The 144,179-nt window shown below is 42.1% G+C and overlaps 4 protein-coding genes and 1 non-coding gene across 8 annotated transcripts in view; 1 reads left to right on the top strand and 4 right to left on the bottom strand.

Annotated features, from left to right (window-relative positions):
- The first annotated feature begins 28,135 nt into the window (after positions 1-28,135).
- Positions 28,136-37,946, top strand: lrpap1 (low density lipoprotein receptor-related protein associated protein 1). The gene is made up of 8 exons (XM_086120249.1): positions 28,136-28,421; positions 29,893-30,037; positions 31,951-32,081; positions 33,145-33,265; positions 34,728-34,883; positions 35,102-35,184; positions 37,310-37,486; positions 37,616-37,946. The coding sequence occupies exons 1-8, from the start codon at positions 28,257-28,259 to the stop codon at positions 37,682-37,684; spliced, it is 1,047 nt and encodes a 348-aa protein (XP_085976375.1). The 5' UTR covers positions 28,136-28,256; the 3' UTR covers positions 37,685-37,946.
- Positions 37,947-42,368: 4,422 nt separating this feature from the next.
- Positions 42,369-64,438, bottom strand: dok7b (docking protein 7b). The gene is made up of 12 exons (XM_086120250.1): positions 64,320-64,438; positions 64,154-64,199; positions 63,501-63,568; positions 62,911-63,061; positions 59,786-59,986; positions 52,843-52,962; positions 46,474-46,584; positions 45,241-46,052; positions 44,502-44,576; positions 43,725-43,770; positions 43,528-43,653; positions 42,369-43,292 (listed from the first exon to the last, which is right to left on the bottom strand). Exons 1-12 carry the CDS (start codon positions 64,371-64,373, stop codon positions 43,153-43,155), a joined length of 1,950 nt encoding a protein of 649 aa, XP_085976376.1. The 5' UTR covers positions 64,374-64,438; the 3' UTR covers positions 42,369-43,152.
- A 3,948-nt stretch (positions 64,439-68,386) lies between these two features.
- rgs12b (regulator of G protein signaling 12b) lies at positions 68,387-118,669 on the bottom strand. Of its 2 annotated transcripts, XM_086119735.1 has the most exons (19): positions 118,568-118,669; positions 114,236-115,482; positions 112,883-113,116; positions 111,355-112,302; positions 107,684-107,803; positions 87,990-88,011; positions 82,204-82,373; positions 81,444-81,536; positions 81,212-81,355; positions 79,728-79,910; positions 79,482-79,632; positions 79,052-79,146; positions 74,233-74,430; positions 73,390-73,463; positions 73,154-73,280; positions 72,953-73,049; positions 72,801-72,853; positions 71,003-71,174; positions 68,387-70,644 (listed from the first exon to the last, which is right to left on the bottom strand). In XM_086119735.1, the coding sequence occupies exons 2-19, from the start codon at positions 115,289-115,291 to the stop codon at positions 70,052-70,054; spliced, it is 4,530 nt and encodes a 1,509-aa protein (XP_085975861.1). In that variant the 5' UTR covers positions 115,292-115,482; positions 118,568-118,669; the 3' UTR covers positions 68,387-70,051. The 2 variants fall into 2 exon arrangements, with proteins under 2 accessions (XP_085975861.1, XP_085975862.1); XM_086119736.1 differs by lacking the exon at positions 71,003-71,174 and having other exon boundaries at positions 70,422-70,644.
- Positions 118,670-121,069: 2,400 nt separating this feature from the next.
- Positions 121,070-144,179, bottom strand: part of htt (huntingtin) — a 32,140-nt gene continuing 9,030 nt past the window's right edge. For 2 of the 3 annotated variants that reach the window (XM_086119577.1, XM_086119578.1), the window contains 50 exons: positions 144,078-144,175; positions 143,862-144,001; positions 143,714-143,777; positions 143,503-143,600; positions 143,191-143,337; positions 142,955-143,075; positions 142,720-142,865; positions 141,232-141,413; positions 140,847-141,070; positions 140,649-140,775; positions 140,414-140,538; positions 139,388-139,498; positions 139,200-139,277; positions 138,704-138,927; positions 138,539-138,617; positions 138,244-138,405; positions 138,048-138,103; positions 137,752-137,900; positions 137,519-137,655; positions 137,310-137,426; positions 136,339-136,461; positions 136,013-136,272; positions 135,615-135,757; positions 135,303-135,531; positions 134,885-135,026; positions 134,597-134,776; positions 134,083-134,259; positions 133,889-133,965; positions 132,611-132,746; positions 132,375-132,497; positions 132,079-132,286; positions 131,795-131,940; positions 131,539-131,716; positions 131,347-131,445; positions 131,036-131,220; positions 130,837-130,963; positions 130,629-130,732; positions 130,358-130,512; positions 130,136-130,275; positions 129,964-130,049; positions 129,753-129,883; positions 127,971-128,103; positions 127,702-127,857; positions 127,390-127,580; positions 127,162-127,276; positions 126,753-126,966; positions 125,003-125,222; positions 124,371-124,533; positions 124,100-124,260; positions 121,070-122,841 (listed from right to left, as the gene is read on the bottom strand). In XM_086119577.1, coding sequence (XP_085975703.1) covers positions 122,628-122,841; positions 124,100-124,260; positions 124,371-124,533; positions 125,003-125,222; positions 126,753-126,966; positions 127,162-127,276; positions 127,390-127,580; positions 127,702-127,857; positions 127,971-128,103; positions 129,753-129,883; positions 129,964-130,049; positions 130,136-130,275; positions 130,358-130,512; positions 130,629-130,732; positions 130,837-130,963; positions 131,036-131,220; positions 131,347-131,445; positions 131,539-131,716; positions 131,795-131,940; positions 132,079-132,286; positions 132,375-132,497; positions 132,611-132,746; positions 133,889-133,965; positions 134,083-134,259; positions 134,597-134,776; positions 134,885-135,026; positions 135,303-135,531; positions 135,615-135,757; positions 136,013-136,272; positions 136,339-136,461; positions 137,310-137,426; positions 137,519-137,655; positions 137,752-137,900; positions 138,048-138,103; positions 138,244-138,405; positions 138,539-138,617; positions 138,704-138,927; positions 139,200-139,277; positions 139,388-139,498; positions 140,414-140,538; positions 140,649-140,775; positions 140,847-141,070; positions 141,232-141,413; positions 142,720-142,865; positions 142,955-143,075; positions 143,191-143,337; positions 143,503-143,600; positions 143,714-143,777; positions 143,862-144,001; positions 144,078-144,175 — 7,301 coding nt within the window. In that variant the 3' untranslated portion in view covers positions 121,070-122,627. The remainder of the gene's footprint in view (positions 122,842-124,099; positions 124,261-124,370; positions 124,534-125,002; positions 125,223-126,752; positions 126,967-127,161; positions 127,277-127,389; positions 127,581-127,701; positions 127,858-127,970; positions 128,104-129,752; positions 129,884-129,963; positions 130,050-130,135; positions 130,276-130,357; positions 130,513-130,628; positions 130,733-130,836; positions 130,964-131,035; positions 131,221-131,346; positions 131,446-131,538; positions 131,717-131,794; positions 131,941-132,078; positions 132,287-132,374; positions 132,498-132,610; positions 132,747-133,888; positions 133,966-134,082; positions 134,260-134,596; positions 134,777-134,884; positions 135,027-135,302; positions 135,532-135,614; positions 135,758-136,012; positions 136,273-136,338; positions 136,462-137,309; positions 137,427-137,518; positions 137,656-137,751; positions 137,901-138,047; positions 138,104-138,243; positions 138,406-138,538; positions 138,618-138,703; positions 138,928-139,199; positions 139,278-139,387; positions 139,499-140,413; positions 140,539-140,648; positions 140,776-140,846; positions 141,071-141,231; positions 141,414-142,719; positions 142,866-142,954; positions 143,076-143,190; positions 143,338-143,502; positions 143,601-143,713; positions 143,778-143,861; positions 144,002-144,077; positions 144,176-144,179) is intronic. The other variant, XM_086119579.1, reaches the window with a different exon arrangement.
- Positions 139,028-139,156, bottom strand: LOC147200498 (small Cajal body-specific RNA 14). Its single transcript, XR_015101947.1, has one exon.

Genomic DNA, 144,179 nt, shown 5'->3' with positions numbered 1-144,179 from the left:
ATACATTTGGGTGCTACATCTGCAAGAGCAACTTAAAACGCAAAATCCATTTATCAACAACACCCAGAAACGCCGCCGGCTTCTCTGGGCCTGAGCTCATCTAAGATGGTCTGATTTAGAGTGCAAAAGTGTTCTGTGGTCGGACAAGTCCATATTTCACATTATCTTTGGAAAGTGTGGACGTTGTTTCCTCCAGGCCAAAGAATAAAAGAACCATTTTATGGACGCAAAGTTCAAAAGCCAGCATCGATTCAGGCTTAATGCTTCATTTTAGAGTTGTGCTTGTGGAAAAATAACTAAATAAATACCACACATTAAAGTGACAACTATTTTAAAAATACTGTGCTTATTTTTGCCAGTGTTTATTCTGGTTTCCTCACTGCTGTAGATATGATGAATGACAATGCAAAACAGGCCTTTTGAAATTCGCTGAGCTGTTGGAACCATCCCATGAATAAAGTCTTTGATCGATGCCGCTACAAATGTTGCTAAAGTCTGTAAATAGATTGCTCGAAAATGAAAAAAAAACAACGTATTGAAAACAATAAAGAGGGAGAATCCAATTTGGTCACGCCTTATTGATAAAGGTCATCATGCAGACATTTGGAATGCATTGGGAGTGAGTGAGAGTGAGAAACACTGTATATGCTATGACTTTGGCTGTTTACGAATCAAATGGTCAATACTTTTTGTCCCCCTTCAATTCTGCTGCTGTAGATTGCAAATTTCCCCAGTGTGGGACAAATAAAGGTTTTCTTTTCTTATCTTATCTTTCAACCCCCCCCCCCCCCCCCACCCTCCAAACAAATCAACTGCGACATCAATCTACGAACAATCTTGGGTGTAACAGCATTCCCATACACCGTTGTCAGTTTTACTTAAAGATCTTTGAAACATGTTTGTGCAACTGACGGGACTGTCATAATTCAGTTGTGACTGTTGTAACGTTTCAACCGGGGAGGGAGACAGGCTTGAGCAGGGAAACATGAACCAATGGATGGACCTTAAGTGTGGACGGAAGCTTAATGCCCTCAGTCTGGCCATTGGACTGTAGATGGTAAACTGACGACAAACTTGAAGAACATGAATTGGGCCCTTTTTGTGACCCCAAATTAGAAGGAATGCCATTGCGCCTCATCATGCGTTGTACAAAAGAGCTGATTCTAAGTTGAAAAATGGTGATATACTTCTGCATCTGCTCATAGATGCAGCATGCACCAACATATCAGACTGTGTTGTCTGACAACTCTTGCTCACTGGTCGCTACTCATTCTTTATTGATTTAGTGCTCTCATACAAGGTCAGGTGGTTACTGTGCAGCAGCCCACCACATCTCGAGAGCGTAAATTAGTGGCCGTGTCACTATGTCACTCTCCATCGATGTAAATCAGAAGACCCAACATCAATTTAGTTAAATGACAACAACCCTGTTAAATAATGCTCTCCTTCCCTTTACAGGTTGGCTTGATGAATGTGTCACCCAGGCAGTCTTTCTCTTCTTGTAATCAGAAACACACTGCGGACTCTGGATTTGTGCGCATAATTTATTATTTTTTAAATATATAATTTTCCTTCTTCTGTCTCCAAACCTCCTTCCAAATGTACACTATTTCTTTCCTCTGGTGACTTGCTCTGACCAAACCAAGTATTTTATTATTATAATTTGAAATTTAATCGACTGTTGTCGCTGAGTTTGTACAGTGGAGACAAGAGGCAGACCCAAATGCAGGGAAGCAGTCCGACAATATTATTTCTCTTAAAATATTGCAAGTGTGAACATCTAGTAATACAGATGCATTAAAAAAATTATGGACACTGCAGATGAAACAAACCATGTGGATTATTTTTTTGTCTGTGGATTACCTTTTGCGTTTTTATGGTGTCTTTATGTGACTGTCTAAATGGTAGCAAGGGAAATGTGCCTCTAAAGACTTTGCAGTTCCACTCGCAACTGACTGGTGACCAATTTAGGGTGTAATCTGCCTTCTGCCCAAAATCAGCTGGGATAGGCTCAACATTCGGTTAATGTTTGGGAACTGATGACAGTAATTGTTGAAGCTTTATAGGTGGAGTTCTTTCCCATTCTTGCTTGATGTAGAGCTTCAGCTGTTCAACAGGCCGGGGATTCTGTTGTCGTACTTTATGCTTCATAATGCACCACGCATTTTCAATGGGCGACAGGTCTGGACTGCACGCAGGCCAGTCCAGTACCTGCGTTCTTTTACTACGAAGCCACACTATTAACATTATTGTAACACATGCAGAATGTGGTTTGGCATTGACTTACTAAATAAGCAGGGACATCCATGAAAAGGACGTTGATTGATGATTGGATTGAAACATATGTTTCTCCAAAACCTGCAGGTACCTTCCATCCATCCATTTTCCGAACCGCTTGATCCTCACTAGGGTCGCGGGGGTGCTGGAGCCTAACCCAGCCGTCTTCGGGCAGTAGGCGGGGACACCCTGAATCAGTTGCCAGCCAATCGCAGGGCACACAGAGACGAACAACCATCCACGCCCACACTCACACCTAGGGACAATTTAGCGCGTCCAATCAACCTGCCATGCATGTTTTTGGAATGTGGGAGGAAACCGGAGCACCCGGAGAAAACCCACGCAGGCCCGGGGAGAACATGCAAACTCCACACAGGGAGGCCGGAGCTGGAATTGAACCCGGTACCTCTGCACTGTGAAGCCGACGTGCTAACCACTGGACTACCGGGCCGCCCCTGCAGGTACCTTTCAGCAATAATTGTGCCTTCACAGATGTGTAAGTTTGACTGGGTGCGTTCAGGTGCTGTCACTCATGCAGAGGAAATAGAGCAGCGGAGACAGGACGCATCCTTGGAGGGGTGGGGGGGGGGGGGGTGTTCCAGTGCTAATGGTACGTATTGATGATGTTGTCCCCCCTTGGCTCACTTGTTTTGACCTGCCTGTCAGAAAGCTGCAGATCCTCTGACAGATGGCAAGAGACACACTGAGCTGGAGAACTTTGGAGGAGTTCCGGGATGATGGTACTGAACGCAGAGCTGAAGTCTACAAACAGGATATGTGTTGTTTGACTTCTCACCTGTCTTTGTAGTGCCAAAATGGTTTTCTGGAATGTGCAATGTTAATTCGGTCTGAGATTTTATGGGCTCTGGCTTCAGAATTTGTTACTTTCAAAAGGTCTACCCCTGAATTAAGTGTGGGAGTGAAATGAATCGCTTTTCTCTGAGCTTCACTTTTTTTTTTCACTGACCGCACTTGCCAGCAACATTAAATGTCATTTTGTGTTATTTGCTCCATCATCGTTCTGCCAAGACAAAATCCTGTGCCAGTTTTGTAAGTCTTTCTACTTTTATTTTGTTAAAGTGCAATTTAAGAAAAACTGAACTTTGGTTAGGTCAAACCAACACTATTGCCGGTTGGTGTGTTTCAACCCAGCAACGGACTTTTATGAGCAGTTTTAGTCATAGTATGTATGAGCTGCAGTTAGCTTACACAGAGGGGCAAAGAAAGGAGGTGCCTGCATCAGCATGTCTAGTTATTATGATGTGATTTAGTTTTTATATTGATAAATCTTGATTAGGAGCTGCTATATTGTAGTGCAGCGGTTTGGAGTTGTTTGGTGATGTATTGGAAGATGAAGTTTTAAAAACTGCTACTGGCTTTACCAGTAGCAGTATTTATCCACAAATCCGTGAACTGTCTCTGTGTCTCTTCTTTAATGTCACACATACTGTATAGCGTTTTGATTTTTTTGTGCAACAGTTGTTAATGTTATGGTGTTGAAGAGGTCACTTAGGTCACTCACCACTTGCCATTATATGCACGCACGCACGCACGCACACACACACCATATATACATTATAGATAGAGAGATAGGCCATCACTTAAATAAGTGACCTAATTCAACTCTTGCCATCATGTCAAAAAATAACAAAATAAAGTTTAAAAAAAAAACACTGTCTAACTATGTATATTTGGAGACATGTTTTGAACCCTCCAGACTCTCAGCACCTCCAGTGCAGCTAGAGAGAAAGTGAACGCAGAAAAAGAAACAACCAGGCACACCATCAAGATCAATAAGCATTGTCTCAAAGTAAACAGCAGCCAGCCATGTATGCTAATAATGAAGAATAACACGCCCAAGGATAGCAGTTCAATGACCATAGATCATTTTTTGAGAGGTTTGAAAAATGACCGGCTATCCTCAACCTGTAGTGTGTGTTGCACTTTTCTAATTCGATACTGACGCGTACCATTTAATTATGTTGTCATGTAGCTTCTGAATTTTCATATTAGCCATAATAATTAACCTCAAACCATTACATCAACAAACAGTGACAGCGATTTGGAACTGCATCTACCACAATATAACACGCTCACGTGTATATCACGCCCCTCCAAAATCACCCTTCAAAATCGTGTGGAAGCAGTTACTGGTACTTCGATGGAATTATAATTACACGCATGTGCAAGGTACAGTAAATTACAAATTCACGGGTGAGCATTTCTGCCATCAAGTAATAAATGACACCATATCCGAGGCCATGTGAGTTCAAACGGACACGGTTACGGTAGCAACAGATATATGAAATGGCAATGCTCGCAATGCTCCGTGATTCAAAGTGAGGAGCAAAAATTATGCTTCTATTGATAAATTATAATATTTGGTTTGGTTTGTTTATTGAACATAAAACATACAGTAATAATTTGACAGAAAATAAGGTAAATAAAATAGTAAAAAAGTAAGAAATCAGTCTTCATTCAACACAGTTATTATGTTCAGGGAGTAGGAAGAAGTAAAAAACGTATCTAGTCCTACCCCGTTATGTGTTTATATCTAATAAATCATTTTTATATCAATCAGAAAAGAAAGAAAGTAAGAAGAAAGAAGTCTCCATTAATGCTCATACTTTACCCTTAACCGTGATATTTTTACAACTTTTGGTTTGTATCGGGATTATATACATCCACACCCTGGCACTCTTGTGTCAATTTTCTCTTGTATTCATAATGGATATTTCAATACCTTTCTCTATTTATCAACTTAGTTCTGATTTATCATTATATTTAATGTTTAGAATTTATCATTGCTTTTTTTTGTAGTTTTAGAATAGGGAGTGTGTTTGTTTTGCAGGCATTTCCCCATATTTCCACACAGTAGGTCATATATGGTAATAATAATGAAGAGTATAATGTGTACAAAGATCTCTTATTTAGCACTTCCTTGGTTTTGTAGAGGATCCCTACGGTTTTGGCTATTTTTCTTTTTACGTTATCGATATGTGGCTTCCAACATAGTTTTGAGTCTATTACTAATCCGAGAAACTTGGTTTCATACGCTCTTTCTATCTCAATTGAGTTTACCATAATTTTAGCTTGGTGTTTGATTGGTCTTGTGCCAAAAACAATTAACTTCGATTTTTTCAGGTTAAGTGACAATTAATTTCTGTCGAACCAGTATTTTAATTAGTTTAATTAGTTTTCTACGGTTGTCAGGAGCTGTTTCAGATTTATTCCAGAACAGTAGAAAGTTGTATCATCGGCAAATAGGACACATTTAAATTGTTTTGAGACCTTGCAGATATCATTTATATATAAGATGAATAGTTTTGGACCAAGCACTGACCCCTGAGGAACTCCATGAGTGATTTTCAGTTGATTTGTTTTTTTTATTGTTGAGCTGCACGTACTGATATCTGTTTTCTAGATAACTTTTTATCCATTGACAAGCTACACCTCTAATGCCATATCTTTCTAGTTTTTTCAATAATATACTGTGATCTATTGTGTCAAAAGCTTTTTTTAGATCTAGGAAAACCCCAACAGTAAATTCTTTGTTGTCTATATTAGTGGCTATTGCTTCCACAAACTCCATAACTGCCATTGAGGTGGTCCGTTTTTCCCTGAAGCCATATTGATTCTCACTTAACAGCGCATGCTTTTGTATAAAGCTATCAAGTCTGCGAGAAAATAGTTTTTCTAATATTTTTGAGAATTGTGGTAGTAGTGATATTGGTCTATAATTTGTAAACAGATGTCTTTCTCCACTTTTATAGATTGGAATAACTTTAGCAATTTTCATTTTTGATGGAAAGATACCAGCTTTGAATGACAGGTTGCATATGTGCGTGAAAGGTCGCACTACATATTCTATAATCTGCTTTATTATTGTCATATCAATATTAAAGCAATCAGTTGACTTTTTATTTTTAAACGTTTTTACAATATTTGATACTTCTTCTTGTTTTACAGCAGTAAGGAACATCGTGGAGGAGTTTTTTTTCTACGTATCTATCTATTTCAAACAAGTTTGTTGGATCAGGAATTTGTTTTGCTAGGTTACTGCCGATGTTGACAAAATACTCATTAAATTCAGTTGCTATTTCTGCAGTTTTTTCCAGAATAGTATTTTTGCCGTTGATAAAATACTCTGGATAATCCATTTTTTTAGGACTATTTCTGATTACTTGATTAAGTATTTTCCATATTTCTTGTGTGTTACTTTTATTCTGCTCTAATAGTGCATGATAATGATCTCTTTTACTGGTTCTTATAATTTTTACTAGTTTATTTTTATAGGTCTTATATTTTTTTCTGCTTCTTCAGTTCTCAATTTTAAAAACAATTTATATAAATTGTTTTTCTTTTTACTATGCCTGTCGTTATCCATGGCTTACTTGGGTCTTTATACTTTTTGGAGACTTTAGTTAATGGAAAATGTTTATCATATAAGGAGATTATGGTAGACTGAAATACTTCAAACGCTGTATTTGGGTCTTCGTTTGAGTAGACCTCGGTCCAGTTTTGTTTTTCTAGGCCTTGCTTAAAAGCATCGATGGAGCGTTGGGTTCTTAGTCTTATTTCTGTTATGTGAGTTGTTGACTTAGCTTTTCTATCAAAATAATTATGAAAAACTGCAAAGACAGGTAGGTGGTCACTTATGTCATTAATGAGAAGTCCACTTTCCATTTTATGATCAATCTTATTCATAAATATGTTATCTATTAATGTGGCCGTGTCAACTGTTATTCTGCTAGGTTTCAGGATTACTGGGAAAAGGCTGTTGCTGTACATAGTATTTATGAAGTCAGTTGTTTTTTTGTGTCCATTTGGGTTTAATAAGTCAATGTTAAAGTCACCACATATTATTCGTGTTTTCTTATCGTTGTAGTAACTGAGCATATCTGTTAGTTTTTTATTGAATGTGTCAATACATGATCCTGGTGTCCTATAGACGCAACTTATGATGATATTTGATACCTTTTTATAATGTATTTCAATGGTTAGACATTCCATTAGGTTTTCTATTGTGTTTGTCAATCTCTCGATTTGACTGCATTTAAGTGCTTTGTCTACATATATTGCAACCCCCGCTCCTTTTTTGTTTTCCCTATTAGTTGCAAACATTTCATAACCTTCTATTTCCATTTCACACGTTTTATCTTCATCAAGCCAAGTTTCTGATATGGCAATTATTTTAAATTTATTGAATTTAGTCGGGTATTCTTTGATTTTTGTGAAGTTTTTATAGAGACTTCTACTGTTTAAGTGTATTACTGAAAGTGCATTTTCCAATTTTATATTAGTGTTGAATTGTTCATCCAAGTAATAGTCACTATATTAGACATTACATTGCATATTGGTTTGAAACTGCAACTTTTCCACAACCTTGAGCAAGCAGGAAACGTCTATACAATGTCACAAATTGTCTCATATATACTCATGTATCTTATCGACACTGGTGATTTTTGACCAAAACATTTGGGTTAGAGTTGAGAAATGGAGGTAGTTATTGACGATTGACCATTAATATTATTGCCTCCCGGCCACTAGCCGAAATAACAAATCGTCAAAGGCCAGTGAGAAGATAAGAGAGCTGAAGCGAACGCGATTGCGGCAGTATCCTTTTTCTATGTGGGGGATGGGTTAAGAATAGATCAAACATTATATTTGTCTCATGTCATGATCTTTTTTTTAAAGCCAATTTTCACAAAACTAACAGACAACTCATTGTCGCTGCGCACTGTTTGCCAATAAACATTGATCAGAAGATTAAAGTGCATCTAAGCCTCTTTCTGTCTCACAGTTTTTTTTCTTCTTGTATTCCAGTGGAACTTTTATGGAGAACTTTTATTCAAAGCTACGCAAATCTGATGAACATTTTCATGTGTGATTATGTTGCCAAAATGTCACTTTGTGGTTTTAGCAAAGATGAAAATGTTGCTCACGTGGCTGAGGGTCCAGTAGGAGAAATTCTCTCCATCTTCTCTCCATATTATTCTCATTTGATGCGCTCGACAGCGAGACGGCCCAGGATCCACTGATGACCGTGAATGTCGGTGACGGATTGACGGAGCTTTTGTTTGTATTGACAGGATGCCCAACTCTGGAAAATGGCGAGACTGGTTTCATTGAGAGAAGAACAATGCTGGACCGAATCGACCCTTCTCATGTGACATCACGTTTGTAAGCCATGTACTAAGGCATCCACATTAGAGGGCAAGCGGTCAAGGTGAGTGAGTGAGATAATTGCTCTGATCACTTTATTTCAGGTACTTTTTTTCTTTTTCATATGCAGCAGCTCATAAGATTAACCTTTGATTGTAAATTTGAGGCACACAAGATGCTTGTTTGCATACCCACGCATGTTTTAGTCCGCACTGGCACTCAACATCGATCTGTTAATTAGGTAGGAAAACAAATGGATACGTTGATGGAATATCACAGAACAATTTTCGTCGATCATATTTGCAACAGAAGACTATTCTCAGAAGACTTAGATGTCTGCTTCGCAATGTATTGCAAACAAGCCCGCCTCTTTGTTCGCAGCTAGCAAGCGTGAAGGCGTGCATGGAAATCAGGGTATGCAACATGAGACTGCGTTGGACTTGGAGACGGGGACTCAAGAAGTTCTCAATGGAGGTAAATCCCTGTAGCAGGTTGTTCTTTCAATTTCTGGAATCTTAAATTTCCATACCGAATGAGCACGAGTTTCACTTTCTGAAATGAACTCAAGGAATTAACTTGCACTTTCCACACTATTTTAATCCATTAAAATGCACTTGTATGCATAAATATCCATGTTTGTTTTGTGAACATTCCATATAGCCGGTTGGTGTAAATGTCAAGTCTCAGTGATTTAGCTGTCAGTGTTTATTTATCACTGCTGTCATTAACCAGTGATGAATGTGGGGTGTATCCAACCTCGAAAGCTAGCTGAGATAGACCCCAGATCCCCCATCCTTCTGCATCGGATCAGATATTGTCATTACACAAAGCCCACCACCAGCTTCCCATGTTATGCAGTCTTTTAAGAACGGTACAATTACTGTATTTCGCATTTGTTTTTCATCAACAAAATTAATTGACTGCCACATCCTTTGAACTTGACAAGAAAAAATGACAAGGTCTGTCATTCAGTCGAATGGTGCACCTATCATGCGGAGGAACAGAATTTCAAGCTTCCCGTTAGCATTTATTTATAAAGCATTAGGAGGTCCTTCCTGAGCGAAATGAGCCGGTGACCTTTTCTGCAAACAAACAACATCCTAACCTCCGGTACATTGACTTCATCCTCCAGGGACAAAAGATAGATATTTCAAGGGCCGGAACCACCAGACCTTCTCAACCTCATTCGATTAGGTCTTTTCATCTTTTTCTTACCTTTCTAGCTACGTTTTAACTGTTCTGCTATCGAGGCTTCTTCCCTAACTCAAAACACAAACAAACTCGGTATATTGTACATTGACCAGATGAGCAACTTTATATAACCTGGACCAGTGAAACAGATGTGTGGATGCTTTTGCAACTGGCTCAACAGAAGAACCACAGCAGATATAAGCAGCTTGAAGCTCAAGGTTAGACAACAGGAGACCTCATTAAGCTTCAATGTTCAATAATAAAACTGAATCCAACGGGAGCTGAATGCAAAAAACAATAACATCAAATTAGCTCCACGTATGCATCTCCTCAGTACTTAGGAAAAACTTTGTTTTGATCACAAGGTTTCATCTTCACAAGACCGTCAAGAAATTCGAAACAAAATGTGATGATGATAAGAGCTGCCTAATTGCAAGATCTATCCGGGCAGTTGATGGCCCCAATAATGTTTTTGAATCTCACAAAGCTTCTCTCATCTGGTCTGCAACACGTCTTTTTTTTCCAGTCTTTTCATAATCTGCATGCCTCCCCCACCGCCCCGCACACACACTGCATTTCTCAGTAACAACAAAACAGCACACACACATGCACGCACACACACAGGGAAGGAAGTGCATGCACCAAGTGTTGAGTGTCCCTAACGTGATTACTGAGGGTGATGAATAAGACAAACTGTGTATCCTGAAGATGAACTAAACACACTCTCTTTGAGAGCACCCATGCATCTTGAAGATAGAGAGGCAGTGATCTGTGTGTGCACGTCTGAGGAAAGCTGATGTTCTGTGGAGATATGGAACTCACAAAATTGACAACAGCGATTCATCAAACGTGACGTTGTTGTTCAGAAGCGGCATCTGACCTTATGAATAGGTGGATGTTGTGCATCCTGGAGGATCATACATGCCCTTTGTTATATGGTACGTGTACACTCATTGACCAAAATATTTGCAACACACAGAGCCAGACACACATTTGGACACCTCAGAGCCATGAGTTTTGCCTCACCATGAAGCTAAATATCCATCCATCCATTTTCTGATCCGCTTTATCCTCACAAGGGTCGCGGGGGGTGCTGGAGCCTATCCCAGCCGTCTTCGGGTAGTAGGCGGGGGACACCCTGAACCGGTTGCATGCCAATCGTAGGTCACACAGAGACGAACAACCATCCGCGCTCACACTCACACCGAGGGACAATTTAGAGTGTTCCATTAAACCTGCCATGCATGTTTTTGGAATGTGGGAGGAAACCGGAGTACCCGGAGAAAACCCACGCAGGCCCGTGGAGAACATGCAAACCCCACACAGGGAGGCCGAAGTTGGAATTGAACCTGGTACCTCTGCATTGTGAGGTCGACGCACTAACCACTGTAGCACCGGGCCGCCCTTGAGCTAAATAAGGTAACCAAAATAATAATGGTTCAAATTGAACAAATATTCAATCGAGAAATATTGCAAACAGACAACTCTTCTGTTGCTCAGTGAAATGTATTGATCTCATTAGATTAGTTGTACCTACCAGTCATAATGCATTACTTTACAAGAATGTTGCAGTTTTCACCAGTAGAAATGACATCCCCCCAGCCTCCCGCCCATCCCCCCCCCCCCACCGCCTCCGTTCAACAAGCTTCACACTTTTCACTAATTCCCTTCCACTGAACAATCAGTTGCATTCCACAACTAATTCCCCAAAATATATATACCGTAATTAATGACTCCTAGCTAGAAACTAATTTACTTTGATCAAGGCGATCAGTATGAGTTATTTGTGAGGCAACTCATTACAGTTTTGCTTCTCAATACATTCTCCATGGAAACACCAACAAGGTGGTGTGTAAATAATGCATGAAGACATGAAAAATGGATATATCGCCACAAAGACCAAAGGCAAGATGTTGGGTGTGGACGAAAGCACCCTCTAATATTGGATGTGCATGTCATTTCTCCCACCATCAATTCATCAACATCTAAAAGACGCAAAAGGAGGCACGCTCATTGTTATTTTGTTTGTTTCTTTGGGAAAATCCTGGCTAACCCATTGAAGTCTCTCTTTACAAATACACACTACACTGATAAACGTGGTTCGTTGAATTTACTCAATTTTATTCTGGCAACTGGTTGCCATGAAATGAAATCACCTTGATCCGGATACATTCTTGAAGCAGACTATTAAAAAATGTACCTACTGTAAATCCAGATGATTCTATTTTGTGCAACCACTTGACAAAATACAATTGAGCAAATTCAACACACCATTTTTTTTCAGCCTAAGGCAAAATTGTTGGTTACTCACATGAACTGTAGCGCCGTCAATTGAAGGTTGAATATCAACGCATAATTGCAGTTTTCTAACAGCCATTGCTTCATCTGTTGGCGAGTAACCAATTGACCAATAAGGAATATTGTAATTTGGGGACAGCAATAGCAGTCGATGCATAGTGCAGCAAACCGCATGCAATTTAAGAGTGGAATTGTCAAAAAATAAATTGCATTGTATGAAGTATTCTCTTTTGTTTTTAAATCTGATTTACGTCGCTTTTTGAATTGACATCAACAGCATAGTAATCATAACCCACAAGAACAATAATATATTTAGGAAGGTGAAGTTTCACTTGTTCTCAAAGCTGGAGGGGGGCTCACTTTGACACATATTGTAAAGCTCTTCATTCGAAACCGTAATACAATACAATACAATACATGCTGAATGACTAAAAAACATTTTAGCTACAGTGGCTATAGTAAGTGCGGCAATGTAGAATGGGTGGGATTATTTTTCCTTTCACGTTATTGTTTCATGGGTAACTTCGGCCGGAAAGCTCAAAGTAGACACGAGTTGGCAGGCGGACACATAAAAAAAAAATAGAATGTCCATTTAGACGTGTTCATTCCAAATTTGAATCACGAGTAAAAGCGTAAAATCTGTTGACAATCTACGCGTTGATAACAGTAAAGCAGAGCGAGATTCCCCTTCTTCATTTCATGCACTAATAATTTAATGAGAAGCGGCTGCAACCCATCGATGACCCTCTTTTTTATTTTTATTTTTATAACCTCCTTCCCTTCCTCCCTCTTTTGCTAACACATTCAAAGCTGAAGTGGCCGTGGCCACCAATTGTCAGGAGATGTTTGTTTGAGGGTGAAGATTTCAAAGCGTGCTGTTAGCCTACATTTCCTTTCTCCTTACCCTTTTAAGACTTGCAGGCTTGATGGCTTCTGATGAAATCGGTCATGGGAAACAATAATCCTTGTAATGTGACAGGCAAAGGCAATACACTAAAGTATTACCTCACGCTCACTAAGGCATTTCGCTCGAAAGGACTTAAAATGCTGTTACATTGGAAAAGAGGCAAACAACTTCTCTCACTAAAGCTGAACTTGCTTGTGTGTATATGTGGCACGTTGTAGAATTGACAATGATTTGAGAGATTCTTTTCCTAATGATGTCTTTATTGAGGTCCATTATTCAACCCGATGAAGATCCCTCCACTGCAAGTCTCTGATGCGTGTAATTGCACCATCTCTTTTGGGAGTAGTGCAGATAGCGTTATGCCTAATGGAATATAAAATGGAGCTGCGCCGTTTACTTCGCTCGCACATCTACATTCCGAGTTGCACTCTCACACCGAGGCCAGCAAGTAAGATTGCAGCATTTCAATGAAGTAACAAAGGACACCAGGTAAATAAAAGGGGCGGGGCGTGAAGATGTGATCTCACGCGGAATACAAATATGCAGGAAAGCAGATGAAATGAATTACTGGTGAAATCAGCAGAGACGTGACTCGACAAGGCAGGGTTGATTGCAGTAAATGAACTGAGAATGAAACGTATCAAATTGGTTTGCGCCGCACCAACCGAGCTGCGTGCGGAATTAGGGCCCAGAAATGTTATGTAGCGATTTCACAACAGCCTTTTTCTTTTTTCTTTGTTCATGATGAGTCAGAATTTCAGACTCATTCCCAATTCTTCCATATCATCTTCCATTTGACCAGAATCTGTTGACCCGTCAAATAGGGTTTTCATACTTCAGGATATCAGGATTAGAAATTCACTTGAAAGCAATTAAACTACATACAGCGAAAGCTTGAATTACGAACGATGCCTTTTTATGAACTTTTCAAGTTACCAACAAAATTGTGGTTAAAAAAAAAATGCTTCTAGTTACGTACATGTTTAATTCTGTGACCATTAGACGAATCAGTGCTGTGCTTTCTGCGCTATTTAACCATCAGACGATCCGTGAGTTACTAATTGTAATCGTTGTTCTTTTTTTTTTTTTTTTTTTTTCACTCTTGATAAGACTTCAGAATGATTTAAAGGTTTGGCTGTAAACGCTCGAAATAACCACATAAAACTCAATGTTTCCGCGGCAGCAAATAGAAAGCTGTCGTTTGACTGTGCACAGAAACTTGATGTCTTCTCCCAGTAGCAACAAGCTGTTGTGTGCGCGCCGCAGGACGTTCCATATTGCATATTATTAAAATAAGATAAGATAAGATATCCTTTATTTGTCCCACACTGGGGAAATTTACAGCCTCCAGCAGCAAGAATGTAGGCAGAAAGAAGAAAGAAGAAAAAAACAAACAAACACCGTTCAATTAAGTGCAATATAAATACAAAAATGGATAAATCGCAGTGCTATTTACAGTTGTGAAATAGTAGAAATAAAAATGAATAGTGGGTTTTGGAAATAATAAACACTGCAAAATCAACAAATGTTTACACGTTGTTCCTTTAAAATTAAAGCACGACAAGTGTTATTTCTTCATTGTGAAGTACATTTTTATGTTGTACGGCTATTTATTTTTAACCGCTCGCCGACTCACCAACAGCATCAAACAAACAAACAAACAAAAAACAGAATTCATCTATCATTCCTTGCAGCCGAGGAGGTCGTGACACTCAAGGAAGCCGACAGTCAACTGGCTGCTCCAGAACCCACTTGTCTGGAAGGCGAAAACCTATTACCCTCAACAAATCCCAATTGGCTCTCTTGAGAAATCAGTGAGGGGTGCAAATGTCAAGTCAGACCTGTGTACAGTACACCTCAAGTCTTTAGAAAATGTATTTTTAGACCAAAGCTACAATTCCCTCAGAAAATTCAAAATCGATTGAATGTTGTGTGTAACAGTGCCCCTGGAGAAGCATTGCTTTGACATATCATATATAACAGCTGCCCAGGTGGACTCAGTATCTTTTCCGCAATTCCTTAATGTGAATTTCAACGTGTTTTGTCTGTGACGGTTTGGACTGAAACGAGCAGTAGCTTCGCACCTCTGTACAAGCAGTAAACTCTTTTTTTCCAGATTTAAATTCAATCTTTATCAAATGTAGCCCACTCATTTTGCACTACAGGTAATTGTGTTTGGTAAATTGGCTCGCAGAATAATTTTTTGCCACTAGATATGTTCGACCTGTATGGGGGATGAGAATAACAAGTACAGATGGCCAGTGGGAGTAGATGGCTCCATACTGCAAAGCAACACACACACACACACACACACGCACACACACGTGCACAATCCATGAAGGGCCTTGGTGCCACATGGTATTTATTCCCACAAATTCTCCAATCTCAGCACTAAATGAGCAGAGAGGTGCATGGATTTAGACATTCTAAATGTACTCAAAAACCAACCACATTAGGCACACCTGCACTTTCTGTCAAGGTCAAAAACAATTAAAAGGTACGAACAGTTCTACACTACAGCAAAATTCACTTCAAGACAAACATTCCTAATGTTATAATAACTCTCTATTAAAGCTCTGTCACTCTTGTTTCATCCAGATCTGGACACAAGGTAATAAAAGAAAATACACAACATATTACAACATGAATTGATGAGATTTCACGTGAGATACACGCATGTGAACTGGATTTTACGTGGTAATTTATACAAAGCATTATCACATGCACAATCCAGATCATATTTTCTCTGATAAACACGAAATAAAAAGTGGAGATGAGACACCACTTTTGCGTCTTCTCTTCAGATCGGAATCATCGCCTAGATTCGCTGAACGCTGTAGGGAAGACTGGGGTAAAAATAAGCATAGGTTCGATTTGAGCCAGCCCTTTTCCTTGGAAACCATGAATACAATTGAGCATGCGACTAAATGTTGAGGGGAACGATCCCATGTAGGAAATAGCCTGCATGGCAGAAGTTGATTTTACTCAAGAAAGTGTATTTACTCTCCCATTAGGTGCATGATGATTGTGCAAATACAAAGGTAATTTTAAAAAAATTGCCTCATACATAAGTTAGCCTAAATTCAGTCCAAAAGCTAGCATGAAATGGCACCATTTTAGCTGTGGTCGATAATTTCAAATTGGTAGCTCTCCCATATGCAAATAAGTAGTAGTGCTTTGGGATGCGATTCAAGGACAGTACATTTTCCAATAGAATATTTCAGTTTGATTTTGTGGGATTGGGATTCAATTCCAAATTATTACATCATATTGAGATGTTTATAATTTATGTTCTCAGGGACCGCAAGAAAGAGACATCTTGTTTTACAAAAACTCCGTTTTCATGATTTCTGTCAGGCCACCATTTACGATTCACGAAAAATCTATTCCAATATTAGTCTTCCCAATATTTTAAACTACGGTACCTTCATGTAGTGATCCTGAAAAACAATAGTGGCTCAACCTACTCCTGTACCCCCCATAGATCATAAATTATTTGCAAGTCTATTATGTCCATTACCGTCTTAATCCCCAAATTATCAATCATTTCTTAGTACTTAGCCCCTGTGACCATTCGGTCATTATTAAAGAGTGGGTTGTGAATTCACTCTGTGAATTACCTCAATTAATTACTCTAAGGTGATATCCTATGAATTCATTTGACACCGCCGTTTGCGAGTGAAGATCCTGTTTGAGTTTTCTATTGAAATTTGCCTTGTTAGTTAATTAGTCATGTCCTTCAGTGTCAGACTACTGTAGATTGGGAGCTCTTTCGAATCCAAAACTAGTCTGGAAGTAATAATTATCATAATCATATTAAGAATAACCTGAATACCAATTTTGAGGTACAATACGTGCACACAATTTAGTGTCGGTATTTTACACTTTGTTGAGAGGGAGAGAGAGAGAAACAAACACTCAATATCTTACCAACCTCCTTTTACATCATTTGTTGTCATTTCTAAATACAAATAATTAAATTGAGTTTTGCCCAAAGTCTAAGTCAGGAAAATGTCTGCAGCATTCAATACTTTCACTGCTCACATTTAATATCACCACATTCGGGGGGTTTTGTTCATTGATTTATTCGTTTCGTTTACTAATTAGTTTTTCTTGTTCTTCCTTTGTTCGGTGCATTCTAGTGTCAGTGTCATCATCCTTTGCATTTTGATTTGCTTTTTGGATGGTGACCAGGTCTGTGTTTGCAAATGAAACCCATAAATCATTCGCAGTGCTGCATCACGGCAATCTATTTGATGTAATGTTCATTGCCTTGGAATTTTTTCTGTGGCTAGTCAAGAGCAATGAGGATCGTCGGATGAAAAGTTGACGCAGCACTGAGACAAATACGGTAATTGCGGCTGTTTTTATCGCCCTTGTGTCTGACTGTCCGATAAACCATAAAAATCAAGCCATTTAATGAGTGCGTATCTGCGACATCACCTGCTACCAATTCCCAAAAAATGAAATCAAATAGCCGATCTGCAGAATAGTGCACTGCAAATTTACCAGTGTTAATTCAATACCATACTTTTCCATAGGGTTCAAACTAAAAGGTTGTTCATTTCGAGCAAAATGTTATGTGTTTGATGAGTGTATTCAAGAGCCAATTATTTATGTGGTCTTCTTGAGAAAACAGAATCTTGTGTCCCATTCTGAAGGATTCTGGTGACCTCTAGCACAATCTCAAACATTCTAATCAACCATCAATTTTGAACATGGATGTGCCTTTATTGGCGTTTTTCTTCAGTCACTTTGGTGTATTTCGCGAATCATCTTTGAAATTTGCCAAACAGGAAGTGAATTTCTCAAAACTTACAATGAGATATGAAAGAAATGATTGATTATTGGTGGGTCTAATGCTTCATGCATTTCCCTTAGTTAGAAAGTCAAGACTCACCTGGGGGAAAAGAAGTCTGATGGAAGTGTATAAAAATATGCTTGAACTAGTTCAACCATGCGGCCCGGTAGTCCAGTGGTTAGCACGTCGGCTTCACAGTGCAGAGGTACCGGGTTCGATTCCAGCTCCGGCCTCCCTGTGTGGAGTTTGCATGTTCTCCCCGGGCCTGCGTGGGTTTTCTCCGGGTGCTCCGGTTTCCTCCCACATTCCAAAAACATGCATGTCAGGCTGATTGGACGCTCTAAATTGTCCCTAGGTGTGAGTGTGGGCGTGGATGGTTGTTCGTCTCTGTGTGCCCTGCGATTGGCTGGCAACTGATTAAGGGTGTCCCCCGCCTACTGCCCGGAGATGGCTGGGATAGGCTCCAGCACCCCCCGCGACCCTAGTGAGGATCAAGCGGTTCGGAAAATGGATGGATGGATAGTTCAACCATTTTGCGCGTATAGACTATACAGTACGATGAACTAATGCCTAAATGTTTTGGGATGTGAGACACTTCATGAGACCCCTTGTAATAAAATTGGATCAACGTGAGATAAGCGAGTGATCATGTCGGAAACAGCAGAGACATCACCAAAAAAAAGGAGAAACGGCTTTTTTAATGTGCACGAGTTGTCACTACTTTTGACGAGTAGCCTTTTGATCTGAGAAATGTACCCAAGTGACTGAGAAAAACTGTAGGAAGAGATTGAATCATTTTGAACATACAATATACAGTACCCTGTGTATTTACAAAAATGAAGTGAATCGATTTGTTTCAGACTATTCACTCAAAACAACATTCAACAAATAAAAATGTACTTTATTTTGGCCAGGATTGGCATAATTCTTAGTATGACAATGCTGCCTGGACTGCCATTCCTATGCAGGTAACACAACAAGACTTCCTAACTTGTTGAACAAGTCCCCCTCCACAACACAATTCTTTTTTCCTTTTTTTTTCTTGCTCTCTTTGTGTTGAGTGATGTCCTTGTTCCTGAATTACATATGAGTCTGGCTTTATCACCTATTCATTATTCCCAACCATTGTTACCTTCACACTGTCAGTAGATGGGCATTTCATTCTAATATGCTCTGAGATTTCAAGGATTCAATCTAGAAAGCCAAATAGTCCAACAACATGTTTTTATTGTTTAACAGGGCATGCAGCGATTGGATAGATCGATAGATGAGAAATTAAGCAGATTAAACTTGATCTGAGTCAAAGCGGACTGAATCACATCCAAACAAATTGTATTCTCAGGAATGTTATTATCCGGCCTATTTTCTCTGATCTCTTTTATATTATGATCACAAGGTTTGATTGTTCTAGAGAAAATGAAATAAATCATTGGCTTGCATTTTTATTTGTTCCAGAATCGTGTTTTAAATGAAATGGAAAGGTGTTTTTGTTCATTGCTCGGGTAGTGTTGTTAAGATTGTTCCATTGCCAAGGCCTCCGCAGACCCTACATTCTGCACTTCCTTGTGCTCGCATCCCCAGAGAATCCTACTGAACAGCTTCTCTTCTTTGTGTATATGGTACCTGGTAGCTCAGCCAAGGGCTTTCATTCTGTGATCTCACTTTTTTTTTTTTATTCCAAAGGTAGACTGGATCTGTACACATGTATTGGATGAATAGAGACGTCCTCTTGTTTTTAATATCAGATAATCTGAAGTTGTTAAACTGTTTCCACCATGAATTTGATTTAACTCGATTGACACCCCCCCAAAAAAAAATTCCAATCGAGAGGAATTCCAAAAAAAAAAATCCATTTTATAAGAAGCCTGAATGCTTTCTGTAAACGACAGGTAATGGGAACAGTTACAGTCATTTTACAACTGCATTCAGTTAAATGCTTTCAACGTGGTGCTTTTAATTCATATCGTATCATACATACCATGCAGTTTTCTTTTGCTCTAAAGTACTTTGAATCTATGAACAACTCTATTATCTTCTGCATTCTTTCACCAATGGGGTTTTCAAATAATGTACATCTTGCATTGATGCACAGAATCAATAATGCTTATATGTATTATCTCTAGCTCATCGATCAGTCTTAAACACTGTAATACTGCAGTATCTATAGTAGTGATACTGCTATTTGATGGTATATTAATGCTATTGCAAAGAAAGTAATTTATCCAGTTGTGTTTTATTGGAAAACAATTAGTAAGATATCACTGCATGGTTTTCAATTAAATACTTAAAATCACACTGCCATAAATACTGTCAAACAGAATTAATGACATCCTACTTGTATTCTAGTTCACATGTCAGGTTTTTGCAATAAACTAAGACCAACATAAATCATTTAAAAAATAAATGAATAAAAATCCACCAATTTAGCCTATAAACCGTACAACTCAACTGAAAAAGAATATCCTCCTGACTACCAGGAAAACAAATGTTGTCCAATCACATTTATTTTGAAATTCCCCAATCTATGTGAAGTAATTGGACTACTCCAAAAGAATTTTTTGAAATCCCACTACATTTTTTAAACAGGCTCAAATACACTCAAAACAACTCGAACAACACTTTAACGTGTTCATAAGAGTCTTATAATTAAAATGCCAACAGCATTTCAAGACAAAATGTGTTTGATAAAAAGTATTACTTTTCCTCTTCCCATAAAAAGTGCTTGCACAGAGGGAAGCCATTTTCTTACTTTTCTAACCCCTACAAATTTGGTATCATTGGAAAGCACTGAATGTCCTCTTTAGAGTAACAAAAGGAGTTAATGCGATTGGAGGCACTGGGTGGGAGATATTTAGGTTCACAAATGTCCTCTACAGAGGACAAATTTGAACTACTGGTAGTCAGGAGGATTTGAACTCTTTTAAATTGAGGAGTTATAAATAAACATCTGAGATGTGGTTGCATAAGTGTGCTCACCCAATCAGATCTAGGGATGTGGCTGTCTTCAGATTTGAACATCACAAATTGATATTAAATGGGAATTGGCACACATTTTCTACCTACCTCTGATTAAAGCCAAGTAAAGGTCAGTTGTTCCAGGAGGCTTTTCCTGGCTTTTTTTTTTTCTTTCTAGCAGGAGTGTGAATGTTTTGTGCTGGTTCTGACTGTTATTTGGGACTGTTCATAATGTTTTTCTTTATAAGCTTCCGTTTTGCCACGATACCCTAGGCTACTTGCATGCCTGCTGGCTAGCGTTCAACACAAGCAGATGGCTCCAACAGTTAACAAGCAAAAGCGCCTTTTACTGTTGGGTTCAGATCATCAGCCTGCAGGCCACAGTTTGCCTTTTAAAATGAGACTTTTTGTGACGAAAGATGATCTTTTGGAAGGATCATGCTGTGATGGCTGTGCCTGGTTTAGCTTTTCAGCAGCTCTAAATTGAGCATGCTGCTGGCTGAACTGCAGGAGATTTTGGTCTCTTAATTTTGCAATGCGCTAAACTCACAACACTGCAGAGACAACTTACAGGTCCTCGTTTCTCTGCCTTTCACATGGTTCAAAAAGGACATGTTAACATGTGACATGAATATCTGACTGAGTTGCATTTGAGTTCTTGCAGTAATGCATTCCTGTGTACCATTATACAAATAAATCTTGACATGATTATGACTACCGGTCGTCAAAAAGAGCGAGACCAATCTTCTTTTCCCACTCTCGTCACTATCCATCCATACATTTTCAACACCCCTTATCTTGAACAGTCTCATGGAGGGTGCTGGAGACCATCCTGTTACGCTCCGAAACAATCCGGATAGGAGTGGATCCCACAAACGTAGACAAAAATATGAGCGTATTACAAAAGTATGTTTGTTAACAAAAACAACGTAGGACCGACAAAGTACAACTGAGGACCCTGGGAACAAAGAACCAGGGAAATGCGGAACAAACCAAAAGCGCTTTTACAAAAAGCAAGGAATGAGAAAACGTAAATTGCTCGTCATCTAAAAGGACAAGAGAATCCAAAACACAAGATACCAAACTAAGACGACACAGTAATTGAAAAACAACTTACAAGAGAAACGCAATGAACCATGTGGCAAAACTATGGGGCAAAAATCGAGAACGTCTAGAAAACCGAAGCACTTGGACACGGAGTCGTGAGCAAGGGTCAATAATCCGACAGCCAGTCGTAGGTGTGGCAGAGTCTTTAAAGGTAGCTGGTAACGAGGCATGATTACATACAGTTGGAGCTCATGCGAGAAAGCCCTCCGATGCCACCTACTGGAGACAAACAGAAACAGGCTCACGACACATCCCATCTGACTTCGGGCGGAAGGCAGACCACACCCTGAACTGGTCGCCAGTCAGTCGCAGGGTGCATCTTCTCACTATTATTACAATTAACTTCATATCAGTTATAATGACTGTGTGGTCATAGTCAACTCACTAAACACGATAAAAACTTTTTCATCGATGACATTATTGAAGCTTAAGTGTGTTATGAGTTTTCACACGTCAATAAATGTTCTCAACTGTTAGCATATGTTCAAAGGTAAACAAAAAACAAACTCTTTTAGGTGATTTAAAGAAGCGTGAAGCTGCCAATGTGGAGTAAAAGTATTTTGAAAGGCAAATACCTTGGAACGTACTGAAAGTATTCTTAATGAAAAAGATGAGTTCATCTTGCAACTTGGGTACAGGGTATCATCATACCATCTGCTGTGTCAAAATAGAAGTTCTCCCTCGACAGTTTTGATCGGGATTCAATTTCAGGATCATCTGTTTGCAGAAACATGTCACAATGGATTGGAGTCTCATATTTGCCTTTGTCATAAACTGGAAGAATATGACTTTTAATTAAAAATCTGGCATAGCTCTTTTCCTTTGTTTGAGCGGTAAGTGAAAAGCATATAATCCAAACTTTAATATGATATGTGGTCCCCCCTCTTCCACTCATTTAATCTTAAATGTACTGTATTTGCAACATCAACTTAAATGAAAAACAAAAACAAAAACAAAAAAAAACAGTTACTGGTATATACTCGTTACCAGACAAGCATCTTGTCAGTTTTCTTTTCAAATGATTTGAGGAATAGGATGCAACCCACTGTTAGAAACTGATCACTGAAAGGAATTTATTTTCCTGTATTGTAAAAGAAGCACTTCTTTCATATTCCACTCATCTTTAAGATTGATCTTTATGGTCTCCTGTCTCCTTCCTTTTCTCCCAACAATGTCCTCAAGGAATACCTTTGTAAATTAAAGTTGTTTTTGGGAAGTAGCGTCTCTGATTGAATCAAATGAGGTCTGGACTCACGAAGGGATAAAGGAAAAGGTCAGCAGATTGTGAGCGTATAATGAATATTGAATCCACCGCTACATGCGCGTAAACACAAACGGCAAACAAAACAAAACAATCGGCCCGTATGACAATCTAAATGAAATGTTTTTTATTCCATTTCGCTACACGGAGAGACCATATCAACTGTAATGAAGCATGTTACACTGCATAAGGGTAAACCGTTGTATATGATTTTTTTTAAACATTATTTCAAAGTGCGACGGATGTCAACTATTATGCAGTTTTTCTTCATCGAGCCTATGCTGTGATGTGGTTGTAATTTACTGTCTACGCCCGCAAGATTTTTGTGAGACATAAGGAGGGGTACATTCAGTTCATTCTGCAAGCTAGTGAACGAAGCGCTGTTTTCCCCCTTTCTTGTTTGAAAACATTGTCATCAAAGTTTTCTTCACAGTGTAGCACAGAAAGCCAGATATAAAATGGTCCATGGCAGGTTGGCCCATTGCTCGGACATGTAACTGTGTCTGCCATCTTGAATGTGACAGATCGCCCCTGTCATGCAAGTAAATGGACAGATGGTGCTGTATTCTAATATTCAATGCATATCTCTTTTGAAATATACATAGTGTGTGTGTGTGTGTGTGTGTGTGTGTGTGTGTGTGTGTGTGTGTGTGTGTGTGTGTGTGTGTGTGTGTGTGTGTGCGTGTGTGTGTGTGTGTGTTGGAAGGAGCCCTCCTCCAAGGTGCTACTTCATCTACGATCTGTGATGGCCACACCCCACAAAATCTTTATTGGCGGGTATGTAGATAAATATTATTTTGTTCATTGAGGGTGCGGTGGATGGGATTGGGATTATGTTTTGAGAGTGCAACTCAGCAGGATGCAGATACAGTGCAGATATTTACACTCTGTTGAAAATACAGTAGTGCTGTGGTTACAGGTTCGTGGTATAAATGGTACATTCAGTATAAGGTATCAATTTGGCTGGGAGTATAGATTTAGACTTTACAACCAATCGAGATGACTCACTAGATGACATCATCGTATCTGTCTCACTATGAAAAATTTAGCTCTGATCAATGCATTATCTTTGTTTTTTTATTATCTTTTAAAATAAATGTAACTTTACTAAATTATTATACAACCCATTCAGAAATAGTTCCATTAGAACTTCTGCGTTTAAATTGAAATTGTGATGTACCATATTCTGTTACTGTGGAAAATTCAAATCATACCATGATATGAATTTTAGGCCAATTCCTAACTCTAACAAGTGGCTCAACTTTCATGCAACTTTGTACTCCAACCGCTGTGTTCTTTCTTACATACTCAAAGTGGACTACTTGATACTGTTACACAGTGGCAGCAGGTGGAGTTATTACTGAAAGTGCTGTATAAATACAGTTGAGTTGAGTAAGGTAGAAAATATAGTGAGACAGAATAGGTGTGTAAAATGAATCTGTTGGGGGTGAGGAAGATTAAGATGAAAAAGGAAGCGCAGAGTATTTTGTTCCGTACGTTGAGAAAGGAAAAGTGTTTTCTTTCAAGAAGAGGGGAGACAGGACAGTGGTGGGCAGGAAGCATTTCCTGAAGAGTGGATTGCTACAGCCGAGAGAGATGCTTATCCAGGGTTTGAACACGTAAAAGAATGCAATGCGGCAATGGTGCGGATGCAGCGGAATAATTTTTTTTTGCCTTGTTGCTGCTGCTGCTGAGGATGCAGCGTCTGTCCAAGCTCCTCAAGACACCACTCCGGAGGAAGTAGAGATGTTGGTAAGACTTTTTCAACAGACACTAAGTGAAAGGGAACTCATCAAAAATGTGGACCCAAGGTACTTATAGATATAGCTGGATACCACTTTCATTGCTGCTCCTCCAATATGCCGGGGGGGGGGGGGGGGGGGCAAGAGGATGTCTGTTCTTCCTGAAGTCTGCCACCATCTCCTTGGTCTTTTCCACCCTGATGCAAACATTGTTCTCTCTTTGCACCAGTCCAGCAGATGTTCTACCTCCTCTCTGTACACTGACTCATCATTGTTGAGGATTCATAGTCATGTTGTTGGAGGTTTTGATCTGCACTTCATGACTATCACAGTGAAGAAGAGAGAGAGAGAGAGAGAGAGAGAACAGTTAACCTTCACTGTGGTCAGCTAAAGCCTGAAAGGATTGGAGCACTGTTCTATTAAATCATGTTTCCATGGAAACGTTACTCTCCTTTACCTTGAGTGAGAAAGGTGAAACGTCTTTCCTCTCGGAAACAACATTACTGATTTAAGAGGCAACTGTGCTTCTTTAAATACAGTATGTTGTTTAGTTATTGCGTCTGAGCATTTAGTACGCGAACACCTACCTTACGTCTATTGAGTTTTACCATGTTGAAGATTTTATTCGACAAAAAAAACAACAACAACCAAACAAGCAATACTCATGCTACCAAAGGACACATCAAACCGACAAGTGAAAGGGAATGATGTCTTTAAACATTGAGAGCTAGAGAAAGGCTATTTCTGAAGTCATTAAATACACATGATACATTTAAAATACATGCAATGTGTTCATGCAACAAGTTGGTGAAGATGGCTATTGGTACCTTGTGGAAAGTAGCGTGAATCAACTGTAAAAGGTTTTGGAAAGTTATAGAGCTAATTTGAGACGAGCTAAACTCAAAATAAAAGTGACATCTGCCTCTTTTGTTCCCTGCAGTTGATTTAGGACAGGCAACAAGATGATCACAGCTAATTTATTGCAATCACTTGGTCTTAATGACTGTGTTTGTTCAAGGCTTGTGATTGAATACATCCTTTATTCAATTATGGCTGTTCCTCGCACAGCACAGCTTGCTAATAAAACACAAGCTGGCTCAGTGTTTGTCTTGCATTGTTTTTTTTTGGGGGGGGGGGGGTGCCTTTCTTATTGCCCTCCTTTTAGCCTGTCTTCACCCTCAGTCTCAGTGCTCTCATCCCCCGCCGAAATTGAATTCTCGCCAATACGCTGGTGTCAACAAACATGGTTGATGTGACGACACGGTGGATTATTTGCTCTGTTACAGCCTCCCTCCATCAAATGTTTCTCTTTACACACTTCTGCTGGCATGGTATCCCATAATTGTGCAAGCACCCAACCATTCAGTAGAAAAATACCAACCAAATCACTCTGTAGATGTTTCCTTTGTAAAGAAGTGACATGATTAATGAGTCCTGTTGACTCACGCAACAAAGATTTGATGGAGGGTCGAACAACAGGCATGGCGACATCGAAAAAGAAAGCGATGTATTTTCGTGCATGATATTATAGGTTCCTGTGGGGATGAATTTTCCTTTATTACTTTCCTGTATGTGAAAATCTAATCACGGCCTTATTTAAATCAGATTTCCTGGAAATATACGCTCACTGGTCACAAAGTTAAGTAGACCTGCACAATCTAATGAGAGCCAATACAGGAGCTGTAGCAAACATTCTGCCTTTGCATATAGGCTTTCAATATGATGTGACCGCCTTCACCTGGAGGTTACTGTTTAAACACAACCTAAGGCCAATGTTTAAAAATAAAATAAAGGATAAATGGCTCGGACAATGGTGGATGGATGGATGGTTGGATGGATTTGTTCTTCAGGACATCCTTAGTTTTACAACAGATAGCTATGGGTTTTAACATTGTCTATAGGCGGCGCCCACCAGAGCTTGACATCAATGATCATTCCAAGAAATGATGTATTATTACTCTTTCTATTTCACTTGAATGTCCGGTGATTTGAACTTATTTTATTTGTTTAGTGCCCTAAATAATATCCTTTGTTTTGTTCAAATTTAGTGATAAGTTATTGACGTCAATCCAGTTTTTCCGGTGTATTCAGTTCACTTTCACCAGTATTCAGTAGCTCTTTGAGGTAGAGTAGTATCATCGGCAAAAATAGTAAAACATATTTAAATATTTAAAAACATTGCATATGTCAATATGAATAATTTTGTTTGCTGTGATGACAAAATCCACAGACTCTCCATAAGGATGTGTTTTGCTTCATTAATCGTTTCTGTTTTTTTCTATACAAAAATTCATGCAGCAGCACAATATTGATGACGTGAGCTTGCTCGGGAGATACTGTAGAATAGATCATGGGCTAGTTTCAGACCTTTTTTAAAGAATGGTACAATAAGTCAAAATTTTAAACACGGGTGAATAGTATATTGTACAGTATATGGTATTTTCATGTCATGTCCTGTCATGAAGATCTTGTCACCAAATTTCAATTGCCGCACAAGGACAATACTACTCCTTCTCTTCACTTTGTGGCCGAATTCAAATTGTATAATTTTGTGACAAATTATTCATTAGTGATTAACTATTAATAGATGGAAATTAGTATTCCTTGCAAGTAATTTAGCATCAATAAATTGTAATTAAGCATTCCTTGCAACAAAAGCCAAAGCATTGGGATTTATAGAAAAAACATTTGTCTTTCATTCAATGTGCCAATTCCTCCGCTCGTTGTCCGACAATACATTTTCCAAAATATTTCTACCAATCAAAATGATATTTCTACCAATCAATGTAGAGTTACGTCTTCTTTCAAAAACTCTAAACGTGACTCGACTTTATGATGGCCAACAACAACAAAATAGATCCCCAGGAATGACAATAGAAGAAAACTACTTTGAGCACGCGCTGTAAATATTACGTACGCACGAGGAAGTACTTTGTGGTTACGAACTACTATTTCGTGCGCATGGACTACTACATTGTGTGCACAAAATAAAAAACTTTTTTTTTTTCATTTCTAACTGTCACGGGGCTCCGTAGTTCTGGGAAGAACACTTGTTTTTAAGTTTTTCAACATTAATGAGAGCACGACTTTTTTGGCACGACGATTTGGATCCACTGCAGCACTCTCATCCTCGTCTTTTCCCCGTTAAAGATGACTACCATTCTCACTTTCTCTGTGTGGTGAACAGTATATCCCACGGGGCGTGACATCTCGTGAACTCAAATGTGATGGAGTTATGGACGGAGCAGGCTACGGTCCCGAAAACGCGTGGAAGATTTCGATTTGCTCTCAATTTCCACTGGTTGCAAACGAAGCTGCGCTGCATTTTAGGACTTGTAGTTTATAAGGGCGGTATTGATAGTGCTTGAACATAGTAGTTTCCAAGTTGAAAAATACATAGACCACAATGCAACTAACGCGGAACTGACTGCTCCATTGGTCACGTGTCTTACGATGCTCGGACACAATAATAGTGTCCATCAGTGTGACTAGTCTGTTATTTTATGATTTTCCTAGTTGAATCTTAGACACGCAGTGTGTTTCCTATTTAAGATGAAAGAACTGTATTCATTAGTTGTTGTTTCTCTCGGTGTTTGCGTAATGGCCGGTAAATATTCGCGGGAGTCGAACGAGCCCCAAAAAGCTGGCGCCGGTGATGAGCAGGCGGTCGAATTCAGGATATCGAAGTTGAACCAGGTGTGGAACAAGGCCTTGCGGGTACGTATGATTATATCCCTCAATACATCTGGGGAGTGAACAATACGAATGTCACTAGAAAAACAAAATATTTCCTGATAAATTGTTCCAAGCCGTACCGCGAAAATATCGTCAGCATTCATCTCACTCGGGTTGAGGTCAGGAGTTGGACTGGGCCACTCCAGAATTTTCTTCTTTTAAACCATAGGTGTTGAAGTCTGGTCCTCGAGGGCCGGTGTACTGCATGTTTGGAACGATGCAAAACATGCAGGAAAATGGCCCTCGAGGACCGTAGTTTGACACCTATGTTTTAATGTTGATTTCTTCAGCGTTTTTGAACATTGTCCTGTTGCAACACGCATTGCATCCCTTTCGAGCCTCAACTGTTATACAGATGATCTCAAGTTCTTCTGCAAAATATATTGATACAAATTTCAATTCATTTTTCTACTGATGAAAGCAAGCGGCCCAGGCCCTGAGTTAGTAAAGCACGCCCTTGCCATGATGCTTCCTCCACCATGCTTCAAAGCTGGGATCAGGTTGTTTTGCTGTGCCATTTTCCCCTCCACACATTGCTTTTGTATGTTCTTCTCTAACAACTCAACTGTCCACAGAATGGTTTGCCAGTCATGTTGTGGAGCAGACACGTGCTCTTTAGCAAACTTAAAACATTGTACACAGCAGGCATTGCTTCAATACAAGGGACACTTCTAAACCACTGCGTGTTTTCTAGTGGCTAAGAGCAGCAGAAATGAGGAGATCGAGGTCTGTCTGTCTTGTCTCAAATTCCCAAAATATGTGTACCTCTTCTCTGTCATTCTGAAATGAACATAAACACAGTGCCACGTGACTTTGTTTAAAAATAAACAAATAAATAAAAATGTTTTGTGCGACACTCTGCGTCGTGCTTTGTGCTCAAATGTATCACATCATGGACCTATTTCATTTATATTAGAAATCTCATATGTTTTTTTGAAATATGAAGGAGTACATAAAAAGATTGGATTTATTCACAAAAATTCTGAATTGAGCACCATGCCCTGCTGTGCGGACGTAGCGTGAGGTGATGATCAGATTGCATTTTATGACCAATCTCTGCAGAAATTTAAGAAATTCCACTGGGTGCACATACTTCTCCCTGCCTTGGTCTGTAGTCCACTACATTAAAAGCCATATACAATGCAGTGATTAAAGAGGAGGGAATGAGTTACTAATTCCAAACGTATCCATAGAGTTTGTAGCTGTGAATGTTGATCTTGCAGGTCAGCAAGCTTTAACAAAAGCACAAGCAGGCCGAATAAATAGCCAGAAAATCATCCCATCTCAGTGTGTGTGTGTGTGTGTGCGCGTGTGTGTACGTGCGTGCGTGCGTGCATTCTTTTTTTTTTTTTAATAGACTAATAAAAGTGAGTTAAATGAATGAAATATTCTGTTTTGATCTGTGGAACAGACATCTTAACACTCAGTTTGATGCTGTCCTGCGTTTTGACAGATGCAATTGTCTCCTGTGAAGCAAGCCGAGCTGCACAGTGACCTGAAAATCCAGGAAAAGGCTGAGCTGCAATGGAAGAAATGGAAGGTTGAGGGACTGGATGAAAATGGAGAGAAAGAGGCCCAAATCCGCCGTAACTTCAATGGTGAGGGTGTCTCTCTGTCTGCTGAATTGTCTTGGAGGACGCACGGATTGCATTGTTATGAGCAATAACAATCAATGCTCCTGGTTGTGTCTGAATGTCTTTTGGTATTTGGCACGCATGACTTTGGTAGCACTACAATATATTCCTCCATTCTTGTCCTCCATAGGGCAATTTGTTTGTCTTTTTCAGCATACATTGGTGAGTGACTGTTACCTCCCTGGACTGGTTGCCATCAAAACAAGGGACATATAAATATGAACACACACATTCACACCTGTGGAGGACTTAGAGTCTTCAATTAATCCATTGTTTGAATGTCGGAGGAAACCCACATAAGAACATGGAAATTACACACAGGTGGCCCTGAGCCAAGATTTGAACCCTAAACCTCAGAACTGTGAGGCAAATTTGCTGTCTCGGTCGCAGTACATCCCTGGGACGTAACATTCTTGGCTGATAAAAGGTTCAGTAACATACAATTGGCACTTATACCCTCATTTGAGGAACCAGCTTGACATAAACGTATTCTTATTTGTACATTTTGAACAGACACGAATGTATAAAGAATAGGATGAAACATTACTGGATTGTTGGCTCTCACATGACGAGGATGGCGCCTAATAATTGATCAACAGTGGTGTCACTACAAGGTTTAAAAGGATGTTCCCAGAAGGATGTGGCCACTGAGCTTAGAGTGTCACAAACTCGGTTGCAAACTCATCAGGTTTGGCACCCGAGATAGAGAACACTCAGACATTTGCATTCAAAAGATTAAAGAAGGTTATATTAGGTTCATCTGAAAAGGTTAGCGTATTTTAGGTTCATTCTAAAATTACACTTGAATGCCAAACATCCTTCACATTTTGTGAGCAATGCATTTACTGCAGCGTATTGACAATCAGTGATATATGAGGGAAATGTTAAGTTTTAAAACTTATTTTTGAGTGTTGGCTGTTTATTATTGTGTGACAGAAGTGTATGATATGACATTAGATGTGAATAATTCATTAACACCTGCATCGATGGTGCACAGAAGCCATCTGGACGTCCTGCCCTTATTACTCTGCACTGCATCAGTGTCCTTGTAACTTGTGGAAAAAAAAGAGTCAATGGTCCTGTGTGGGCTAAATATCAATGTTGAAACCACAGGACCACAAGAGACCTTCATCACGCCAATGCACTGGCAGTGTATTCTTGTTTTACTAGCCGTTTATTGCATGTCATTTAAGTCACACGGATGCATAAAAGGTTCAAATGTAAATGAGTGGCTCGTTTGTGAGGTTCTTGGACCATGATTGTGAGGGTTGTGTGTTCGTGTGCGTGCCACTAACTGGTTAATGAGTAATCCGAATGTGTTCCAGCAGCATGTGAATTGGTGCTGAATCAGCTGCTGAATCACAATTTACTGGAGCAACACAATGAGGCCAGAGCCAAGTCCAACAACATTGGGTTGTTTCTCAGCATGCCATTGTGAGATGACATGATTTTTTTGTTGTTGCCAACTGTGAGCTGCATCATTTTTTAAAATCATATATATTTTTTAATATGTTGCAAAGATGAAAGAAATTATGAAATCACTTTTCACTTTTCTACTTTCGATTGTGAGCCTCTCTCCAGCATTTTGTAGGAAGTCTTCCTCACAGAACAGTGGAAGCTGAAATCGCTGCAAAGACAGGACCACCACCATGAACCATATTCTTCTCGTTTTACTTGCTGTAGGAGTAGCCCCCCCCCCCCCCCTCCCTCCGTCACCGGAGTGTAAATCAGTTACTGTATCTTGGCGATCCACTGCTCACCGTTTCATCAAATCTTCAAAGATTAAAGAGACATGTATACTTTTTATTAATTTACTGGCAGTTCAAAATCCTCCCATTTTGCAGCTGATGTGGTTTGCTTTGCCTTGTGTTCGCTAGTGATCCTGGCCAAGTACGGGATGGATGGCAAAAGAGACACAAGACACCTGGAGAGCAACTCTCTGAAGGACCATGACTTTCAAGATGGTGACATATTTGAAGATCCCAAGCTGGATAAACTATGGAACAAGGTGTGTGTGCGTGTGTTTGTGTGTGTGTGTGTGCGCGCGCACGTGTGTACACTCTTGTTAGCAATGTGCAGGCAGTGTGAACACCATCTGGATTTGTTGTTCTTTGTGTCAAAGCTGGCATCAGGTAGTTTCATATTCTCACACACCGTTACAGTCGGTGCAGTCTCACCACAACAAGTCTCTTATATGTCTCAAACAACCCCCCCCCCCCTTACTATTTTTATATTGTCGTCACAAAGTATAAAAAGTTTGTTCTCGCCCAAACTAGCAGGAACTGTAATTATGAAATGAAACTTGAACAGCACACCGACATGGTGTTTGTTTTGCTGACCCTAACTCAGTCTCTGTATTTTGATCAATTAATGTGTCAAATATATATTTTTGATGAATCGTACGAAGAAAACACATTTTTAATTTCCATCCCTTCATGAAAAAAACAGGACACTATTTCAAATTGTCAGTGCAGAAAATGCTTAAACGTCTAGTAAACTGATGAGGATCCAGTTCCTGGTTTTGCCCGTAACATGTCGGGAAAAATGTTGATCAGTCATTTGCGAAGTCAAAGCAGATTTATGCAAAATGTCTTATTTTGATTAAACACAAAGATCAGCAAATATGAGTCAGAGATGGCTTGATGTGTCCCTAAATTTATATTCAGCTGTAATTTAAAAAATGTCTTTTTTAGTAGCACATCAGGTGTTTCATTTTTTGTTTTTAAGTTTGACCTATACAACGTATGTTTTCATTTAATTCATAGCAGTGATGTTTCCAAAAAATCCACCTGTATAGAATTTAGCCAGGATAAAGTTGACACAAATGATTTGCTGTCGCAGGCTACATAAAATGACGTGGCGGGCCTGATCTGGCCCCCGGGCTTTGAGTTTTGACTCCTGTGCTGTATGTAGACCCTTTGGGTACAACACTCATTCATTCCACCATGTCATGCCTTTCTTTGCACGTCACGTAAAATGGCACGTCCTGGTGATTTATTTGCTGTCAAGTTTGTCTCCAATCATGTGCTTTATGCTCTGCCAGCAGTTCCATTTATGTTTCGTTTGAGCAGGCAAAAAGCTCGGGCAAATTCACTGAAGAGGAGCTGCTGAACCTGAAGAGAGAGTTCCAGCACCACAAGGAAAAGATCCACGAGTACAACATCCTCATGGATACCGTGAGCAGGACCGAGGGTGAGCGATAAACCTTGATCGTCCTCACAAGCACGGGGAATGCACTTCTGCGCATGTCTGCCTGCAGTATCAGTCCTTCCGTCAGAATATTTTTATGTTCACACACAGAGCCTGATTTACGAAGATCCCAAAATGTGCGTGGAAAATTGACCATGTTTTGTAATCGATAATAACAAAAATGTGAACTTGTCAGTGCTGCAAAGAAAAATGAATGACAGGCAGACAGTAACTCCTTAATTAGGCGGTCTGAAAGGCAGCTGCAAACCAGACACCAAATGAGAGGCGGCAGAAAGAACTCTTCTGCTCGTCACATATTGTCTATTCGGTGATGCAATTGCAAACTATCTAAGGCCTGCCTGGTACACAAATAAGGATTTTTAAACTTTTTGTTGTTGTTTTTTAACCGAGAATAGACCTGATACATAAAGAGAGAAAATCTGACATTTAAAAATTCTGGTCATATTGTGTGGGATCTGCTCTGATAATCAAAGCTCCATACATGCGGGAGCATGCCTCTTGAACCTGCCGCAGTTACTTGGCTGCTTGTCCGATCCGCTTACATGTTTAGCCAATCACAGCCTGCCTGGAAGGGAATCTCCCATCAGCCCCCACGCCGCCTCCATTTCCATCACGTCTTGGTTAATTTCCTTTGTGTTTCTTGGATTTCAAAATGGACTGATCCAGTAAGATGGACTGATGGTGTTCAGTAAATATGTTCTTTGTGAACTTTTATTATCCATCATTTGAATTACCGGTAATCATAAACAATAATGTGAATCTATATGACATAAGATGCTGTAATGTGTGAAGTGGAACTCTCACTAGAGTAGGTGACATATGTCGCAATTATTTTGTTCCTCTACTGCACCTCCCCAAAGACACACGGTGTTTGTGTGGAAAACAACATTGCGTTTTTGATCTAGCGCTGAGTGCCGAGCCCCAAGTTCTGCTGCCCTGTTGCCACTGCTACTTTGGACACACTTCTGGCAGGAAAATAATCATAGGTCATTAACTCCTCAGTTGAGTGAGTGTGAGACACACACACACACACACACACGAGCTCCTTCTCCACAGGTGGCGGTAGAGCTCTTCCTCCAGTGTTGTCATCTGTCTAAATGATGAATCGTCTTGACATTTTTCTGTCTTGGGTAAAAATGGTTGTCAATGCAAGTACATGTTTGATTGTTTGGATGATGAGCGCTCCCTACTGCCCGTTTGGACGATCAGGACATCCACTGTCACCATGAGCCTTAATTGTGGTGGCCCTGCCAGAACAAGCCCAATATTATAGGTTTCAATGATAATTTCACACGATAGTGACATACCACTTGTTTTGTTTAGGCCTTGAAGAAAATATGACGACTATGTCGTTTGTTTCTCACCCTTCTTCCTTTTCACGTCCCCGTTTAAACCGCTCATCCTCCCACACATGACTCTCAACGTGTCCCCCTCTGACTCTCAGAGATCCACAAGAATGTAATCTCCCCCCTGGAGGGCGACGGCAAAGAGCAGGAGGTGCAGCAGAAGCACACGGAGCTGAAGCGGAAGATGAGGGACCTCGATGAAGGCTTTGCGCGCCTCCGCAAGCTCAGCCACGAGGGCTTCATCGAGGACAGCGGTGATGGGAAACACCCACACACACTCTGCATATCAATGGAAGAAATCCCATGTCAATATGTGTATTAGGTCTCACTAATTACTTTGTGGATTCACTCTTCGTCCTAGACTGCGTTCTCTGCATTCCCGCTGCCTCTTTTTCCTCTCAAGCTTTTGTTTTCAATGCCCCTATGTGGTAGTTGAAAGCAGTTTTCATGTGTGTCAATTGTCGCTGTGTAGAATTCCGGGAGCCCCGTGTGATCGAACTGTGGGAGGCTGCCAAGAGAGCCAACCTCAGTAATGATGAGCTGGACTCTCTCAAGGTAGGCTTTACATCTCCTCTGACAGCTCTCATCTATTTATTAGTGCGTGTGCGTGCGTACGCGCGTGTGTTTTTATGGACACGCACGCACACACACACACACACACACACTTAATAACAGTGGAACCTCCAAAGGTGGAAAAAGTACTCGGTACCCAAGTAGAAGTACAGATGCTTATGTGAAAAACAGACCGGCAAAAGTAGACATACTTATTCTGTTCTTACTGTCGGTAAATGTACTGACGCTGAAATGACGTTAAGTACAGAAGTAAAGATTAAATTGTACAATAGCAGTTTTGATCATTGTACAATTGGTACAAGGTTCTTCCTTCAAATGACCACTTAGCAGAAGGAAAAAAAACATTGCAGCCTATGCTATGTAAGAGTTAGCTAGCATTAGCTGGACTTTGAATGCAACCAAAACATGTTGCCATAAGTCCGCTAATGTTTTAAATTGGCTAATGTTTTGAACGTTGTAAAAAAAAAAAGCTACATTATTGAAAGATAACTGAAACTATAGACCTGACCAGTCACTTTTTTTCAGAATAGTTGGCCAGATCTTTTTCCAAATGGAGGGCATTTCCCTCAAGATTTTACTTGAGTATGTCTCATTTTCACTGCTGTATGCATCGTTGAACTTTTTTTTTCATGGGAGCCAATTGAAGAAATTCTTTGAGCCCTTGTCAAACTGTCAATATCATAAAAGGATTTAAGTCACATTTTAACTCTTTGCTGTGACTTAAGAGTGTTGGACAAGCGTATGGCTCAATTGCTTAAGAGCCTAAGCGGGGACAAATCACAGGAGGCCAGACTGCAAGTGTCTCCTTAGTAAAAATGGCCGCTTGTCATAAGCGATTTAACGCTTATCATCAGCAATGCAGTATTGTACTGAGCGGCCAGAACAGCCACCGCTTTTCCTCGTCATGTCAATTTCCAGCTCGATGGTCATCATCGTATTTTGCCTCTGCTATTTCTGGTGCTCTTCTCAAATACACTTGTGGCCTTAATCGTATGAATGCTCACAAGATTAGCAAAAGCCGTCATGTTTTATCCGGCACAAGCGATGGATCGACCGCCATGTTTTTGCGTCACTTCAGAGGAATACCTTTCCTGAAAAGTTTACTTTAATTGCGCGACCTTGAAGATGCGTTTCCGCTGAATTCTGTATATCGAATTCGAAGTGAAGATTCCTCAGTCAGGTGTGCTGTCAAAATAGTCCAATCACTGATAGCCTTTGCCCAGGAGCTCTCCCTGGGAGTCAAGCCCGCATTTTAATAGGTTGAGTTTTGTGTTTATAAAAGTCGCTATTCAGGATCACATCCAGGCCTAGACTCTTCCTCTGTCGCGAAGGTGTCAAAGTTGAGGCCTGCATGGGGCCTTTGCAGCCCAACAAAGCAAATCCTTCGTGTCGTGTTGAATGTTTGATTGCTTGTTTCGTTTTGCCATAAAATCTGTCCCAGCATTCAAACAGGATAAGTTACTTTTTTTTTCTTGTAAGCAGAAATTCCAAGCAAATTTTTCACCAAATTCCCGATGAAAAGAAAAATTGTTGTTTACTGAAAGAGAGGTGACTGCACATGTCCAGTGCTGTGAAATACTACTTGCCGCCCCCCTTCCTGATATCTGTGTTCTTTGCATACATATCACACACAAAGGTTTCACTTCATCAAACCAATTTCAATCGAACGCAGGGACTACCCAAGGAAATACAAAATGCAGTTTCTAAATGCCAATTTAATTTATTAAGGCACAACGCCTCCGCCCAAAAAAAAACTACCCTGTCCCTCTGTGAAAAAGTAATTGCCCCCTCCTTGTTAAATCATAAAGTAACTGTGACAAACAACAGTTTTAGGAAAGCTGAGTTCAATTTCAAAGGCAACACCCTCGCACCACGTTTGTTGAATCAAGTCTCAATAAATAAAACATTTCAAAATCGCTTTTTGTATTTCCTTGGGTTGTCTGTGTGTAATATTAAAATTGGTTTGGTGAACTGAAATCTTTGTGTGATAAATATGAACCCGGAACGGGGCAAATACTTTATTCACGTCACCGTATGTGGGTTTCCCACTCAAAAAGGGCTCCGAGAGAAACCATAACAATGATGTCTATTTCTTTGGTCCATTTAGGAGGAGCTGCATCACTTTGAGACCAAGGTGGAGAAGCACAGCCACTATCAGGAGCAGTTGGAGCTCTCCCACCAGAAGCTTCAACACGTGGAGGCTTTAGGAGACAAACAGCACATCAAGAGGAACCAGGACAAGTACAAAACTCTGGCTGAGAAGACCAGGGAGATGGGCTACAAGGTATTTCCAGGGCATTCACTGTTCACTTAACTCTGAGGTTAAGGACCACGTGTGTCCATTCCATGTGTTGAGTTCAAATGTAAATCAAGTGAGAATACAAAAATGACTAAGTGGGGTTTTTTTTTCCAGATGAAGAAACACATGCAGGACTTGCACAACAAGATCTCTGGTCAAGGTCTGGCCCACAATGAGCTGTGACGACCTCGCTCGTGTCAACGCCAATGAAGAATCAATGATTTCAACTAAGTCTTGCTTCCCCTCTCACACTAACCCAAGTCATACTAAATTAGTTGAGCCACTGTAAAACAATCCATTTTTTTTCTACCTTAGTGTTTGTGTATTGATTTGTTGTGGCGTTTACAAATCAAATCAGAACAAATTGGTTTTATTGTACATACATGAAAACATTTCCTGACAAACCAGCACTTTTTTGTAATAAATGATCAGATTTGCTGTTGTACGACATTGTTATAGTGTTTGGAAGCAGCATGTAAGGAACAATTCACATAAAGACTGATACAAGAGGTAAAAAAAAAAAACACGCATGAAATTGGAGTCTCTTACCTATACAGTGGTCAAACTGCTATTTCGAACAGGTAATTGGGAGAGGCACTATTTGGATTTGTTGCATTACTCTCTAGACCAGGGGTCGGGAAACCTTTCGACTAAGAGAGCCATGAAAGCAAAATATTTGGAAATGTATATGCACGCTTTCTTTCTGCTGTCGACCGTAGCATGGTGCGTGTCAAAGTGCCGCTTTACATTCGACCGTTTCATCGATGGTATTTTGTCATTGCAAATTAGACACACCGCAGAACCTGTTCCCTCCACAAAGGTCTTCGGTCCATTCGTCCTGAAGTGTACCATACTCGTCATCTTTTTTTCTTTTCGCCATCTTATTGGTCGAAGGATTAGCTTTGAGCTCATGACTGAGCGAGCTGATTCAGTTTACCTGTTTCCACAGCAACGGCCGACGTAGGCTAATATCATCCAATTAAAATTGCACCTGCAGCAAACTGCAGACCTGAACAGGACAGGACCAGTGAAATGTCAATGGATGGATTGAACAAGTAACAATATTTTGTTTTATCTGTGAGCCAGATGCAATCATCAAAAGAGCCATATCTGGCTCGCAAGCCATAGGTTCCCAACCCCTGCTCTCGACCAATATAACAAAAGCTGTGTGAAAAAAGGTTAGGAGTGAAGAGGTGAAAACATTGCACTGATCTACTGTATATTTATTCAAATCTGTTTTTGGCGAGCATCCAGTTCAGGGTGTACCTCGCCTACTGCGCAATGACAGCTGGGATGTGGCAATAACATCAAAAGAAAAATAGTTGAGAAATAGAATTTAATGTCATTCGTCAACTTGGCATAAATGCAATCGTTGGCTATTTACAAGCATGGTGATGGAAATCCGTCCCTGCGGTGAAATGAGCGGACTCCCGCTGAGAAAATCGGAACTCTGTGACTCAGCATGATAAGCTTCCTCCTCAGACACCCAAGTCCCATAAAAGTAAATTGGCGTCAAATATTAGCCTATTTGTCTTGATGACATCAAGAGGGGAGGGTGTGGCAAATTGGATCACACGCGCAGAGCTTTGCCATTCATCAGTTGGCGCCCTCTCCCGCAGCGCAAGCATCGGCATCGATTACCGTGATGAATAATTGTCCTGACTGACAGATCACTCTCTCCAGTCTCTCTGGATTCTTGAACTGTGCACCTGAGAAATAACTCTTAAGCTGCTTTTTCAATCAAACACATTTAAGCTCTGACGTCGAATCATTGCCAAGTACGCCAGGCCTCCAAACAGCCAAACGTATGACAGCTCGCCCAGAGTTTGGCATGTGATCATATTGTGATCATTAGATAGAATTTCATATGAGGCCATCTGAGGACGAGGCTCGAAGCAGTGCTCCCGCTCGGCACACAAATTGGAAAAATAAATTCAAGGTAAACCAATTAAAAAGGGTGACATTTCACTAAATTGGCGAACAGCCTTTTTCTCCTCCAACATGAGCATCAGTGGATTTAAGTGCCTTGCAGTCAAGAAAAACTCATTTAAATCTGATATATGGTACATCTTCAGGGGAATCGGATGTATTTGGTGGGATTAACATGCATGCAGGTAAGGATTACACCACAAATTAATCAATTTTCAACCAATACAGTAATCCTCCACTATTCAGGCTGGAATAGGGACCAAGGGAAGTAGCAAAAAGTGCGAGTGATTGCCTATGTGAATAGTTTCAACCATTAACTATGTTCCTAAACCATTTTGAAGGCCCTGTCAATGTCAGAAATTCGGTTAACAAACCTGCCAAATTCAAATGATAAACGAAAAAGTATTACAAAACATGCTTACCAGGGTTAGAATAGTTTTGGAAGTTTAATTTTTGTTTTGTTCAGAATTGGTTTTTTTATTCAGTTTTAAAACGGGATAGTCTTTCCCTTTTCAGTGCTTCATTTTAGTTCAGTATTTAATTGAGAAAGCGAGAGAAAATTTGTAGAGTGCAATATTAAAATTAGTAAAAAGTCACTATGTATTGCGTAGTAAACAAATGGCTGTTTGACCCTACTGCTGAACGGCTGTAATACAAAAAGTAAACACATTTAAAATCAAATTCGAAAGCTCATTTCTGAAATTAACTGGCCAAAATGAAACCTGATCTTTATGCCGTTACCATTCAGTTTTAATTACGGTAGTTTAACAAATGTGAAATGCCATATTTTTCAAGCAGTCTCGCCATTTGTCCTGAACACAAAAATATTTTTTCAATTTTAATTTGACAAATGTCAGTTTTTATAAACTACGATAACCTTGACATCAACACAACTGTGTTTGAGCTGCGAAAATATCTGCTAAAGAACCTCCTGTGGCTGGACTATTTCCCACGGGCTCGCGGGGCTTTTCCACGCTGCGATGAGGCGCTCTAAAATGGCAGCATGAAGCCCCTGTGACCCCTTATATTTTAAGTCAAACATACTTTATGCATCTCAATTTTCAATGTTTACATTATAATTCAGTACTTTAAAGTAACAGATTTATCCAATACATATCTTAGAATGGCGACCAATCGTTTGTGGTACCTAGCTAAACGGAAAAACATAGCAGCAATGTCAGACTATTTGACGGCTCCCACCATGCAAACAGCCACCAATCCTTGGCGCTAATGTTTGTCAAAGCTAATGCTACTTTCACTCTTTTTAAGTCAGCGGATCTTTTTCACAATGTGACAACAAAAATGTATTGTCCCTCAACAGAAATATAGAAGTACAGTAATCCCTCGTTTATCGCGGGGTTACGTTCCAAAAAGAACCAGTGATAGGTGAAATCCGTGAAGTAGTGAGCTTTATTTTTTACAATTTTTATACAATACTGAACTATGTATACAATGAAACCAAAGACCAAACCCTGTTTTCAGGCCCAAGCACAAAAAAACCCAAACGTTTTCAACAAATAACTACAATAGTTTTTGGAAATACTGTACTGTAAAATAATATTTTTAATAGTCAGTACGAGGTTGGACTGTTAACTTCGGCCAGTGCCTTAGCCAATCAGGATGTAGAACGCAATTCACTGTTTAAAAGCATTTTAAAAAAGTGCACTAAAAAAATCCGTGAAACAGCGAAGCCGCGGAAAGTGAACCGCGTTAGAGTGAGGGATCACTGTAAAAAGAATAGTTTTGGAGCAGACTTGCTTACGTTGTGGTGCAAATAATGTTAACTCGATACTGTTTCAAGCCTCGTTTATCCCCCAAATATGGACCCCCATCATGGCAGACAAACAAATACCATTCATGTGATTGACAATGATCTATATTTCCATAATTAAGTGCTTACATACAGGTAGTTGTCAGTCTTTCCACGTTCGTTATGTTCAAATAGGTACAATGGATTGACAAACAAATCTGTGAATTCACTTTACAGGGTGTTTAAAATACACTAGACAGTATATTTGAACTCATATGAATAAAAAAATAGCTTACCTGTTTTAAGTTTGCTAAACTACAAAGAAGCTAAGCTTTGGAGTCATCTTTTGGCATCTAGGACCGTAATCGGAAGCACAAAAAAATATATACTGAGGACAAATAGGTGAGTTTTAAGCAAATAATGGAGGTTTTAAAAAATGCAAAGAAAGAACCACAAATATGCAGGAGATTCCTGTACATCAGGGGTGCCCATTAGGCAGTGGCGGTTCGGGGGGGGGGGGGGGGCAACGGGGGCCAGTGCCCCTGTAGCACCGATTCTGGCCCCCCCCTGTGGCCCCCCCTCCGAGCGCAGATTACGCAGTCGTGCCGAGTCGCCGACGCGAAAGGTGGAAGCAAAGTGCGTGATTTAACATTCTAGTCGGACCCTTTAGTGCGCTGCGCCATTTAAAAATGAGCGGGAAAATGAGAAGCAGTCCGCAGAGAAGGAAATTACCACGACACGAGTGCTATTTGCGTGTGTGTGCGCGGTGTGCGTGTGCATGTGCGCGCGCATGCGTGTGTGTGTGTGTGTAACTTTTTTAGTCTCCCTTTTTATTTTAATTTTTATTTAACAGGATCAATATATAAGACATTGCCTTTTAAAATTTGGATGATTATATGCATGTAAAACATCTAGCTTCAGTGTATTTGCAATTTTTGTCCCCGGCAGGCTGGTACCATATCATCCCCTGGCTTAAATATTCTCAACAGATGGACACGGCGTATTGTTACGCTTGCAGACATTTTAGCCCTCCTAATACTGTTTTTTACTCATCACTGTAATGTTATGACTACAATTTCAAAGTCTGAAGAAATAAAAAGTCAAATAAGATTTCGAATTTGTCTTTTTAGCCCTGGGTTGAATGTGCCCCCCCATCAAAACCCCTGGCCCCAGCCCGGCCCCCTCAGTGAAATTGATCCAGAACCGCCCCTGCCATTAGGTCGATCCTGATCTACCAGTAGATATAAGACAGGTCCCAAGTAGATCCGAGGAGTGTCGAGGAGAAAAAACAAACAAACAACCATTTGTGTGTCTTTGTACATGTTAGTAATATATTTTTTTGTGTTAATGTACACTGCACCCTAATCATCTTATCAGTCTCATTTTCACCCAAAAAATATTTAAAAAATAAAAAAAAAGCAGGTAAATCTTACATTTACGGTGGCGCGTGATTACGTCACCGGAAGTTGTTAGCTCTCAGCAGTCTGCAATTGCAGCTTGTGATCAGAACTGTTGCGCTCTTTTATCGCCATTATTCTCATTCAGAGTTTGCTTCGTGTACAATTCACCGAGGGCACGGGCAAAGAATAGGAATCTAGGAGGGCCCAGGGAAGCACTTTAAAACGGTACGTGTGAGCTACGATAGTTAACAGGCTGCAAAAGTGCGTCGCATGCCTCCGTTTCAGGCTGTTTCTCATCATGGCGTGTGTGTGTGCGCGCGTGCCGGTAAGGGTAGATCCCGGGAGGTTAGTTGATTGAAAAGTAGATCTTCGATCCAAAAAGTTTGGGCACCCCTGCTGTACATCATCCACACAACAGACTTTGTAGGCATTTACTAGACTGGATATTCATTTTCAAAGTGGAATGGATTGTTCTGCAATTACTGATCAAGAGCAAAACTGAACGTTGTTAGAAGTTCAGCTTCGGAGGAGAGAGACAGACACAAAAGTCATCCACTCGGGTGGTAACAAAGTCAGCGCAGTGGCCCTCGCCGCCTGTTGTTCATCCGAGTCAGTTGGCCCCCCCTGCCCAGTGCATGCTCGCCACCCTCTCGCTGAGCTGTTGCCATGGCGCCGTTGTTTCCATGGCTATACCTGTCAATGGAGCCCTCTTCTGGATCGGAAAACAGTGGCGGTGGGGGAGCCAAAAGAAAAATTATCCGTAGTGACGTGCTCGTTGATTCCATTCCGTTTATGATCATGGTTCACGATGTAGCTTTTGAACATGCACCGTGATGAAAGTGAATATGTGGCTTGACGTTATTGAATATTTACCAACTGTAGTTTTCTGAGTAAATAAAGCGGGCGCTGCAATCCGGAATTGGAGAACGCACGTGACTAAAACTTACCATAGGCTGACTGTGGCCTGGCTGTGCTGAGTGCGATTGGCTGCCGAGGGCTGGAGGCTGGCACGGAGGATAGCATCCTAATCAGGTCCCCGTCGTGACAGTCATGGTGAGCCGCACATAGCTGGTCTGTATGTGGACACATCCACGTAGATGACACGCTTTGACAGTGACACAAGCACACCGTTGTAATAACACACCTGATGAATCAGCAGAAGGCCGTGGACCTGATGAGGAGTTGCCAATCTAGAAAGCAAGCATATGAATAATTTAGTAATTGTCGAGCAGCGCAGGGGACTACTAGTTTGCATGTCTGCAACGCAGTCACAGTTCTTGGGGTTCCGCCCTCATGCTAAAAACATGCATGTTAGCTAAGGTTCACTGAAGACTCGAAATTGTCCATGAGTGAAAGAGTGTGAATGGTTGTTTGTGTGGTTGTGCCCCGCCTCTCGCCCAGTCAGTTGGAAGAGGCCATTGCTCAACCGTGACCCTAATGAATACAAGCGGTGTATAGAATGGACAGATTTGTGCACAAATTAATGGTTCAAAATGGCTAACATGTACGGTATGTAGCGATAAGGCATACATTTTGTTACGTTTATTTGTGATATGCTAAATAGGTGAAGATTTCAGAGAACGCGACAATATGTCATCGTTTAACCTTAAAATTGTTTCAGTGTAATGGTAATTTGATGTCAAGAGTTGTGGCAATTGTTTTCCCACACTTGCCCACACAAACAAGTGAAAAAAAAAAAGCAATGTAATATAAGACATGACTTAAGAGGATTTGTGATCATGTTTAGCACACACAATCGTTTGGCCATCAACTGTCACTGTGCGATTTTATTTGCAGCTTGAAGGTAAATCCTACACCACAATACGATTGCTCCTATGTACTACTTTAAACTCTCAGCACTTTTTCTTCTCAAGAATATGATAATAGATACTCTCCCTTAGACTCATCCTTCAAATCTTACCTGCATCGGCACACTTCTGCTATTTGCTGTGCGCCATTGCTCTGGTGTGATGTAATTATCAAAACCATGACAGGGCTGGGAAAAGAAGACAAGAAACCCAGTAAATACAATCCAAACATCATAAAAGTGAAGGTGTGTCATTTTATGAGCAAAAACAAATGATTTCATTTTCAGCACGCTGAGCTGATGACACTTCAGAATTCAGGAAAGAATGCCTCAAGAAAAGACGGTTGCCATGCAGTCAATGTGGCCCTCTTGCAGTGTTTCTGCGAGTTTCGTTACTACTCTGTTTTAAGTCATTGAGTCCATTTTTGCTGGGAATGCAGTCCGAGCACGCACACACGAGATGTTCGAAATCACAAGCCGCTGTGATGAGAATGTGCTCCTGACAAGAGAGATGATCTCGGCAACCATCAGAAGATGATTTAAAACACAAGGTCACCGGTCCTTTCTGAGAGCCTTTGAGGTATCAGACAAATGTATCAAAAGGACAGCAGCAGCTCCCGGTAAGGTCTGCCCCCCCCCCCCAACTCCCCACCCCTTAAAATAGGGAAACCTCGAAACACAAATGCCCCTAAGGCCATAAAAAATAATTTGTAGCCAAGCTTTGATGTTTTGAGGACAAAGTGAGAGAATGTCGACTTAATGCTTTGGCCACAAAGAACTTTTGCAACAATTTGTTTTAGTGGTGTTCGTCTACTGAATAGGGCTGCTGATGCTGCTGCGAACCCTTTTGTACCTGTATTTCTTCACAAAATGACGTTCCAGCTACAAAAAGTTGCTGAGGGGTGGACTTCTCCTCATTATCCATAGGGGGCGTCGTCCTGTCACTGAGCCATGAGAGCGGGCACTGCATCAACGCCTGGCGCTGAGGTTGGGATCCCGGTAGGCCGTCTGTCAGTCCTCGGTCCTGACTTGCAAGCCGATCCCTGCACATCGCACTGTCCCTGCCTGTTTCAGAGGGGTGCTCTTGACCTGCTGAGGGGTCCCTCAGGGCCCTGTTCTGGATCAGACTCCTGGGCGTATCATAACGTTGTCTGAGCAGGCCAGAACTTTGGCGCTCATCATCGAGCCGAGAGGTCCCGCCACTGTGTTCCTGGTGAGGCGTGCACTGGGAAGGCGAAGGCGGAGGATTGGGAGGAGGAGCAGATAGAGTGGCCAGGGAGCCAAATTCCTCTCCTGCTCCCTGGGTGGCCATGTCCACACTGCCTGTGCAGGAGGAGAAGCTGCCTGAGCTCCCGGTCGCTATCCCAATGCCGCTATCCAACGAGCTCTGGCGCCCGCTATCATGGAGACCACGAGGATGGAGTTGAGTGGAAGATGGACCACAGCCTCCCATCACAGCAGCGTACAGGCGGTCATCTGAAGTGGTCAAGGCCTTCAGCGAGGATGAGCTCAACGCTGTCTCGCTGGGGAGGTGTAACTTTACGAACGGCTCTGCCCAGAAAGAATGTCGGCTCCCGTAGCTCGTGTCGGATTGGCTGGAGGAGGAGCTGGAGATACTGCTGCGGTCGTCCACGGCAACAGATATGCTGCAGCTATAAGTGGAAGCTGAGAAGAAAATCATCAAAACCTGTTCAGTGATTTATTGAGTGAATAATCTTTTTTTTTATTGTATTGTATTCCAATATTAAAGTTCTTTTTGACCACAATTTTTTTAAGAATATAGTGTTTTGAGTACTGTAGATAAAATTAATGCCTATTTTCCAGAATAAATGTGTATGATGGTGACAAAGCCGTATTTTTAAAAATGTGACTTTCTTCCTTTGTTGAAGTGTGACATCAATAATATTTTGTTTAGTCTCAAACATGACAACTTTCTTTCCCCACACAAAGAGGCAAGTGTTTAATTTGCTGGGCGTTTTGGAGTAGAGATGGTATTTTGGTCTAATTGGTGTTAGGATTATTTTGGCGATGCAAGGGGTCCCTGGTCCCCAAAAGTTTGAGAAGTCCTGCTGTAGACAAGATTTACCTGTGCTGCTCGCAAGACTGCAAGTTGACAGCATGCTGAGTCTTTTCTCCAGCTCGCAGGCTTCCTGGTTGAGCCGTTCTTCAACCGATGCCGGATTGGCATTGACGGTCTCTGCTTTTGCATCAACACGGAAAAGCATATCGTTAAATCACTGAGCCAAGAAATACAGGGTTCCCACTCTTCCACTTGCTTTTTATTTATGGACTTTTTAAGGACTTAAGAGGGCTAATTTTGCCATCTTCTCAGGACATTTTCTCCATTCACTGTATACGAAGGCCTTTTTAGCCGAAAAAAAAAGGTGTTTTTAGTCCAAAAAACCGACCATGTATAGTAAGGCGTTTTTAAGCCCCCCAGAAAAAGACGATGTACAGTAAGGCGTTTTTAGCCCAAAAAAAAATAACGACCATGTATAGTCAGGTGTTTTTTCGCCAATAAACAATGACCATCTATGCTTACTATCCATTTTGGCCGAAAAAACGACCATGTATAACAAGGCATTTTTTGCACAAAAAAACGGCCACGTATAATAGGGAGTTTTTAGCCCCAAAAAATGACCATGTATCTTAAGGCGTTTTTAACCCCCCCCCCCCCCCAAAAAAAAGACCATGTATCGTAAGGTGTTTTTAGCCGAAAAACACGGCCATGTATAGGAAGGTGTATTTAGCCCCCAAAGAAACGACCATGTACAGTAAGGCGTTTTTAGGCCCCCCAAAAAAGTTTTTAGCCCAAAAACCGACCATGTATAGTAAGGCGCTTTTAGCCGGAAAAAAACGACCATGTATAGTAAGGCGTTTTTAGCCGAAAACCCCCCGACCATGTACATTTAATAAGGTGTTTTTAGCAACAAAAAAAAAAGACCATGTATAGTAAGGCATTTATAGGCGGAAAAAAACGACGATGTAAAGTAATGTGTTTTTCTCCCCCAAAAAACGACCATGTATAGTAAGGCGTTTTTAGCTGCCCCCAAAAAAGATGATGTATAGTAAGGCGTTTTTAGCCCCAAAAAAAACGACCATGTATAGTAAGGCGTTTTTAGCTGGAAAAAAACCGACCATTTATAGTAAAGCGTTTTTAGACGAAAAAACGACCACGTATAGTAAGGCGCTTTTTGCAAAAAAAAAAAAAAAAACATCATGTATGGTAAAGCGTTTTTAGCTGAAATAAACGACCATGTATAGTAAGGCGTTTTTAGCCGAAAAAAACCCAGACCATGTACATTTAATAAGGCGTTTTTAGCAACAAAAAAAAACAAAAAAAAAACGACCATGTATAGTAAGGCGTTTTTAGCCGGAAAAAAAACGACCATGTAAAGTAATGTGTTTTTCTCCCCCAAAAAACGACCATGTATAGTAAGGCGTTTTTAGCCCCCCCCCCAAAAAGATGATGTATAGTAAGGCGTTTTTAAGCTGGAAAAAAAAACGACCATGTATAGTAAGGCGTTTTTAGCCCAAAAAAAAATAAAAATAACGACCATGTATTGTAAGGCGTTTTTAGCCCAAAAAAAAAAAAATAACGACCATGTATAGTAAGGTGTTTTTAGCCGAACCCCCCCCCCCCGACCATGTATAGTCAGGTGTTTTTTCGCCGATAAACAATGACCATCTATGCTTACTATCCATTTTAGCCGAAAAAACGACCATGTATAACAAGGCATTTTTCGCACAAAAAAACGGCCACGTATAATAGGGAGTTTTTAGCCCCAAAAAATGACCATGTATCTTAAGGCGCTTTTAACCCCCCCCCCCCAAAAAAGACCATGTATCGTAAGGTGTTTTTAGCCGAAAAACACGGCCATGTATAGGAAGGTGTATTTAGCCCCCAAAGAAACGACCATGTACAGTAAGGCGTTTTTAGGCCCCCCAAAAAAGACGATGTATAGTAAGGCGTTTTTAGCCCAAAAACCGACCATGTATAGTAAGGCGCTTTTAGCCGGAAAAAAACGACCATGTATAGTAAGGCGTTTTTAGCCGAAAACCCCCCGACCATGTACATTTAATAAGGCGTTTTTAGCAAAAAAAAAACAAAACAAAAAACGACCATGTATAGTAAGGCGTTTTTAGCCGGAAAAAAAACGACCATGTAAAGTAATGTGTTTTTCTCCCCCAAAAAACGACCATGTATAGTAAGGCGTTTTTAGCCCCCCCCCCCAAAAAAAGATGATGTATAGTAAGGCGTTTTTAAGCTGGGAAAAAAAACGACCATGTATAGTAAGGCGTTTTTAGCCCAAAAAAAAATAAAAATAACGACCATGTATTGTAAGGCGTTTTTAGCCCAAAAAAAAAAAAAAAATAACGACCATGTATAGTAAGGTGTTTTTAGCCGAACCCCCCCCCCCCGACCATGTATAGTCAGGTGTTTTTTCGCCGATAAACAATGACCATCTATGCTTACTATCCATTTTAGCCGAAAAAACGACCAAGGCATTTTTCGCACAAAAAAACGGCCACGTATAATAGGGAGTTTTTAGCCCCAAAAAATGACCATGTATCTTAAGGCGCTTTTAACCCCCCCCCCCCCAAAAAAAGACCATGTATCGTAAGGTGTTTTTAGCCGAAAAACACGGCCATGTATAGGAAGGTGTTTTTAGCCCGCAAAGAAACGACCATGTACAGTAAGGCGTTTTTAGGCCCCCCAAAAAAGACGATGTATAGTAAGGCGTTTTTAGCCGGAAAAAAACGACCATGTATAGTAAGGCGTTTTTAGCAGGAAAAAAAACGACCATGTAGATTAAGACGTTTTTAGCTGAAAGAAAATGACCAATGTTGTCAAGTGTTTTCAGCCGGAAAAAACGACCATGGATCGTAAGGCGTTTTTATCCCCAAAAATGACCATGTACGTACGGTAAGGTGTTTTGAGCCGAAACAAACGACCATGTACAGTAAGGCCATGTATAGTAAGGAGTTTTTAGCTGGAAAAAAAACGACCATGTATAGGAAGGCGTTTTTAGTCCAAAAAACCAACGGCATTTTTAGCCGGAAAAAAACCGACCATGTATAGTAAGGTGTTTTTAAGCCCCCCAGAAAAAGACGATGTCAGGCGTTTTCAGCCAAAAAAAACAAAACAAAAAACGACCATGTATAGTTATGCGTTTTTGGCCGAAAAAACCCGACCATGTAGATATAGTAAGGCGTTTTTAGCAGAAAAAACGACCATGTATAGTAAGGCGTTTTTAGCCGAAAAAAAATGACCATCTATGCTTTCTATCCATTTTAGCCGAAAAAAACGACCATGTATAATAAGGCATTTTTCTCACAAAAGAACGGCCACGTGAAATAAGGAGATTTTAGCCCCAAAAAATGACCATGTATCTTAAGGCGTTTTTAACCAAAACAAAAAAAACATGTATCGTAAGGCGTTTTTAGCCGGAAAAAAACCGACCATGTAAAGTAATGTGTTTTTCTCCCCCAAAAAACGACCATGTATAGTAAGGCGTTTTAGCCCCCCCAAAAAAGATGTATAGTTAGGCGTTTTTAGCCCCAAAAAACCGCCCATGTATAGTAAGGCGTTTTTAGCTGAAAAACACGACCATGTATAGGAAGGCGTTTTTAGTCCAAAAAACCGACCATGTATAGTAAGGCGTTTTTAAGCCACCCAGAAAAAGACGCTGTATAGTAAGGCATTTTTAGCCCCAGCCCCCCCCCCCCCAAAAAAACGACCATGTATAGGAATACGTTTTTGGCCGAAAAAACGACCATGTATAGTAAGGCGTTTTTAGCCGGAAATAAGCGACCATGTATATAGTAAGACGTTTTTAGCCCCAAAAAACGACCATTGATAGTAAGGCCTTTTTTAGCCGAAAAAAAAAAAAAAGACCATGTATGTTTTTAGCTGAAAAAACGACCATGTACGGTAAAGCGTTTTGAGCCGAAACAAACGACTATGGACAGTAAGGCATTTTTAGCCCAAAACACGAACCTGTATAGTCCGGTGCTTTTAGCTGGAAAAAAAAACGACCATTTATAGAAAGGCGTTTTTAACCGAAAAAAGGACCATGGATCGTAAGGCGTTTTGAGCCGAAACAAACGACTATGTACAGTAAGGCTATGTATAGTAAGGCGTTTTTAGCCCTCCAAAAACGACCATGTATCCGAAGTCATTTTTCACCGAAAAAAACAACCATGTAGAGAAAGGCGTTTTTTAGCAGAATAATGCTAAATCATGTATAGTCAGGCATTTTTAGCCGGAAAAAAACGACCATGTAGATTAAGACGTTTTTAGCCCAAAAAATGACCATGTACGGTAAAGCGTTTTGAGCCGAAACAAACGACTATGTACAGTAAGGCCATGTATAGTAAGGTGTTTTTAGCCCAAAAACCGACCATGTATAGTAAGGCACTTTTAGCCGGAAAAAAACGACCATGTATATATAGTAAGGCATTTTTAGCAGGAAAAAAAAACTACCATATAGACGTTTTTAGCCCAAAAAACGACCATGTACGGTAAAGCGTTTAGAGCCGAAACAAACGGCCATCTATAGTAAGGCGTTTTTAGCCGAAAAAACCCCGACTATGTATAGTAAGGCATTTTTAGCCCAAAAAACTACCATGTGCGGCAAAGCGTTTTGAGCCAAAACAAACGACTATGTACAGTCAGATCATGTATAGCAAGGCGTTTTTAGCCGAAGGAAAACAACAATGTATCGTCAGGCTTTTTCAGCCGGAAAAAAAATGACCATGTATAGTAAGGCGTCAGCAGGGGATTCACGGTGGATTTAATGAACGGAAAGCCACATATCACTGAGCTGGTGTTCAAATCATTGCTGCCAAAGGAAAGGCACATCTTTATTTTTCGGGGCAATCACCTAACTGTTTATTTGACATACTGTATGTCAAATTGACCCTAAATGATCCGAAGTGATCACGTGATCATAATTGGAACTGATCGGACACGGCGGGAAAAGCAGAGCGGGAACCAGGAAGGCATGTAGCCCGACAGCGGGGTTTGAGGGAAAGGGCGCCAGGTGCATTTTCTAACAAAACTATTAATTGGAAAGGAGGGGAAAATGCCATACAAAAATGAAATGAACACCACAGGTTAATTTAATTTCCTTCACAAATAATGCAGAGTTGTGCCAGTGTGAATAACTTGGTTTTCAGTATTCTTTTAAAACACATCCTCACTTTATTTTACCACTTGTCCAATTACAATTCATGTACGCACTGCAGTAGCTCATAGGAAGGTCCCCACTGAAGCTTACTGTACAAGCTTTTGTTCAGTCCACTTCAACGAATTCTTCTCCAAGGAAAAGAGAAGAAAACATCGATGCCAAAGTGTTACGATGTGAATGTTGCTTCGGGCGTTCTGTTGAAAAGGTGTTTAGCCAAACTAAAATCAATGTGCTGGCTATAAAAAGAGCAACTCCCTGCTGAAAACAAACAAAACTCCTGTTGCATGTCTGCATCATGGCGAAGGGGGATGAGGTGAGCGAGAGGGTGTGCGTTAGTGTGTGCACATTGCAGTGGGCCATTTTGTGCGCGGAGGTGACAACAACCCAACCACTGGAAGTGTGCCTTGGCTCTCTTCGCACCTAATGCTTCACGTGCTGATGCTAAGTTTCTTCACCACACTTGGTGAGGTGTCAACTAACATCCCTCCCTCCTAGCATGGCGAGGCAATGCTAATTTTAACAGCAGTGAAGGACGCCAGGCACGACAGCAGACAGCATTTACATTTTTTTTTTAACTGAAGCTAGGATAGAGGGAAAAAAAAGTGAAAACAGCCCATCACAAGCATGTTTGAATGAACACATGCTGACAACAACAGCATGCCGCACCCATGAAGACATCTGCAGAGTAAATCAATAACTCACTGACACTGCCAATCAAAACTCAACAAGAAGGCAGGATTTTTGACTGTATCTGATATTAGTAGGTTCAAGTTTCCCACATGTCGGGGCCAACAAGTTTAGAGGATTACAGTGGTGACATGTGCTATGAATGCATTCACAACTGTTATGACTTGGCATTGTGGAGCCACATTACCAAAAAAAACAAAGCAAAAAAAAATGGATCCAGGGCAGAATTTTACATTACTCTACAAGTGGGGCAGTGCACCAATTGCAAAAATGAGTTTAAATACCATTCAGGTGCCTAAGAAGGTCACGTCCGGTGGCTGTTGACGTGCAGGACAGCCACAGAGAAACAAGCATGTTTGTGTCTATAAAAAATCAAATCTTTGGTCACATCTCTGCCTCTGCCACACAGCGTCTTGAAAATGCAAGCGGCACATTTCACACAAGTCATGTGCAAAGTTTCATCTTTGGCTGACCTTCAGGGCTTTGAAGATGAGGCGTTTACGTTAGCACGGCACCCGAAACAAACGCCGAACGCTGAGCAAAGCATGCATGTGTGTGAGTGTGTGTGTGTTCACCTGGCAGGGAAGGTCGCAGCCCATGCGTCGCCCTGCTGGGGTTGATGCCCCTGACGATGCAGTCAAACAGAAAACTGATCTGCTCTCCGTCTGAGCAGGACAAGAAGAAAACTCCTGCCCCTGCAGCATACATGAAAAAGAGGAAGCAAAAGTTAGAACCACACCAATTTATGGTGTTTTATATATATAAAGTGTGTGTGTGTATATATATATATATAAATAAAAAAAATCCTCATCTCGCCCCTCGGGTGGTGTCCATCCCTCATTCAGCTCGGGTCCTCTACCAGAGGCCAGGAAGCTTGAGGGTTCTTGCTGTTCCCAGCACTGCACATTTCTGGACTGAGATGTCCGATGTTGTTCCCGGGATCTGTTGCAACCACTCATCTAGTTTGGGGGTCACTGCCCCGAGTGCTCCGACCACCACAGGCACGACTGTCACCTTTACTTTCCAGGCTCTCTCCAGCTCCAGCATATATATATATATATATATATATATATATATATATATATATATATATATACATACATACATACACACAGACACTGTATATATATTAGTTTTTTTTCCCCAGGGAAGGGTAGTTGAGAGCAAGTGGTGAATGTAAATGGATGGAAATTTCCAAAAGTAAAGAATTACTGTATTCCACGTAGGGCTGAACGATTTTGAAAAATGAACTCATTGCGATTTCATCCCTTCAATATTGTGACTTTAGCATGCAATTTTTTCTCTTTCTATGTCATTTTTTTAAACAAACAAACAAGCAATACTCTTTTCTTGTAATTAGCTGCAATTCGATTCTCATCGTCCACTCTTACGCGAACGTCACATCAATATCCAGTAAGCTCTCACTTGGATGTTGACATCGAAATTACTTTCATCGCTGAGTAAATCAAGACCATGGAGTACAGCTGATTGACTATTGATCTGCTGATGGAATGGAGAGAGGCCAAAACGCATGCTAGAAACTATGGCACTACCACAGCCAGATTGACGAGCAATCCAGGGGCGGTGTTATGGTCAAACTTCAGGTTTCTGAAACAATTGGAACAATCTGTTGCATTGACACGCATGAGGGGGACAGTAGTAGTCCTGCATTTGAATATCCCGATTTAAACGGGACAGAATTTCTAGGCGCAGCCGAAGCGTTGAGGGGATCCGTTTTGGGGGCCTCAGTATTGCATCCCTGCTTTTTGCAGATGATGTGGTGCTGTTGGCTCCTTCAAACAGGGCTCTCCAACTCTCACTGGAGCATTTCGCAGCCGAGTGTGAAGCGGTTGGGATGAGGATCAGCACCTCCAAATCTGAAACCATGGTCCTCAGTCGGAAAAGGGTGGAGTGTCCCCTCCGGTTCGGGGAGGAGATCTTGCCCCAAGTGGAGGAGTTCAAGTATCTTGGGGTCTTGTTCACGAGTGGGGGCAGGAGGGAGCGGGAGATCGACAGGCGGATCGGTGCAGCGTCTGCTGTGATGCGGACGTTGTATCGGTCTGTCGTGGTGAAGAAGGAGCTGAGCCAAAGGGCAAAGCTCTCAATTTACCGGTCGATCTACGTTCCAACCCTCATCTATGGTCACGAGCTATGGGTCGTGACCGAAAGAACGAGATCCCGGATACAAGCGGCCGAAATGAGTTTTCTCCGCAGGGTGTCCGGGCTCTCCCTTAGAGATAAGGTGAGAAGCTCGGTCATCCGGGAGGGGCTCAGAGTCGAGCCGCTTCTCCTCCACATCGAGAGGAGCCAGATGAGGTGGCTTGGGCATCTGATTCGGATGCCCCCTGAGCGCCTCCCTGGTGAGGTGTTCCGGGCATGTCCCACCGGGAGGAGACCCCGAGGAAGACCCAGGACACGCTGGAGAGACTATGTCACCCAGCTGGCCTGGGAACGTCTCGGGATCCCCCGGGGAGAGCTGGAAGAAGTAGCTAGGGAGAGGGAAGTCTGGGCTTCCCTGCTAAAGCTGTTGCCCCCGCGACCCGGCCCCGGATAAGCGGTAGATGATGGATGGATGGATGGAACGGTGACGCATCGACAACTTCCAAATAGACGTCATTTCTGCTTCTTCCTTTCTATTTGTGGTAAAACACCAGATATTCATGTGAAACATCAGAATTCAATGCATTCAAGTTTGGTTCGCTTAATGCGTGATAAGATGGCCGCTGGTGAATTTAGGTGTAGGCGACAGCCAAATGGCGTTGAGAGTGGACTTACCGGTACAACGTTACACGCAGGTGCCGTACACCTGACACACAGCTAAAAAAATAAAAAATAAAACAGTGTTGTTTACCTTTCAGTCCCACAGACCTCAATGACGTGTCCCGTATTGTTTTTATTTCACCAATCACCACGCTGTATGTGACTGCGTCTGTTGTTTTTATCTAGATTCTTGCGGCGCCTGTGTTCTTGATGCCGACTGGCTGTCGCCAACCAAGGACGGACTGACTGATGTTTCATCCGTCAGACGAAACGCCCAACGCCCACAATTATAGATGCATCTTAATATATTAGAATATTGTACAAAAGTGCATTTATTTCGGTAGTTCAATTTGTATGTGAACCTCATGATATAGATTCATTAAGCAAACAGGAAACTCATTTTATTTACCGAAGGATTTCTTTTCCAATTATATAAAAAATTATTTCAATTGCATCTTTTTTAAAATGATTAAACAATATGACCTTTGAGTCATTTTTGTAAGATCCTTTGGTTCTTCTCTGCTTTTGCTTCTGAATGTCATTAACTGTTGTGTTTGGAAAAGCTTTGAAAATGATACCATGCTTGTGTCAAACACATTGAGCTGCCTTTTAGATGAAATGTGCTTTTAAAATAAAGCTGCCTTGCCTCGCCTACAACTGTGTGTGTGTGTGTGTGTGTGTGTGTGTGTGTGTGTGTGTGTGTGTGTGTGTGTGTATGGGCGCACTGAAGGACATGGAAAAATTGCTGCCATAGCACACTGAGCTTTGAATTACTTTCACCTCTCACACGTTTGACAGCTTTCCAAACTCTACAGCAAATCATTTATTGCTGCCTCTGTTATGCGTGTCTGTCAATCTGCGTGCGTTTGTTCATTAGAGAAGCAACACGAACACATGCGGACCTGATAGGCCAGGCTCTGGCAAACATCGATTCGAAGTTGCTGCTAGCTCGTTGCCTACCAATGTTGCTGTGTATGTTTTCACACAGAGGAAGTCTGCAAGAACTTGGTCACTTTTATGCTGCCCCAAAGTCAGTATTGCCGCTAGCAAAAGTGCTTTGCGCAGCAACGCTGTCCACTGCTAAGTGTGAATGTCACAAAGATGGTCATGTCACTTTGGTTGTCATCTGTGCAGCCAGCGGTATTAGTTAGCACGCGAGTGCCGACTGTGAAAGTGCACCAGTGCGTGCATGGTGCCATTCAGGGGTAAATTATTTTCCGCAGCAGCTTTACATGACCGAGAGACACACATTTACTGAAGCACTGCTCTTAAGTATTTGTAATGATTGCACTGATGAGGATTTGATAGTCAGCAAAAGTAATTGTAACTTGACAGCCAAAAGGCAGATGAGATAAAGAAATGACTATAGTGGAACATCAAGTGTCTGTCATGTCACACACAACTTCACCTGCTCTCATGCACAAACTGAATTAAATTATTAACTTTAATGGTGTGTTAGGCTTTTGAGTTGCATGAAGCCCCCTCAAATTCAAAGCTGTACGGCTTTTGTCCAGCACAACCATGTTCGCCATCAAACATCTGACAACGTTAAAGCAGCCTTTTGTTTTTATGGTCCACATTGGTTTGCTTCTTCTTGAACTTCAGTGAGGAAAACGACATTGAATTGCGCACCTAAAAGCATTACATTTTCTCAAAAGGCGACAGTGCGCCTTATAATCCAATGCTCCTTGTATATGGATCAATATTCTGATTTCTTGGACATAGTATTTTAAATGTTCTGTAAAGCACTTTGTTAAAGCTGCGGCAGTTGTGAAAGCGCAATATAAATGAAGCTATATTGCCGTCTTCCTCAACTGGCGGACCGCGATCCACGACCGGACCGCCGACCTCCTCTGTCCGGACCCTCGGCAAATTGTATAAAATAATAAATTATAAAGTCATTTTTACGTTATACATTTTATATTTTTGGACTATAATCTGCGCATTACCGCGATCGCTTGTTAAAATTATCCGTTTTATTATTTGCGTGCACGAACGTGCGTGCACGAACGTGCATTATTTGCGTGCACGATTATTTGTGTGTATAATGTTTGACGAATTGGAGACCCTGGCTGAGCAGGGCATGTCGGCGATAACCATGCGCTGATTGGCTCCTCTGAACTTAAGGTGTGCCCATACATAAGCGTCACGCATTCAAAATGGATGATTGTGTCAGGAAACAGACGCATGCGCGACGCCACAGTGTGCTCACAGCTTCAGCACAGGAGAGCCGCACACAGACAATTAGACAAGACCAATCGCGGGAGGTTTCGATTGTGTGCAGTTTTGCTCCCGTCTACCCGGGGATCTTTGCAGCTGTTTAACAGCAGAACACCGCAACATGGTAAATGAACATCCCAATGGCGTCCTCAAATAATATTTGCATGCCTCAGACATTGCATTCACCTTTAGTGGAAGAACAGCACTGCACATTCCTGTGCTCCCTTGTGTCGTATTTAAAATGGTTCTTAACTCCTCTTCTGATATATTTTTCAGTGATTTCAGAGGGGATGTGAAAAGGGGAATTGTACAAATGAAAATGATATTTTTGTTTTCATGTTTAGTATTTATTTTGGTAAAATTAGTATTTTGTTTTGCTTTTGTTAAATTAAGGGAAAAAAAAGACAACTACTGTTTAACAAAGTTAGAGTAAAAATGTCTTATTTCCCTAAAAGGGCTATTTCTATTATTAAGCAGGCACAACTTAACAAAATAAAAGAGTTCCTCTGCCTCAACACAATACCTCTCATTATTTGCTGTGTAGTGGCAAAGTGAATAATTGTTATTTTCATGCACCCCATTATTGGTTGGTTGTGAGGAGTTTTGATTTGTATAAGCTTGGCTTGACCGCCATGCATGGGACCGGACCTTGGTCTTATAAAAAAAAATAATAATAATAAAATAAAATAAAATAGTGGACCTACAGCCTTTCTAGTTGAGGACCACTGCTATATTGTATTGTAGTGTATTCCTTTAGCATAGCTCCATCTAGTGGATGCAAAACGCAACCTTAGCCACCATTGTAGCTTCTATTCTATGCCCCTTATAATGCGGTGCACCCTATATATGAAAACAGCTTTAAAATCATTGAAGGTGCACCTTATACTCCGAAGCGCCTTATAGTGCGGAAAATACGGTACTTACAGCATCAAAAACAGTTCAAGCAAACCTAACGATGTGGTGACTGGCTGACCCTGCAAATGATCGTTTCTATTTGTATTATTTATGCATTGATTTCTTTGTTGGGAAAGACGTTATTACAAAGCTTCAAACCTCCTGGTCCATTTGGACCTGCAGGAGAGCTGAATTTATTCCTGCCATAAGATGATTTACTGAAATAAGTGTTCAAATGTTGAGGTCATAAAACTGAAGACTGCCTGTAGGGAACAGATAAACGTGATAGAATGTGTTCGCAGAAATGCTCACTATTTCAATGTTTGACAAACCTCAAACTCAGCGGAATTTGGAAACATTATAAAGGTGATACATCATCACCACTCACTTAATGACAGGCCGAAATAAATTATAGAAAGCATGACCGGCTATTACTTTTCCATATTCCATTTGTCAATGGGAAGCACAAAGGAAAATGGATCCAAGAGCCAAACAAAAAATGTCACTATAGAGGTTTTTGTTTTGGTTGAATGTGTTTATATATATGTGTGTGTGTGTGTGTGTGTGTGTGTGTATATATATATATGCAGTATATACACACACACACACACACACATATAAATGTTTTTGTACTTTGGGTTGTATAGAATTGCTCTGCATAACAAGGTGAGCTGTTTTAATATTTTGCCCCTACATAATAAGACCAAATTATTACAAAGTACAAACATTTCGGTAAAATCCAGTACAGGTCTGAAAACTAGCACCACCATAATAATCCTGTTTTAGCCTATTTGAGTATTGCTCAACAAATATTTCTCTGTCAAACCCACTTTAGCAGTATCATCTTTGTAAACGCCAAATTTTTATACACAACTTTTGCACTGACGCTCATTATAATATGCAAGTGGGCCTAAAATTGCAGTATGGTGGTTGTCAAAATCTTCTAATTTCAAGACACCTGTTGAGCGGATGTAGCTGACTAGAGTATTGTGGTTTTGGAAAGCACAGAAATGTTGGTCCAAAAAGCCGCCTCATCCCTTTTTTTTCTCGAGTAAAGAAATATAAAACACAACTAATCTTGAGGTTATGAATTCACTCGCGTGATATCCTCTGTGATTCGCTGACTGTTTCTTGTTTTTTTTTGGGGGGGGGGGGGGGGGGTTGAGATGGCCTGTCTTGACTGTCGCTGAGATTGCTGGTTAATTCATCCCTGAGGCCAATGAGAAGACAGGAAATGGTTGTCGCAACACCAGGAGGAATGTAATTGGCTGAGCAAGCCTGACTAGAATGCCTGGTATTAATAGCCATTGGTCATCACAGCACGGAAACAAGAGCCCCTGGAGCTCATGGTTCGTCGGGTAGGAGCCATGAGTCTTCACGCGCATACTGTACACACATAAATACGAAGCTATTTTGGCAGCAAGTAATGCAGTCTGACATGGATTAGTTATTCTAGAAACATTTGTCAAAATTCATTGCATCATTTGATTTCGGTCCCAGTGATCAGTTCCAACAAAATTCCATCTTAACCCTCTCAGGGACAGCGTTTACTACAGTGGACAGCCTATCATGTTGTCAGTTGACAGGTTATCATTATTGGTTCAAAATCCACTTATCAACCTTCCATGGTCAAGTTTTACTCACAGAATCCACAGCGAGTCCCTCCCTCAAACACAAAGCCATTTGGCACAGCGCCATATCGACGTAAAGAGGACAGCTTCCAGTGGCCAATGATGGCGGGAGGGAGGCCCCTGGTGAGGGCCAATAGGTTGTTGCACAGGTGGAGAGAAGCGGGGCCAATCTCCAATTTGGTACCAGGCTCCACAGTGACACCAAATCTGTGGACTGCAGGGCCAAAACAGAGAGGGACAAAATGTGCATGAGACAAAATTGTGGCATGTTCCCTATTCCCATTCACCCAGGTAACGGTATTTTCTGTATTTAATTATCATTAATTAAATCCATCGCAGCTGGACTACCAGAACTGTCCAAATGCCGGAGGACACAAATAAAACCCCAACTGAGGAACTGTTTTCTAAAAGATGACAACTCCTCGCATTCACATTCCCAATAGGCTCAGCATGCTTATTTTGAAAATGGAATAAATTCCGTTCGTACTGGCGAAAAGAAAATTTCATCGCCCAGGAATACTTTGGAAAGAAACTGATTGGTTGCATCTATCAAATTCTGCTCTTATCGCAATATTCACAGTTGGTGTGGCTTGAGCATGACTAATAACATTAATACACTGTCATTACATTATGTAAATTTGCTTAATAATCAAATATCCAGCGTGAAATTAAAAATACGATTGGCTCTGACAAGGTGTTCCGACAATCAGCTACACACGAACAAAGTTATGATCAGTTCAAGTGGTTTTCAGAAAGTCATTCAATACACTTGAACAAATACAATATTCACAAAAAGTTTGCTATAGTTGATCTCAGTGTAACATTTCAGAATCAATCGAGAATGCACTGTAACTTTGACAGGTAAATTTAACCTATCACTACTTTCATTTTTATACAAAGCCAATTCCAATGAAGTTAGGACATTGTGTTGAACATAAATATAAACAGAATGCTAGGATTTGTAAATCAGATTCAACTGGAATTTATTTAAATACACAATATAGACAAGACATGTAATTGCCAAACTGATAAACAAATTTTATTTTGCAAATAATCAGGAACTTTAAATCTTATGACTGCAACACGTCCCAAAAAGTTGGGACAGGGGCCTATTTACCACTCTGTTACATCACCTTCTCTTCTAATAACATTCAATAAACGTTTGGGAACTGAGGACACAAATTGTTGGCGCTTTGTAGGTTGAATTCTTTTCCATTCTCGCTCGATGTACAGCTTCAGTTGCTCAAAAGTCCGGGATCTCCTTTGGCGTATTTTACACTTCATAATGCAGCGCATATTTTCAATGGGAGACAGGTCAGGACTGCAGGCAGGCCAGTCTAGCACACACACTCTTACATGTTGTTGTAATACGTGCAGAATGTGGTTTGGCATTGTCTGGCTGGAATAAGCAGAACCATCCATGAAAAAGACATTGCTTGGATGGCAGCATACGTTTCTGCCAAACCTAGATGTACCTTTCAGCATGAATAGCGTCTTGACAGATGTATAAGCTACCCACGTACGACTACGCAATGTACTACATGGTGTGAAATGTATGCGAGTGTCTGCCTCTTTGGCAGACACCGTATGATTTAGATACACTGATAGATAGTGCGCTCCATATACCATTTTAATCACTGGATTTTTCATCTGTTGGACTATGCCGTGTTTTTTTGAAGGGGGGGGTGGCGGGGGGAGACTGACTGACGACAGCCTGGCAGAGCGATGAAATTTACTGACGGGAGCGATGACAGAAGTGTTAAAATAACACGATGGACTGACCGACTCATGATTACAGTTTGGTTCAGCTTGAAAGGTAAAGGCAAGTCAACTGTATTTAAAAGATGACATACTGACGATGACGGAGCAGCAGGCTGCTGAGGGATGGCAAATGACGAACTGGCAACATTTTGTAAATTGCCCACCTCGGGACAGGCATACTCAACACATTTAATTGGACATTTACAATGAAAAAACCCCACAAAACACAGAGAAAAAAAAAGAGAAAAAACCCCACCTGTTATGAGATTTTCCATAAAGGTGTGCTGAATATGTCAAGTGCATGTTGCAGCGTTCACACGACACGCACACTCGATGATGTCGCAAATTGCGGCCCGGCAAAACAGTTCGGCAAGAAATAATGAAGGTGTAGAGTACATCAAAAAGAAGATTTACCCTGAAATGTCACCCGAAAGATGAATATTCCCAATTTATCACAAATTAACTCATCCTATACAGTGAAACTCCTCTAGAACGAAACCTACATGGCGAAAATACCCCCTAGTGTGAAAACATCTTCATGCATTGACACCATTCCCACTCTCCTGCCCCCCATACAACGAAAAAAAAAAACCCTGTTGCGTTATACGAAATCTTTTTCTTTGCTCTTGCCTCACAATGAGATTCACTGTAACGAAGTCTAATCCAACAGTGACCTCTACTGCTTCATTCGGAAACGGCAACAGCAACCACCACACTGGTTTACACATGCGCAGTAGTCCAGGAAGTATTTGTTATTGTTAGTTTCAGACGCAGCAAGAACGTTGCATTGCTAAAATGGCTACAAAACGGACCTTTGGATGTCAAGCAGCTAAGACAACAAGAGCTCTGACGCTGGAAGGGAGGGTAAAAGTGATCAAAATGAAAGACGGAGGAAACAAAATAAAAGACATTATCCAAGAAATTGATGTAAGTGAAAGTGAATGCTGATCGTAAATTTCGCAATTTCTTTCCCTTTTTTTCTTTCTACACTGACTATATGAAGTGTCAAGTATGCTCATACTTATGTACTATTGGAATAAAAGTAAAGAATAAAAATAAAGAGTACACATACGTTTGTGTGTGCGTGTACATATACGTTTGTGTGTGTGAGTGTGTGTTTACATCTGAGATCAAATATGCTACAGTGAAAACCCCCCTGTTGTGAAAAATTTCTTGCTGCAAACATGATTTCGTTGGAGAGGAGTTTCACTGTACAACACATATGATATGTATCATAATACATCTGTGGGGTTAGTCATGAAAACACAGTTTTTGAGTGGCAGCGTTCAACATAAAATTGGTTACGCATAAAACTAGCCCCCTAAAAAATGCATTGAAGAGTTTCAAGGCTAAGCCACCTTTGACCCTGCCACTAACCTTCCCCCAGGCTGTAGCGTACGCGGGAGTCCCAGGCCAGAAGAGCTTCTCGACTGTGGAAGCCCAGCACCAGGGTGTGTGCCAGGCAGAGGATAGAGAGCGTGTAGCTGACGCCATCATAACCTGGTCCTGGTTCCACACCATATATGCCCTGAAAAAAAGCATCAGTTGTACTGATGAAATATGATATTTTTGGAATATATAGAGCTGTATTTACTCTAATGCAGTACAACTGGAGTGCATCCTGGTTTGCCGCTGGAAATTATGTGATAATAGTGGATATTTGTGAAGACATAATAGACATCATAATAATAAAATATACGTATCACTGATGTCCTGGAGCTCATTTACCTGCCTGTTGAGTGTTGCTAAAGCTAAACTGTGGCAGCGTTTGTACTTTCCGGACCTGGATTTGACACCTCGGGCCCATTCCTACTTTCAATAGAACGTTTGTGATGTCCTACATCGCATTTGATTGGGCTGCCGTGCCTCATTCTGTGCTTCATTGTGAGGTACATACAATGTGACAGTAGTCCATATCTGAAAGGATTCACCATAAAAATGCAAATAAATGTCAAAAAGCTGTGTACCTCTAGTGTCACACCAAGACGCTCCTTGGCTTTCTTCTTGTCTTTGTAGGCGAGCACAGACAGACAGTCTGCAGGACACACGGACACAGTGTGACACAAGCTTTACACATAGGCAGTCACTTTGTGCTTAATAACAGCTCACAGAGTAGCTTTGTGTCATTTGTGGAGCGTGTCTATGCAACAGCTGTCATAGCAAACCCTAAAACAATGAGCTGATCCACTGGCGCAGCTGAGAATGACAATCACTGAACACCCGCAAACACGCACGTGCACAAGCACACGCCATGCCAACCACGTTTGCCTTATTCCTCACGATTAGCCTGTTTTGCATTGAAATAATGAGACCACTTTTAGTTGACACAACAGGCTTTCTACGAAAGTCGGAGCCCGTTAACTATTTCACGACGCCAATCTCCCAATTGATTAGAGAATTTACAAATATGTAAGTTTCAAACACCATGATAGTGACCCGTTTACGCAAACGTTCACATGTTGACGCGCAAAGGTTGCATTCAAGTTCCGGGGAGGCGCACAGACTGCGCATATCCAAACGACAGTTTATGTTTAAATGGAAATATTCAAATGAGACTGTTGCAAAGTGTCAGATTGAATGAATATGTGCAAGTTTATTTGAAGAAAACAAAAATATTTACCTGCGACCGGAGAAGGCTTCCGAACGACGACCCACCGAGACTTCCACTGGGAGTATGGACATAACACATACAAAACAATAAAAACGTCCTTTATCCTTCTATAGAACACATATGCTTTACACGCATTGTTAAAGTTGATAATCAGACGTAAAGAAGAAAATGTCACCTTTTTCCCATCTCTAAACTTGACTTGTCCCTCCGCGACAACTGTATCCGTCATCTTCTGACATGGTTCCTAGCAGCTGCGTGCGCGCGTGTGCATGTACGTGTGCTTGCTGGTGTGCCTTGGCAGGGGGTGACTTCAAAATAGCCTCAGCCGGGCAAGCTCCACTTCCTCTCCGCCAGTCGGACAACCACGGTGGGGGCGATAAATGCCCCCGATCGCCGGGCTCCAGAAGAAGTTAGTACAGTTGTTGTCTGAACTTCATGTTTCAACATGAGATAAGTGGATTAATATGGCATTACTCGCATAAATTTCACTCATCTCCTAAATCTGGAGCGTGGGTCTCATTTATACAGTATAACTAAAACAGCTCTCAGTAGAACTTCCACAAATTTTGCGGTACGTCCGGGGGGAAAGCTACATTCTGTTTGTGCAGGCTACTTTAGTGTCCAAAGATGGTGCCAGTTTGAAATGTGGTGGAATGTCTTAAACGCATAGTAAAATGATCGCCCCGATATTTGGGATTTTATCGGTATTAAATGTTTCCTTTGCCACATAAAAAGCACAACTCCACTAGATGTCAGAAAACTGTGATCAATCTTCATCAAAATGTATGTGGACATCTCATTTTATGCCAACTCAGCGTTTTAGACTGGCAAAGGTGCTCAGACATTGTAGCATTAGTCTTTAAAACGCGACTAAATTCAGAAACACTTAATTACCGGGATATCAAATAAGATGGAGACAATTACTAGTGACTTTGGGCGAGAGGCATGAGACACCCTGGTTTAGTTGCCAGGCAATCCCAAGGCAAATACCTGTATGGACAAAAAAACATTCACCCCTAAGGAAAATGTAGAGTCCCCAGCCTCAGAGGATGAAGATGTGATGGCCACATGGCCACCACCACCTGTGACAAAGTGTACCTTATTAATAAAAAGAACTTCCAGGCCTTGGGATTACCCTCATTTTTTTCAACAGGCAAATAAATTCAGTTAAACATTTAATTGTTGGCTAAAGACCCATGACATCTGCTTTCAAATCATGAGCAGAAACCATGATTATTGGATACTTCACTCTTCATTGTACTCCTATTAAGAATTTTTTTTCCCTGTATGCCAACTTGCTGACTGTAGCTCGATTCGAGCGGACAGACATTGTGCATGACATTGCACAGACTAGAAGCGGGACAGAGGTTCAAGGAATATGATTAATCTGCTCCTTTACCGCAAACTCTTCACATCCACTTGAAAGCTATCAAGCCGCTTCAGAGGCGAAGCTTCAGTCGGGTCAGACAGTAAGTAGGTAGAATCCTCATACAAATGTTGCTTTCAGTTTACTTTGTTCTATAGGATCTTTGCCCTCATTCTGCGCCAACTGTCTCTTGGTTTTCACCATGGAGGGAAGGTCCGAGGTCTGATATACGGCTGACCTCATCCTGCTACCACGGCAACACAGCTCTGAAGCCACATCCTCCCATTTCATGTTCAGTTCATGTCCTGAAGGGCCACGGCGGCCTCGGGAGGCTGCGCGGGCATGCCCTGTGTTGTCAGAGTTATGACTCATAGCAACTTTGTCCACATCCAGGGCTTGTTTGGTAACTTTGCGGTTGGAGCGTGATGAAGGCGACTTGGATTTGCGTCGCGAGCGTGGAGGTGGCCGATGAGGGGCAGGATGAGGAGATGGAGAGGGAGGTGCACGGTTGGATGCTGTTCTGCTCACAACTTTGATATTGTCTCTTCTTTCCCTCCCTCTCCATCTGTCTCTGTTGTGACCTGAGGACAAAGAGGCTTCTATAAAGAAAAAAAAAAGCAATCAAAAAGCAACTGGTGGCGTAGTAAAAACATGCAAAAGCACAGCAAACATGCTTGGAAAACCTGTATGCCTACAAGAAATTCAAAATCCCCATTCTTTGAGTTAGACATGTGCAGCTCCGGTCCTTGAGGGCTGCTGTCCTGTCTGTTTTATATGACTCCTTTCTCCAATACACCTCATTTAAATGGTCAGCACATCAGCAAGCGCTGAGGAATCCTGATCACGATCCTGATGATGATAATGCTCAGTCTGGATTTATGCTGTCTGAGAGACGATATCTGTTGCCTTCACCAAACAGATAATGTTTGTGTTGTGTTAGCAGAATAATACATCCATCCATTTTCTAATCCGCTTATCCTCACAAGGGTCACGGACGTGCTGGAGCCTATCCCAGCTGACTTCGAGTAATACAGTAGGTGGGGTACACCCTGAACTGGTGGCCAGCCAATCACCGGGCACAGAATAACATAAAAACTAGAAACTAAAATTATGGAGCTGCACATTTATCCCTCATATCGAATACTTTCCCATGCTCTACAGCTTTACAAAGTGAAATACGATTTTTTTTTACATTACACACACACATACACACACACACTTTAATTGTTTGGCCTTGGCAGAGGCGTTCACACCCCCAACATGTCATTGTGCTTTGCAGTGGTGTACAACTGCACAAGATAAACAGAGCTGTTGGTAATATCACCTTATTTATCGACACAAGAGGGGCAAAACATCTCAGTATGATGTAGTGCATTTGTACAGCTTTTATAGGAAGTCATTAGCTTGTGTGCAAGTATCCCACAAACAGACCAGAGAGTGTATAACAGTACTGTACTGTATATCCTATCCAGGTTTGAGTGGCCATAAAGCAACATGGAATGTGAAGTGCCCAATGTACAGGAGGGGTGCCTGATGAGTACCTGTAACTCACTTAAATGAACAACAATTTAAGATGGGCAGTTTGATCCATTGGCTTGAGGCCATGAATATTAAGCTGCCTGAACTCACACTACAGTACTGCCATTTACCCCAAATAACCCTGACCACTGAAGCCGAATTAAGATTTTTTAAATGGATTTATTTATTTTGACAAATCAGGCATATGCCTTTTGTACCCATTTGAAAGACCCCCTCATCCCCCGTAACTGGGTGAGAGAGAGAGAATATCGAGGAAATGAGTATCCCCAAGATGTCCATGACATCATGGGAAAGAGCTACAGTGTCGACTCATTCATGCACACTGGTGCCACCTAGTGGCTGACAGAAACAATGGCTGCCCGTTTCTTTATATCGGTTTCTGCTTAAAAACCGAAGAGAACTGAGACTCACAAAAATGTTACACTTCAATAGACTTCCTGTTTCAAACGATTACGTATGACTATTCGAAGAAACAGAAGACTGAAATCCAGCAGCTCTCTGCCTTTCCATCCATCCATCGAAATTTACGTGTGTGTGTGTGTGTGTGTGTGTGTGTTGTTGCCAGCAGATGGCGCCATTTATGATGAATAGCGAAACAGTTTTAACGGAGGAATTTCATTCTTCAAGCAATCCAGTTTTTAGACTACAGGGTTCCCATAAACGGAATTGAGTACTCACAGTTAAAAATGGTCCCAAAGTGCCACATTCAATACCTGCAAAGTAGTACAGGTCTGTTTGGGTCAGATTAATATGTATATGGATATTCACATCTTTGTATGTTTCCCCTTACCAACTTTAAGTAGTGTTTCTCTGACAAAGTCATCAAAGAAACATTTGATTGAACTTGACACTTGAAGCGTAACATGACAAAGCTTGCCGAGCAAGGCACTGAGCCGAAGGGAATCTATGCACAACTATTAGCCCAGTTCCTGCTCCAAAAAGCCTTTGTAGCTGTAAAACAAAAGCTTTGCCCTCTTTCCCTCACTTGTTTTTTTTCTCTCCTCTCTCCCACACACACAATGAGAACTAAACAGAATAGGAAGTAGCAAAAGGGAATGCCATTTTTTTTAAGGATTGAGAGATTGAGGCCAAGTGGAAAAAAACTACACTATACAATGTACCTGAATTAATTTAGGCATAGCCATATTCTGAACACTGGGATGAATATTTCTGCAATTAGATTTCCCCTTTCAATCTGCATATTATTGTCAGATAAAATCAGCAGTGAAATACAATGATGTAGTGCAGCATTGCCTGCAGGACAGTTGCTTTGACATGTGCCATATCACAGGACTTGGATAAGGTCAAAGGACAGAGAAAAGAAAGAGAGGCTGCTCTGGTAAGACAAAGAGAGACTTCAAGCTCTGAACATTTATTGTATCTATTTACAGACACATTGCAAGAGAGCAGTTAAAGATGGTTTCTGCGACTTATTAGGTTAAGAAACAGATAGCTGAAATGCAGTTGAACAACAGCAACATGTGGCGATTTCACTAGTTTGGCTATGTACAAAGTAACACTTTTCGTTTTACCGACAGGGTGAAAAATAGAAGGTTGTAAGATAAATTAATATTTCCTCAGGGATACAACACATAACAGAAAAGGTGGAAAGGGAACCATTTAGCCACAATCCCGTCGTGAGTCGAGAAGAATTTGAATTGGGAGTTTTTGTGACTTTTGCCTTCATGAAGGATTTTCAATGATTAAAATCCTTTCCAAAATGATGGTGATGTTTACATTGATTCCACTCTGTCCAAATACTTTTGAGCACCTGGTTGAATTGGAGGTGACAAAGATGGTTTGGTCATTCCCTTGACTGATGCAGGTTGTCTCTGTGAAAATGGATGGACCGATGAAAATGGAGGCACTGTACGGTCAATAAAACCTCAAAATCACACGCCATTTGGGGAAACCTCTTGAAGGAAAGATCAAAGCCATAATCATGTTGATTGTTGTACTTTGTATTCTGAAACAATTGTGGTTGACGAATAAAGGCAAAATGACAGAAACTCTGTCCCGTTGCAAATACTTCCGGACCGACCTCCGCTGTAGTTATTTTATAAGAGTCACTGCAGGAAGCTACTCTCTGAAAACCTTTCGGGAATAACAAGACAGGCTTTGTGATGTTGTGCAAAGAAGACAGGAGACTGCAAGATCGGTGCAAAACTTTCTCTCTTTTTGGTCTGCAAGCACTGCCGGCATGCACAATGACTGTGGCCTGTGTTTGCATGAATGGCATTAGGAGTGCCTGAGGTGAGAGAGGTGAAAACACAGAATGTACTGTACTCAAGTTGGAACAAAGAACAGCTGAGCAAATGTGTTGGTTCATGCTACTCGAGCAGGGAATCTGCATTTGTCTGGTCAGTGCGCACTCTGCACTACCTCACACCAAGCACATCATATAATTTACAACTTCCGTTCTTTTAGCGTGAATATACTTGTACTGTCAAAGTGATTTCAACATGTGTACAAATGTGTAGAGTCTTGTTCGCAATGGGCTAAAGTGCATCGTTATGTTCTTTTGGTGAGGGGAGTTGGATGAGAGTTTGGCACAGGTCTTCCCTGCACTCCCCCTCATGATTACATCTCAGGGAAACAAAAAATGAAAATCCACAGCAAGCCAGCTCAAAGGTTCACACAGATACACACCACGTCGGAAAATTCCAAGGACAACTTGCGACCTTTCATCATAATGCATCTATTCATCCTCGCTTCAGCTTCCTTTCCTGTGTCCGGCCAACTTGGGCGGCAGGTCACAGTGCATACATTAGAATTATAATACAACAAAGCACATTTGTGGTGTGAGCTGTTGAACAGCTACACCGAAACGGAATGCTTCTGTACCACAGGGAGTGTTTTTTTTTAAATTGTCCCGCAAGTTAGGACTGAGCTGACTAAAGGAAGGGAGGAGACGCGGATGCATTCGGTCTCAACTGAAAGCGTCAAACTGACTTGAAAGAGGCCACTGCCACTCGCAGTCAGCTGAAGGGAGATGTGAAAGGTCAAACGGGGGAAGTACCTGAGCAAGGCCGAATGTCCTGTGCTTGCTCTTGGGGTTGGGGGTGGGGTTTAGACTGCAGGCTGGAGGGGGTGACGTAGTTGAGGCTGGCGCTACTGATGTCTGCCTCGCCCACGAGAGTCAGTTCCGACAAGGCGTCCTCTTCTAGCATCTGGACTGACGACCCCCTGCCAGTGTCCTTGAGTGCACCATGCTGGACCTCCTGGGACGGGTGGATGGGAGAGATCGTGGCAGGAAACGGCAAAGAAGTGGGTCTGGCGTTCCCCCACCCTCCAATGTCAGAGCCCAACGCAGAGTCCAAACTTTGACACTGATGATGAGCGTTGAGAAAATGGCCGCCGCTTGCCCTGTCGTTGTGGCTGGCCTTGTTCCCCGGGTGAACGCTGCCAGTGGCAGGGTTGCGGGAATGAGGGGTGGAGCAACAGGGCTCGGGGTCAAAGGGCGGAGGCGCAGCTCGGACGGTCGCAGACGGTGACAGGCGAAGGAAGTCTGGGAGCTGCAGATCACTTTTGTTCAGCAGGCCTCGCTGGTCGTCAGCTCTGTTGCTCTGAGCTTTGGAAATGAGGTTGAAGAACTCTGGATACACACACACACACACACACACACACACACACACACACACACACACACCGATGCAAAAATACGTGTGCAAACACAAGCACACAAACACATGTACCGGTAAATAAACCACCCGAATCGCAGGTGAAAACATTGCTCGTTGTTGGAGATCGGGCAGCATGCAAGCAGAGGGAGTCAGTTTGGCAAGTCAAAGCTTCATTCAGTGTGAGCAAAGGCGCCTGTGCTACATATAGCGAGCTAGCTAGTGATGCTCCTGCGGTACGGCACACATGCCAGCGAGTTAGTGTCATCACAGTAACACAGCTTCAGGAGACAATCGAAGAAAGAAAGAAGAGGGAGGTCTTTGTATCTTTACCTTCGGCTTCGTCTATATTAATCTTTTTCTGCTTTCTTTTCTCCGGAGCCTTATGAAGAGAGACAGAGTGGTTGGGTAAGGCCTGGCTCCTTGTGTCAAGGCTGGGCCCGGCCTTGCCGTTTTCCCCATGGGGGTGGGTGGAAGCGGCTTTCCTTGACTGCCTGTCCTCCCCCTGGGAGCCACAAGGAGAGCGGAGCGGAGAGGTGTCAACGTACAGCAGGGCTAATGACTAGAGCTACTGATGGAGACCAGCATGACAGCATTTTGATGGAGCGTGGGGGGCCGCTTTTGTGAAAAGGGGCGATTAAAATGCATCTTGGTGGCGCGCTTGCGGGTTTGATGGGTTTAACAGCCAATGGTCTTCTTGGACCCTTCACCATAACGAGTTTGCGCCTTTTGGTAGCTTGGACCTTACGTACAGTAGCTCATTAGGAGGCAAAAGAAGTGCTTGATTTCGACCAGGCAGTCAGTGAAGAAAAAAAGATGAAAAAGAAAATGGATGTCATAACAAACAGTGTTATAACTATAAGAATGGAAACACAAAATACTCTCAAATATAAATCATCAATGCAATGCGGGCTACTTAAATAACCAATGAGGGCTGAAATATTGGATTTCCAAGTCTTTCAAAGGATGTCCAGTAGAGCAGCGGCCTCCAACCTTTTGGTTTTTCATGGACCAGACCAGACAATGACTGACAGATATTGCAGAATTGATGAGAGACAATTGTATGTTGCCCACATAAAGGTGACTTCATTTGACATTCCTCATTCCCGTTCGAAATTGTAATAGGTTGAGAGTTCACTGAAAATGAAAAAGAGTCTGCATCAAAGCACTTTGTGCTGCTGGATGGTCGCTGGCTTACTTGCAAGACCGGTGGTCTAGAAAAATTGTTCAAAACTGTGAAATGAGTCAGATGGGGTGTTTCATTTTAAATACAGCCTTCTTTTTGTCAGTGCGTCTTCAGATTATTCAACATTGGGCTGTTGTCAAAGAATCTCTGCATTCTTCTTATTAATATTAATTGCTCTAACATGTGGGTTTCATTTATCCATTGTGTGATAAGAAGAAAATGGGAAAATCAAATTAAGGTCTTTAAACCTGGTATCAAATGATCCATTGCCCAATGGTTGTGGGCCGCTGCTATAAAGGATTTAATATACACTGTATATTTTTTTAATGCCGTATGAAACGCACTCCACATATTAGAGCCATCAGTACAATGCACCGCCAACACTGTGACACACACCACAACATCTAACAACTAATATAAAGCCACACTACATAAGCAAATCAACCAAAAAACAGCCCAAAAAAATAACCACTGCGGATTGTCAAAAGCATCAAGATCAAAGCATCTACAATCGAGGGCTTTTGGACTCCCGCCACCGACTAATTCTCTTCCAGATGGAACTTTTGAAACTTTAAAAAGCCAACAGTGGCATGGCTTGCTCAGAGGCCTGATAACAGAAGAAAGAAAGAACAAAGCAGTTGGAAAAGTTGCCGATGCATTGGACCGCAGACAAAAACAGAACAAGAGAAAATCTTGGAGAGTGCGACGTGGCTCGCTGCCCAACATCAAAAACAGACACAGAGACATACGGGCCGGATGCTGCCATAGACAGGCTTCATACACCTGTGCACATTTATAATACATTGCAAACAGACATGGGTCAACTCAGGACAGCGGGGGGAGACACTTAGTAGCGTGACGTCATCGTCAGGAAGTGGAGACATTCGGTGAGTTATGAAACATTCCAGAGTCAGGAGATGATATAAAAGCTGAGAGGTATCTTACTGGTGTTGATTGGTTTCTGCTTGCGGAAGCCCCAATGTGGCTGTTCGACGTTGCTGAAGGACAGAAAGTGAAGGGAATGTGCAGTGACTCGATTCAAAATATGCCTTTTTCTGTGAACAGAAAACTGAATGTGGGACTATTTTTTTCATTACCTTTTCCTGGCATGTGATCTGCTGAATCCAATACCACTCTCAGTCCATCCAGATTGGATATCGGAAGCCCGAGATCTAAGGGCTCAGATTCACCACTCTTGAAACACACACATTCAAATCAACAGAAAGGGAATTCAGACAGACAAATGATACAACCTAATACAACTTTGCAATGTTCTAGCTTTCGACAACGAGACTCACAATGCGGGCCACCAAATCTGAGAGGTGCAGACCATATTTGGCCACCACCGGCCTGAGAACCTCCGTCACTGGCTTGGTGGGCTTTGCTTTTAGGCCAACTGAGCGGTTAATAGGGACCAAATCTAGCCTGGAACAAGCGGAAATCAGAATTCAGCGCTTGAAAGACTTGCTCAAAGTGTTGAAAAGTTGACGTTAAAACGGTACAAGTCACGATAAAAGGATAGAGATTTTCTGACCTAAAGAGAGTGCGCTTTTCAAGTCTCAGGTCTCGAGAACACAACGTCATGCAGTCTTGATCCAAAACAAGTGGCTGGAAAAATAAAAATAATAACAAAGTCATGAAATGCTTTGGTCATGCCAACTTTTTCATTCTGATTTCTACAAAAGCTGACTAAAATTAGGGGTGGGAGAGCAACTCCAAATGAGCATGAAAACAACAACAACAAAAAAAACGTTTAGCAGCCTTTTAAATGGAGTGCACGCATGTTGGATATATTGAGACCGTTAGTACACAAAACAGAATTAATAGAAATGCTGTGGGAATTTTGAAACACGTGTTGCCTACAGTGGAACCTCCCAAATGCCACTGAGATCATACAAATAAGAATTTGAACTACAGACAGATAAAACTATATATTCAAGCTATAGCGTCCACTTTCAATAAAGGTATATTTTGGGTGTGTGTGTGTGTGTGTGTGTGTGTGTGTGTGTTTCCAGTGGTTAACTTCTTTTTACACTTGTTCGATTCTGCATTCATCATTACAGTTAACATTTTTTTGATGTCATCAATCTTAAAATTTAACCACAGTTAACTTATTTATGCCCTTGTGTGACAAGTAAAATATTATTTCAAATAGCTAAAACAGTTCATGAAGGATTTATTCCAAGCACAGCATTTCCCATGGGAATAACTGTTTTGAACTTGAGTGCTGGCCAGCACCGGCCTACAGTTATTTGAACTCATTACGATCCATCTTTCAGCTATCAGTACAGCTTACAGAAAACAACATGTGAGTTTTTGGGACCAAAATATTGTGACTTAAATCCTTTTGGAAGCATGGCGTTTATTTGTGTTGTACCTTCTCCCCTCCGACCAGGAAGAGGTCGATAGCTGCCAGGTTGATGCAGAGCTTTTCGCACAGCCCCAGCAACAAATCTCTGATGGACAAACCAGCCCTCAGCGGCACAGAGCAACAAGAGCCATCTGGCAAGTTGATGTTACACTGCCTCATCGGGGCGCTGCCTCCTCCGCGGTCTGATGCGCGGGACACATCTCCCTGAAGAACAGAAACAGTCACAGTCAGCAAAAAGCGAGAGGAAGTGTGAGTGAAGAGCGACGACGAATTTTACATCATGAGAATTCCTCTGAGTACAAAGTCAATTCCACTGAAGTTGGGATGTTCTGTTTAACATCAATAAAAATAGAATACCATGGCTTGCAAATCATGTTCGATCGATATTTAATTGAATGCAAGACCAAGAGAAGACTTTTAATGTTCAAACCGCTAAACTTGATTGTTTTTAGCAAATCATCGTTACCTTTGAATTTTATGGCTACAAGCTTCCCTGAATTGTCAATCACAAGCAATGACGGGGCGAGGTTCACCTCTTTGTGGACAAAAGCGTGAGAAAATAGTTGAACAGTTTAAGGACAATGTTCCTCAACGACCAGTTGCAAGGAATTTAGGGATTTCATCATCTGCGGTCCATAATACCATCAAAAGGTTCTGAGAATCCGGTGAAATCACTGCACGTAAGAGGCAAAGCCAAAAATCAACATTGAATGCCCGTGACCTTTGATCCTTCAGGCGGCACTGCATCCAAAAAAAAAAAAAAAACATCAGTGCATAAATGATATCACCACATGGGCTCAGGAACACTTCAGAACCTAAAGTCAATAAATACAGCTTGGCGCTACATCCGTAAGTGCAATTTAAAACTCTACTTCGCAAAACAAAAGCCATTCATCAACAACACCCAGAAACGCCACCAGCTTCTCGAGGCCCAAGCAAATCTAAGATAGACTGATGCAAAGTGCAAAAGTGCTCTGCGGTCTGACGAGTCCACGTTTCAAATTGTTTTTGGAAATTGTACATGTTGTGACCTCCAGGCCAATTAGGAAAAGGACCATCCAGACTGTTTTGGATGCAAAGTTCAAAAATCAGCATCTGTGATGGTATGGGGCTGTGTTAGTGGCAATGGCATGGGTAACTTACACAACTGTCAAGGCACAATTGATGCAGAAAGGTACACGTTTTGAGAGGAATATGCTGTCATCCAAACAGTGGCATTTTCATGAATGCCCCCGCTTACTTCAGCAGCTCAATGCCAAACCACATTCTGCTCGTGTTACAACAGCGTGGCTTCGTAGTCATACGGGTACGATAGAATGGCCTGCCTGCAGTCCTGACCTGCCTCCCATTGAAAGTGTGTGCTGCATTATGAAGCGTAAAATGCAACAACGGGGACCCCGGACTATTGAACAGCTGAAATTGTACATTGAGTAAGAATGGAAAGAATTCCACCAACAAATATTCAACAATTAGTGTCCTCAGTTCCCAAACGTTTAATGAATGTTGATGAATCGGGCGCCGACAGGTATGGCAGCCTCGGTCACACGCTCCCTAGTATTATCCCTGTTTTTGTCATTTTCGTTAGTTTTTGGCGACCCTGAGCGGCTTACTTACACAAGGGAAAAGTTGCTGCGCATTGGGGAGTCTACGCTCGGTCTTTTTTCACCAGCACGCGAAAACCCACAAGGTTTTTCGGAGCTAATCGCGAGCGGAGCGGCTGCGCTGTACGGAGCATGGAAACGCCGCCGGAGGAGGGGGAAGAGAGCCGGCGTGCTCGTCGAGCTCCGGCAGCGCGGATTTCGAACCCCGCTCCCATCGATCCATCTTGCTAATCTACGATCTCCGCCAAACAAGATGGATGAACTTCTTCTCCTCACAAAGACCAACAAAACCTTTGCACGTTCTGCAGCGCTCTGCTTCACTGAAACCTGGCTCAGTGACCGCCACCCGGATTCCGCGCTACATCTACCCGGCTTCCGCCTTCTCCGAGCCGACCGCGACACTGAGCTATCAGGGAAATCGAAAGGTGGCGGGATTTGCTTCTATATCAACAAAGAATGGTGCACTGATGTCACGAAGCTCGACGCACACTGCAGCCCGGACCTGGAGTCGCTGTCTTTAAACTGCAAGCCATTCTACTCGCCACGTGAGTTCACCTCCTTTTTACTAATCGGTGTTTACATTGCGCCACAAGCTAACGCTAACACGGCGATACAAACGCTAGCCGAACAAGTAAACAAACTCGAACTAAAATACCCAGAGTCACCCCTGATAATTTTGGGCGATTTTAATAGAGCACATCTTAACCGTGAACTTCCCAGATATAAGCAGCACATCGACTGTTTCACAAGAGAAGGCAACATTCTAGACCACTGCTATACAACAATCAGAAATTCATACCGATCGGTCGCCCGTGCAGCATTGGGTCTTTCTGACCACAATTTAATCCACTTAATACCTACATACAGACAGAAACTCAAATGTGCTAAACCGGTTGTTAAGACTGTGAAAAATGGACAGATGAAGCAAAGCTAGCGCTACAAGAATGCTTAGACTGCACTGATTGGGGCGTCTTTGAAACTTCAACGGGCACACTGGATGAATACACAGACACTGTAACATCATACATCAGTTTCTGTGAGGACATGTGTGTACCAACGAAGTCCTTCCGCTCCTTCAACAATAACAAGCCATGGTTTACTCCCAAACTCAGGCAACTCAGGAAAGAGAAAGAGGCCGCATTTAGAAGTGGAGATCGGGCACTGTACAAACACGCCCGAAACCAACTGACAAAGGAAATTAACATCGCTAAGAGAAGCTATGCAGAGAGGCTGAAAAACCAGTTCTCTGCTAACGACTCTGCATCTGTATGGAATGGCCTGAAAGCAATCACTAACTATAGAATGCCATCCCCCCAAACAGTGAACAATAAGGGTCTTGCTAATGAACTAAACATGTTTTTCTGCCGATTTGAAAAGGACACCCCCATTTCCCACACACACCCACCTCTACCAGAAACTACTCTATCTACCCCCCCACCCTCTTTTTCTCCACTACCGATCCACAAACAGGACGTGAGACGGCTCTTCAAGCAGCAGGAGATCAAGAAAGCTACGGGGCCCGACAAAGTGTCCCCCTCCTGCCTGAAAGTCTGCGCTGACCAGCTGTGTGGGGTCCCATCCTGCTTCAAACAGTCTACCATCATCCCAGTTCCCAAGAAATCGGCAACATCGGAACTGAACGACTATAGGCCTGTCGCCCTGACGTCTGTGGTCATGAAGTCCTTTGAACGCCTTGTGCTGAACCACCTAAAGAACGTCACCGGACCCCTGCTGGACCCTCTCCAGTTTGCCTACCGGGCAAACAGGTCTGTGGAAGACGCAGTCAACATAGGTCTGCACTACATCCTCGAGCACCTCGACAGCACAGGGACCTATGCAAGGATTCTGTTTGTGGATTTCAGCTCTGCGTTCAACACCATCATCCCGGAACTCCTCACCCCCAAACTTCTCCACCTCGGTGTGTCCCCTACGATCTGCCAGTGGATCCTCAGCTTCCTGACGGGACGGACACAACAGGTGAGACTGGGAGCAACAACATCATCAATACGCACCACCAGCACTGGAGCCCCACAGGGATGTGTCCTCTCTCCACTGCTCTTCTCTCTCTACACAAACGATTGCACCTCAACAGATCCAGCTGTCAAACTCATAAAGTTCGCAGACGACACCACGGTCATCGGTCTCATCAAAGACGGCGACGAGTCTGCGTACCGCCAACAAGTGGAGCAGCTGGAGCTCTGGTGCAGCCGACAACCTCGGGCTGAACACGCTCAAGACTGTAGAGATGATCGTGGACTTCAGGAAACATTCTTCTCCACAGTTGCCCCTCACACTATCCAACTGCCCTGTGTCAACCGTCGAGACCTTCAAGTTCCTGGGAATCATAGTCTCCCAGGACATGAAGTGGGAAGTCAACACCATCTCCATCCTGAAAAGGGCCCGGCAGAGGATGTACTTCCTGAGGCTGCTGAGGAAGCATGGCCTGCCACAGGAGGTGCTAGGACAGTTCTACACGGCAGTCATCGAATAAATCCTGTGTTCTTCCATCACGGTTTGGTTTGGGGCCGCCACAAAAAAGGACAAAATCCGACTTCAACGGACAGTTAGGACGGCGGAAAAAATCGTTGGGACCGCCCTACCCACTCTTGAGGACTTGCACACTGCAAGAATCAAGACAAGGGCACGGAAAATCCTCCTGGATCCCCCGCACCCTGCCCACCACCTTTTCCAGCTACTCCCCTCAGGCAGACGCTACAGATCCATGCGCACCAAATCCAGTAGACACTTAAACAGCTTCTTCCCTCTAGCCATTAACTCCTTAAACAGTCACTGACGTAGTCACTCTTCTTGTACTACAAATACTGCTACTGGTTACTCTAAAATGGTTCAATGATTTGTTGTTTACGATGATACTAATGCAGCGTGTTATACCGGAGACAAATTCCTTGTGTGTTCTACATACTTGGCCAATAAAGATGATTCTGATTCTGATGTAAAAGGTGATGTAATACGGTGGTAAACATGACCCTTTCCCAGCTTTTTTGAAATGTCTTGTGACCGTAAAATTACATATGAATGATTATTTGCGAAGAACAATAACTTTTATTAGTTTGAACATTAAATATCTTGTCTTTGTCGTGCATTAAATTAAATATCGGTTGAACATGATTTACAAACCCTTGTATTCTGTTCATATTTAAGTTTAACACAACGCCCCAACTTCATGGTAGAAACTCTTACCTAAATAGTGGTTCCAGACTCACCTCATTCTTCCCAGAAGCAGATGTTCCAAGCTCCAGACTGGCGCCTGAGGACAGAGAACCTTGGGACTCACGCCGACCATTGCTACCAGAGAAATCTGAAACATAATTCATGTAGCAAACCCAAGAAAGATATTAGATGGTTTGGCGGTCAAACAAAAAGGATTCCATCCATTTTCATCCAATGAAATATATTCTAATGGAACTGTCACAAAGCTTAATTGGCAACGTGGTGTTATCGTGGCAGAAAGAACCATGTTCCATTGCATGTGATCGGGTCAGTCATCTTGCACACCAGGAACAGAGTAAAAGCTGTCCCCTGCTTACACATAAGGACATACTGTTCAGCGACCTGACTTAAGTGTTAGATGTACACAATTGCTGTCTCGCCAAGAATGATGCAACAGATGAGTAAGTATTAAGATCTACTGACTGTAATTAAAGTCGGTCAGTTCTCTTTTCTTTGGGCCTTTGCCAAAGCTTCTATTGCGGGACCAGGAGAAGAACATGCCCTTCCTCCGATCTCCTGAATCATCCCGGCTGTCATCATTCAAAGAGCGGCCTGACTTGCTCCTTTTGTCCTCCTGTAAGACCCAAACAGGAAGCAAGGAAATGGGCAGAGAGCAGCTGGTTTGGCACGCAGCAGAGTGGAGGTCAACGCGCATTTGTTTTTGCTTACCTTCTTGGGTGTGGACAGGTTGGAGCGGTCCGAGCCAGTAGTGCTATGTTTGGAGTTGGGGCTGCTGGGGATGTGGTAAGGGTCAGGCAGGGGTCGGCCCTCCACCTCAGCTAACATACACGCTTGGTAGAGCAGAGACTTGAGGAAACGTGTATAGCTATCAAACTTCATCAGGTTGAAAATCTGAAAACAGCCGAAGCAAAGAGAGGTAACCAACATTGCGAGGGAAAACACAAATGAAGATTAAGAAAAAGGTATCACAGTAGTGAAAATAAATATGTATGCCGGTTTATTAGTTTATGACAGACCAGCATTATACAAGCAGAGATGTATTATAGACATGGTGGATTTAGCATAATTGCCTCTCATTTCTGTGGTTGGGGGTTCGAATCCCTGTCGCTCCCCCCTGTCCCTTGGCTTCCTCTCAAATAAAATAAAAATAAAAACAGGCTATGTAGGTTCACTGAAGAGTCTAAATTGCACATGGGTGTGTAAATGTGAGCACAAATGGTTGTTTGTCTGCGACTGAAGTCCTCTGGGAGAGGCTGCAGCTCACCTGCAACCCTAATGAGGATAAGCGTTCTGGAAAATGGATGGATGTACTTTTACATGACTGTTACAGTCTGCTTGCGCGAGGGTCAAATGTGGGCAGTGAAACACAGGATCCGATAGATGGAGCTGTGTTGAAAAAAAAAAAAAAAGAAGAGAAGCTAGCTTGTGTGGCGCTTGCCAGCAGCTTTTTAATGTTACCGTCACCTTCAGGATTGGACATTTCTTGTTTCAAGAGATTCAAAAGCTCTTTTTAATGTCAAACATTCACAAAATCATTATTGATAGCGAATTGATTCCCACACTGACAAGACCCGTCTCAAAAACCTGTGGTATTAGACGAACTAGCTTGAGAATGCTGTGTGTGTGTGTGTGTGTGTGTGTGTGTGTGTGTGTGTGTGTGTGTGTGTGTGTGTGTGTGTGTGTGTGTGTGTGTGTGTGTGTGTGTGTGCGTGTGTGTGTGAACCTTTGTTTCGAGACAAACTTTACCACCATAGCGGACAGCCCCATTCCACAAGCAGGGACCCCGAACAAGAGGGCCTCCAGCAGAGCCAGAAACCAGTGATACTTGTACATTGTGGTTGCGTGACTGAGTTGTTTATGTGGATGTCAAAATTGCCATCACCACATCACCAGATAACAAGTTTAGGGGGGGTCGGGAAAAAATAAATTGAAGTTATGGATCTGTCGCGTTCTTGAAGGATTAGCCATGTGACTCTTGACATCATTAACATTTCAATTAAATCAATATAGCTTTTCGGTACCGTTCCCCTCTGCACAACGTGCCGTGCATATCTTGTGTCACGACTTTAAAATTAACACAGTGTCAGGATAGTGTTTTAATTTTTGTTCCCGATCCTGAGGGCTTTTCTTAACACTCCATTCAGTGTTAGCTAACTTGAATAAATGTGTGTTTTGGGTGGAGTATAGCCAACCTGTAACTGTTGCTCCTTGAACATGTCAGGTCGGGGGGCATTGAGGATGTCGTCAGCGAGTTGCGCTTGACTGTCTATGTTGACCGGCGTGGTGGCTTTGCTGGACAAGAAACTGTTGTAGATTTCTCGGGCTCGCTGAGACAGCTTGGAGCAAGACGGGAGAGCAAGTTATAGCGTCTAAAATATATTGCAACCAAAGGGTATCCGTGGAAATACAAGGTGTATGCTCTACCTGCTTGTTGTCATTTTCAGAGACGTGGCTGAAGAACTCGCATGCCTGCCAGAACAAAATATTCTCCTCACTGAACTCTTTCTTCAGGAATTCCTGCAGTAACAAAAATGTGCACGACAAATACTGTCAAACAAAACGTTCCCGTATGTACAAGCAAGATCAGGATTATTTTAATAACATGAAAAGATGTTAGCTATTGAGAACAGTTCAAGATGTAAGTTCTGTACACGTATGTCACATGACCGCAAGTGGGTCTAGAGTCCACTCAGGGGACAAATCAATATTATTGCATCTCTCATGATTTATGACTGAAGCCCAAGAATCTCTTCAAGGACAGAAAAGGTGAAAGTGGTGCATCAAGGGAAAACGTTTGAAGGGCCACAGGATTACTCTTGTCGAAATGAAATTCCTCAACTCACTTCAACAGTTCCTTGGCACCAAGGTACAACCAGGTGGTGCCAAAGCAAAGCAATTTCCTACAAATCATGAGGACATGTTCCAAAAACAAAATGCAAATACCGGTAGGCAGATTTGCTAATGCCAAACTGCTTTTCATTTTCTGAGTGTTGCAGGCCAAAGATGAATTATGTTTCCTTGAACTGCCATCAGCGTGATTGGTAATGGTGAGTTTCGCGATAGACACTTTCCAGGGAACACCTATTTTGTCAAAGTCAAGAGGTTCAAGCCATCATGTCCCTGCAAATATGCCGTTTTTGTTTTTCTTTACTAAAAACAATCACTTTTAGCGACAATATGTTACCGAGAAGTAGCGGACTCCCACGGGGTCCTGCAGCAGCCTCTCGAAGCACACGGCCCAGCTGGCCACTCTCCTCTCGGTGTGGCGCCGGTGACTCTGCACACTGGGGAGGCTGGCATTACTGTTCAAACTGTTGTCACTGCTGCAGCCCTGCAGCTCCACGCTGTTCAGTTCTAGACACACACACACACACACACACACACACACGCGCACATACGCGCGCGCGCACACACGCACACACGCACACGCACACACACACGCACACACACACACACTCTATCAAATTTCCATATGATCCGGATGTTCCACTTTTGTTGTTGATAATGGTTGACACACCATTATGCAGGCACTCTTCAAATGCTAATATATGATTCTCATCACGGATTTTTCAAATTAAGTTTTATTAAAAATAAGTAAGGCAAACATTTATATCATAGCATTGTGAATATGTACTTAACTGTATTCAGACAAAGCTAAAACTGCACTCATTTTTTCAATTGAGGTATAGGGTATTCATTTAACACCATATTCTGGGGTGTGCAGAAGTGGTGCGCAGGTGCACATGTGCACTGAAAATGTTAAATGTGCACCAGATTGTATTGTGCCACTGCACATTTGCTGAGCCGGGTGGTGGAGGTGGTTGAGGTTTCAAAGTCGAAGCAAGAGAAGAGGTGTACAGTCAAACCTGGGTTTTCGAACGTCTCTGTTCTCGACCAAATCGGTTTTCGACCAAAGATTTCGAGTTTTCTATGCCTCGGATTATGACCGAAAATTGGTTCTCGACCAAACTGAGCGCACTTGAATGCGCCACTTGACTCCTCTCGCCTTCCTTACACGAGGAAGTGACGCTTCCTCGTCTAGCGTTTCATTGTGAGCAGACGTGTTCAATAAAGTTTTTTTTTTAAAAGAGCGTGGTTTCGGTTTTCGAACAAATCGGTTTTCGAACAGCCTTCTGGAACGGATTATGGTCGAAAACTGAGGTATGACTGTACTTCTATCATCTTCAGCCATTCTATAACACTTTTCCCCTTTACCCCGCCCTCATAGTGCTGTACTGTAAAAAACAGCTTGCGATCCTGTGGAGGAAAACAAATTACTGTGTGAACATAATATTCAAAAGAAAATTTTTGACTTGGCTTCCCCTTTTCCTTTGGTCCTGTTTTACTTTATGTTGATGACATGTTCAATTTTCTTCGGTTTGATGTTCTGTTTTGATTTTTGTACAGCACTTTATTTCAGCTGCGGTGGTTTTTGAAATTCATTCATCCATTAATGGAGGCACTTATCCTCACAAGGGTCGCTCGTGAACATGTCCTGTGTAGTTGTTTTTTTTTTTAAAAAGTGCTTTGAGGATTTACTCATCAGGTGGCCAAGAAAAGCTACTGAATGAACAAGAAGATCCAAATCTGGCCCAAAACAGAACCCATGTGATTGCGGTGTGAATCCTGCAGTTGTGCACATTAACCTTTCCGGTGAGCGTTTTCACACAGCTGTTTTTACTCTGTTGTAATTTTGTTCATTCATCACTGTTGAGCTCTAAAGAGCACAGTGAGCAATTCCTGGTATTGGTGTGCATTTCATAGTTGGGTGACTTTACGAGTAAACGTTCTCTGCACATTTCAATCGAAATGAAATTGATCCACTGAGTACTTATCCATATCACTTCATTCACAAGATCTCTGAATATGATTGAACAATTTACAAAGACACGTTAAATCTTTCAGACGTTGGGGAATCAACTTTCACACCCCATTCTAACAACTGTTGGCTAATTAATGGCACGGCACCAAGCTATAAAACAAAAATGCCACCTATATAAAGGTCATGACGCTTTGCTTTGATTGACACTGTCAGGGAGATATTATTCTTACTAATTTCTATGATTTTTCCAGTGGTAGCACTAAACTAAACTACGTAGCTGTTTCTAATATTTTGGTTACCTGAACTATTCAATAAATAATACAACTCAGAGAGAAATAGCGAATAAGCTAAAATATGCGACATTAGATGATAATAAAAGCAGGCAGATAAAAATTGACTGGCAGTTTTAAAAATCCAACTCAATTTGGATTATAGCATGACAAATGTTGCTTTCTTTTTAGCATTTAATCAACAAGCTGATTATGAGTGTCCCTCCACCACCCCAATAAAAGACAGTACCATCAAATTCTTAACTTATCATGGTTCGTATGATGTTGAAATGATTAAACTAGATCTTGAGAGCTTTAAAATGAATATACATGTACTATTAATATCATCATACAGCAGCTTTTAGTGAACAAAAAACAAAAAAAGTAACGCAAGTGAAAACTTTCAAAAACATGTTGTCCACTAAATAAAAAAAATGAAAGGCTTTTTTATAAATGAAAGGTAACTGAACCTACATTTTCCATTTACAAACCTAATGAAAACTAACTATATTTATAGCAAAATGTCCTCTGTGGCAATTATTCATCAAACGAATGACTCTCTCAATACTGACTCACTCACCTCATTGTACACTTCTTAAACTAATTGGCCGAACTTTCGCGTCGCACAATTAGTTAGGCGGAAAATGTTTAATCACCAGACCGTTGAGATTAGCAACACGCCCATCCAATAAACCGGTTTCAGACCATTTCACTCCCACTCCACTCCACAACTATTCTGTAACAATCGTCCGAACCCTTTTCAACTGCCACTGCCTTGGCATACAGGAGTGGTTTTGTTTTTGGCTTGCATTTAAGTGAAGCACTTATAAAAATAAAAATAAACCACACAGAACGCAAAACAAAATACAAAACAAAACATTTCCCGATCTTGATCTGGATTGTGAAATACAGTCATACTCCGAACATGTCAAGTCACAACAGACAAGGCCAGTTCATTATGTACCCAAGTATGAGTGTCCCCTCTACAGGTAGTTTGTCTGTTTGGAAGCATTCAATCACTAAATCATTCCTACTCAATTCAACTCAACGCATATAGCGCAACCGTCTGCTAACATCTTTATTGTCAGTAAGTAGAAACGGAAATTTAAGGCTCGGTTCAGACTGCAGGTCTGAACGCTCAATTCAGATTTCTTTGGATGGCGCTAAACAATTTTTGTATAATCATTTACATGACATATTCAAAGCGACCTAAAATATGTCTGGTGCGTGTACCAAAGGTAACCAGAGGGCAGCCATCTTACTTTGCCATTGTTACTGACAACTTTTGTAATTATTATTTTCTCCAAATGCACTGTCATGGAGTAATGAAAGCCCGTCAATGATCGAACTTTAGTGTTTTCATCGACCATTCTGAGTGTATTACTCCAAAATTGTGAATTGTTTTCGCCAGAAGTTAGGTTTATTATTTTGCTGTGAATTTTGTCCCAAAGGGCTTTGCTTTCATTTCATTCAGGAGGGTTCTAACATGATGCAGGTTAAAGACGTTTGTAACGGCGGTTCTGAAAGTGTTTTTAGGGCAATCAATGTGTGTGTATTTTCACAAAAAATACATGGGAAAATAGTTGGAAAAAATGTATGAAATTTAAGGCGGTATACATTCAATTGATCACAATGAACCGGTAAAACTACACAGATAGTTGGTGAATGTAAAAATTTGTCACTATGTTCACTTTGTGCTCCACTGTGCTATATCTTCAGCGGTTCTCCTCACCTGGGTAGAGCTGATAGGAACCAGTGTGGTGCCAGCAGTAGCGAATCCTAAGTGGGAGCCAAGCCCCTCCATCCATAGTCACACTAACAGGGCCCCTCACAGGGTAAAACAACACACACTCTCTGCGACACCATCACAGGGTAGAAAAGAACGGAAGGAGGAAAAGATGGAGTCAGACTAAGAACCCGAGAGACCCAAAGAGACTCGGTTCACAACACGCGCGCGCCCACATGCATGTATAATGGCGTGCGTCCACCAATGATCTGCTCAGTGGGTAAGTGATACATGCCTACACAGGTCTTGAAATGCTAAATAATTCAGAGCTGAGGGAGGAGGGAAGGAAAAATGACAGGACGTGCATACACGCACGCACAAAGGCACCTGCACACACTGCAGTATTCATAAGGAGGTAGTTAAGAGACACGGACACTGCTGCTGTCTGTGACTTAAGAAGCCTTCCAGAGAGAGAGAGAGAGAGAGAGAGAAACCCCACGCAAGCACGGGGAGGGTACCCCAACTCCACACAGGAAGGCTGAAGCCCAGAGACAAACCCATGACCTTTGAACTACGAGGCGATCGCGCTCATCAGTTGGCCACGATGTGACCTCACTTCAAACGGCAACCACAATAATTAATAGTTCTTAAAATTAATTCTTCTGGTCGAGTCAATAAAGGTTGAGCAATACTGAGTCAATGTGACCATAAAATATCTTTCAGATGTCCCCATTTGACAACAACAACAAAAAAGAAATTTTCCACTCAACTCCATATTCCTCATACTAAGGAGAAGTTATGCTGTTGGAAACGCATATAAGCTCTCACAGTTTCTTTTCTTTTTTTTTGTAAACCGCAAGTTCTCCATGTACAGCACATGTGCAAACTGCAAAATATGCGAGCGTGCTAACCGGGTGGACAATAACATGGTGGCCACTTTTTGCTAATGTTAGCATTTTATCTGGACCTTCACTTCAGAAACATGCTTCAGTTAGCAGGCTACGGTTTAACAAATACGTTTGGAAAGTCCCAATGAGTGGACATATGAAGCTTCACAACGCATAAATACACACAAAATATGATGAAACATACGTAGGCATGGGCGAGTACCGATACTAGGTATCGATATCGAGCCAACACCAGTCTTATTTTTAATACTCGGTCCTCGTGAGGGCAGCCCATACCATTGGCTGACAGAACGTTAAATTTAGCACATTTTCTTTTCCCTCAAAAAATGAGAAGTCGAATGTGTTTTATTTTGTATTTTCTGTTGCAGGTGAACTGTTATGCCTCTTGATCGGCTTTTTACTGAGGTGTGTCAATAAGTCGGTGTCTATTGTGTTGTATATTTTCCTTTCCACTGTGCGGGTGACAAGTGAGCAATCAAAATCAACATGTCTGCACCCCTTTTGTCTCTTTGCCTCCTTCACCCCCCAGCTCCTTCCTTTATCTCCCATTTGTTTTGGCAGCGAGGTGTCAAAGCATTAGCACGATCCACAATCAATACCTTTTGTTTGTCTCGTCACATGTCATGAAACAACAGGGTGGCGGCAGACACAGAACATTCATTTAAACCGGTGCTTCTCAATTAATTTTCCGTGAAGCCCCTATCCCGCTGAGCTGTGAACAACTGCGAGTGTTTTCGGAGGTAGCGAATGTTCTCATCTGGGTTCGTTCAAGGTCGCAAATGTCTGCGACAGACGTGTGCCAGCAGTTTTAGTAGGGGTTTTTTTTCCTGTCACAAGGTAATTTTGAAAATAATCTGGCCTCTTTCTATGTGACCCATCGCCTTTTGCCACTACAGTTTGTGGCAAGCTTGCTTTCAAACTAACTCAAGACAAGGCATTAAAACATCAGTAGCTCACAGAGGAGGTGCAGAAGCTGAGCAGCTCCAGCTGCGACCCTGTTTGCTGTTTATATGAACCTTGTGTGTGAAAGCATTAAAATTCAGTGACTTTAAAATTTAAACGGCCATGGCCACCACCCCAGTACTTTTCGTTATGGGACTACTCATTTAGTGGAAAAACAATAGAGAAGGCAGCCCATTTAGCACTGGGGAGAAGTGTGTCCATTAACATGAACTGGTAGAGCATGAGCAGATCACGAGAGCACAACAATGACAATAATTGTTAACGGGAAAAAGAGCCACTCACCTCCGTCAGAGACTGCGGTAGACTGTAAAAAAACACAGAGAGACATGGATTACAATCTCTCCTCATCACCGATATGATGGTACACACTCAAACACATGCTCATGCAGTGAGGTGAAAGCCAACAGGCATTTGGCCTGAACACACACGCACTCGTGATGGCATGAAGGAACACTTTCTGCAGGATATGACACAGACACACACATCATGACACACTCAAGTCCTCAGTGGGTGGAATCAGCTGTGAACTGGATGTGCCTGCTCTGCAAGAATACCTCCCTAGACGGGTGGTGCTTACTGCCTGTGAGTGTTCACACTACAGCACTTCACAGTCAAGTGTGATTTAATCTATATGTACGTCTCAACCAAGATAAGCACACACATACTCAAAAATCAACTCTAATTCTATTTCCAGTCCCAGAAACCCACTGAGACATCCCTTCCCTGCAATCACATTAAATATTAGCTTGTCCTCATTAGGGTTATGGGTAAACCGGAGTCTATCCCGGTTCACCGTGTGTGAGATCCTGAACTGGTCGCCCGTCAATTCCAGGGCACATCAAGACAAATGACATTTCATATTCACAGCTACGGGCAATTTAGTGGGTGCAGCCAATCTATCAGGCATGTTTTGCGAATGTGAGACAAAGTCCACACAAAAAAAAAAAACTATTGACTGTGAGGCAGAAGTGGTCAAGCTTAGTTACTCTGTGCTGTCAACATAACATTTTGTTCATTCATATCTGTTGTGAATGCAGATTTATAAAAAATAATAATAATAATCCTCGTCTCACCCCTCGGGTGGTGTCTGTCCTTCATTCAGCTCGGGTCCTCTACAAGAGGCCAGGAAGCTTGAGGGTTCTGCGCAGTATCCTTGCTGTTCCCAGCACTGCACATTTCTGGACTGAGATGTCCGATGTTGTTCCCGGGATCTGTTGCAACCACTCATCTAGTTTGGCGGTCACTGCCCCGAGTGCTCCGACCACCACAGGCACGACTGTCACCTTTACCTTCCAGGCTCTCTCCAGCTCCTCTCCGAGCCCTTGGTATTTCTCGAGTTTCTCGTGTTCCTTCTTTCTGATGTTTCCATCACTTGGGACCGCTACATCCACTACAACGGCTTTCCTCTGCCCTTTATCTATGATCACGATATCTGGTTGGTTCGCCATTACCATCTTGTCAGTCTGGATCTGGAAGTCCCACAGGATCTTCGCTCTGTCATTCTCCACCACCTTCGGAGGTGTTTCCCATTTTGACCTTGGGGTTTCCAGTCCATACTCCGCACAGATGTTTCGGTAGGCTATGCCAGCCACCTGGTTATGGCGTTCCATGTAGGCTTTCCCGGCCAGCATCTTACACCCTGCAGTTATGTGTTGGATCGTCTCAGGTGCCTCTTTGCACAACCTACACCTTGGGTCTTGTCTGGTGTGGTATATCTGGGCCTCAATGGCTCTGGTGCTCAGGGCCTGCTCCTGAGCAGCCAGGATGAGTGCCTCTGTGCTGTCCTTCAGGCCAGCCCTCTCTAGCCACTGATAGGACTTCTTGAGATCGGCCACTTCAGTTATGGTCCGGTGGTACATCCCGTGTAGTGGCTTGTCCTCCCATGATGGTCCCTCTTCCAGCATCTCATCCTCTGTTCCCCGTTGTCTGAGACATTCTCTGAGTATGCCACCCGTTGGAGCCTTCTCCTTGATGTATTCATGGAGCTTGGATTTATATATATATATATATATATATATATATATATATATATATATATATATACACACACACTGTATATGTGTGTCTCTTGAATTGGATTTCATTCTATCCACATTTTGTTTTCCACCCTTTCATGCACCATGTAACCCGATAACATGATAAGCCGTCTACTGTCGTAATCACTGTCACCGAAGGGGTTAATATTGCCCGAAAGAAGACACACCGAATGTTTAACTCAGGATGAGTCAAGAGGACGCTTACAAACAATATACTGACAAGTCACAACATGCCAAAAATAAGATAAGAAAGATGACTAGCCAGAGGGGAGAGAGAAGAAGGCACATCATTTTGCCAAAGTGATATTTTAAGAAAGACATGAAATATACGAGAGAATACCACATCTGTTTTTAGTTAAATGGACAGCGTCCTGTAGGGCATGCTGAATCCAATAAATGTTGCTACAAGATACAGTATTTTCACCCTCAATCAGCCATTTTGGAGCGCTCCATTACATATTGTTGCACTCTGGATAAATGCTCACCTCGTAAACCCTCCAAATTGACTACAGGCTCATTTTGAATTCATTGCTCAAGCCCTGATGTGTACGACCGCCCACCTACTCTCATGTACAAATATTTTCATTGTGAATCGGGTCTCTGTGTAGTGTAAAATTTAGGATGAAAACAAAGAGGAGCATTCTGGCAGGACGGACTGGCTGTGTTGTACTGTATATACCTTTCGCCAGTTCCGCAGACCGCATTGACATTGTCCCATATTGCGTGTGTGTGTGTGTTTTTAAACTTTATTCGGCAATACCTGTATGTCCACTTGTGCTGCGATTGAATGTGGTAGTAAGTAGTACATTCTTGACGCAAAAGAATAAGAAGATCTGGAAAATAGCGACGCCGAAAGCGCGGTTAACATAATGGTGACGGAGAGATGGACTGACGGTGACAGATTTGGTCTGCTTGACATAATGACGGACTGATGATGACAAGCAGGTGGTCTGGCCACTGGCGAATGATGGGCCGGGAAATGTACTGACCCACGTCTGATAAAAACTAGTATGATAAAATACAATCCACAAGGGAAAGTATACCATAATACGGCCAGAAACGGATATCATTTTAACATTATATAATCTTAACATGATAAGCTGTCCACTGTAGTAATCGCAGTCCCTGAAAGGGTTAAATGAGAGTCTGTTAGTGTTTAAAATAGCGGAAAATACAAGTTCACACAATGTAATATGCCTGTTAAAATTTGAATTGACAACGGTCATTTTCATCTGTACGTTTGCAATGGACAAAATTGCAACATATTGATTTTCATCTCCATTGAAAAATGCAGAGAAGGCGAGACTAATGTGTAACGAATATTTTCTGCATGAGGATGAAAAAGTTTTTTCCCAGAAAGTCACATGATGCACAAGATACATTTACAGTAAGCCTCTGTAGCTCTACTAGGGAGTGGTGACTTTGTACGTCGTCCTAGTGATTGCAGCTGGATAAAATTGAGCAGAATTTTCTTGGACATCAGTGAGTCACCAGACTTCCCATTCAAATCGTCAAAGGAGACCTTGTTATCTGCCGTGGCCATCTTATGACAGCTTCAAAATCAATATGGATGTGAAGAAATCATGATCGTATTGTGGCTGACTTAGACATTCGCAACCAGAAAACTGTCAACTCGGTCTGCGCCTTTGATTCATCAGCGACCTATTTCACAAGCCTCCTGACAAGTTTTGGCCACAAAGTTCTGAGACGAAGCAACCCAAGCCAACGACAACAAAGAAACGCGAATCAAGCAATATCCCTTGACTATTCATGTAAAGAACAGTTTCAGCTATTTCCTTCCAATGATTTACATGAACTAAGCCTGTCATCTATCGATTGGCTGTAACCTAACCTGAGTACAGCACATGGGAAAGGCCTTGGGCAAAATCCCAAAACGCTACCTGGAGAAGTAAGATGTCAGGTGAAAACAACAACACACAAAAAAAAAACTGACAACAATGAAAAAGGTCTTTGTATGTATTTCAGCAGAACAGTAGCGGATCCAAGTTCTTTGTGGAAAGGCATCACATCTTCCACCCATATACTTCCAGCCACATAGTTTTTCTCATACGCAACATCGATCATAAATCAGGGTGGGCGAGCCACCCACCGTTAGATCTATATCAATCTCCTGTATTTCAGACAAATCAATGTTTTCGACTGCGCAATCTGTTTGGGGAAGGCACCTTTCTGTTCCTGCATTACTGTAGCCCAGTGAAGAAAGTGAGGCTGACAGACGCGTGTTTGGGTGAGTTTGGCATTGAGCAATCAGAGAAATAATCCGAAACAAAACACAGAAGTTACAATAGTGTAGCATGCATTATGCTGGTGACTTCATGTGCAGCTTGTCTGTTTCCTCAGTGAAGTTGCGGACTTCCCTGGCTGCACACTCCCTGCTTTGTGTAATGTCTGTATTTATTTATTTTAAATATCCTCTGGTAGAGAAGAGGCATCTTACCATAAATCAAAAGACATTTTGATTGTGGTGAAAGTGCCACATCTGGCCACAGAGGGGCAAACCTTGCCACTCGATTTGCTGATCTGAGCTTCTTGTTCACATTTCAGTGGGATGTGCTTTGTTTCTGGTGTTTGTGCTTGTGTTTAATGGGAGTGTGTGTGTGTGTGTGTGTGTGTTTTATATAGGACAATCCTGTTTTATGTGGGGTGCATTCGTCTTTACCCCCACCCTAACTCTTGATGTGATCACTTCCAGACATTGCCTGCAATGGGGTGGTTTGGCAACCTAATAAAGGCTCCAACTCTCATCTTTTCCTCAGTCCCCCATAAAATTTTCCATAGTTCCTTTTTTTTTTTTAGTCTCCCCTCTCTCTCAATTCAGGGATATTCACAAACACAAATAAAACCTTTTCCTTGAGGTTATTCAAAAATACAGATATTTTCTAAGCATTTCCCTACAAGCAAGGATCCACATTGCTGGAAAATGTATCACTGCGAATATAGAATGATATAAAAATGAAATTTCACTTCACTGTGTTTTTAGCCTTTCTATTGTAACTCTGGTAACGGCCATTATTCATCGGGCCACTGTAATAGGAGCGACGTTTTGTGTGGATTTTATGTGTGAATGTTTGAGAAGATTAGCAGGAATGGAGATGTGGCAACAAATGACTAAGACTTCCCTGGTATGATGTGGAATATGATACCCATCTCATGTTGTTCGGGTTTTGCTATGCTTAAAATGAATGAAAACATGAAGGAGCAAAAGTGAATGTGAATTTAATGTAAAATGATCTATTATCACATTACAGCACTTGAACAGACATGACAATTCTGCCGTGTGTGTGAGTGTATGTGTGTGTGCCCTCCCGTCATCATGTCACTGTTGCCCAAAGACACTGTCACGTAGCGGTGCAGAAAATCTGAGCGCATATCATGTGCTTTGTGACTGCTCAGACTAGAAAAGAAACCATCCGGATTCAATCTGGATGGGCAAAAAAAAATAATAATAATCAACAAGGCCTTTTCCACTATAGTGTACCTACTTGGCCCTTTCAACTCAGTTTGAGGTGGTCGACTTTCCACTCAGAGAGAAGACTGTCTCAGTTATCACAAGAAAATGCTCCGAGTGTGCCTATGCACAAAATGCATAGTCGGAGAGATGATAAAAGAAGGAACAAAAGAGAGAGATGTCGAGATGTCAGGCTCGTTCGCCACTGCGTGCTCTCATGTAGGCGAGGCAGTCTCATGGACAGTTGTACTGTGCATAAAAACCACGTCTAAACTGCGCTCACCACAAATCAAATTTCACTGCATTAACATCTCAATTCATCGTTGGTGTCGTCAGGATGCAGCGATTGCTAACGAGCTTGACCGATAAGCAACCACAACGATTTGCATCAACCATGCTGTACTGTATCACATGCAAGTCAACAACGAAGTGATCATCTACGGTGGCTTCAAATGCCTTACGCGACCATATAACGCGCACGTAGAGGATGTCCATCTTCAACGACGATTCTAGTCATTATCTCTCTGCATCCTGGTTAAAAAAAGTCCACCTTGAGACCCATTTTTAAGTTTGCGGTTTCACCAAAACACCATACTAGTGCAAAGGACGCCCAAAACGACACTGTTCTCATGTATTCTCAGTGAATATCACAGTGATGTTAGTCCACACAGTAGCTTCTAGCTTCTAGTTTTTGTTCGATGAACTCCAAATTCCCCTCTCAGCTCACCGTGCAGCCATGTGTGCCGCTGGTTTTGTTGTGCTTCCGTGTATTCGTGCATGCAGGGAGTGGTTGGTCACCTTCCGTGTTACTCTCAAGTGATTTATTAGCTGTGAGTTAGGTGAAGGGGAGTCTTACATCATCTGCTATGAAACCAGGATGTTGGGTTAAACACTCAGCGCAATTTATAGCCATCCGCTCCAAATGTTTTTACAATAGTTTTACTTGAGCAGCAATAAAACTTTCTTTAAACAAACTAAATCTTTCAAAACGTTCCCTTGTGTGCACATGGGCTTCAAGTTGGGACGACTACCGATTTAAAAAAAAAAAAAAAAAAGAAGGGTCTGTTTCATAGGATGAGACAAAAAGCAGGTAGCGACACTTCACTTGGGGAATAAAAAATTCTACCTGTGAGAGAAACTCAGAGGGATAACATATGCACTCAATGAAACACAAAGACAACACTGTTTGCACCACAGGAACTTAATCCTGGCTCCGTCACAGCGGCAGCGGCAACAGCCACCATTAGTCAGGAATGAGATCCACGCGCATGTGCATGAGGAACTAAATGATTCCCGAGAAGACTTAAATATGCAGAAACACTGCTTTCAAACATCAAACTCAACAATTGACACTTTGATTTTGAAAAGGACTAAGTTCCAAATAAGGGATACGCACAAACACACTTGCAGCTGAAGAGGAAACTGTTGCACCAACAGTTTGAACGCGCGCGTGTCTGAGTGTTTACTTTTGAATATGAGGTGGATAGTGGTGGCTATTGAGAGGAACTGAGACACCCTGCCCGCTCTCAAAACCGCTAAGTCTGAATGTAGGAGAGGCAAGATGGCAACAGGTCGATTGGTTTTTAATGACCCAAAAGGAACCCAGTGGTGGCTGCTCACATGTGAGCATGAACGGGGAAAACCAGTGTGACGGCGAGATGTGGTTGCACAAATCACAAATGAAATGCAAAGTCAGAAAAGAGATCAAATCGAAATCACTAGATCGATCTGTTGGTGGAATTCCGCACAAGTGAATGTCTGTGAATCAATAGCCACAATCTATCAAGAGGAAGAAACAAAAAAAGATTTCTGTTGATGTTTGTTTCCCAACAAGTGAGTCACACATCAGATGTGACTCGGAAGGATAAAAGAGGCATAGAAATACTTTCACTTGGCTGCTTGTCTTGAGATCACAAGTGTCACATAAAAGTCAGGGGAAAGAAAGAAGAGACCGCAATCAAATGAAATCAAATACATCTGTTGTGATGAAATGCATACTGACGCAACAGTAAATTCAATAAGTGGAGAAGAACTGAGGGGGGAGCAGCAGTTGGCATATCTTTCCAATGTCTTGGACAATGCGCACAGGCTCACACAAACCTCCAGTATGTCGTGGGTGTGTAGAAATGACTAACAGTGGCCAGAAATACTTTTTGTCTTAGTGTCCATTTGTCCTCATTTCTGGCAATGTCTTCACCTTGGACTATTCCTGTTGCTTGGGCCAACACACATCATCAGTCTTGAGCCTGTTTGTCTTCAGTGTTACTTTATCTCGCCCTCTCCCCTCATCGTTGATATTTGGAAAAGCACTGGCAGCGCAAAATGAAGTTGAAAGTGATGGAAATGGAAGTTTGAGTACAAGTCATACAACCATATGACTGAGTTACAGAAAAGAAATCTACATGCTTTGCTCAATCAATTTGGGGAAGCCTGCATCCACATCAATCCAATTTTTATTGAATTTGTCCCTAGTGCCCATCTTGCGTCAATGCATGGTATAGCATACCTCAAAAACTGCTTTGAACCACACAATTGGGGCCCAGTCGTGAAATGACTCTGACTCACGGAAATGTAGATTTGAAAGGTGTCTTGTCATAGGGGAGTGGCCCCAAGTCAGCCCTTCAGAAGCCTCAAAAACACATTGTGGAATAGACGTTATGTTTCTATCATTTTTGTTGACATTTCAAACATGTTTACAAGAGTGGAACATTTCTCCTCGCCACCTTTCATTTGGCTTGCGCTAAGATTGGGCCATTTTGCGTGCTGGTTCGTGCCTGCCTTTCTGACACTTAATTTAGGCAGGAAATCAACCACCGCAATCCGTCTCAGGTTTGATAAATCACATTGCACTTGCTGAATTTGTCGATTTGCATATACTACGCCCACAAGGCCCCAAATGAACTGGTGGCACTTCTTGGCTGCACCTGGTTAAAACATCAACTTCCTCATCTGTTTCTATTACCACTAGGCCATGCCCCTTAAAGGCACAGATACAACACTACAGATGTGGATTTCTGCTTCTTCCAATGTAGTTACACTTTAAAAAAGGGATTTGATTTTTGTATTCATTTTCATACAATACGGTGCTTTTTTTTTTCCCTTCATGAAAAGACACATACAAAATTGTGGGTTTTTTGGGTGGCTGGAAAGGATAATGCCATTTCATTTTATTTCAGTTGGGAAGATTATTTTCATTTAAAAATTAAGTTTCCAGTCTGTTTATATCTGTTATTCGAATATGTAGTGTCCTTAGCGGTGAAATACCAACACATATTGTACCAAATATTCTCGAGCTCCATCATCAACATGCAACTTAAAACTAAAACTACATTTGAAAGAAAACGATGATTCTTATTATTTTTATCAGCTTGCTTTAATTTTAAATTCAAACACATGAATCATTACATGGGCAGCATCGACAACATCTCAGCATTTGGATGATCTGTTATATGAAAATAGTCAATACACTCCATATTCCCCCAGAAGATTGGCAACATCTGTCTTATAGGAGGCCTACGTGTGTTCGAAAGAGAGCGAGAGAGCGTGCACTACTCACTGTATTGAAGTTCCAGACCCGCTTAAAGGAGAGCCTCTTCCTCAGGCTCATCCTGCTGACTACTGACTACTTCATCTACATGTTGCTCACAAAAAAAAAACACACGTGCAATGGGACACCCACTGAGCTTCTTCTGGAGATATTTAGAACAGGAAACCCATGTAGACGTCTAACATGGATGAAACCAGAGCTTCTGCACATCTGTCACACACATGCACACTGAATTACAAGCTCAAGCTGCAAGTAAGCAAACGCATTGCTAACACCCGAGTTTTCTCTTATTGCGTCCCAAGGCTGACACACTCTCACACACTAACCGACACACTGACAAAGAAGTTCCATTCTGTCACATACACAAACGGCTTGTTTCCGTAGAGACACGCCCCCATCAGGCAGCGTGAGCTGAGGAGAGGGAGGGAGCAAAGGTCAGTCTGCCAATCATGTTCCAGCAGAGCTCTCAGCTCTCCAGCCTCTTCCTCTGACCTCCCTTTTCAAATCACAGCCGAAATTCAAGTCCAACATTTTCTTGCAGTCCCAAACTAACATTAAAGTTACTTATCAACGCCTCGGTGTGTTTGAGTTTTGACTTTATTGGAACTTTTAAGTTTGATAAATTGTCTCAAGAGTAACAAAGGAACTGTAGACTGTCCAGCAGCCTGCCAATGAATGTTCATTTTCCTGCATTCTATTGGGCAGTGTGTAAAAACAGGAATAGTGCAAATATCGGTTGCATATGATTCCCTGAAAAAAAAAAGTTGAAGCTCATTAAGTGTCAAAACAATGACAGACCATTCATTCATTCATCTTCCGAACCGCTTTATCCTCACGAGGGTCGCGGGGGGTGCTGGAGCCTATCCCAGCTGTCTTCGGGCAGTAGGCGGACGACACCCTGAATCAGTCGCCAGCCAATTGCAGGGCACACACAGAGACGAACAAGCATCCACACTCACACTCACACCTAGGGACAATTTAGAGTGACCAATCAGCCTGCCATGCATGTTTTAGGAATGTGGGAGCAAACCGGAGTACCCGGAGAAAACCCACGCAGGCCCGGCCGGAGCTGGAATTGAACCGGTACCTCTGCACTGTGAAGTTGACGTGCTAACCACTGGACTACCGGGCCGCCCCAATGACAGACCATGTGTGCTAGATATTGGACATTTTTGACCATTTCACATCATACCATTTTCCTGGTCTATTTTGCTTTAAAAAAAAAAAAGCCATATGGCATCATCAAGTACTGACATAATTCAGACAGCACTCCTAACATCAAGTTTCATGAAAAAAAAAAAGCATTTTCAAGAGCCAATGAAGCCAGACTGTGAGCCTCCAATGCGCTTCTGTGAAAAGATCTACATCTGAAAACCGTGATCGATTGCCATCAAAATGGATGTATGCACATATCTGCATGGCCTAATAGTATTCGGAAAATAAGAACGAAAGTCACAAGATTTGGGATTTTATCGTTGGGAGCCGTTGCCGTTTTCATGAGCGGGATAAAACTAAATTTAACAAAATCACCCAGAGGTGGTTTTGTTAAATTTAGGTCAACCCATTTAGGAACCACAAGACACACAAAACTCACTTTCAGTCACTCATATAGAAACAAAGACTGCATGAGGCCTTTATGCCTACACCTCACTCACCTATTTTCCTATTAAGGGTTTCTGGGTGTTGAGTGTCGGTGTAAAGCGAATGCATAGTGATACGGTTTTAAAACTCAATATTGATCTTATCACCGTCTTCATTTTCTTTTGCTGGCAGAGAATCTAAAAAGAACAAATCATCTATATTATAGATGATTATAGATTCTATAAGGTGGTGCCCTGTTGTTTATTTTTTCAATCACATCAGAATGCTGTAGTATGCTATTGATGAAGTTAACCTTCCACATCTCTGTCTCATAGCAACATCAGGGATGGCTCCAGCATGCGGCGCCCACCACCTCGTGTGCACGGAGGCGAAGCACGTTGCCACAGACTTAATGACACGGGCTTCAAGTGATACTAATGCCACCCCCAACCCTCCTCTCAGTCGCAGTAATTGCATGCCCACACATCCTGTGTGGGGTATGACACAGTTGAAACTGGTTAAACTGATGTTCTGCAGAGGGGAAAAAAAAGGGGGAAAAGGAGAAGAAGCATTCAACTATCCAACTATATTGGCCAGCACACACAATCTAACCACAGCGCATGACTTTTGTTTGAGAATTATCAGGCTGTATGGAGTGAGAGTCTCAGGACAAAACAAGTCGCCACTCATCAGTCATGATTATATCATGGAGCAATAAAATTGATTGGACAATCATCTGCCCAAAGATAAATTCATACATAAAATCAGATTTAAATGGAGTGGGAGACACGTGAGTAAAGCGTCGCCTGGGTGGGCAAAAGAAATCGGCGTTCAATTATTCACAGGCTGAAAAAAGGAGCTTTGTTTGTAAAAATCAAAGAGCCTTCAAAGTTGCTGATCCATTCTGGCAACAGCCTTAATTATCCCTCTTGGTTAAAAAAAAAAAAACAATAATAAATTACTGACTTGCATGCAAGTTCATCAGGTTAAAAAAAAAAAAAAATTCAACATTGCCCTCTGCTGTTAGAATCCAAGTACAGTACCGAGGACAGCAAGACAGCAAGTAACCTGAGATCACAAACCCTGCGTCATTATAAAATGACGTGTGAATATATGTTTTTGAATTATTAGATTTTCAGCCTCATTAATTCTAAAGTATGTACTGATGGTGTTGAAGGACTGGTGACTAGCAGGACTTTAACTTAATTCCAGATGTTGTCACACTTGAACGCGGTCGTTTCCGAGGAAGGTGGGCACCTTCCTAAAAAAATGGCCCAGATCTTTTTTTTTTTCCCGTAGAGACAAAAAAAATTCCCAAACTGAATAGATTATATTCATTCATTATTTCATTTCAGGGGAAGAATTGACTGAGGTGTCCATCCTACTAAGGTTGTAGCCCATTTTCGCAGAGGTAGCCAACATCCTGAGGAGATGTTGAAGGCTAAAATATAACACAACACTCCACTTGGAATTCTATGTTAATAGACTCGTGTGTGGTTCTGCATGCATGTCATTGTAATTTACTCTGGTTGATGTCTGAAGGACCGCTCCGTCAGTCACAAGTGCAGCAAAACGTCATACGGCAATGTTTTAATATAGCCTCCTGTTGCATACAAAATGAACACGCACTGCAGCGAGTGACTTGTCACATGGCAACGTTTGATGGTGCTCTTGAGGTGAACTGCGCCCATCTGGCACTTGATGAGGAAAAGAAAAAAAAAGAGGCACTAGTCTTCATCTGAAAGGGGAGATTGCATCTGATGCTGAGCCTGCCATCCTTGAGGTGTTTCATGTAGAGGAGCAGTGTTGGCTCATCATCTAATTTGTCTTTCCTACAAACACTTTTGGTCCCAGGGGAAATCACGAGGAGCGCACACAGAAGTAATGTGCGCGCGGGTCACTTATCTTTGGGCATCGTATTGTGCCATTGTTCCTTTTTCGTAGGATATGGATGGGCATTTTATGTCTGGGCGTATTGATGGAAGGATGGTTTGGGGGTGTGGGGGTGTTCGAGCCCGTGCCATCGACACGCTGGGTCAGATGAACTGCAAACTCCGGTTATGTCATGGCTGCCTTTTGTGAAATTAAAATAGATTCTGCGCTGGTGTCGAGAGCCAAGAATGACTAAGTGGCACCTTTATTCTCGGTGTGATTTTGACAACACAACCAACGCATAACTGAGCGTGTTCTCTCTTGTTGCTTTCATAGACTACAAGACAGAAATCAACAGGTTTCACTTTGATGAAACGTCGTCAGAAACTGTGCGGTGATTGGCTTGCACTGGTCACATGACCTGTCATTCCAGAGCTGGGCAGTGCAACTAAAGTTTTGGAAGATTCTGTGCCTTTTGGCGTGAAAAAAGACGCACTCAATTACAACATAGCATGGACACATTTAAGAAGTGAGGCTAAAAACTAAACGCTGAATGGTGTCAGTAAGTACAGTTCTTAAGACAAGGTTGCGTATCATTGTATGTGACTGGAGAACGTGACTTCATTGGTAGGATCCCTCACACACACACGCACACACACACACACACACACATGATTACTCACTGGTTCCGAGGTCGTTTCTGAGTGCCCACTCAAAGTTTGCGGCTCCATGAAGAAAGACACGAGTAATTCCCAGCACTACATATGAGAGCTTCCCAAGGTGCACGTTGCTATCAGCCGAACGGGTGTTTGCACGCACGTGCTTGCACAGTAAAGCTTGATGCCGCCGAGGAGTCCAACCCGCTGCACGTCGTCGCTGTTGCTAGATTCCCCTTCCAACTTGCTTGCTCTTTCTCTCATCTCCCCTCCTCCTCTATCATCTCCGTCGCCCTGCCTCTCTGCTCTCACCCTCCTCTTTCTCTGCATTGCCACCCACCCTTGTCATTCCTATTCCACCCACACTGTTGTGGTGTGAGAGGCATGCACATACACATTAATCAGATGCAGAATGTGAAGAAGACCCCCGCCTTGACGACCACCACCATAACCCCCGACACATATCGCCTGTGCTCAGCTCTGAGCGAAGCCTCACCCCCGGTGCCCTCGTCTGTCATCTCATTAGTATGCCCTGTGCACAAGTGACATTCGTGACAGAGGAAGGAAAGGGAGGGCGACTTTGATGGGCCGAGTTTGATCCTCCTTGGAGGGCCAAGAGATGACAGAGCAGAGAGAAGCGCAACAGGAGAAGTAGCGGTGGAGTGGACGGCACAGGTCACTCAACCGTTAGAATGATCGCACCTTAGAGAGGAGTTCAGAAGTGGCTGCATTCCACAACATGCCTTGACACACAGTGGTGATACACATACTCACACCCCCACTTATAACCCTGCCCTTCCCCTACATGGCCTAGGAAAGGCCCCGAGGTGGGGGGAAAAAAAAGTTCACTTGAAATGAAAACTATATATTTGGGTCATAGGAACCACAAATGATCAGTTAAATCACCAACAAAGGTTTAACTTTAAATGGCCAAATCCTCTGACGTAAGCCGCTCAACAGTAACTATTCTCTGATTTCTTCCGGAACCAATTAATTTCGTAAGTAGAGGTACTACTGTATTCGATTCTAAAATATTTTACAGTAACAACCCTAAGCAGTACATATATTGTATGGGCATCATTATCATTTCAAAAAAAGAAAGTAACATGATTTGTAAATAGTGTGCCGACGCCAGCAAACCGTGGGTTGCAGTCGAAAATTCAGGCTCATGTGGAAGCTACAAAGATGAGAAAGTAGCCTCCCCCCGATCCAAGAGACAAGCTGCATGTGTCTCCGAAATAGGTTGGCTTAAGGCGAAAGTCATGCCTGACTCATGCAGAAGGCACAAAAAAACCACCACTTACATAAATATTTACAGATCCAGATCAAAGATAATGAAGGTGAACTGGAAGTAGTACATGCAGCTGCTAAAGGGGTGCCATACGCATGTAGCTACGGTACATGGGGCAGTCACCATGCACACGTGAAGATTTCTCAATGTCTCAACATGTGATGCTCTCGCACACTTTCTGCTTGTGTGCAACACAAATGATAACAGTGCAGGTCAGCCCAAAAGAGTCACACATTACTTTTCCCAATTTGGAGTAGGGTGGAAACTCGGTTCACGAAGGGCCCTGCTCACCAACAATCCGATCCATGAATAAGATCTGAATTCGAGAACAGTCAGCATCCATGTGGAACGCTCACTTGGACAGCATTAACATCACTCTGCACATCATGACCGGCAAGCACGGGTACAGTAACTTTTTTTTTTTTTTTAATTCTTGCTGTAAACCAGGGGTGTCAAACTCATTTTTGTCGCGGGCCACATTGTAGTTACGGTTTCCCTTGGAGGGTCGTTATGAATTTTGGGAATGGTTTCCCAAAATTCATAACTTTAAAATTAATGTTATACTCATTCACTCCCAAAGATATTTTTAAACGCCTTTTCAGACTTGGTCTAGAATTGGCTGGTACTGAATGAGTTTTAATCCCCTCCACATATTACACCCACAGCGCACAACAAATTGATGAATAACTAGTTATAACATCAGAAGTCAAGAATAATGACAGTTATTGTGGATTACATATGACAATTTGAAATTTTGGTTCAGACTTTAGCAAGCGTCATGGAACTTGACATGATTGATTTGCTTTCGCGGGCCACAAAAAAAATGATGTGGTGGGCCAGATCTAGCCCCCGGGCCTTGACTTGGACAACAGTGCTGTAAACGATCGCTCAAAAGTGAAAATGAAAAAGCAAAAAAAAAAAAAACCCCATCTTACAACTTTAATAGGGGTTAAAAAAATGTTTTGAATTTTTGGAGGACACCAAATCATACTATGAAACTACCATCCCACCATAACCCACAGGAAAGGCCTTCTTTTTCCTGCCTATCGGTCACTTCCGAAAGCTTTTGAAGTTAAGAGTTTGTGACCTCCAATAAAGCATTTGAGTCGGTAAAAGCCCTTTTCCTTCACTTTTAAGATTCCCAAGATGCTTCACTGTTGGTGTGGTGTTCTTTTGGTGATGAACAGAGTTATGTTTGCACCAAACATACCTTTTGGAATTGCCAAATGGCCAAAAGGTTAACCTTGCTTCTTCAGACCATAACAAAATCTCACCAATACATGTGAGAAGAGCTGCTCAAATGAGGTATTTTCAAAACAGGGTTGTTACTTTTCGTTTTTAATGCAGGACTAGAACTACATTTATAATTTCGACCTGTTCATTGGCTCCCTCCGCCAATCATATGAAGCATTCTTCCCAGTCCTGTACATCCCTGCCCGTGACTGGCTCTATGTTGATGGAATGACAACGTCAATGACATGCAATTGGCTACAAAAAACAGGAAGCACAACAGGCTACCCACACACAGAAATGAATTGGTAGATATGACACGTCCCTTTTAAGCTGCGCGCCAACACCGACGCTCAGATAACTGTAGGAGGGTCAAAGCAGTCAGTGCATACAAAGTGTGTGGACGGCAAGAAAAACGAAAGACAAAGGATGCCAGTACATTGTGCCGCATGCGGTAGTCAACAACAGTAGACAAATACGACAAGGGAATTGGGAGTAACCTTTCCACATGTCAAAATATTCCAGGATGTGAGCGAGTGCAGCAGGTCAGCAAAAAGTTTCCCAAGCCGCTAATGAAGATTGATAATACCATGTAAAAGTTTAAAGTCAATATTTGCTGTGTTATTCCAATCCGTTTTTTAGTACATTATACAAACATGGGAACTGTGTGTACCACAGTAACCACAAAAAAGGAGAAAATATGTTCACAAATGTTATGCAAAAAAAGTCAGAGTTGACACAATCACAGGCTAAATCAAGGCCAACATTTTCAATCGACACTGTTAAAAGTTTCCCTTTGACGAGTTAATCCTGTAATGAAAATCGAATTAATAGCTGTAATTGCCAGCTACTTGGTGGGTGGAAACATCAAAGAATGCCCGCTCTTTTAAAGGCTTGGCAAATCGGTCCATTACTGTGTTGTGACTCATTGCATGGAGGTAATTAATGTCATGACTTTTGCTCACAACACACACAGTTTTTGCTCCAAAATACTTTTGAAGTCACAGAGATTACATTTTGCCACATTTGTCCATCCTTGATGTTCTTTTTTTCCCTGTCTTTCCTGTTTTTAACTGTCTTGTGTTCTAAGGCAAGCCATCGTGTTGGGGACCAGTGTAAGCAAAGTCACATGGAAATCACGGACTGTACGTCCAGTCAATAAGGACCCTCTCTACTTGATCAAGTGGAACGGATTAGGTAACAGCTATACTGTTTTTAGTTTGAGGATTAAGCAGGCTCACAATATGATTAAGTGGAACGGATTGAATAACAACGAACAGCAAGTGCCGTCCTGAAGAAAGGGGCAACCCACCGATTTATGATCATTTTTAAGGGAATAATGATAAATCATTTTCTACCCCCTTTATATCAAACTTTATAGTCTTTTTTTTTGTCAAAAATAAAATAAAAATACATTTCAAAATGCAACCAAATCATTAGAGGGGCTAAAGAACATTTTAGGGAGGTTTCAGCCCCCCTGAATTAGGCCTAACGATGCTGTTGGTGAATACAGTACTTTTCCCATCTCTGCCGGTCCAACGTTATAATTTCACCCTGATGAATTCTGTTGAATTGGAATTCGACTTCAGCCATTTTTCTTATAAAAAGGATTTTCTTATGTCATTCATGTCAAATATTTTCAAATTTTAAGCAGGAACTATAGAGGGTTGTTGATGTTTTTTTGTCCTGCTTTCATTGGTGAGTCTTACTAGTAAACAGATTAGACAGCAAGGGACAATTGTACTCACAATTGCCTTGTCATTTTGTGTTCAGCCATGAAGGAGCACTCGAGAATTGTTTGTGTGGATCGGTGGCCTTTCAAAAATATTAAACCCATTTGATGCGCAAAAATAGCAACTTTGAAGTACTTCTTGAAATAATTATTAATTCATTCATTCATTGTCACTCAGTTAAATACACTCATTGGGTGTTTCGGTTTGTACAGCTGCAAAAAAAGAAAAGATTGAATATAAGACCTGGACAAAAAAAAAACAAAAAAACAATTCTGCCTTTGCAAATAAATAAATAAAGCTTAATTTTGACTAACATTTTGTTCATTTTTGTCATTCTACATTGCATTGCTGTACAACTGTGTACAGTACCAGTAAAAAGTTTGGAAACATTTCATTTTCAAATGATCTCGACCACATTAGAGCCCATTAAATTCAAGCAATTAACTCTTGATAATGCACAGCTCCAAGTCACAAAGCATCATCCATATCATAAAGCTGACAGGGAAAATACCAAGACGTGCAAAACTGTTATCTGGGCAAAAGGTGCCTCCTTTGAAGAATGTAAATTCCAAATAATTCAATCAATATTTCTTTCTAATGCCGCTGAAAATAAAGAATGAAAAAACCCCATTGAATTAGTTTTCAAACTTTTGACTGGTACTACACAAAAATGTTGAAATTTAATAGGTGTTTCTGATGGTGTAGCGGTGCAATCGCCTGACTTGTATGCAGGAAGGGTAGGATCGGTTCCCACTCAGTGGCGCTGTGGATGTGGGTGCGAATGGTCGTATGTCTTGATATGTGCCCTACGACTGACTGGCGACCAATTCAAGGTGTAGTCTGCCTTTCGCTCGAAGTCAGTTGGGAGAGGCTCCAACAACTCCACGCGATGGATGGACGGATGGATGAAATTCAACAGAGGAATAGGTTGCCGTGTACATACAATATGTATACAAATAGTGTCTAGCTTGCTTGTTTGCACAGATGTGTTTCAGACAGGAATACTTTATCTTACGTACATGCATTGTGTGTGTGTTTGTGTGGATGGGTGTGTACTGCACAGTGCACATGCGCTCTTCTATTGAGGCCATTCTAAAGACCAACTTGTTGATCATCGGAGCTCATTGCGAGTGCCAGAAAGGTTTGAGCTACCCCTCTCCAAATCATACACACACACACGCACACACACACGCGCACACACACACACGCGCACACACAGGCATGCATGCACACTCACAAACACATCCCCCATGGTCAACACAAACACAAAGCCGTCTCTGTCTGTGGACATTATTGCATGAACACAAAGAGAAAAAGGCCTAATGACCAGGAAAAAAAACGTAAGATAACGAGGGAGGCAGGGGCAGAGGAAAAAAATACTGAATATGATGATAATATAATCAGAATATGATATACAGTACTGTATATACAAATTGTGGGAAGAATGGTGCCTTTAGGACAAATAAATACCATGACACTGAGAAAATATTTTAATTAGGAGGCCATTTAACAAGAATGGCATCCCAATGTCTCTGCCAACACTTCCTATGAAATTCTATGATGGAAACCAACCATGGAAAAGGGAAACAAATTCCACGGTACCCAAACAACCACTGAAAAGCGGAAATAATTAACTTTCCTCTGATCTCTATCTTAGGAGGACAGGCAAGCAAAACGGTCACTGTAAATTATGCTCAGCCTCCATCTCGCTCTTCAGCAGACACCGGCCGAGGTTAACGGTGGTCATGCTGTTTACCTCGGTTTGACTACAATGTGCAGCATTACCCTGTTAATTAGCATATAAATAATGGCCCACGCCTGTATTCTTGTCAATAAATGCTCATTAGGTGCACAGTGCAATACACAATCATCATAAATTACAACTGCACTGCTCCTCGGGGGTGGGTTAAAATGCAGAAAGCAATTCTTGCTGGTCATTATACAATGTGAGCAAAAAAGTACTTCTACCTATTTTTTTGTACAAAAGAAATGTTTGATTTTTTAGCGGAAAAAAACCAAGCTTATATCAGTTTGAACATTTAATACATTTTCTTTATGGTATACTCAATTAAATGAAAATGGAATTTTACACAATGACCCAACTTTGTTGAAATTGGAGTTTGTATCTAAAATGATCAACAGAAGTTTCTCTCTTGAAGCTACGTACTGATAAAAGTAGGATTATTACCTCAACGGTTTTAATGTCAAAGAGCAGCAACAAACATCGTATGATCTAAAGCCCACGGTATAACTACACAATGATCAGAAAGTTTACAGGACATGATGTCTCGTTATCGGCTGGTTTGTCCACAACTGTGTGTATGTTGCCATGGCGATATGAGAAGAGGGCTTGAGGTGTCATGTGATGATGCGCATGAGCTGCTATTATTAGAAAGGCTGGTGCACGTGTGGCTCAAATGTGACGATAACACTCCGACGAAGGTCGAGTGTTGCAAAAGCATGCGCCACTTGTCTGCAAATGTACAGATGGTGTGTTTGTGTGAGAGCAGGAGAGAGCGAGAGAGAGAGAGAGAGAGAGAGAGAGAGAGACGCACTCCTACCTCCAGGTCATCCAGGGAGCGGGCCAGACTGAGACGTTTGGAACGTCCGAAGGAGCGTCTGGCTGAGGAGCGATGGGACAGAGGAGGGAAACCCATTGTCAGACCTCGGAACCGACCACTCTGATGAGGGAAAAGACACAAAATGACGTTTACATGCAATCAAATCACCCTTTCAAACTCAATTAATGGCAAGAGAGAAACTGCTCGGCACATCGCACTTCACGTTTGGCGGCCTCAGTGCTTTGTGGTTTTTTTTCCAAAATACTGTATTCATAAAACATAAATAAATCAATTAAATGATGATGCGAGAGAGAGACAGAAGGTTTCCCTGCATGCTGAGCTCATGTGACTCAGCGGCTTTGTACACGTACTGTAAGATGTCCACTCAAACAACGCACGTGATTGGTTCCCATTTCCTTGTATTCCTCTTTCCTCTCTTCATACCTTTCAGTGTCCCGCTTCTCTTTAGTTAACCTCATTTCCTTCCTTCCTGCTATCCATCATTTGCTGGTTCCAAGACCAAGTCTCCTCCTTTTTCCACCCAGAAGACACACGAAGTACTCTCATGCCTGTCTCTTGGATCATCTTGGCTGCAGCGGTTAGAGACTGGATCGGCATAAGCCGTAGAAAATAAACTTTTGAAACCTACCCACTCAGATTTGGATCTGCAGCAAATCGAGGATCATAATTGTCTCTCCTGAGAGTGGGTTTGTGTAAATGTCATCCACCTGCTACAAAATAGTCAAGTGTCGACTATTGTTCAGAATTTGTATGACTTTGCTCTGGTGCGATGGCAAGTCCATTTACGCAAACAGTTTCCCCCTTTTTCCTCCCACTGAAATGTCAAATTCCACGTTAGACACAGGCATGTGCAGTCCTGTGTCACTGCATGCACATCCAGTTGGATTCAAATCAAATGGTAAACCACACATTCACTGTTACTGGAAAACGTGATGCATTCATTGTACCATTTGCTTCTATTGAATCATCTAATTGGTTGAATTGCATCGTGTCTTCCATTTCTATTATTTATACACTTGACTGTATGAACTTTGTCCAGGGTGTCAAGTCAATGTCACCTGGACAGAGATGATCCATCACAGTGGGATACGGTAGATGATGGATGGATGGATGGATGGACGCTGTAGATTTACTACCGCTGTAGCAAACCATTAACTGGAGTGACAACCAAAAACTGGCCAGCTGTTCCATTTAGTCATAAACCGCTGCCTGAAATGTGTATGAGATTAGTCACCGGGTCATCAAGATTTACTGTTCAAAGCCATCAAACGATGACGTAACCCATAAACCAAACAGAAATCTTTCGTTGCCTTCACATTTCCACATAACACTCTGAATATTTTTATGTTGTTTTGTGCGTGGGCAACTGAACAACTGAACTGTCCTCTCAGAAATGGCATTTGTGATTTGCTCATAATGCCAGAAAGAGCGTATAACGATAGACCCCTGCCATATGAATGCCCTCTGACAAATGAGTCAATGAACACCAAGATGTGCCTGACACTAATTAGCTGCAGGATTACACAGAATGCCAATAAACACTGTATCCATATTTTTGTCAATATATTTGTTTGGTAATCTCAGTTACAGGTACCATTTTTTAAATTAAATGTGGTTTGGTTAGAGCATTTGCAAAGAAGCATGTAAAAACATATGGCTTGCGTCTATGCAACTAATCTGTCTCGCTCATTCTCTCCCACACACATGCACACGCACTCGCACTCGCACACACGACAAAAGGAAGGCAAAAGAGGAAGCATTCCTTCAGGTCCATAAAGAGATTTAGTCAGCAATTCAGATATCACTGCAAACTAAAAGTGCAATGATGACTATTTTGTTTAATGACAATCTACCTAACATCATCAGTCAAAATGTATTATTATTACTATTAACATTATTATTACAATCATCATCACTCTTATTATTGTGGCATGGTGGTCGGCTAGTTCGCGCATCCACCTCACAGTTCAGAGGTCGTGTGTTCAAATCTGGGCTCTAGCCTCCCTGTGTGGCATTGGCATGTTCTCTCCGTAACTTCCACGTTCCACAAATCTGCATGGTAGGTTCAGTGAAGACTCTGCATTTTGTGAATGTGAGGTGAATGATCTATTTGTGGCCTGTGATTGGCTGGCAACCAGTTCAGGGTGTACCCGGCCTCTTGCCCAAAGCCAGCTGGGATCGGCTGAAGGGCCCTGGTGAGGATAGCGCGATGGATTATTAGGTGTATATATTTACTTTGACCTGATTAGATTGAGCAGGTATTGATGACATCAAATGATGCAGCATGAAATGAAATCTATGTACAGGTACTACGTAATATTGTCGATGGAAGCTTTAATATGGGTGCATATTAAAGATGAGGAAGCAGTGCCACCATGTGGCATTGTAAAGTGAGTCGCAAACAGTTGCGTTATGTTTGCTTAAAATTTAAACCCATATCACAACAAGAACAACAAAAAGACCACAGCAACGGTACAGCAGTATAATGCACGATAACCATTTTATCTTGACCACCAGCAATGACAACAACAGCCTTAAAAGCTGTGTGTCTCCACACTCCACTTGAAAGTGATTGAACACTAAAAAAAGTTCGTGTCCACCTTCCTGTAACTGTTAGGACCTCTCCTGCGGGGCCTTGAAAGACTTCCTCTGATTGTGGTCTGGGATCCCTGGGACCAGGAAGAAGCAACATTCTGGTTAAATATGTAGGAAGTAGCCATCTACACTTACGGTATGTAACAGTGTTTCCCACAAATGTAGTTCATATCATTATAGAGCAATATGCTCTTGCCAACACTTAGTTACATACACATCACAAGTCAATACAAGCTATGTATTGATTGACAATGTCAGAAACGTATTACTTTTACTATTACACACACACACACACACACACACACAACACATTAGGGATGTCTTCTGAAAGAAAAAACGGACCGGGCAAAATATTCATTAGGCTTACTACCAACTGTGGGTTGTGCATCTTTTAAAATGAATCCAAAGGCCCATTTTCCTTGGTTCAAAATGTGCACACTGTATGCAACAGTAGCCTAAGCCAAGACTTTTTTGTGACATTAGTCTGAAACCTACTCTGGTTGGACTCATTAGCGTGTGAAACAGGTGGTTTTCAGGTCAAGACATCTGCGTGGCTGGTGCATAATGTATGAACTGATACTGGAGCAGTGGGATAAATAACGGCCAAGTTGCGCGCTCACATTACTCAATACGGTACAGGGATGTTTGGTGGGAGTCTGCACAGGTCAGGAAACTTTCACCCGGATGAAAAGTTTCACATTTCATTGAGAGAAGCATATCAGTCAAAGGGCAGTGGAGTTAAATAGGAGCCTTTCAGACAGAAGGCGCGATGGAGCACTGGCATGAAAACAGACAGATTTAAAACTTCAATAAAGTGCACTCGGCCGGACTCTTGTTGAGTAAATTTCCACATCAGCACTAGGTGATGGAGGAAGCTACCTGGTGTTGCGGCTTCTCATTGCATAGTTAGTTTTGACATAACTACTCCAAAATGCATCAACAACATCGTGACACATCACGTTCTGGAAAGATACAGAACACACTCAGTTGAAAGATAGAAAAACAAACGGCAATGTAACCAGCAACAAAATGCAGTCATCATGATTAGTTTTTACCTTTTTCTCTGCGTCTTTGGCACCTCCGCGCTTCTTGACGGTTTCGCTCCTCTCTCTGTCGCCAGCACCAAACAGCTTCTTGGCCCACTCATCTTTCAGCCGTTGGGTGTGGGTCTGGGGATGTATAGCAGGAGGAGGCTGGCTTCCTCCTGGTGGTGGCAAGGGATCTGCAGGGACCAGCGGGGCCCGGTAACGGTCAGCAGGGATCTTGTTCATGGGTGGAGGTAGGGTGCTGCAATTAGCTGATGACCACCCGTCAGTGGATTCGGCGTACGACTCTTGATCGCTGCTCAAGCCGTGGAGGTGATGGTGCTGCTGGTGCCAGTCTCTCAGCACGTGGACTGGGAGCCAACGCTGAGGCTCCACCCCTCCTCCGGTCCCTCTTTTGTCCCCGCCTCCGACAGCTCCTCCCCACTTCCCCTGCGAGTAGTGGTGTGGGTGGACCCCTCGAGCGTGCCGAGCTGCTACGTCGGCGTGCGTCAGCGGGAGGGGTTGAGGGAGGTCGGCCAGGTAGGGTTCATGGCGGTAGTGGCTATTCCTTATAGTGGGCGGGGGTGGAGGTGGCTGAGGGGCGGCAGCTCCTAGGGTGGGGCTCCAAGCCTGCTGGGAGGAAGGCGGGCTGTCCCAGTGGCGCGGCCCAGAGACGTGATTGTGGTTAAGAGGTCCTCCCAGGTCAACCAAGAGCACTCTGTTGCTCTTCTCCTCAGGCAAAAAGTTACCAATCCCGCTATCACTATTACTGCTGGTGCTGTGGTTCTGCTGAGCATCGTTATCTGGATCGAGAAAGGCTCTGGCTCGGACGCCCTCAATGTTGTCCCCCATGTCCCGGTAAAGTACAGACACAAAGTGGAGGAGAGACTGAGAAGTGGGAGGGAACTCCAGGCAGCCTCCCGTGTCGGAGTCAGGGGTACATTCAAAGCCAAACCTCCTGGCCACTCCCAAATGCACCTGAGGAAAACAAAGAACCGTATAATATACAATTGCCAAACAACTGCATTTTCTCCTCAACTACAGAGTGTACCAGCCATCTATTAGGCTTAAGGCACTAACGAAAGAGGCTGTACTTCTTCCACTAATACAGAATATGATGTTATACTTTAAAATAAAATTGTTAATTGCAAAGCTCTATATTGATACCTAATCTTTATTGTGTTACCGCTAGGTATGTATTCTACACTCGAAAGTAGCTATTATTGCTTTTATAATTTTTCTTTTAACTGAAGCGTAAACATGAGCAAGCCGTGAGGCTAGTCAAAGCAAAGGGACTGTAATTTCAGGCACCTAACTGGATTGTTTTCTGGCGGGAAAAAGTTGGTGTCTGGAAGACAGACATGACGATTGAAGAACAGCAGCTTGACTGAGGACAATAAATAATGCGGATAATACGATGGAGATGGAGAAAAGTTAAGGTTTGATTTTTTTCAAAACTGAATACAGCAAGCGGCCCAATTCATCAAATTCCATTTGGCAAATATTGGTCAGCAGCACAGAGCTCTCTAGAATATTGAAGCATTTTATATGTTCACACCTGGTGGTAACACAGGTCAGGATCCACAATGAACACGTGGCAGGAAGTCCTCAAACCTTCCTCTTCGTATTGTCCTCTGCTGAGGTGACACACGTCGTCTGTGGCCTGCATCGTGACAAGTCCAAAGAACCGCCGGTCATCCGGACAACAGGCACTGAATGCAAGTTTTTCTGCAGGATACGTGGCGAGGATCTGGCCTTTGTCGCTGCATAAGCGCACACTGTCATGCATGACCTGGGCGAAATAATAGAATGTCCATAAGAAATCACCACAAGGGAAAATACAGCAAACCCTCACAATATCGCAGGTGATATTTTGTGACCCACTATAATAAGAGATTGCCCCTTCAGTGTAATAGTGCCATGTTTTAATATCTTGTTCCCACAGATCAGGTAGAATGCAGGATATGTCTGTTAGTAATGTAGCAAGCTGTGTTTGTGTTAAGGTAGCAGTTGATTGAAAGTTTGGAATTACCATTTGTGCTAATTTTGCTTAGCTGGTCTATATCACACTATACAATGCAGGGGTGTCAAACTTATTTTTGTCGAAAATTTGACATTTTGGTACAGATTTTAGCAAGTTGACACACATGATTTGCTTTTGCGGGCCACATAAAATGACCTGGCGGGCCAGATCTGGCCCCTGGGCCTTGACTTTGACACCTGAGCTATGCAGTATGTTTTCATTGAGCTGACAGACTTTCATCAGGTGAAAGAATATGGCTTGGTTGAATATTATTGCGTTTAAATGTACAGTGTGTACATTTAATGTACTCTTTTATTTTATGTGTCACTTTTGCGATCAACGTAAATTGCTTGAAGATTGCATGCTGTGACTCTTACTGTATTTGGAGAACAATGTAAGTTAGAGAAATAACAAGTATTCTTTCAAAAGTGTGTTTTAATAAGTTTAAGTGAATTTGGTAAAAAAGCATGTTTTGAGGGCAGAAGCATCATTCTTGCGAGCCTAGTCCTCCGACTACAAGAACACATGTGTGTGCACGTGTACCCCGCACACCGATCGAAAGGATGACTTACCTTTGCTAATGTAAATGAACAATAATGTATCCAAAAAACGAGTGTTATCGGTTGCTTGGTATCAGTGTCAGTGAGTACTCAAGAGTTGTGCACTCATACTGGTATCGGTCTGAAAAAAAAGTGGTATCGAACATCTTTAAGTGAAACCATTAAAAGATTTTAACCTTGGCTTGGAACATATCACCCTATGATAAACGGTGGTTCACTGTGTAGTTGAAAATGGCAGCGATTGAACTGAATTTTGTTTGAATTTTTCCAAAGCAATCTACCTGCTGGCAATACAATAGTGAAAATAATGAGACATATTTCAACTAACCTTCATAAGGACAAGGGAATGGATCTTTTGCTCTGCCCTGAGGCGCCTCATGCATCCTCTGATGGCTTGCAGACTGTCACTCTCCAGGCTGGTGCCTGTGGAGGCCAGCTCAATTGAGCCCAGGTAGCCCACAATCATGCCCACGTTGACAATGTCCTGATTTGGATCTAGGACCAAATCCCGCCCATCGCCAACATCCATGTGTTGTTCCTCATGGTGGTGGAGGTGGAGATGTCGGAAACCAGAGTCCAGGAAAACCGAGTCGTCGTTTAGGACTTGGGCCATTTCCTCCTCAGACAGCAGGACAGGGTTGCTGTGGGAGCGGGAGGAGTTTCGACAGGGAGGAAACTCTGGATCAGACATAGGACGGGCTTTGGCGGATGAGGTTTGCCCGGGTCTGTCCTTGTCCGAACTGCTGGACGAGTGGCTGGAATTCTCAAAGATCATGTTAAAAATTCCTCCGGACTGCAACTCGGCCACAACCCGCTCGGCACGGTTGATGCCGAGCTGCTTCGAATCCATTTTGGGTCTCAACCAGCCCCCGCGCGCTCCACCGGCATTCCTGCTGTTATTGTTGCTGTTGACAATGTTGTTGCACAGGCCGTCCAACTCATCGTCACTGGAGCATGAGTCCAGATAAGGCGCGGGCAGAGCATTGCTGCTGTGGTGACGACCGCCAGCGCCTCGTTGCTGGTGATGGTGACGCTTCTGACGCTCCACTTCACCAATGACCAGCTTTAAGATACCGGCGCAGCGTCCGATCAGTTTGACCACATCTTCATGGGATGCCTTGGAGACGTTGATGTCGTTGACTGAGAGTATGTGATCTCCTGAACGCAAACCCACGTAATCTGCGGGGCTGCCTTTCAGGATGCAGCTGAGGACACAAGGGTTTTGTCCTGAGAGCGTAAAACCGTATCCAGTCCTCCCTCTCGCCACTTCAACAGCCCGGATTCGTCTCTGTTGGACAGAGGAGGGTGGAGGAGACTGGGGCCGGTTGGCCTCATTGCCACCGTGAGGACGTCTTCTAGATGACGTATCCACTTGCTTGAACATTGTGCCAGAGGATTTTCTCTCATCTACTTGCTTAGAACATTTCAGTCATTGCCAAGCTGGAGCAGCCAGCCTTCTAGTCAGAAAGTTCAGCCATCGAGTGGCAAATACAGCAGGGGGATGAAAGTTTGGACTCAGGTTTGGCAAAGCCTTCCTAAAGTAGAGCCACCCATCCTGATGTCAAGCGTATTTACCTGCAGAAAAGACCAGACGATTATAAAGATGGCATATGCTGGGACTTTTCTCCACTAAGAACTTGCTAAAAACTCACGATGGTGTCAAAACTATCTGCTCTAAGAACAAATGTGTTACAGTCCAGAATGAAAGCCTTCACGTCTCAAGAAGGACAACATCTTAAAATCTTGTTCATATGAGCTTGTGACACAAAGTTTGAGCAACAAAAAATTATTCCAACATGGTAGTCAACTGGTTAGCACGTCTGCCTCACAGTGCAGACGTCGTGGGTTCAAATCTGGCACCAGCCATCCTGTGCGGAGTTTGCATGTTGTCCCCGTGCCTGCGTGGGCTTTCTCCGGGTACTCCGGTTTCCTCCCACATTCCAAAAACATGCATGGTAGGTTAATGGCACACTCTAAAATTGTCCCTAAGTGTGAGTGGGAATGGTTGTTTTTCTATGTGTGCCCTGCGATTGGCTGGCAACCACTTCAGGGTGTACCCCGCTTACTGGTTGGTTCATATGAATTAAATTAACCATACATAACAGAAGTAAAAGTGAGAATTCATTGCTTTTATTGAAATATACAATTTCACATATTTTACATACACATTTAAACATTTTGTTGACCACAGCTCCGGTGCAAATTCTCTCAGCTATCAGTCAATTTTAAAAACCTAATGTGGCCCTTGAGCCCAACAGTTTACCTATCACTGATCTAAAGGAGTAATTATGTTTTGATTTGTCTGTCTTTTTCTGCTACTTTTTCTTGTGAGGACACCCACAGAAGGGAGAGAAACCAGGAATGGAAGTTTTTGTGATTTATAGGCAACTGTCCTAGCTGCTCAGTACAACATGTCAAAAGCCAAAATAACAAAAGAACGGAATGTACACCACAAAGTCACCTGTGTTTTGTCAATGTGAAGCGACCAATCTTCCACGCAAAAGCATTTGCGGCATAGGGTGACTACTGAATTGTTTTATGTGCTAGTAACAACAGACGGTTTATGTTTATGACAGCTGCCATTAAAATATCGCCTGCATAGTATTTACGATGGCAACAGTTCAACCCTGTAGTGATCCAATTCCGAACCAATCGCAAGTCGACTGGCATTCAGGAAATGATTTTGTAATTGTAGCCATTTGTTAATGAACCAAATAATCTATATAAGGACACATGATATCTATGGTTGCCAAATGATTTTGGTGTAAGCAATTCAGAGAGTGCAGAACGTCTCTCAGGCTTAAACATTAATCTTCTGGGAAATCAAGATGTTCATCATTTCAGATCTACTGCAAACAAATCCCATCTTAAATTTAATGAGTTTGACAGATACCGTATGTACATTAGGCCTAAATGTAAAAATGTATGAAATTAAATAGTCCAGTTATATTCAAACAATCAGCTGAACAATATGGAGTTTATCTGGGTGACACATGGTTTTACAATTCAACTTCTGAATCAGAATAATTTCCTAAAAAACAGCAGCAACAAACAGGAACAATAAACCAGCGAGCATTAATGATGATAACGTACTCGATTCGAAGAAGCGACATATGTATTCCCCTACCTTATTTATGAGAACTCTTTCTTGACACTATTTTGCAGATGCGCTAGCGTTCTGCAAAATAGTGTCTAGATCGTTGTTTCAGTCTGACATAGTGCGCATGTTTATTTATTTGCAAATAAACCTTTATGGTTGTGGTTTTATGTTAAATATTGGTGAAATTATTTACTTTGAGAATATCTTTTGAACAATTCCTTTCAGTTTGGCTCACGTACGCTGGATGGTGCAAGAGAGTCAGACAGAGAGAAATCATTGGAGAGAGAGACGAGAGTAATATTGATAGATTTTATTATTTATTATTATAAGATCTGAGGGTCCTCAAATTGTGGTGAGGAACTGTAATTTTGGGGTGACTCAAGCATTGTTAAAAAAAATGATGACAGACTGATTGACAGGCTGACAGTCCTAAAATAGCGGTGACAAATTATAATTTAGCGATGATGGAAGCACAATTAAAATGAGTAAGGGACAGACTGACGATGACAAATGTCGGCAAATGACGGACCTGCAAAATCTACAAACAAATCCACCTCTAAGGGTGCACTCCAATAGGGTTCAAATTCAGATATTTAATTTGACTGATTAGTAAAGTATATACCTGTAGTTCACTATTTTATTTAGAATTTTTTTTAAAAATCATTTTGTTCATTGATTCAGGGAATAGGTAATGGCTGAATTATTTCAAACAGCGTATGACGAAAACACCCTCCAAGCTGCAACACCTGGATGGGAAGACGTCACATAACTTTTGTCCAATGGGAAGTGGACTCCAGCATCGACATAGACTCGCAAACGCTAGTCTTGAGTTCACTTGATGTTTTTTGTCGACTAGACTGGCTACATTTATTGATTATTATTTTCAAAACGGCGTCCCTCCACGCCTTTCGCGTAATTACATTTGTTTACGTAAGACGTTGTCAAGTTACCCTAATAACAATAGTGCTAAAACTTTCGATTTGTTCGAAAATATTAACAATCATAGAGTCCTCTGCAATGATCTTGTGCCGAAAATAATGCATCTTCTCTTCTGTTTAAACTGTTTTAAAGTTTTTCTGCAGTCGTTTACGCTTCAAAAGTGTAACCACCCTTGCCTACACCGTATAGCCCCGCCCTGAGCTTTCACGACTTTCCAGAATGGCTGTAACGTTGACAACGGCGGCGTACACATACTTGTATTGCCCGCTATTGGTTTACACGGATGTCACTCTAGCAGCCAATAGGTGGAGAACTTGACTCAGGTTCGAATGAGAAGTCACAAATAAAAGTATCATCGTTGTGTCAAACTTTTGCAGCAAATGTGTGAAAACAGTAGCTTCTTAATATGTGTGTGTGTATATATATATGTCTGTATATATACATATAACATCATGCATGTACCAAGACAACTTGGGGCCGGAAGACTATTTAAGAGCGGGGAACATGTCAAATATATGGGGCTAAGTGAGCTAAATCAAAGGTAGATTACATTTTTAATGACGCTTGAGCGACAAAAAACGCGTGCGTAGAGAGTTGAGCCGCCGAGAGCGAATGACTTACTTGTCGAATGACGGCTCCCAGGTAGCATCCATAGTTGAGTAGCTCGGGACAGTTGGGTCATCTCATGGCGGATGGGTAAACAAAAGAAAAGGCTGCACCATCTGGCCAAGTAGCCTTACGAGGAGGAGGACTGGAGGAGGGGGGTTAGTTCACAGTGGGCTGCTGTGAGGAGGGACTGGATGTGGAAGGAAATATCCAACGGTTGCAATAACGTTTAAAGTTGCTTTCCTTCACTTGGCCCTTATTCTCTCTTATTATGTACAGAGAACAAGTCTTTATACCACTTTCCAAATATGCCACGTTTTTGTGATTTAACAAAAAAACGAGACAAAGATAAATTATTTCAAAACTTTCAGCCATCACTGATTTGTATTGTGATCTTCGCATCGCAATGGAAAATTAATCTTTTCAAGAAGGGTGGTAAAAAATGAACTGAAATTATGTGGTTGCAAGAGTGTGAACAACCTTGTATATTTGGCATGTGGCTATGCTGTATTCAGAATTAACCAACTACAGGTACACTGAGACTCATTAAATGAGAGTCAGCAGCACACATCTGTCACTATCTTGGCTAAAGTGTCTGATTAACCTCAACTGTTCTAGTGGCCTTTTTGTGCAAACACCAATTGGTATTTGGAACTGTTGATAATTCCCTCCAGCCTGAATTGGGCCACCTGAAGAACAGCTCCAAAATTTGATGTTTCTTGTAGTGATAGACACTACAGTATTGCATTTGTGTCAAACATTGGATTGGATAAACTTTGTCAAATGTAGTCTATGTGTAACATACAGCACATATATAGCTTAGCTTTTGGAATTATGTATACCTGTATTAAGTTCAACCTTGGTTTCCTCAGATCATAACACCCCTGCACACATGCACACGTTTGGAAGATTTTGCTTGACAGCACAACAAACACACGCCTGGAAGCAGTGCAACCAAGAGAAACGTTATAAAATTAACGGAAGACTGTTGGGATCAATTCCATACAAGAAACATATGTCTGAACTCCACAGTTGGGAGTCGTACTGGGTCAAAAGATAGGGAACAATGTAACTTGTTAAAGATACTTATGCTGTTTTCTATTCTATTGCTAATGTATTATATTTAGTCTATAAATATACTATATTGCTAATGCTATATTTTATATTGCACTTTTATTGAACTGCGTATAGTTCTTTCTGAAACATTGATTTTGTGCAATGAAACACAGTTTTTTTTTCTTCCCAGGCCCAATTTTGCTGATGTAGACTGCAAATTTCCCCAGGATGGGACAAATAAAGTTATTTTATTTTATCTTATACTTGCCGTGAATCGTTACTCAGTATCTGTACCATCACGATTTAGGCTCAGTGCCCAATAAAGCAGATGGAAGCTTCCTGATAATCCTCTCCACTTAATGCTGTTTAATCAGCAGCACATTAATTCATAGGTGCTGTGAACTGTAGTTACATTTGCCAACGGCCACATTAAGCACACCTGTGGAATTAAGTAAGCGCTTTTTTTCAAATGCAATAATGTTCTCTGAATGGCACTTTCAGATGCATGTTTATTATAGTTGTTGTACTAGTTATGTGTTTAAAAATGCATTATACCAAGAGGTGTATCTCATATTTTTTTTAAATTGTTTTATGGCTTAAAAACGAGTTATCTGTGAATTTGTTTTGTGTATGTAGATAAGGCGATCATACATTAATATGGGTTCACAGTCGTAACGGGACGCCAAAGGAAACCATAACTACGATGTGGCCCGCCTCAAAAATGCTTGCTCTAGTCGTAAGTGGTGAGGTTACAATTGTTCAGTTTCAAATCTTTTGACCAAGCTTATTCATTACAGTCTGGAATGACGTTATGACATCATAATCACATAACAGCTGTAAATGATTTGTCTTGGACAGACTTGATGTGTTCAAAATTATAATATTTTGAAAATAACGCAAATCCTATTGTTGTTTTAAAATTATTATTTCTTTAGGGATTCGCAGCGCTGGATTTATAGTCACATCAGTCTTTGTCTAAACTGTTTGTATAGTCCACACAGAAATATGATTTCAATGTGCCAGCATGTTTGTCAAAAACAATGATGTAATATGGTTTGGAGGAAGATGTGAATTATTTTCAGCTGGGGGAAAAAATACCATCAGAATTGCTCATTCTGGAATTGAAGGGCGTTGAAAACTAAAATAAATGCACCAAATCAAGCCAGTTCTTTTTTTCTTTCTCGAACCAGCTCTCCAATCACCACAGGTTTCTGGGTAATCACATTACCCCCTGCAGGAGTCCCCAGTCACTCAGGCTTTTGCTCCTCTTACACCAAATGAGAAGCAATCTCATAAAAACATTTAAATCCTATTTGGGAATAATTTACTTTGACATTTTAAGCAGCACATGGTGGCCTGAATCAGAATAAATTGACCTTTTAACTGAAGAAAAAGGATTTTTAAGTTAATCTCCTTTAGAGGAGGGATGGGGACCTAAAACTTGAATTCCAATAACCAATGTAGGACTCATTCATTTATTGTGTTAATACATCAGTCCACATGGACACACTTCAAGTTGGAACACAACAATTAGCCATACAATTTAGATGTTTATTACTTTTATGTTGCAGAATTCGCCCCATCATCAACAACGGATAAATGGATATTCTGCAAGAATACAACTATTTCCTATCCAACTTTTGACCTAAACCTCAAGACAAAAAGAGGGAATTGACCTGTTGCGTTGTGACAATACCGACAATTCTTTGATTTGTCAACGCTGCAGCTTCTCACCACGGTTACATGGCTGCCTTTGGATTGTGTTGCGTCCAATGCCATGCAACAGTGCTGACAACCGTAGCCATAGAAATGGACTAGGCGCAATAATGCAAGAAGGTAGCTGTTAAGCATGCTTTCAAGCATTTCAGTGTACAGGACAGAATCCTTATCTAAGGCAAGTGTATGTACACAGTGTGAAAGCCCAGCACAGTGCCAGGCAACTCTTCATTGGACATTGAACTTTGAGCATTCTGTGGTCACATCTTTTTCATATTGATTTAAAAAAAAAAAAAAAAAAAAAGCAACACATTACAACATACTGGTACTTTAAAACTCTCCTTATCTTTGTACAATACTATCATGCACAATGGCTTTCTTATGAACTTTTTACAAGATACAAGGGCAACATTTAAAGATGACATGATTTCCAGTCTTATTTAAACAATCACATTTTACATCCTGAGTGTTGTAAAGAAGAAGAGAAGTGCACGTGGAATCTTATAGAAACACAGGTGGGGGACCATCAGCATCTTTGATGCAACTTAAAAAAAATGCACAGTATCACCAAGATGACATTTGACACAATTTGGTATTTTGTTATTTAGTTTCTAATGTTTCAAAGCTAAAGTACAGTAATGGTAAAAACAATTCAATTCTGTCATTCTTTGTCAAATAACTGACAACTTGACAGGTAAAACCATTTCCCCCCTCCCCCCCCCAGTGACAAGGAGTATGGCCATGTGATCCTTCTCCCCTAACCTTTAACTGTGTGCCAAGTAAACTGACCACACGAGTGAATATATTCTTTTAAAAATGGTTTTAAAGACAATAAGTAGGTCCTGCTATTACTACTCTTATGAAACAACAGGGGAAAACATACTGAAAATAGATGCAATGGTACTTAAAATATAGTAAATACTTTTGTCGTTTCCATGATGTCCCCATATGACTGAACACAATTCAAGAAAGTGTAAGAGGAAAAGTGTGGATGAATCTTATCTCATGATGCGTTAAAGGTGCTCAATTGGTGGGCCTGTCAAGGAAAGGCTCGTGGGCAAAACCAGTTTGGCGACAGAGATGGCATGCTTCATTCTTAGACGGAGAATATTTTCTCTGATTTAACAAATATATATACACCGGTATATATAATCTTGAGGTAAACCTTCAAGAGAAGCGGTTTAAGTCTCCAGAAGATTCTTTCCTTCCATCACAGCCTCTCAGTGCCCCCCCCCCCCCCCCCGCCACATTTCTCCCAGAAGCCCACTTGGAACCACTCATTTGCCTCAGAGCCAAATCAGAGTCAAAGTGTCGTATCCTGATGGAGTGATTGCAGTGATACGAGTAGCTGGTAGTAAGGACTTCCAGGCGACGCCACCGTCTCAAAGACAGATTGGAAGGCCCTGCGGTCCAGTTCCTCATCAATTTGGTGCCGGTAGAAGTCCATGGCCACCAAGCAGAATAGGTTGACATCAACCACTTCACTGGAACCCATTCTGCTGATTACATGGGGAAGTCTGGATAAGAAAGGGGTTAAAGACAACAGTTTCCATCTGATGCGGAGAGATACCAGCATCTTAACAAATATCCATATGCTCACAAGTGCTCAACATGCAGAAGATATAGATATACTGTATATATAATATAAAAAGACACCAAGTATTGTGTTCTCAAACGACTGTTTGACCTTCCTTCTTTCTGTACAAAACAAACAAAAAAATGAGCCCCCAAAAGCTAATCTCAGACAATTTAAAGAAACGAAAACCAAGATATTTTTTGCTAAATATATAGTTTGTTTTATAAACATGTTATTTTCTTTTGAAAAGCATTTGTGTTTTTATTTTATTTAATTTTGTTACCGGAAATAATTTCTGCAACTTCCATTTTAGTAATTAGTTTAATTTTTTTCTTAACTATAATAGGGCTGGGCAAATATTTTTTGGAAATTTCATTTCAAACAAGCGGACAAGTCTGTTGCCATTTTGGCTACTTACATTTAATAGATTGGTTTCGTATTGCATCTGATATTGGCTAAAAGCAATTTTTAAAAATAGCCAACAATCTAAAAAAAAAAACAAATCCATAATTGTCCCCTGTGACAATGATACTGAAGCCCCAGTTGCTCCTGATGCTGTCATCAGTCGGCGAATGAGGAGTTGGGCGTGAACCGCTATAGCGCCTTGTCAGTGGGAAGAGCTCTATACAAGTGAAAATCCAGTTACCATTATTGGAACTCAGCAACCTCCAAAACATATGGCATATTACACATCACTTGTATGGACCTGACTAAAATAATATGGCCCCCAAAAACCCCCAAACAAACAAAACATTTTCCCGGCATCTTTTTATTTTTTATTTTTTTTAGAACAATGGCGGGAACCAATATAAAACTTAATCGTAGGTTAAAATGATTGTCGGATTTGTGTTTGGCAGGCCAAATGGCCATAGAATTCACTTGTGGGGAGGGAAAAAAAAGGTTATCCTTTGCCCACTCCTAATAATAACCTTAGTGTACTCACAGGTTGAACACCAAAGTGTTCATTTCACCCAACTTTACACAAATGGAGGTTCATGAACTCATTCAACGTTTAATGTGTGCCATCAGTCCAGCCGTTGCTTTTAATTTTCCATCATTGGTTTGTAGTGCTGTTTTTTTCCACTTGGTGTTATATTTCCACATAGTACCTGAATCATTGTCTTCAAAATTGGGTACTATTTTTAAATTCCAATATTTGCATGGCCATTGAGAGGTACTTAGACTGCAAACAAGGATACAAGGCTGAGATCCACTGCGAGGTGGAAGCGGAGACAAAGAAGCAGGAGAGGCTCCACATAGCCATGGCCACCGGTGTCCTCTGCGTGAAGTTGGACAAGGAGAGCAGGACCCAGTCTCTCACCATCGATGACTGGCCCGTAGCATGGAGTGTCTGGAAAACCTGAAAATGTATATAACCAGTCAGGATTTCAGCAGCGTTTGAAGAAAGACTAGAAATGCAAATATATCAAAGTCGAACTAGGAGAAATCTTTGGTGCTCCTTCTACCAACCTTGTAAACAACTGTGGCCATAAATTGCGGATAGGGTTGCTGGTTGGACAGGAACTCTCCGATGACCTTGTTCATGACGTCTTGGGGTGGAAAGAAATCATCTAGGAACTGTGGAAGAATCCTCGATACTACCCGAGCCTCACTGGGCAAACCTTTTCGGATCCTGCAAAACAGGACAAGCCACATGAAGAGATGAGAGACAGCAACCCAATAAATGGTTTGTTAGCACCAGCACCCATTGAAAGACAAAACCCGGGAGGTCAGAGGGTTCTACGACACTGGTGTCAAACCTATGGCCCAGGGCCCAGATCATCATTATGTGGCCCACATATTGCGTCAACTTCATGACTCTTGCCAAAATGGAAAAATTGTCTTCACTTTTTAACATAATTGACATTTTGAAAGCATTTTTTTTAAACAAATTCAACAATAACGGAATAAGTTATTTTCCTTGACTTCTCATTAAAGCGATCCACCCATCAATTTGTTGTGTATATGTAATACTATTAGTTTACATTCATATGGTTTCATAATCAAAACGACCATCTTGACACCCCCTGTTCAGGTGGCGTGTCAACTTTCGTGAGATTCATCCGGAATAATGTTGTACTTGTGCACAAGAGCGTGTCTACCTGTCAAAGAGCACAGAGACCCTCTCCATGGCGACAATGATGGACTCGCTGTCTGGGGCCTGAGGGTCCGAGTGTGCGGGGCGACCGGCGGGGCTGGCTTTCTCCTTGCCTGAGGAGAAACCAACATGACCCGCCGTGACCCCCACCACATCCGCTACAGCAGAGCCAGAGTCAACCTGACCCCTAACCCCTGCGACTTCTGAACCGGACGCAAGCACCGCTGAGAGGATGACAGGGAGGGTGGCACCAGTTAAACCAGTACGGAAAAGGTTAGACTAGGGACATCGATTTTTAAACGTAAAGGTATTCAATACCAAAAAGGATAAAACTGTGAAATTCTTCAATTTTTATTCAAGGCAATAAGTGAATGCTGCTTCAAAGATTGTGAGACACACAATGTCCTTAGAACATTGCATTCTTGATTAGCCTATCGTGAGGTGAAAACACTACATTTTGCTTTTATAGCTGTAAAGCAAAGGTCACTTCATAGTTGCATTGCATCTCCGAGGCAACTATTTGCAGCATTGTGTTACTTGGCCAGTCAGTGCAAGGAGAACAAAATGCAAGTAGTGACAGTTAGTATGTGACGAAGTAGGGGTTAGAGGTAGGCTACAATACCTACCTTTTTTTTGGACACAAATCGCATGCAGGAAGCAAACAGGCGTTTTAATATTCTACAGTTAGGTCCATATTTGGACGTGGACACAATATTCAGCATTCCACCTTTGAACGACACCACCACGGAATTGAAATGAAACAATCAAGATGTGCTTTAAGGGTAGACTGATTTTTAATTTTAGGGTATGTTTACACCCAAATCAGTGGAACAGTGTGGGAATTACATTTTACGGTCGGAGCCTCCATCATTTTAAGGGATCAAAAGTAATTGGACAATTGGCTCCTTAGCTGTTCCATGGCCATATATATGTCAGTCTCTCATGAATTCACTTACAAGGAGAAGATAAAAGGCCTTGAGTTCATTTCAAGTGTGGTGTATTTATGTGGAAACTGCTGAGGTCATCTCCCAATATGAAGGCCAAAGTGTTGTTGAGATCAGTGAAGCAAGCCATCATTTGCTTGAAGGAAAAATTAATAAATTAAAAAATAAAATAAAAACAAACTCAGCAGAAGCGCAACGGAAAACATTACAAGTCTCCAAATTAAACGTTTGATTCTATCCCAGCCGTCTTCAGGCAATGGAGCCTTAATTGACAATCAGATCTACCTCCGTCAATGCCAGCCTGACATCATCAAAACATGTCTATCGCCGAAATATACACATCTGCGTTTGCCCAATCACAAACACACATGCTGCCAATCTAAACTACAAAATAATATCATACTTAGTGGTCTAAATACGGCATAAGATTTGTATAGATCATAAAATAATTGCAGATGATGGGTGTTAGTGTAAGGCTGGGGAGATAAATAAAATCAATGGTGGGGAGGTGAGGGGAGGGGGTCAGTCCATGCCACCTAAACTGTATTTAATGTTTAATATTTTTCATTGTCTACATCCATGTTATTGCTGCCTGGTGTTGACCCTTGTGTAGTTGTTAGCATGCAATTTCGGTATCTTCGCATGCAGGTTATTTCATGTTCAGTGAATAGTTATATGAGAAACAGTCATATTGGACGTGTTGCTTGAAAAGTACCGGTACATGTTTAAAAAATATATATAAAAACTGGGTCTGTATCAGAATTGGGCACTTGGTCTGTAGGTAAAATCCAGCCTTCCAGTCTCGCTTACCAGTGTACATGCAGGTGAGCATGAGGCCCAGGGCAGCCATGGCTCTGTGAGGTGACGGCATGTTCACTCTGTCGACACTCAGCTTGACAAGTGCCTCTCCATCCACACGAGACAGCTGCTCAGACAGTAAGAGACGCTCCAAACCCCGGAGCACACAGTGATAGATTACTGAGGGGGTGGAGTCCTCACTGGCTGACACCATCACACCGCAAACCTGAAACGAAAGCAGGAAAAAAGAGCACCGAAATAAAAAGGTGATGCACAAGATTAGACACAGTACAGCATCTTTGATCGACAATGGCTAATACAATCTGCTGGGAACCCATCTGTTAAATGTATTCATTCAACACAAAATCACAACCAATGTTATTGAGTTCATTCATTCAGGTGCCACCGTACTTTGAGTTACCTGTATAACTGCAGCCATGAAATCGGATCCTACATCTAGAGGGTAGTTCTCCATCATGTAGAAGGCCACAGCACACATCACTAGGACATGTTGCTGGTTATGCAGGTTCACGCAACTGTAACATAAACAGGAGCAATTATGAGCAAAAGGCTGCATTGCTCTTTTGCTCCAAATAATTTACCGGTATTCTCATGGAACATGTCATCAACTGATATGTGTAACACTAACTGAGCAATAGCCCTTAGGTTGGACAGCAGGTATTCAGAGATGCTCGGGATCAATTGCTTTGCTGTATCGTCGAGAAGGTCACACTCCAGGACATAAAGCACCCCATGAAGAGCACCCATGCGGCTGGGCAGGTGTGTGCTGCGCAGGGTTGACTCTAACAAGCGACAAACTGGCTCTGCAATCACTTTGTCCTGAAAGAACATGATTTTTTTTGAAAGAACATGATTTTTTTTCCTTCTTTTTGAAGAAGTTTTTTTCTACACTGTATTTATTACTCATCAGAGTGCTGCTACAATAACCCAGTGTGCTCACCATGCCCAACACAGCAGCTGCCTTGCAGATAGCGGGCACCAAGTACTGATTAAGGATCTCATCCTCTGGTGGGTGAAGCTTTTGCAGCTCCATCAGGGTGGAGAACATCATGTCAAACTGGTTCCTCTCTGTGAATAGGTCTGACACTGCCAGCAGCTGCCAAGAACAGTAAGATGGGAGCAAATGTCAGCAGTCATTAGTCCTCTAAAGGAGTCAACTGATGGACAAAAGGATTTCACTCATGTCCAAGTGTGTGCACGATGGCTCACCGATCGGACCACTTCACTGACGAGTATAGTTGGTGTTTTCCGGTTACTTGGAGAGCTTGGGATAAGCCACTGGCTGTAGAGCTCCAGAAGAAACTGGGAACATGAGTGAATGTCCACCCCCGCACGATGTTTTCTGTAAGCATACGCAGTGGGAGGTAGTTTTCAACAACAATGACTAAGTCATTTCGTTGATGCTCCCTTTATTCATGACAACTTTGACGGCGATGAGCTAAACATGGCTCGGATGAAAACGTTCAGCGGGTCACTGGGTGTTCTGGTAAATGCTCAAAATGCACGCTCGCTTCATTTCCTAGTTTTTCATCACATAATTGTGGTGTTTCTGATAACCACTTGATAGAGAAATCTATGAGCAAAATTGTATCATGCTTAAAGTTTCATTTAATTTGGACACGTCTAAACGTTTGGGTGCGTATCCAGCACCCCCAAAATGCCTGTGCGCAAACGCGCCGGCCGTCTGGGCGGAGGGCTTTTGAAGTCCACAATTACCACGTCAATGCAAGGGGGCGAACAGAGAGAAGAAGGCTAGACTCGGTCACAAAGTGGGAATGAACAATTTGGGAACAAAGTGCTGTTGAACAACAAAAGACGATTTGAGAACACCTGTAGCGCCCAGGCGACATTTGTCGTCTGCAAAGTCTGCAACTTATTGATTCATTGTAGACCAGACAGAAAGACGTCAACATACCGGTGCTTCAAAGCTTAAACCAAGGCAACCAATCACTACCGAGGGACCGGTCCGGGGGTGCGGTATGCAAATATCGGGGGCAGTGTTTTTCTTGTATTTTGCATATGTAACAATAAAAGTTCAAACTGGCGGACAGGGAACTCTGAGCATGATTACCGGGGCAACAACGTCGTTTGAGATCCTTCCCGCCCTTCATGAAGACAATTTTCCCTGTGTGCCGAGTCATTTCTTTAACTTTGTCCGAGGAAAACTCCGACACCACTACACAGGGCTATTGCAGCCATCCGATGCTCATTCGAAGGTCAGTTCCAAGAAGTACTCTTAACATATCTTAATCCATACTCTGTTACTTGACAATCAGCTACTGATAAATTTCTTTGTAAGCTTTAAGTTTTCTGCATGCAACCGCAAATGGGCTGCTAGCTAGCTTCAGGCTGAAGTTATCTTTGTTGTGCTATCGTCAATTCATTAGCTATCGTCAATTCATTGTGTAAGCTACTGTAATGTGTCGAACATACAGGGATTTTTGGCTGGGCAGCAAGTGCAAGGTAATTTCAAGCTTCTCATATTGACCCATGTTTGGGAGAGTATCTAAAATATGCAGGGAAATCTATCATTTTAGACCTGTTGCTGGTCCCCAAACAAAAACAAAGAAACGCAGAAGTACAGATATTTTACATTTCTGGTCATTGCTTGAGGGAAAGATAAAAAAAATCCTTAAATAAATGAAGGATGCTAGCCATGTATTTTTTTGTGTTGCTTTTTTGACAGGCCATTCATTCTATTGTTTTCTTAACATGGAAGTGTTGTAAAAATTCAAAAAATGTAAACTGTTAGTATTAATTATAAAAAATAAATAAATTATACTAAAACAATTTTTAAAAACTGAGTTGATTGACCAATCTTTTTGAGTCTGAGTTGACTAAAACTTTCACATAGAGATGACTAAAATGTGGCCATTTTCCTTCAAGAGACAAAAAAAAAGTGGCTGCCAAAAAAAACAGTGATTGGTGCATGTTTTTTGTGTAAATAGACAAAGTGGGGAAGTCTGCACTATCTAAAATTATTCATAATACCGAGAGTTGATTGGCGATAAAGGTGGCGACGTGGGAGCTGGTGTATCTGCTTCATCTTCCTCATCTTCGCCCCATTCTTCCTCCCGCAATGGAGTGATATTATTTCCTAACCACACTGAATGAATGGACACCTGTCAAGAAGTGATCAACAAAAGACTTAAAATCTACCTAAACCGTCCATAAGAAGGAGACTGAATTCAGAGGCCTGTACCTGTCCCAATTTATAGTCCATGTTTCCCATCTCACGTTCTGTGTTGATCTGAAGCAGCAGCTTTTCATGACTGATCAGCATCCCTGCTGAAAGAGATTAACAGGAAATCATTTTTAATATGATGAAAAAAAACAGGGTGTACCTTTCACTCGCATGCAGTATTGCTGGCTACCTGCTGAGGCTGCAGACAAAGAGGGCACAGGGTCCCAGGCATGGTAGGGGTGGTGTGTGTGAATATTGTCTCTCTTGGAAACGAGAGCCTGTATTTCTCTCTCAACCTCACCCCGGATCACTGCCAGTTTCCTTCCAAACCTGGGCACAGACGCAAACAATTAAACTGAAGAACGCTCATGAAACTGATCTGAAAAACTGGAAAGAAAAACTAGAAATGGACCGTGTCTCCAGGGCCTTCAGGCTCTTATTGCGGGGCTGCTGTTCCAGACAGCTGACAGCAGGGTTGCCAGCAGTGGGCAGCATCATGGCACCCAGCACCAGGCTGGTGATGGCCTGCACTGCCAACACATTCAACTGCGTACGCTCTAAATCTTCCTACAATGCCAATCAGATGGAGAACACAGGATTCAAGGGATTTGTTTTAGTCACTTCACACATCAAAAATCAACAGCGGTCCCATACTGAATTCTAATACTAATTAGCATTAGCACCTCTTGCTGCGTGTCCTCCTCCTGGTCTATTGTTATTGGTTGGGTGACCAGCACGCCCAGCAAAGTGGCCCAGGTCTCCTCAAATTGAGTCCTGCTACTCCAGCCTGAGACAGTCACAAAATGAGTATCACCGTATTTATTATAAAAAAAAAAAAAGACGAGAGAGAATAGCATAAGGTGCAGATAACAATTGTGCATTTTTACATACCAAGTATGTTTATACGGTACAGGAACTCTCTGAAGACATCCTTCTCTTGCAGAAAGTCGACAGGAATCTCAGGCAATGCTGTACCAAACTCCCCCTCGGGCTGTGGAGACCAACCGAGTTTCCAAACCTGTGGAGTTTTGTCAAAAGATTGTATCACTCTCACACACTTCTCAGCTGCACAAACACATGAAACACTGACCAGTGGAGGAACCCGAGTGAAGCTGTTCACCAGTGGCAGTCGGGCAATACTGATCACAATGTTGCGTAAGGTTGGAGTCAGAAAAGCAGGGATTGCACTGTTTTTACGATGACCTAAGGAAAGAATGCTCTGTAGGCCTTCCACCAGCCCTGCCATGATCTCACATGCTTGCCACTCACACGTATCTGCAAACAAAGAAAATGAATTGCATCTTCCCACAGATTTGCCCAAGATTTGTTCAGAAAAGAAAATCCATAGTTGCAATTACTACGGCTTTGCTTGACAATATATTCAGGTCAGCGAATCCTTACATTTTGTGTGTATGGAATCCACTTCATCTCCTTCAGCATCCGCAGCTAAGTTTTTCTTCTTCTCTGGGACCAGAAGCTGGTCTCCAGGGCTCACAGCAACTTAAACACAAAAACAAATGGAAGCATTTTAAAAACAAATGTAACAGCAATAAATAAAGAGGAAATTACAAAAAATACCACTGGTCTCCTTACCGGCGACCATAATGAGACGTAAGCAGTAGATAAGGGAACACGTGTGTGTTGCGTACTCCTTGGTGGACAGTTTGTTCCAGATGCAAGTCTGCTGCAGGGCCAGGCACAGACAAGCCAGAGACCACTGCAGGTCCACACTCAGGGGTAGCTGATCGTGAATCAGTCGCCAAACTATCACCTGGGTCATGTAGGAGAAAAAAACTGCGCTAAAGCCAACTGAAAAGTAGACAAGTTGGATGCAGATTTGATATTTTACCTCAGTGGCAGTACAGGTGAAAGTAGTTATGAGGTCTTCTTTGTCATAGAGAATGCGCAAAGAGGATGGCAGCTGGTTTACACAGAGGAGGTACTGGGAGAGAGCTCTACAGAGGGCTAAAACCTTGGGATAAAACCCTGGTTCATCTGAAAGCATAGCAAGATACAAAAATCTGAAGACGCAAATATAAATACTGTATCGAAGACAGTCAATCTTTAAAAAAAACAGGCCGTGGTCACTTAGGTCAGTTTGATAAATGCACTGCTTGAATCCACCACTCTTACCATACACATCAGCCAGTTGGGTCCAGTAAGACTGTGGCTCAGAAGTTGGTAAAAAGGACCGGTGTGGGCCAGGAAGTGACTGCGTAACCCCAGCAAGTTGCTCTAAGGTCACCTGCAACGCCGTCTCCAACAAGAGTGGGCCCTGACCTCGTGTTAGTCGCTGAACACCCATGCTCAGGCATGGACACAGCAGACTCAGGTTGAACGCCTCAAAAGTAGCCATGAACAATGGAAATAATGAAATTAAGGCCAAAAAAGGCAGAACATCTTGTTAATGTACTGTACATGCTACTTACTTCAGATCTCATAATGCTGAAAAGATCTGGGGCAGGTAGCTTGGTAAGGAGTTCAGTTGTCTCCAACAGAGATACATCTCCACGTAGGCAACACTGAGACCTCACCAGCGACACATACCACTCCTAGCAAATAGCAAAAATGCATGAACAAACACCTGTTTTCTACTGACATGTATACTTTTTGTGTGAAGTTCATTAAAAAAAAAAAAAAAAAAAGACCAATTCATATTCCGCACTTTATCTGCATTGACCAGTTCAGGGGCAGGCGGTGGATGCCCATCTAAGGGGTGTGATGTCACTGGAGGTGCTGGGCTACTAGTTGTAGCAACTGAGACTCGAAACCTGTCCAGCAGGGAATAGAACCTCTGATGCCTGTGATGGGGAAACAACATGAGCTTTGTGAAATTGTCAAGAGGTGGGAGGGAGTGACATACAATACGTGCAAGTCACAAGTATGGGTGAATAAAAGTCATTCATCACTTTAAGCACTTTGTAGGTTGTCACTTTTTGAAGTTGAGTCAAGTTTGCGTGCAGTAGTTTAGGGAGGCGTTGCCACATCAAAGTTGGCGGACACGCTCACGACCTGAAAAGTACTCTACGGAGAGACTATTTATAGATGTAGTTATGGTGTACCCCAGCTACTGCCCAATGATAGCTGGGATAGGCTTCAGCACGCCCACGACCCCCATGAGGATGAAGTGGTTCGGATTAATGGATGGATACTACTGTATGTATCAATGTCTATGCTTAAGTAACGTTTGCGGTTTTAAAATCGGTATAGTTTTGAGATTATAGACTCCTTGGTGTCCATCGCTTTATTGGCTTCTCAATTAAATGCAGAACCAACATTACGTATTCGATCAGTGATTGAGCTAAACGGTCGAGCTAACCTAGGTAGCTTAGGTTCACAATGCTATCACGCATCAGACAGATGAAAGGAAACATTGTCGTCTGTTGATGTTGTCTCTTATCTTCAAGTTTCAAACTGTGCATGTTGCGATTGTCTACTTCACAGTTTTACCAAAACGATTATCCTTGAATCCAACTTCTCCACACCTTTTTTCTCTCCACAGTCAACTGCCAGCAACATGCAGCATCGCTTCTTTTGCATGTATTTTCCTGGGTGGAACCTTTCCCCAGGTATTTACTGAACTCGCATTGTGTGTGTGTGTGTGGGGGGGGGGGGGGGGGTGTAAACACTGAAATACCCTAAAACACCACAAAAAACCCAGGAGAGTGGTATACTGGTATGAAGGAAGAATGTTTAAGTGATAGATCACATCTAAGAGACAAGCTTTGAATATCAGGGAGTTAAGTTTAGCCTGGGTGGTTAGCTGAAAAAGTTATGGGAGAGTCTTAACCACATGTGCATGTGGAGTACATATACATAAGCACATGCATTTTTTCCAAATCAAATATGTATGCCATTTTTCTCAAGCGTAATGTTATTCACAGTTTCTGCTTGTCACACCAGTGATCCTATCCCTACTTACTGAACTGTAAAAGAGCATTACCTCTGAGCCAGGCTACTGATCTGGAGATATTCTTGGATTCTGTCCAGTTCCTCCACAGGCAGCTGGGCTATGCTGTTCTGAAGGGTAGATAACTTGATTACCTTAAACTTAAAATTTAAATAAAACTTGCAGGCAACACATTCAGAGTGCCACAAAAACAGTTTTTATTTAAAAAAAAAAAAAGGGGGAACAACCTGTAAGGTTTCTGCCAACAACATCTCCACCCTGCGACATGCCAACGTGTCCACCATACGAGCCAAAACCCTGAAGGGCGTGCTCAGCAGCTTGTCCACGTACAGCATCAGCAGGGAGCCAGACTGGCTCAGGTGAATGCCTTCTAAACACTGCAGAGTCTTCTTCAGCATGGTAGGCTGCACAGCAAAATATAGGGGGGACATTTTTAAAAGAAAACAATGCATAAGAAATTAAGGTTGAAAGGTCTGCGACTGGCTGGCAACCAGTTCAATGTGTACTGCCTGACTACTGGCCGGAGACAGCTAGGATAGGCCCCAGCACGCCGGTGGCCCCCGTGAGGATAAAGTGGTTCAGATAATAGATGGATGGGTTAAAAGATTTACAATGCTGATTAAATATGCAAATATTTTAACATGGTCACGACAATACTGAAACGGTGACTATTGCATCGCTTACACAGTAATAACAGGCAGTCTGGATATATGTAAAAAAAGGCCAGATCAAAGTGCTTACATTGGTCAGGTTGTAACAGCGGGACTGAATAGCTTGGATGAACAGACCGCTGGCAGCTGAATTTCGGTGCACAGCACTGATGAAATCCTGCACGGGTGGCTCATGGGAAAGGCTGATGAGATCACTCACATGGTTAACTATCAGCCAGGTGAGATGCTCAGAGTCATGGAGGTTCTGACACTACAAAGACACAATTGCAAATGTAATTCTGGAGCAAATATTTTATTTTATGTTGGTGTAAGAATTGTGACAACTTGCAAAAATTGTGTTCTAATCAAACAGGCTCACCACATAATCACAGAAAAGGATGAGGGCTCCCCTGCGGACAATCTCTCTGTTGATCATGGAGAATAGGGACACAGGATTCTCCTCATCATCTTCTCCTGAAGAATGTGGGCTGAGCAGTTTGGTACATGATCTGCTGTGTCTCCTGAGAGAGAGCCCAGTAAAATTAAAATTCACAAAGCTCAAGGTGTACGACTAGATAGCTTTTTTACTTCTTCCTACTTCCTTTGAACATAAATTGTGCTGAATGCTAATGATTTTTCTTTACTTCCTGCTATCTCTTTATATGTTCAATAAACAAGCAAACAAACAAAATATGACTACTGATTCACTCACCGATTACAACCGTACCTTGGCTTTTGTTGTGAAAAAAGAAAACACACAAACGTAAAACATTGACCGATGTCCAGACTGTTCTTACCTTGGTGTCTGGTGAACCGCAGTCCACCAGGAGTAGTTTGTGTAGTTGATGAGGAGTAGGACTTGGCACCAGAGTAGCACCAGGGAGGGGTGAGTGGTGATCAAGCCTTGCACCATGCTATTCAGGGTCTCTAAATGGTAATAGAGTCCAGCCTCCGATTCATTCTGGCCACTGGCACCCTCACCTTTGAGGAGGAGGCTGGCTGCAGCTGTGATTCTACGAAACATACCTGAATGGGGGAGAAGTAAAAATGGCAATGCTAATGGGACCAGGCTCATCGCCTCAAAAGATTTCAATTTGATAAATGCCTACCACTTTTGAAGATGTGTATTAAACACATGAGCAGTGTACCCAGCTGCTGGCAATAGAAAGTGTGCTGCTGCTCCGTAATGTCCACTTTAACTTGTTTGCAGGAAATTTCATTCAGCAGCACTCCAACCATTTGGAGCAAGAATCTAAGGCAAAGATAAAAAACTAAATTCTAAGTCGACAGGTGAAAACAAAGTATCACTGCATCCACAAGGCTGTATATTCTTGGGTCAATTATCACATATTACACAATCTAAAAATTTCATTCCAGCCCCCAACACTTATATTATGGACAGGTAATAGAAATAATGTATACTTTAATTGGATGCTCCCCACAACCTAAAAATTGTCCACATTTCAACAGGAGCTCAAAAAACTGCTATGCATGTTTTCCCACAAACCTGGCAAAGGTTTCCTCAGGTAGAGCTTTCTGTGTATCACCATTTTGTTCTTGACTACCAAATGAATCCAAGGTGGGAGGGGTATTTGGAGAGGGGCTCTGTTGATAGAGGCGGCGGACCGTGTTGCAGGAAAGAAGATGTGGGGAGAGGGAGAGCTCGTGCACTCGCGACAACACAATGTCCTCAGTTGACTGAGAGACAAGTACCCTGAGCACTGCCAGGATACCAGAGACCCACAGTTGGACTGTAGTCACTGATGCCTGAAGGAATGGTGTAAGGATGAAAGAACATAACAGGAAATGACTGGTCAAATTGTGATTTCTCACCATGGTACACGGGACGACAAACATGCTCTTGAGCAGCATATCCACAGGCCGTAGAGAGGAAGGTGCTACAGTCTCAAATAGAGTGTTCAAAACACCCAAAGCCTCAGGAGAATCCAAATGCATCTATTGAAAGAGTCCACACAATTGTGAAAATGGCAACAGATGGGACCGAACTAGATAGTCAGGTCCAAAAATATCGGGACATCGACAATTCATCTTTTTGGCTCGAAACACCACCACAATGGATTTGAAATGGAAAAAAAAGATGTGATGTCGATTTTGTTGAAATGTACTGTTCCAAAATATGGAAGCAGCAGTGTTTCACGGCATTTTATAAGTTGTAAAGAACTGAAAATAGTCATTTGTTGAATTTGCAGCATTACGAGGTTGTATTTGCTGAAATCAAAAGCTATTTCAATCAAAATTATCTTAACAGGTGAAGTTACATTTTAACATATGACCTCTTATTTTTATAAGTCTTCACAAGTCTTGCATCTATTGAACTTGAGACTTTCTGGACAACTTCTGCTTGAATTTCTTTCCAGGATGTCAGAACAACCTCCTTGAGCTCCTGTTTCATGTGAGCTGCCTCCTACCTTCATAGATCTTTTGCTACTGCCTCCGACCCTCATACACCTTTTGCTCCAGTATGCTTAAAAGGTACACAATAGGGTTGATCGTCAGGAGAGGATGGGGGCCACACAAAAGTTCCTCTCCTTTTATGCCCATAGCAGCCTGTTGTAATAGCTACACCGTTCACCTAATTTGGATGTAAATACCCCCAAATAAAAGCTCAGTCTGCAGTTAAAGCACAGTTTGTTCATTTCAAACCCATTGTGGCGCCGTTTAAGCCAAAAACATGAGAATTGTGTTGATGTCCCAAAATTTATGCAAATGAACTAACTGTATATGTGATTCCCTATTATAACTACAACATACTGCAGTCTCCATTCCAAACAATCCAGTGTTACCTGCTGCTTGGCAATCATAGGAAGTATGACATCTGCAATCTGTCTGGACAACCTCTTCCACTTGTCCTCATTTTCTTTGTGACACTGCTGGAGAACCAAGATGAACATCTCCAAAACCTATATTCCAGATGAAAAATAAATACATCTAGAAGAGGCAAAGTCTGGATGGCTTGAGAACACTTTGTGGTGCCTTCTTCCAAAAGATATACCTGGTGGTACTGAACAAGTCTGAGCAGCATAGAGACCACCACTTCCTTCTGCGTATCCAACTCCTTGCCTGCATCTGCCTTGTTGGAGCCCCTCAGGACAAACAGGTCATGAACTATTGGCTGCAAGGCAGGGATAGCTTCAGATAAAATGGGAAATAATGGATCAGAATTACTTGTCCGGAATCTGTTTTCACTCTGTACTTACAAACTTGTATCCTGTGTGTAATTCTTACCATGTGTGACAGCTTTCCGACCACTGGCCATTATGCCATCACAGAGCTGGATGATTTTGGGGATACTGATTATTTGCTTGGAATGGTAACGTTCGTAAGACAGCAGCACCAAGAAGAAAAATATGTTGGGAATGACTGCCTCTGAATCTCTGAGAGAAACAATCGTAATCCATTCAGTTAAATAGCTTTGTTACATTCAAATAAAAACGGCAATGGCATATATAAACGTAAAACAGTATGGCACAAAAATAAATATACAATGGAGGCATTTGTTTGTGACACGTTGATAAACTTACCTGAACTGGCCCACTTCAATATATTCAAATTGTTTCAGGACAAACCCGATGAACACCTAGAACAAAGGGGGTGTGGGGGGGGGGGGGGGGGCAACAACAACAACAAAAAACAAACAAAAAAAACCAGCGTAAAAACAGCATTGAGAGAGAATAATTTACGACAGTAAATGCAGATCATACGGTTCAACTGTTCAACCTGATCAGAGTCCAGCAAGCAGTAGTTGACTCTGAGCTGCACAAGTTGGGCCAGAAGGTCCAGAACTTGTCTCTGGAGAGCCACAGAGGTGCTGGTTGTGTACTGCTTCAAAGCTTTTATCACGAGTGGTTCAAAGAGACGGATGTGGTTGTGGATGGCATTCTAGGCAAATAATTTCAGAAAAGCAGCATATTAAAAACAAAACAAAAATACTAAAGATACCATATCTCAGGGTTATTTTAATGATATATATTTTGTGATCAACGATCCTGGGCAACATGAAATAGACAGGTACCTTGTCGCCTCTGTGGCGTGTTGCATTCGCAATGTTTGACCTCAGCTGGTTTGACGCTTTCTGCATCACATCAAACCACCTGGAAGTGAAGAAAAGCAACAAATTTATGATGCAGACAAAAAAGAAAGCCATTTTCTTGCGTCTGGTCTATATATTTAAACCCACCCAGAAGCATCCTGCTCTTGCTCAGCCTGCACCATGTTACGGAGACTGGCATCAGCCAGAGCCTGTGTGAAGTGTGTGTATGGTGCCATGAAGCAGTAGTGATACAGCCCTGGCCTCAGGCTGGATGAGCCAAGACGGAGCACCTTGCCTTGGGCACGGCTGGGTCCACTCGAGACACTTTCATACTGGGATGCCAAATTGGTTCCAAACAGTGTCTTTAACAACTAAAGGAAAATAGAATACACGGACATAATTTTACTGGCTATTTACCTTCACAAATTATTCTTATAGTTTTTCAACTCTCTCATTTTGCAGTAATTATAGAATGTATGGAACCATCGCACAGGGAAACCAACGCCTTTACAGGCCCTGTCGGCAGGATCCAGCCTTACTCTATGTGGAGTCCCTGGAGGCAACACACTGCTCAGTGGTGCGCCATATGAAGACTTCCACACACAATCCTAAAACAAAAAGCATACCTACACCAGGTACTAACCTGCTGAACACAAACCGTAGCCATGGTAGGTTCTCGCGAGAAGCAGGACTTGAGATAGCCCAACATTTCCTCTACACACTACATGGGAAGAGGGTGGCAAGTTAATCTGAAATTTACTCCAAAGAGTTCAGCAAACTAAAAATCAGGTCAGCTTCAACCCTACAAAATGAAGAAGAAAGAAAACATACTTTGCTAATGTCATGAAGTGTGGCCAGCTCAAGCAGCTGAGAGAGGACGTCCAAGGCAGCACGAAGGAAACCGCCAAACTTCTCGTGGCTGTTGTGAAGGTCCAATGTCACCTAGGAGATATATTGCAAACAACCATCGGGTTTCTGGTATATCAGTAGGGGTGTTCACACGGCAAGATTTGGTCCGGTGCTACGACGGGGCTGCCCCAGTAGAGCGTTCACACGTGCAAATTAGCTCCGGCGTAGCCCCGGAAAACAGCTTACACCGGACCAAATTTGATCCACCTCAGGGAGGTGGCTTAAAAATTTGCTCCAGAGCAAATGCTCGTTAGCGAAGCAGCACCGGTGTAAATTTGCACATGTGAACGCAACTGGGTTAAATTTGCCCCAGAGCAAATGCTTGTGAAGAGTTTACGTACGGCGAGAATGCGTTGCTTTCGTGCTCTGTCGGACTTCCGCCATGTGTTTGTTTAATAACGACATAAGACTTGGCTGGTAACATCTTTTCTTTTGTAGAAGACTGGACTGTCTTGGAGTTGTTTGTGTAGTTTGTTCATTTGTTGTGTGTTCACAACCCACCGCTCCCCATATAATTTATTTTGTGATTTCCTGTCTTGATTTTCTGTTTGGCGCATTACGTGTTTGCTTTTCTGAGTGTCATTGAAGTCATCGTTGATTTACGTTTTCGGGGGCGGTCACTCTCGAGCAGAAGGCACGGAGACCGAGAAGGAGAAGGACGTGCCTGTCCAGTAGTCGCTTGAGTTGTGTATACGTTTTAAAAAGAACCAACACGACAGCTCATTTGTTTTCTGTCGTTTTGCCCCGCTGCAGAAACTGCCGTGTGAACGCAAGTGGGGCTGCACCGACGCTGTGCCGGTGCAGACACGCTCAGCGGCTTTGTACGTGTGAACGCTCCACACAATTTGCTGCGGTGCAAAATATATCGCAACAAAATACATCGGTGCAGCGCCGGAGCAAATGTGTGCCGTGTGAACACCCCTAGTGAGTAATCTGAAAAATGTATACCTTATAGTTGGCATGAGTTGCTTTGAGAACATCATACAGCTTGAGGTAGGGTGGCAGGTGGTAGAAGTTGCCAAGAGTGTTAGACTTGTTTACTGCTGTTCCACTTGGGCTGTCAGCAACTCTGCCTGCTCACACACACCCCAAAAAACAAACAAACAAAAAAAAAACCTCAACTTTAGTATTTACCGTGCACGAAGTGGGGGGCATGTCTGTTCCTGCGTGGTGTGTTATGTACCAGCATTGCTTTCAGTGCTTTTCTTTGGACTCAAAGGCACAGCATTGGGATCAGCAGCCTCCTTCTCTTTGCCCTTCCTGCGAATGGGACTGAGTGAGGGTGTGTTGGTCAGGGAAGGCAGTGTGGCCTGCAGGAAGAGGAAGTGTGAAGCAATTCAGTCACTTGAAAGGAACTTATCCAGAGAAACAAAAATCCAACCTTTACTGCTGGTCCTGGAGGAGTATCATCCAGTACATGGGCACAGATGTTGAGAACTTTCAGGAGGTGGAAAAAAAGCTGGTCCACCACTGTCACAAGGGAGCGCTCTGACAATGCTGCCCAGGGTTCTTCCATCTTATTTGGGACTCCACTAGGATAAGAGCTGCCACTGCTACCTTCTTCTTCTCCAGCCCAGGGGTTGCGCATGCATTTAGGAGCCACCGCTTAAATCAAGAAGATGAATTGCACAAGACTTAATACTATCCATATAAGCACACTAGCTGTAATACAAATACAGATACAGTATGTGTTCTTGCACAAAGGATATGCATTTTGGGATTAATTTCAAGCCATACAGGCCTTGTGATTTGTGTGCATTACTGACCAGCTAGCAGATTGCCAGCGAGCAATAAGGCATCCCGGTGTGCAGAGAGGTCGAGTGGGAACCAGGCAGATGACAGCAAGGAAAGCACCATGTTGGTCATTCCCACTGTTAAAGTCCTTTGCTCCATATCAGGGGAGGAGGAGTTTGGGTTTGAGTTTGGAGTATTGCTTGGCTGGGAGAGACTAAATAACAGTACGTCCCCAAAAAAAAAAAAAAAAAATCATCAGAAACATGTAACAATATAAAAGTGAAGTGCTCTGTGGGCATGTGTTAGGGCTGTGCAATATTAGAAAAAATGCAATATGCGGGTTGATTATTGTGATATTTAACATCTATCCAAAGAAATGACAAAATGTTTATGACCTCATGAAAACTTTTTTCTCATGCAGCAAAATAAACAGGCTCACCGTATTCTTGGTGAATTAATTGTAATGACAAGAGAGAGACAAAGTTATTTCGTGAGAGTAATGCCCCCAAGATACTGTTCTCCGATTGGATGGCAATGTGCATTTAAGGTTACGGTTGATTGGTTAAGGTCAGATTAAAAGTATACAATTCCATGTCTTTGCAATATGCATATTGCAGGGAATGGACTATTATCACATTTTTCGATATTCGGCATAGTGCAGCCCAAGGCATTTTTTTTTAATTTCATACAGAAATCGAGACATGAACATTCAAAATGATATCAAAATGGGAACGATATCAGTCATGTGACCTTTCCAGGCTTGTGCTGCATGTAAATTCAATGAACCACATTCCACCTTAGGCGGCCCAGTGGTCCAGTGGTTAGCGCATTGACCTCACAGCGCAGAGGTTTAATTCCAGCTCCGGCCTTCCTGTGTGGAGTTTGCATGTTCTCCCCAGGCCTGCGTGGGTCTTCTCTGGGTACTCTGGTTTCCTCCCGCATTCCGAAAACATGCATGGCAGGCTGATTGAACACTCTAGATTGTCCCTAGGTGTGAGTGTGTGCGCGGATGGTTGTTCGTCTCCGTGTGCCCTGCGATTGGCTGGCAACCGGTTCAGGGTGTCCCCCGCCTACTGCCTGAGCACGACTGGGATAGGCCCCAGGACCCCCGCGACCCTTGTTCGGATAAAGCCGTTCAGAAAATGGATGGACATTCCACCTTCCAAGTTTGGTGTTGATCGTCAGTTAAAAGCAGCGTGGCAGATGGCAATGATCTTGCGGAGGCCGAGAGGGAGGAGGGACACATGCAGCACGAGCGAGGGCCACAAGCAAGCCGCTGCTGCCTTGACAGCACACATGCAATCCACTTCCATGTTCGCTGTCAAGTATATACAGATGGTACACATATACCAGGACACTTTCCATATCCTTTTGGGTTGATATTTTGCTTTTTCCTTTTAAAAATGCATAGTTTTCGACTGAACCCTTAGTAATATCATTATTTTATCATCACAATACCTGGCAAAAGGAGATATTAAATTTTAGCCATATCGCACAGCCCTACATGCGTGTTCACAAACCTTAAAGCCCTGCCCCTGCTGCGGTTGAGACTGCCTCGAGATGAAAGTGTACTATTGGAGTTAACGTAGCCACAGTGCCAGCCTGTGCTCCATGTGCAGACTGGAAAATTTGAAGACAGGAGACACAGTGCTTCACAGCAGCCAAACTTTAAAAAAAAAAGAAGAAAAAATGCATATGATAAATTATATTTTAAGTTGTTAAATTATTTGGCCGCATCTGCACGTTAAAGCTTACGGTCAATGCCCTCGAGGTAGAGGAGGAGAAAGCATGGGAGATAGCGGTGACAACTCGAGATAAGTTGTTTTCCACTGTGACGTCAGACACCATGTTTGATAGGTTAAAACCCCTATAAGTCCTGTCAGAGAGAAAATACATGTTGTAAAAAGCCTCAGGTGAAAATTGACACCTTAATAAAATGGATTTTTAAATAATCTAGGGCAGTTGCATTCATGTGGCAGAGCCATGGTTACCTTGTGATGGTGCTCACTGTGAATTGAGAGGGAGGTTGCGCCTCGTGCATCAGCAGCTGCAGGTAAACTGAACTCTGGTCTCGGGCAATAGCAACAACAGGGTCTGTCTGGCCCTGGTCGCAGTCATAAAACAATCTAGATACGAGCCTGATGGGTGAGAAAGGATGTGATGAAGGGAAACATTCAACCAAAACCTCGATCTTGTGTACCGAATCAGCAAGATTGTGAAAAATTCAAATAGCGCTGAATCAAGTAAGTAACATTTTATGAGGCAATAATCGTAATGAGTCAATAGTCGAAGTAAAACTATACCTGCTGACAGCAGAAGCCGCCACATGGCGGACTCTCGGGTCATCATCACCCAACAGACGAATGACTACATTTAGGACCCGGTCCTGCAGTCGAAGGTGCTAATATGAAGACAAAATAGACACACATTGGAGGACCATTCGAAGCTTATAAAGCTACAAAGGAAAAAAAAACTTTGCATCATACAAGTAGAGCAGGAAAAAAGTAGAAATACCCCAGTGTAGTGATGATCGCCTTTGTGCAAAGTTTCAGTTTTCCTCTCAAGGAAATTAACTAACCTAGGAGACAATGGGTGAAGGAGAGGTGATTAATTCACTTTTTTAAAGCACTTTTTAAAAATTAAGGAAAAAAAAAACACGTGCCGAAAATCCAGTTCAGCCAGGGTCTCCAACAGTTCTGTGCGGACAAGCCAGTAGGATGAGTCTGTCAGGGCCAGCAGGTCGATCACCAACTGCAGGCCCAGTTCACTTAGTGTACTGCTGCATATGGTCATGATGCAGTGCTGAAATATAGGAGCAGGACGCGTTTAGAAAAAGAAAAAAAGAAAAAAGTGCACCACTACAACCACAGAAAATTACCCTGACTGCAAAGCAAGCCATCTTGCAGGTTACTGAAGATTCATCTTTTAGAGATGTTCTCAGCAAGGGTACCAAGTCCACAAGGGACAAAGGGTTACCTGA

Source organism: Hippocampus guttulatus, chromosome 9 (genome assembly GCF_054856545.1).
Source record: "Hippocampus guttulatus isolate MCC_2025c chromosome 9, RoL_Hgut_1.0, whole genome shotgun sequence".
NCBI lineage: Eukaryota > Metazoa > Chordata > Actinopteri > Syngnathiformes > Syngnathidae > Hippocampus > Hippocampus guttulatus.
Note: the sequence above shows the minus strand (reverse complement) of the source record. Positions and strands in the feature narration are given on the sequence as shown.

Excerpts from the sequence above, each read along its gene's own strand:
- lrpap1 (XM_086120249.1), top strand. The coding sequence starts at position 28,257 with ATGAAAGAACTGTATTCATTAGTTGTTGTTTCTCTCGGTGTTTGCGTA. Across the intron at positions 28,422-29,892 it reads TGTGGAACAAGGCCTTGCGG|ATGCAATTGTCTCCTGTGAA; the intron begins GTACGTATGATT and ends GCGTTTTGACAG. Across the intron at positions 30,038-31,950 it reads AATCCGCCGTAACTTCAATG|TGATCCTGGCCAAGTACGGG; the intron begins GTGAGGGTGTCT and ends TGTGTTCGCTAG.
- dok7b (XM_086120250.1), bottom strand. The coding sequence starts at position 64,373 with ATGACGGATACAGTTGTCGCGGAGGGACAAGTCAAGTTTAGAGATGGG. Across the intron at positions 64,200-64,319 it reads AGTTTAGAGATGGGAAAAAG|TGGAAGTCTCGGTGGGTCGT; the intron begins GTGACATTTTCT and ends CCATACTCCCAG. Across the intron at positions 63,062-63,500 it reads GTCTTGGTGTGACACTAGAG|GGCATATATGGTGTGGAACC; the intron begins GTACACAGCTTT and ends GCTTTTTTTCAG.
- rgs12b (XM_086119735.1), bottom strand. The coding sequence starts at position 115,291 with ATGTTCAAGCAAGTGGATACGTCATCTAGAAGACGTCCTCACGGTGGC. Across the intron at positions 73,464-74,232 it reads TCCTGGTCGGAGGGGAGAAG|CCACTTGTTTTGGATCAAGA; the intron begins GTACAACACAAA and ends TTATTTTTCCAG. Across the intron at positions 72,854-72,952 it reads AGATCACATGCCAGGAAAAG|CAACGTCGAACAGCCACATT; the intron begins GTAATGAAAAAA and ends TCTGTCCTTCAG.